Source organism: Megalops cyprinoides, chromosome 15, assembly GCF_013368585.1.
Source record: "Megalops cyprinoides isolate fMegCyp1 chromosome 15, fMegCyp1.pri, whole genome shotgun sequence".
NCBI lineage: Eukaryota > Metazoa > Chordata > Actinopteri > Elopiformes > Megalopidae > Megalops > Megalops cyprinoides.
In genome coordinates, this window is record NC_050597.1 from 26,597,999 (window position 1) to 26,714,680 (window position 116,682).

The 116,682-nt window shown below is 40.8% G+C and overlaps 2 protein-coding genes across 3 annotated transcripts; one reads left to right on the plus strand and one right to left on the minus strand.

Annotated features, from left to right (window-relative positions):
* Positions 1 to 23,784: 23,784 nt before the first annotated feature.
* Positions 23,785 to 76,228, plus strand: hspa12a (heat shock protein 12A). 2 transcript variants are annotated; one of them, XM_036546639.1, is made up of 12 exons: positions 23,785 to 24,132; positions 52,269 to 52,345; positions 52,700 to 52,827; positions 57,988 to 58,174; positions 58,555 to 58,659; positions 59,197 to 59,313; positions 62,058 to 62,229; positions 69,036 to 69,122; positions 70,066 to 70,170; positions 70,750 to 71,008; positions 73,326 to 73,429; positions 75,554 to 76,228. In XM_036546639.1, the coding sequence occupies exons 1-12, from the start codon at positions 24,093 to 24,095 to the stop codon at positions 76,183 to 76,185; spliced, it is 2,013 nt and encodes a 670-aa protein (XP_036402532.1). In that variant the 5' UTR covers positions 23,785 to 24,092; the 3' UTR covers positions 76,186 to 76,228. The 2 variants fall into 2 exon arrangements, with proteins under 2 accessions (XP_036402532.1, XP_036402533.1); XM_036546640.1 differs by lacking the exon at positions 69,036 to 69,122.
* An 18,082-nt stretch (positions 76,229 to 94,310) lies between these two features.
* On the minus strand, positions 94,311 to 104,750 carry LOC118790384 (inactive pancreatic lipase-related protein 1-like). The gene is made up of 12 exons (XM_036547290.1): positions 104,702 to 104,750; positions 103,541 to 103,695; positions 103,164 to 103,286; positions 102,793 to 102,927; positions 101,612 to 101,720; positions 101,129 to 101,248; positions 100,234 to 100,353; positions 99,490 to 99,608; positions 97,868 to 97,997; positions 97,423 to 97,540; positions 96,588 to 96,755; positions 94,311 to 94,383 (listed from the first exon to the last, which is right to left on the minus strand). The coding sequence occupies exons 1-12, from the start codon at positions 104,748 to 104,750 to the stop codon at positions 94,311 to 94,313; spliced, it is 1,419 nt and encodes a 472-aa protein (XP_036403183.1).
* Positions 104,751 to 116,682: the final 11,932 nt, after the last annotated feature.

A 116,682-nucleotide genomic window follows, 5' to 3' on the forward strand; every position in this document is an offset into this window, starting at 1 on the left:
TTTTAATTTTAAAGCCTGCATCCAAAGGTCAACGCGATGTAAACATTAAGATAATTTGCAGTTAAACGTTCGAACAAATGCTTATGTTTTTAAGATTGAGAAACATGTAGGTATGCTTTAAAATTATTCAGAAAGTACGATCAATTGCCCCCTTTTCACAAATTAATAAATACCAAGGCATACACTAGGCAGTGCTAAGGCAGCAGTGCTGGATAAACTGCCACACGGGCCGTGACGCGAGTGTATCAGCTCAAGCCTTTAACCAGGGTTCACTGAAAGGGCAGCTTGCTCCAGGACAGGAAGTCACCGAGAGGGCACCAGCGTCAGATACGTCACAGAACCGAGCGCAGTCATTGGCTTTCTGCCAGGTTGTAGCTGATGTGCAGATGCTACTGACACAAATCATATCTGACACAACAAAATCTGTCATATAAAAATAAAAGCTAATCTATATGATATTCGCATAGAAAACAAACAATGTATGGTTTATTAACTCGAACTCAGGAGCGCGGGCATAATGCGCGTAGGCAATGTTTTTCCTTTCCTCGTGATCGGTTTGAGAACATATCGACATAACACGCCGTGTTAACGATTCAAACAGTCTCACAGGACTGTGCTAACGACCAAACGTTCGCGGGCCCCGATTTTAGATTTGACGATGTTTTTGGTCTTTCGTGGACAACGTAAACATAATGACCAAGAGGGGCAATGCAAAAGTTCAGCATGACCTTATCTCACCTATATTTCATCACAGCCATTCACAGAACAATTTACGGTTATTTGAAAAAAATACCAAAATAATTATTCACGGAGCAATTATATATTTCACCCTAAGAAACTGTGACTAATGAATTGTGTCATGCGCAAAGAAATTTCAGTATTATTTAACTATGCTAATACGCGAGGTCACCCAAAAGTTCAACCTCTTCATCAGACTGTATGTTAAGGCTGCCACCATCTGGGCATAACGAGAAGGTGTCACAGCCTTGAGGTGTGCCCTATTTAAGTGTCATAAACAGAAATATAAGCAATAGCCTTCCCCTTGAGTTCTTGCTGCTAAGTTAAAATAAAAGTTTAAACAATCACTTTTTAGTAAGAATATATTTTTTTAAGATTTAAGGTCCCATAACCCAGTACGTTTATAATCCAACATCCATCCAAATACTTCCAAGGAAATATTTAATTTAGGCTACAATAAACTACCTTCTGGAAAAAACAACACCTTGTGAATAACACCATAGAGCTTGATTATGTTGGTAAACAAGTTAAGCAATGTATGTCCTTACTGAAGCCAATGAGGTAAAATGTTTTAAATGCACTTACATATTATAAAGTGAGCTTCCTTGAGCAGATTCCTTATAAAACAGAAAAAACCGTAAGTGCTTTTCAATTGCAGTGACATTTTCTAACAGTGCACGCAGCCTAGTTATTGCGGTAAGGATTTGCTGGTAATTACGATATGATCAGTAAAGTAATCACATGCACTAAACCAAAGAAGCGATCAAGTTAAAGCTTCGGGGAAAAAGAAAGGATTCATCTCATTAAGTGGATATGCGGACTGGTGTGCGGCTCGACTATAATAAAGCAAGCTTAAAAACAATGTTCTGTCTGCCTAGTTGCGGTTAATAGGTCTCGCCTCCCTCGTCGTCATTGTGGTTGGAAGTAGGAACACTATTAAAAAAAAGTGCCAAGGCCTGACGGGGAGCCGAGGCTTTTCAATACCCAGACCAGCTGGAAATAGGAGTAATACCAAACACCCATACTGGGGGAGCCATGTGACTGGCAAAGGTCAAAGCAGCCGCCTCCCATTAGGTTTTCAGAGCCGTGCATGCTTTTCTCCTTCTGACAAGTCACTACCACTTTGTTACTGCACAGGGGAATTCGGAGGGGGGTAGGCCCCATTTCACACAGATTCCTTACTGGCTTTCCTCCGTACAGTTTACTGAGGCAGTTTATTTGCGTAAGGGGGCAAATATTTGTGTATTTTTTGGCAACTGTTTTGCTATTCCTAACCAAAGGAATTGGTGTCAAATGGAGGACAGGAGGTTGTCTTGCGAATACATTTCTTTAGTCGAGCCAAACCAAGAAAATCTATAGACAACTGTTGCGCGGTGTTCTGGTGCAGGTTCCGACTCAATAGTGAGAGCGTAATTAATGTTCATGTTTGTATTACTGCTTTACTTGTTGCTTTTGTGAGCCCTAGCCATGGTTACCACACCTAGGCTAGCACATAACAAATGAGCTCTGATAATACAATTCCGTATATCTGCCGGGCCTTGCTTAAGATCCGCGGGTCGTTCATTTACATTCACACGTTATAATTGTTTAACTAATGATGTTAAACAGCTTGCCAAGGGTCTCTGCAGGTCACACGGAGAAGTGCCATTTCTACCTAATTAGCGCGTCTTTTCCGAACCCTAAGCTGCCAGATGCAGACCCTGACGAACTGGAGGTTGTCATGTTTAATTGTCTCCAACCCGAGTGCTTGGCCAGTCATGTTTTCAAACTTGGCCAGGTGTTTGCTGAATGGGGGAATAGCGGGTCTTGAATAATTATTTTTCTTCTTTAGCTTCTTTTAACATTATTGTATAGACCGGTGCAAAATACATGGTTAACTTCTTGATATTTTTATTAAGGTCAATGACAAATGCGCTAAACAGACTCATTCTCGCCAGCAGGCTAAATAGTCATTAGGCCTACTTATTAGAATAGGCTACATGGCTGTTCTTTCATGTGGTGGGTACTAAACAAAAGACATTTTTATTTTTATGTATTTTTTACTGGTTCTGGTTATTCAGATAACAGAATCGATTAACATGTGGATATACCTCGGGATATGTGGGTGCCCTGCGGCAGATTTGCTCAAAAGACAATGGAGACAATACTTTTTCGTTTTAGTATCATTAATCATTACATAGAGTGATTTAAATACATAGTGACTTGGTAATCTATAATGAATATTAAGGAAACTATTTCAGCATTAAAACGCATAATGCGGTTAAAGTGGAGTTCTGATATTCTCATGAGTTTGTTAGAGAAGTGTACAACCACGTCTTGAAATGCCTTTTTGATCCGATCATTCTGTCTTGGTAAGAACGCCAATCAATGGATCCTTTATTTTCTGGAAAATATTTTTGGTGTTATGTGTACATTTTTCAGTGTGTGACAACATGCTCATTTTTAACTTAAGTTAAAAGCCTGTGAGTGTAACTCGGGTCTCTGCTCAACTTCCGCGTTTTGCGCTTAGTTAATATATGGTCACTTACAGTGCAGGCTATTAGTTTTAATTCCGTTCTGAAAGACCACATCAGGCTATGGGTAGATAGCCTACTCATGAGTCAGACATGCAGGCGCAAAAAAAAAGCATAACACGAACGCTTATTTGTTCTGATGTAGGTCAAGGTGAGTACTTTTTCCAATTAAGTCTGCAGGGAGATTCATTCCTAATCTGCAGTGTTGAGATTGGCGAACATAGGGTAGCATTGTCTTTATCGTAAAAGACAATTTTGCTGTGCAAATTTTGACCACTTCTTCAGTTATTGCGAATAATTTGTGTTACATTGTGCCCAACCCCGGTATATGGTGAACAGACAGGACATATGACGTAGTTTTAGCAGTTTCTCAATGCTACTTCAATTGTCAGTCAGTAGTTAATTGAATCATTCTGGGGCATTGAATTCAACTTCAGGAAAGAACACACTTTCATTGATACCCATAGGTGATATCAGATGTTGAAGGACCTTTTTGTTTATTAATTTATGCTTGAAGGAACTTCGCCCTCCACGTACAGCACAAGGCCTCTGGTTTCGCATCTGGCTGTACCTTAGTCTGCGCCCTAAATTTAATTGCGCTTATTATTCAGCACTCCAGATTTAAAAATGCACATTCACGAGTCTCAGGAAAGGTCAAGAGATGTACATATGTATTAGCTCCAGGTGGCGACGAATAAAGAAACGCCAAAGAATTCGGTATAACCCCCAGTTCAGAGGCGCACAGGTAACTGATCGGTTTTATTCCACGGTGCCTTGCACAGCTAAAAATGCTCGACCTGTCCGTGAACTCTCTCAGTGGTTTAAGAGAGCGATTTAAACAAGATCTTCTGGACTCATTAAGCCAAGTCTTAAGAGTGTGCTTTACACAAAACCACTAATCCCCCTGTTTCATACGTGCCAAAAGTAATTGTAGACTGACGTAGGCCTAGGGCACAGTCTTGAACGTTATTATCTGACTGTGAACAAATAGGCCTATGTTAATCTCCCATACATTTACATAGTCCATATTAATCTGTTGCACAAGCATGTTAACTAATTATGTGGACGGAGGGATAATCACAGTTGTATTTTACGTTGGAATTTCAATATGGAAAACATTAATGTTTTGTGTTTTGCCGGCAACCGTTATAGGTAACTAAATATCAATGGAAATGATTCAAGATTTTTCTTTTAAACACTTTCGCTGATGACCAACGTTAAACGATCTAAATTTCCCTTCATTTCGGACTGTGAATCCATTTGTAGTATGAGCAGGGCAGAAAAACACATTAAGCAGAATATTAACAAATTTCCTTTGTCTACGAATTTAAAATGAAGTATCATACAGTTCTGACCTTTATATCGAAAGGTGTGTGAATGAATATTGGAATCGAATGGGGGAAAACACGGCGAAAATAAACAACGGAGAAAAAATTCAAAACAACGGGACAAAATAATTATATACGTAAAAACATGTTTTTTTTTGCGCCATAGCCTGGGGAAGGGGGTGCTAGCCGAAGCCTGTTTCATGCTATTCACATATTAAGCCGCTAGCATGCATAGTCTCTCTACCCGATAAAATAACATTTTATCATTTAGTTCCAGGTGTTTTATAAACTGATATTCTGGTTTGTTAATCAAAACACAGTCTATTTTTACTGTAAAACATTAACTCAATTGCTCTTACTATCCTCTACGAATAATTAATGATAATTGACTATTGTAACGTTTTAATCTAAGTGCAGTACTGTAAAAAAAAAAAAAAAGTTTTGACTGAACCGATAAAAACATGGCATTCAAAAAGTGAAAAAAAGGGGGAAAAAACTTGCCTCTGAAAGTGGAGCAATTATATGAAGAACTTCTACTGTCGCATTGTTTAGCGTTCTGCGATGTCAAAACGGGGTTAACGTACAGTATGCCTGCGCTATCGAGTTTCAAGACACTCCTCTATTTACAGCAAAACAGCGGGAATCAACTTTTGGATTCCGCAGACTGAAAATTCTGCAGTTGGACCTCAGATTGCAACTTGAGCGTCGCACGCATGATTAACTGCGATTGTTTGCACATACAGCTCGATTCAATTTAAAAAAAGGAGAGAGAGCTAAGCGTGTATGCTTTTATTGTACTGTGTTGTTTTTAGTCCGCACAATGGGAGTGCAGTGCACATACAAAGCATGGATAACTGCCACAGAATGTTTTCAGGTAGGTTACCGCAGAAGAGCCGGAGTTCATAACGTAAATTGTGTGTACATTTGTTATTTTATGCTTTTAGCGAGTTTTCATTACAAGAATTTTCCTACTGTGAAAATAATTTTCTTCGCGTCATATGTTATGAAAATCGTTAGAAACACGAGGATTTTCTTTAACTGATTGGAATTTTTTGGATGGTCAATTTTTAACAAGGTAACAGACTAATTATTTTGGTTAGTGCAAGACTGTGATGTTTGGAAAGTTGATTATTTAATGTTCCAACTCTCTTTCTTGCTAACTTTCATAACATGACATGTAAGCAAAGGCTGAGTAATTGAAGATACTGTCACGTGGAGGAGTGGATATTTAGTTTTAGCTCATCCATCCACACTTCTCTGACATCCTGCAAAAATATATCCTCAATAATTCCCTCTGCCTCCTCTGTTCCATAAGATGTGCATGCACCCTATGTGAATTGCTCAATTGTGCAATTATATGAATGGCAAATTATATAATTGTCTTGTTATCCCATACAGGATTGAAGAGTAGCACTGATGCATGCCTGATAGACAACAGCCTTCAATTAGAGTCAAAGGTGTGGTGTGAATAAAAAGATAGCACTGTGTTGCTAGCAACCATTGAAGAAAGCATTAGCCTTACATATTTGGTCACTGCTGCACTGAACATCCTTTTTCACCTTGGTCATGTTTTCACAAAGTAAATGCACAGATATGTCTGAGAAGAATAATTAGGTCTAAACATGCATAGATAGATAACATTCCTTTGCCTTTTTGTTGTCTAACCTATGTGCCCTTGAGGAGTTAATTGTGAATTCATAAGGTAAAAGTGCAGCTATTCTCCTGCTTAATCTACCCAGTGAAAGGCAGTGGAAACAGGATAGAAACAAATGTGGCATTGTTCACCGCAACAATTTAATGACTGTTGAACAGTGATACTGTCAACTGTTGCTTTATATACATTAAAATCAGATGACCCATGAAATTAATAGCTGAATGAATGAAGCAATAATGAATTAATAGTCACCACAAAGCGTTACTATAATGTATACTCTTAATGTCATTGTAAGTAGACTGCCGTCTGTGACAAGGTTTAGAAGTTACCATTTTTTTAAGAAAGGTAAGCCAGTTGCCACAGTATAGAGAACAAAGGACAGAGATGCTCTTTTAATATATATCAAGTGCAAATTTTAATATGTATGAAGAAACGATGACGTAAAAAAAAAAACATTGTTTGCCCTAGTGTACCGACACGCCCTCTTGTGGACACATAAGGAGTGATCATACTGTTCTTTGAGAAGGAGGGGGGTTGCCTTATTTTGTTTGTGTGTGTGTATGTCCATATATCCATGAAAAACAGTTTGCTTGAATCAGGTGATTTTTTATGGGACAAAACTCCATTACTTTCATCAATCAAATCTCAGGGACTGAACACATCAATGATTGCAGCTCTCTTTGCATGATGTACATTGTGTGACATTATGTGATGGAATATTGACATTCAGAAAGCCATTGCCTGTGAGGGCAATTCAGTCAAAGCAAGGTTAGGCCATAGAACATTCAAAAATTAATTTCATGCAATATTACTTTTGTCATATAAGCTTCAATATACTTTCCTTCAAGATAAAAAGTGAAGGAAGAGTAATGTCTTTTTGAATCAGTCATACTGTTTTGTTATTGAATGAACTAAATTGCATTGAATTGGTTGAATTGACCTGAGTTGAATTGAACTGAATGGAACTGAACAGTGGCGAAATCTAACAGCAATGTGTAACTTGTAATATGAATATGTGTTGTCAATGCTAATACAACTTGATTCATCAGGTCTGCTAAGATCAATTTAGCTGTTGTTACTGCAAGAACAAATTAACAGCTTCCAGAAAAACTTTACTGCCAGACCTTTTCAAAGTCAAGTCAGCTTGTCAGACCACAAACACATGCATTATAACTATATACAATACATGGACTACATACACAGACTGTTACATCACATTATTGGCATTTAGCAGACACTCTTGTCCAGAGGGACTTATATAGGTTACAGTTTTTTCACAACATTACTCATTTATACAACTGGATATTTACTGAAACAGTTGCAGGTTAAGTTCATTGCTGAAGGATACAGCAGCAGTGCCCCAGGGGGGAATTGAACAAGCAACCTTTCGGTTACGAGTCCTGCTTTTAACCACTGTGCTACACTGCCACACCACTGTCTTTCTGTTGTATAATAAATAGTTTATATCTGTAGTGAAGTGGAGAAATTATTCAAATGCCAGCTCTCAAAATTCATATCATGATAATTCCAGATACGGATAACTCCAGAAAACAACTTACAAGGTTTTAATCAGAATAGTCCTAATTAAAATGTTGGAGAGTCATTGGCTGCTAGAGGAGGGGTAAAATGTAGTAACCAAGCAGAGGAGAGGCAAGTAACCTTGGTGAATAATTGGTCGTTTCTGTTTATTGGTTCATAGAACAAAGCACAACAGCAAATACATAGAAAGCACTTAAAAAGCCAAATTAGTTTTATGGCAAATATTTGTTGTCAAAATGGTATGCATAGTTTAACATCTGAAGAAAAATGTTTCATTAATATGTGGACTATGTTCTAGTGGATTGCATTACCACCAAATCAAGCTTAGCTGAGTTTGTCAGTGATGACCTAACTTAAGACCTGTACTGCAAAAGATATTGAACATATCCATGAAACTGAGTATTTGGTGAGAAACCACCAGATATTTTCCATATCATTAGATTTATCCTTGCATTTTTGGAAGGTCACATACAGGAATCGTATAGAATCACAGTCTTTTTATCCCACTAGTATATTCACTTCATTGTGCAGGCATTATTTAATGAAAAAAATCCTAAAAATTGAATGGTAGAAATGGAAGCATGCCCTTACTAGAGTAAAAACATGTGCAGGGAACATCCATATCTTTATCCAGAGACACTGAAGTTTGACCTTAAATCTCTCTAGTCAAGAGAAAATTGTTTTTTTACACCTCCTCCTTCCATTCACCTTATATTGAGGTGTTATACTACAGCACAATAACACCCCTGTTCTCATTTATCAGTTGCTATCAATCTTTGCCAGAAACTGATTTGCCTATAGGGGTGGTTGCATTCCTTTCTTCACAGTTTGCAGATGGTCTCCTGGGCTGTCTTGTAGTCAATGAAATAATTCACTAACCTAAACCATGTGTCCAATACAGTGGTAGTCAGTATCCCTGCTTCAGCAGTACGCCCTTATTTTCAACATCAGATTTCAACTTACTGTGTAGTGCTGACAGTGAACAGAATCCCACTGAAATCCAGGGGTAGAAAAAATGTGCACAACCTGGAGATAACATTTATGAAAGACACAAAAGGCACCAAGCTTAAAATTGGCTCACTACTTGGATACAGAACATTACAGTGCGTGTTCATTTGGCAGATAAGCTTATTCAGGGCAACTTACATTACATACCTGACATTTTTACATATCTATTCATACAGCTGGGATGTAATTCATACTAAGTGCCATGCTCAGGGGTATAACAGCAGTGCCCCACCTGGGAATCAAGGCTGCAAACCTTTGGTTAGAGTGCCAGCCTTTTCACTCCTCCACTACACTGCAGCTTCAGCTTGGAACTTACACATCTGAGTGCAGGTCATGCCTTGAGTATATATTCAGCACTAGAACTCTGAATGCTAGATTCAGAGCAAACCACAATTCATTAAAAAAAAGGTTCTTACCCTCAGCGCAGTCTATGGTAAATGGATTTCATACAATACAACCATGTTCAGATTTCCAGTCCTTTGGAATCATTCGTAGTCATTCAAACTGAGTTCACCATTACAGTTCTGGTCTCTCTCCAGGTTGTGTTTTTATCAGAGTATCTTAAAATGTATACATGAAACACATTATTTTAGATAGTTGACATGATTATTGTTTTGTTATCTGGGATGTGTGGCATACATGTATAAAAGTGTACCTGAGCAGGGTGGCCATCTTGCAGATATGAGATACATTAATGTAGTGTTTTTGTTATCTTATGCAGTGGCTTCTCAGCCTCAGATTTTGCGCTCACAAAGAAAGAAAATAATTTGCTCAAATCTCCCCCAGCCACCTGTCTGAGAAGCAGGCCTTCTGTTGGTGCCCAGATGGCAACATTCTCAGCAGCCAGACTTTAAGGTTTTGACAATATACTGTTCCACAGTGTACCAAAAAAAGAAAAAAAAAACCCTTTAAACTCAGCACTACTCCTTTACAAGTACTTCACTGGGATTCAGTCTGGCAGGCTGGCTTACACAGTCTTTTGTGAAGATTTTATATGGTAATGTAATATGGTTATATTCAATATAAGTTATTGTTGTGCTATTTCTGACAATTGGTTTTAATATTGCACATCCAATTCATTTATATTTTAGAATGCTAACGATCATATTTCAATAAATCTGCTGCAGCATACAATTTTTCTAGTTGTACATACCTTTTGTATCCAATCTGTTATTGTGGCTGCCAGCTAAAGCACAAAATTCAGCAATTCTCAAACAAACAAAAGCCTAAAAATACATTCAGCAATATATGTACATTTATTCATTTAGCAGACGCTTTTATCCAAAGCAACTTACATAGGTTACAGATCTTTACAATGTTATCTATTTATACAGCAGATGTTTACTGAGGCAATTGTGGGTTAAGTACCTTGCCCAAGGGTACAGCAGCAGTGTCCCAGCAGGGATCAAACCAGCAACCTTTCGATTACAAGTCCTGCTCCTTAACCACTATGCTACACTGCCGCCCATCGGAATGTATTCATCGGAAGTGCTTTTCTTATATGTCTGGTTGAATGTTATGATACTCATTAAAATACAGACAGGTGACAAATTAAAGGAAAACCCTGAATAAATGAGTGGAGAAACATAACAAATGCAGATGCTGCCACACAGGTGTACTGCATGGTACAATTAAGCAATTAACATCCAATCATGCTCTGTGGCATGTATAAAAACGCTGAGCAGGCCCAGTTGATCTTGATTTGGATCAAGATGGCAAGAGTAAAAGATCTAAGTGACTTTGAAAGAGGATTCATTGTTGGGGCACAGATGGCAGGAGCTTCAGTCACAAAGACTGCTCAACTGGCTAGTGTTTCAATAGGAACAGTGACTAAAGTGACATCAGCATTTAGATCTATGGGAAAGACATCAGTAAATAGGGTCAGAAATTGTGGTCGACGGCGCACATTCGATGACCGTGATGCTCGTGCATTAGTGCGACATGTAAGAAAAAATCAGAAGTCACTCTTCCTCAGGTGACTGAGAATGTTAATGCAGGATGTGATCAGACTGTGTCAGCAAGAACAGTCCGTCGACAATTACATAGAGAGGGATATTGTAGTAGGGTTGCAGTGCATAAACCCCTCATTACAAAGATGAATGCACATTTGAGAGTTCATTGGTGTAAAAACCATAGGCACTGGTCTACAGAGATGTGGAAAAAAAGTGATATGGTCAGATGAGTCATCCTTCCCCATATTCTCGACAAGTGGGTGAGTGCATGTGTGGCGTACATCAAGAGAACGGTACAGGCCTGAATGCTTGACCCCTACAGTGAAGGGGTCCGGTGGCTCTGTTATGCGGTGGGGGCAATTTGGAGGCATGGTTTGGGTCCACTCGTCTCCTTAGAGGGAAGGGTCACTGCAAATCAATACAAAATTGTTCTGAGTGATCACCTTTATCCTATGATGAAACATTTCTATCCTGATGGGAGTGGTCTCCTCCAGGATGTCAATGCCCCCATCCATAGGGCACGAGGGGTCACTGAATGGTTTGATGAGTATGAAAATGATGTGAATCGTATGCTATGGCCTTCGCAGTCACCAGATCTCAACCCAATTGAACACCTATGGTTTTGGACCAACGTGTTAGACAGCGCTTTCCACCACCATCATCAAAACACCAAATGAGGGAATATCTTTTGGAAGAATGGTGTTCCATCCCTCGAGTAGAGTTCCAGAGACTTGTGGAATCTATGCCAAGGCGCATTGAAGCTGTTCTGGCGGCTCGTGGTGGCCCAACACCTTACTAAGACATCTTATGTTGGTTTTTCCTTTGCTTTGTTACACGTCTGTATCATTCATCTGGTTAAATGGGATATAATAGAATATAATTATGGACAAACACATTTTAGATGGAAATCTAAGTATATTTCTCTCCAGCAGGGGAAGGAAACCATACTGATAGGAGAAAGTCCATTTTCATCATGAGTAAAAGTGAGGGGTCAAGAGAACCTCTGGTGGTGTAATATTATACTTTTTGTGGACTTTGAAAAGCCAAGCATATGCAAGAAAGAGTTTGACATTCTTACCTTAATTTCACCCAAGCTGACCACTAGCACAAATGGTCAAGCAAACCGCCGTATTTTTCAGTCTGTCATTTCTTAATGTGTCCTGGTCATCAGATATATGAGTTACGTTTCTTAAGGATCACCGGTGAGGACCTCCACAATTACTGCATCCACACGCTGCCATCGCCCATGAAATGCACTGTAGGAGTCCTGCTCTGCCATTCTCACATGAGTGATGCTGCAAAACAGTCGCATTCACTTTTTAAATGGTTAAACTCGATGTACAATAGGCACTCTGACAGTCTCATAAAAATCCGTCGAGGCAGCTGTACAGGATGAAGTACAATGTATACGGTACAGTAGTGATGCGTCCCACAGCTCAGGGCTGGTTTTGAGAACACATTGGTGTTTCAGATTTCAAAGGTGGCTTTCTGAAAACACACACATAACTTAAACATATGAATATATATGTAAAACTATTCAAATGTAGACATGATGATCCTCTTGAAACGCTGAGAGGTGTTTTCTGTGAGGTAACCATATAACTTTTGACTACTAGATCACAACAAGTAATCCAAATTATCCACTAATCCCAACTCATATATGTCTGAAAATCCAAATTTGTTAACTCATGTGGTACTCCTAGCATTATATATACACAGAACATACAAATTCTGAATTGATCTACATAAACAGATACACACAGATATACACATCAGCATACATGCAAACTGTGTAGATTGGTGCTACATAAAGATAATGCAATGATCAAGAGGAATCTTGATATAATTGAAATATTTAAGTGAAGATATGGCTGTCTTCAAAGTAAACATGTTGACTCAACAAGCCTATGCTTACAGAACACAACATGTTGACAGACAGGCTTTGGAGACAAAGAGGATGGACCTGCGGTGAAAGCAGACATGAACCATTTCCTCGACCGGCAGGCAAACAGCAGATTCCTCTTTCCACCCCCTGGGCAATTAGGGATACTTTTAGCATTTGCCACCAGGACAATGCCTGCTGCTCTTTGGGATCTATAAAATGTTTTTCTATTAGGCTGATAAAAAATGAAAATAATAATGTGACAAGATTGCAGTAAGAAACATGCCCGGTAACATCATTAGTGGGGAAAATGAATCAAACTACTTCAAAATGAGTCTGATTCATCTTCAGGCCTTTATTCCCCATCTCTCAAAGGAGAGAAGTGCTCTTGTCCTCTCTAACAAATACAGAATTTTTAAGGCTCTTAAGTACCATCAGTGTGTTTATTCCAGGGTATGCATCAGTAATGGCTGTTTTTTTTCTTCTTTTAAATAAAAAAAGATGATTACACTGGTGCCGGGAGACAGTCCTCTGAGCAGCGCTTCTGAGAGCACGATACAACTTCCTTAAAAATCTGCACGCAGACCCAACATTTTGCAGTTGTTCAGACCCCCATGTCGACGGGTTGAGTACCGAAATAAAGATTGTCACCGTGTTATGGGCGGCAGTGTAGCATAGTGGTTAAGGAGCAGGACTCGTAACCAAAAGGTTGCTGGTTCAATCCTCGCTGGTACGCTGCTGTACCCTTGGGCAAGGTACTTAACCCACAATTGCCTCAGTAAATATCCAGCTGTATGAATGGGTAACATTGTAAAGAACTGTAATCTATGTAAGTCGCTTTGGATAAAAGCGTCTGCCAAATGAATAAATGTAAATGTAAATGTTTTACCCAGCTGGCATGGGTCTGGCTCTTGGTAGCGACCTTAGCGTCTATGTTGCTGAGACTCGTTTGTGAGTGATTACATTCACGGCAAGAGAGAGCCCCATTAGCAGAGTAAGGTGATCACTGCATGCAGGAAGCCAGATAGCTTTTTGTTGTGCTCATGCAGACACCGCATATGAATCTTGCATGATTTCTAAACATGGCATCAATGTAAATGATAATGTATAGGGATTTATTTCAACAATGGATCAAGTGTGTAAGAAAAAATGGAGCTTTTCTGTAGGTGTTATTACACATAAGGTATTCATTTTTAATGTCACGAATAGATGCATGTTGTAATTCATCCTGTATAATATCACCAGTAAAAGCTTTTTCAACATGTGTGCCTTCCCTCTTTGTCTTTTTATAGTGATATGGCCAACAGCTGCTTGTCTTTTTACTGTATACTTAGGTCAATATTTACATACAATAGCATCATTCATTCCTCAAATGCACAAATTAACAGGGAATCACAATTTAAGATTTTAATGTGGCTTAACATACTTAGTACGAAACACTTCATGGTGAAATATGAAAATTCATAACAAATGTATATTCATGTACATACTGCAAATTTTGGCTAACTAAATCTGCTGAAGTTATTTTCAAACTCCTTAATACCTTGAGGCTTATCAATATGCACTTGGCTGAACCAATTAAATCTCTCCCCCAGTTATGAGTGTTACTTTTTAGAGAGCTTATCAACAAGTATAGATCCTACCAGAATACACATGCATCCAATACAAGTTGAATAGAGCAAACATCCAGCCTGACACACATATTATGTACCACCAGTATCTGTACAAAGTGCTATTTTGTGATGTGAATGATCATAGTTAATCATTGCCATAAATTTAAAATTTAATGGATTTTTGCCGAGTGGGTCCAGCTGGAAAGTGGTTTTAGCCTTTAATTTTGCCTCTGGTTGGTCAGCTGTGGATGAAACCAAAGCAAAAAAGCAATAAATGAATAAATAAAAATTCAGCGATGCAACTAAATGGCTTCATGGCTGTCTCTATCATCATGTTCTGCAGCTGATTCATATTAAAAATCCTTTGTTTCTCACTTAGAATTTGGAATAAATTCCAGGGCAATTCAATCCAAGCCACTGGCAAGAGTTTAAACAGTCCAAGCTATAACTGGGAGTACATCAGTGTGTTATCAGAATTCTTATTGGACTGTCTATAGGGACTTCAGAAGGTTATCCGCTCAGTGACATCAGTATCATGCTGAGGTGGTCTGTCCCAGGATGTATCTTCAGCCAAGAATACATACATACGAGTACACATGTATTCAAACAAAAGGAGTGAATCGTGCAGGAAATGAATTCCACACGTAATATCATAAATTACAAGAAACAGCTTTTTTATTGCTGTATTTTTCACCGGTGCAAATGACTTTTCCCAACATTTTTTTGTTCTTCTTACATTCTCACATTTATCAGGCATATAGACAGTATACATGCAACTGCTTGCTGTGACTTTTAGTCCCTGGCCACACTGAAAATAGTAACTAAACATGACTTTTCAAAGCCTGAGCTGATTTGGTAAATTTGTTGTTGACATTATATATGTGTGTGAAATGTGTGATTTCCTTGCCTTAGGTCTTGGGTGTGCACCAGTGAATTTTACATACATGTGATTACCATCTCACAGCATTCAGTTATTCCTGACATTTTTTGTTGCATGTGTCAGGGATTGCTTCTAGATGTAAACACACTTGTTTTTTTTTTTGCATAATGCTCGATAATGCATTTTCTAATCAATTTACATTTGCCACATTTCATTACATAACATTATTGGTAGTTAGCAGATGCTCTTATCCAGAACGACTTATGTAGGTTACAATTTTATTCATTTATACAGCTGGATATTTACTGAGACAATTCTGGGTTAAGTATCCTGCCCAAGCATACAGCAGCAGAGCCCCAGCAGAGAATCAAGCCGGCAACCTCTCAGATATGAGTCCTGCTCATTTTGAGTTTGAGAGTACTACCTTATACTGTGTTATACTGTCATGCCAAAACAGAACATTGCAATGTGGTTTGGATTATTAAACGCTATTTTACTATACAAATGGCATTTAAACTTGGAGCAAAGATGTGTCATTCCCCTCACAATCAAAAGCGTCTACCCCTGACAATCCTACACACTTCCCACATGTGGAAGAGCCACATTCATGCCAACAAGCTTAAGCATTGCCATGCACACACAAAGATTCACGGAAATGGTTGTGCGTAATATTTACATGCAACTAACTCTTTTACAAAACTTTTGCTTTGTGTTTGTGGATGAAATTCCACTGAATATGTGAAATAAATGAAATGCTAAATATCAGTCATTTTTGTTATAGAGAAAAAGCACAAAAAATCAAGTGAAAGGGATCATTGAAGGTTGTCCTTCCACCCTGAATCCACATCAGTTTTCTGACAAGCCCGTTCATGGTCAAATTGGTTCTATTGATTAATCATCCATGGCTGTAATTTAGATTGATTCAACATTCTGTTCTATGCCCTTTCACATAAGAATGACACACATTCTCATATCAGTGCCATGAAAATCCAGCCTCAGCGCCGGGTATCCTAAAGCTGTCAGCAATTAGGCAGTCAAGGACATTCTTCAGTTATTGTGTTGCTTGTGTGCCTGCTTTCCTGTATTTTTATATTTTCTTTTGCTCCATTTGTATCAAAACAAAGTGGTGGCTCAGAATGTGACATGGCCCAATTAGCGAGGAGAGCTAAAGCTGAAGAAGGGACACCAGGTCCAGTACCTGTTAGGGGCATTAAAACAGTCACGGAATGAGACTGCCTTTCAAACCTTATCAAACAATATCTCTGAGGAAGGCCTAATGTTGAGGGATGTCAAATGTTTCATGCTGGAGAGAAGAAAACCAGAGAGGCTCCAACTGCATAGACAGGTGAATTGACTCTTTGTTCAATACACCAGTAAAAAGAAGCTGATTGCCTGCTCACTGACAAGGCAATAGGATGGTATGTGTGACAGATGGAGACAGACAGAGAGACACATAGAGGATTAGACATGTGTGTGTGAGACAGACATGGCAAACAAAAAGACATTAAAGCTGATCTTTGACTAAAGATCAGGATGCATTCATAAGCATAATATCTGTTTTTGAAATACAACGTCAAGATAAGAATTAATACAAGAAGTAATGTTAGTACACAAATGTTTTAATATTACTAGTGACCTTGTATGTAAGAACACAGTATAGCAATTTTAAGAATACACAGCATTGTAATTGTCAAAAAAAAAATTTGAACAAAAAAGGTTGAACAAAAAAAGACAAAACATCCAGTTTTTCAATCATATATTTGAACTACGTGTGCCATTTGAAATGCACAAGCAGTTTCAATAACATTTGTGTGCCCCTGTTTTCCTGAATGGCACCTGTGAATTTTAAGCTAGTACAACCACCCCTCCTTTCCCATTTTCAAAAACCTTTCCCAGGCCATCAGGGTACATATGATATTAAGTACCGAGACATGACAAAGATGAAAAAGAATAATTGAAATAAATTAAGGATCTCATTATTTGACCACTAAAAGGATTTGACAAGTACCCATAATTTGCATTCAGCCTCATTCAGCTTTTTAATGCATATCCTTCTCTTCGGAATGTTGTGAGAGGGTTCCGTGCCTCCTCAAGTGACCACTAGATGGCATAAGAAGCTGATTTGAGGTACTCCTAAACCGTGATGGTGAAGGAAAAGCATGCTTTTTATGTTGTTGCCAGTGCTTGGCAATTTCATGGGTTTAAATCTTTCTGAAAGAGACAATAGCACTGGGGAAACAAAATTGGCAAGGGGGTAAGTAAGCCTTTCCTCAAAATGTATTCTACCATTCTTGTAAAGAAAAGAAAATCTCTTGGGAAGATTCTGCACGTAAATGGGATGAGTGTTTGTGTCATAAATTTTATACTGTTATTTCCACAGATTGAAGCAAAAGATTTATAAGTGCATTTTGCTTCACAGCAATACCAAAGATTGTCTATAGTACAGAGACATCTGATTCTACACACTTTATACTGAACACTCCGTCCCTGCCACTGAACGTTTCATCACCACATCCATATGAACACCCAATTAAAGAAGCACGCAGCGTGTGTAATATGCACAGTGATGTCATCCCCTGGAATTACGTGATGCAGCAAGAACTTTCTCATTCTCTGATATATGCATTCTGCTGTTTGAAAGATTGCTACATTTCCTGATTGGAGTCCATTTCCTTTGCATTCAAGATCGGAGTTGAGTGATGTATTTGAGTCAGTATTTGTGTAAAGTCAGAATTCAGCTCACAATTTAAAATAAGGTGCCAATGCCATAATTAGGTTTAGCTCTTGTTTTATTATCATACCAATGGAGCTTCCAGTTACGGATACATCACCAACTTTGTTGAAACACATCCAATGTTCTAGTCAGAGACAGAGCACAGTGTGTCATGTTTTTGTGAGAGAAAACAATCGCTTGATTGTTAGAAATAAATATTTTTAGCAATAATTTTTTTAAATTTTGTTTAGTATCCAGTTTTAAAATTTAAATTTTCTGGTGCTCAGAACAATATGTAATTACAGAAACATTTTATTCTCCAAGGAGCAAAAACAGTTCGGCAGAAGTTGGAAAGCATTATAGAGCACAACAGGGAAGGTCAGCAAGGAAAGAATTACTGTAATCATGTCATCCCAGAATGTCTGTTTTAGTCCCTGTTCTTCCTGTCTGCTCTTCTCCTCTACCTGTCCTACAGGCTTGGCTGCAGGTGTTGAGGATCCACTGTGTAATTACCATGCAAAGTGCCTGTGCACAGTGCCCTCGCAGCCAATCAAAAACAAGCTGTCTCTGGCAGTAATTTTTTTTTACTTATCTTACAATTCATGCACACACCATCAACGGACAACAGCTTTTTTGGACAATATTGCTAAAACAAAAGCTTACCTTTTAGCATTGCGAGTAGAATTCATCTTATAAAAAGGATGGTTTTATGTTGAGGAAGATGGGTCACAATTGGATAAAATATTCTCAATTAACAATTAATAATACAAGGGTTTAAGCATAATTTTAGAACCTCGATACATCAAGCAGCCCCTTTAAATTAAAATTTCCATTTCCCGAACATTAAGAGTATGTTTCATTATTCATTGTCCCTGAATACACTACATGTTGGAAAACCATCTTGACCACAGGCTACAACCAAGGACTTTGACTTTTATGACTTCAGTCCCGTTCCTGTTATTTTCTAGCTGCATTACTGATAAACATAACATTAGAATGATACAGCTGGACATGAATTAATTTGCCTAGCACCTGAACCAGATGCACTCAGACCACAGTCTCAAGGTTTTGAGACTAATTTCCTCCATCCCATTCAATCTCTCAATGCATTTTTATAAACTCTGTATAGGTTAATGGGTATAGGACTGTTTCTTAGTATTTCGGACTGTTTTTCATGTTACCCCATCTCTCCAGAGCTGTGGAAGATTTTAAGCACAGCTGCATCAAGGCCACCATAATGGTTTTGAATTGTATGAGAACTGCTTCTGACAAAGGGCTCTGATACAGCACAATTTCTATTGATCTATTCAAGGCATGGTTGTTCACAGTTAATAACTCCCTGTTACTACAGAAGCTGAGAGAGACCTGGTTCAAGAAAACATCCATCTTTTGGATCTACAATTACTTTCAAGATTGCACCAATTTTATCCACTGTATCAGAAAACCATTTTTAACTTACCACATACGGTTCTGACAGGGGTTCTGCAAGGCTCCTCTCTTGGTCCTCTTTCTTCCTCACTTTTATCACCCTGGCGTTTACCTATTTTTGTGAACAATTTCATAAACAGTAGGTGCAAATCATTAGCAGCCCAAGCCTCTAAAGTGTATTCACCTGAAGGTTTTCTCTGTCCGCAGCTCAGTTCCAACTAAACTAAGAGCCTTGTTTTAAACAAAAGGAAAACAGAACCACACCTCAGCAACAACAGAATGCAGTTTACTTTCTGTACTCAACATCGTGATTCAAGACGGTTTATATAAGTATGTGGCTGGAAAGATCTCCCACCTTTAACTGACTGATTGATTGCTGTATTTGACTTATTTGAGCACACTTAATATGACTGCTACCCAATGCTTTGTACATCACAGTTTTATTATGACTGCATATGACTAATAAGTACATTAACTTATATGAACATGTTTAGTTTTATATATTTGTGTCAAACTGTATGATTATACTCATATTTGTCCAAATAGAATACTTTAGTATATTCACGGTAAAGAGGTCTACAGAAGGTAAGCAGCAGAAGCCCTTTGAGGACAATATTTCGATTTCCCACCAGACCGAGCCAAAGCCAACTGTTGAGACTTAAATTGCTTTGGAAGAAGAAACATCAGGAGACCCAGACACAGTCCTGGATTCAATGCAAAAGCATTTCTCTGCTTGACATATTAACAACAATCAATTCATAAATTAGTGTTATTATGCAATCCAGTCCATTGGGTACACTTAAACAGTACTTCTTCAGTCCAACCACTGTGAAACTAACACTCACCAATGTGATTTTCATAGATCTTTATTAGTAACACTGATCTCTGATCTCTATTATCACTCCCTATCTCTATTTTCACTCTCATCTCTATTATTGATAATGATTCAATACTGGATTAGAGTCCATATACTTGACTTATCAAAAATAGGCGCAAGTTACATATAGGTTCCATTTCTTTTGTTAAACATAACATAAAAGGACACATATTTGTTTTTTCACATCTTCAGAATCTACCCTTTGTTTTAAGGTCTTTTACACTTTACAGCAATAATGAATGTTAACAATTCATGGTAGTCCATTTTTTAATGTAGCTCTGTACATGTAAAATTAAGGACATGTCTTCCTGAAATTCTAACTGTCCTACGCACAAGATTGCTGACTTACCCTCTTGATTTTGACCATCTTTTACAAGAATCAGAGTCTCTCTATCTCTCTTTTGCTTCATAGCTAACACTGAACTAAAAATTCTCCTTTTCTTTTGCTTTTTTCCCCTCCATGAAACCTTATTTTGGAATTGACAACAACTGCCACTGCACGCAGAAGCTCAGATGTGTGGCAAATGGGATCTTGCAATACACCTGCACACAGCCAATGGCTATTTTCACACTACAAGTCACATAACTCACTCCTACAGTGGAGTGGGTGCTCATTGGATCTAGTAACATCATCCAAACAACCCGCAGACGCCCAATACATTGTAGGGTGTTTGAGAGCAGTGAAATGGGTAAGGCCCTGCCAACCAATCTACCCCTGTCCCTGGTGGAACAAAGCCCTTTGGTTCTGCTGCTTTTGGATCCTGGTCATTGTCAGCAAGTGACATGACCAGCTTTGAACCAGGGCAGTGGGCCTCTGGACTCAAAGCACTGCCCACTGAGCCACTTCAAATCCCCAAATTAGACATGTTTCTAATGATGTGTGTGTTTTCAAATATGCTTTTTTATATCAGTGGGAAAGCATTGTTAAAGATATAACAAAAGTCCCCCTCTGTTTTTAACAAAAGTACTGGACTCAGCAGACGATCAATCAATAGACAATAGACAATCAATAGAACCGGGCTCCAGACAATCAATACAACAAAACTGGAAATAGCTGCAGATAAATTCAAACATAATAAAATTACTAAGGCTGTTAAATTATTAAATTGGAATGCAGTTAATCTTATGACATTGACTGCAACTGCACTCTGTACTCTATTTGAATTATATTTCTAAACAGTAGTAGAAAAAATTTAAATATATCATTGTAAGTAAGGTTTCAAAGGTTTCTGCGTTTTTAAAGCACACAGAAACTCACAGCACTGATCCACCATGGTCAAGCTATCAGCACCTAATATTCAGGACAGTCAAGCTATCAAGATATTTGTTTTCACAACAATATTTGTATGAGTTCCATACCTCAAGTGATTGCTAAAGCACTATTTTCTCTTTTTTATGTCTAATTGTATCATAGTCAGTGATGACTTCCATTTCAGATTCCAGTTCCTGATGTCACTGTGTGACTTTGTCTCTGTAAAGTGATAACCTAGCCTAGTTTTCTGTGGCCTTGCTTGGTGATTTCTGCCCTGTAGTCATACCTTTACATCAATGTGCCTGGCATTTACTATATTCTTACTATAAAAGTCTGTCCTATTTGGGGCAAGGTGCTGATCTTGATAATAGGCTGAGCCCGGTAGCCTGGGTACAAATCTCACCTTGTCATCTGAGAACAATGACTGGGACCAGACACTTTATTCTGCTGCAGATAGGGGTAAGTGGGTCAGCCAAAGCTTCCTTGTCTCAGTGTTCTCGGGCACCCTGTAATTCATCAGGCACCATTGAGTTGCCCAGATGACAACAGTGAAGTAACACCTATCCTAACTAGTGTCCACTTCATTGCAGTGTGCTTTGTGGCTTGTAGTGCAAAAAAGCCTCTGTTTGAGTGTGTTGGTGGAATGCATTTTCAGTGCAACTGCATGAGGGTAAAGGCTGCTGTAGTGAAAGGAGCTTAATGTACAATGGACAATTCTAAAAACAGGGTTACATAAATCCAATGGATCTGCCCGGTAATACCTGGTGTTACACCGCCTCTTGCCCAAAAGGTGACAATTTCCTGGTTTTGAAAAAGGTGTTTTACACTAAATGTTGAGGGTGGGTTTTGGATGTGTGGCTGTGCAAAGTTGAAATCAATCAATTCTCAGAACGAGACAACAAGCCCACCCCAGAATCTCTTGTGTTGCGTGACTTTCAAAGCAAAATTAGCCTGAGACAATGTGGTCATGATAGCTGTGATTTGTAACTGGTACTGAGTGCCCACACCAGCGGTCCATAGCCGATTTTGGGTAGGCCCTTTGGATGGTCCATGAGCGTTCCATGAGGTAGAGTAAAAAATCACCTGGCAATGTCACAGAATTCAAAGCTGGATTATCAAAAAACAGGGAAAGAGTATCGTGGTCTTAGCAAAGACAATGCTGAACACACCACTTACTTTCATAGAATGCAAATGAAATATTACTACTACCCTCTAATAATAATAATAATAATAATAATAATGATGTCAGCCTGCTCACCTGTTTACATGTGTTTCACACTATATGTATCTGTCTGCAGGGAAGGCTGGTGGAAATCAACTGTTAGAACGGAAGCCCATTCATGTGATTCCCCGCCTGGGGATGGATAAAGTGTTATCTTATCTGCTAGAAACAAACAGCATGCAAGCACTGCAGCTGTCATACCTGAATCACCGCAGGAGCCCTGTCTGGGAGCCCTGTGGCTGGCAGCAATGCAATTGGGAGAACATAATGTACCAGCGCTAGCTGCAGGACAGATAGGATATTCCAAGCCAGTGTATTCTCCCTTTTAATATCTTACTTTTGGTAAAGCGTGGGAAATATAGTTATTTGGTTAAAACTTCACTTGGCGTAAAGGCTTGAAATCTGACAAGTGTCAGCAAACTTTGTTGATTCGCCAGCGTGAAGTGTAAAGGCCGTTCCTGGCACACTGTGTAGCTATTCATCTAGCACATGTTTTATTTCATGTTTAATTTACCTATAAAGCTAAATGAACTGTATCCTCCCGAAATTAAGGAGGCAGCCTTGCTGAAATCAACACAACACAGCTATGTAGGCCTGCAGCGCTCCTTTGGTCACAAGAAAACATGAAACAGTTTTATTGTCAAAAGATGTTTATGTTTTCAGGGCCACCCTTAGGTTATCTGACAATATGAGAAACGCCTCTTACAAGGTACCCTTGTAACAGACTAGCCACTGAAACTTGTCCTAGGTGCTTAACTTTTACGGGCTGAGATTTACTTGGTTATTTACTTGGCTAGCTGTACCTAACTCCCAGTTCAGTTGATAACACAGTGCAGTGGGTGGCTTGGTTAATGAAGCGCTAAACAATTAATTGTGGTGCAAAGCATAAGCGTTGTCAAGGCTAATTAATTGATAGGTGTGTTTTACTATTCGCATGGGTCAGCAAGTTTATACTGTCAACCCCTACAATAACTGAATCTGGGACCCCATGAAAAAAAAAATCTTAGCGAAATCCGAATCATGGAACATACATAAGCTCGGACATTTTAGCATCTTCCAGGTTGCAGTACACTTACTGCGGAATGAGAAGCATTCTTCGCCAGAACAGGCGTGCAGACCCAGTATAGGGGAGGGGCGGCATAGAGAGACCAGCAATCGGAAAGTAGCAGTCAATGCTGACTTCCTTTTTGGGGGGGTCAGACCAGCTACGTTCAACAAGAGGCTTTTAGCTCCATGGGTCAATTCCGCATAGCATCATTTAAATGTGTAATTTAGCGCGCCATCCGTAGGAAGTCTTTCCGAGCCAGAGTAGAGAGGAAAGGGGAGAAAGGAAGAGGAGGAGGAGGAAAAAATCCTGTTAAGTGCAGAAGTAAGCTTTTTAAAAACACCCAACCATACAGACCGCAAAGTGAATAGGGGCGTTTTTTCAGAGCCTAGCTACATGGTTTAACTGTTTCGGGAAGATCCAAGGACAGATAGTACAACTGGATACGATGACTGAGAAAGAATCAACGACAGACAACGTAACTGCAGGTAAAAGAAAAAAATCATTTATGCAATTCTTACTTGGGTCCTTTGGGGTACTGCTGCTATTGCAACAAGAATGGCCAGCCAGGGGAGGCGCGCGTATCTTCACTAGTATATATTTTTAGTCCGCAGTATTGCTCTTGGCAATTTTCTTATTTCGCGAAATTCCTGCGCGTTTAGGGGCTTGTCGTTTTAGAGATTTTACGGTTATATCTCAGGGTGAAATCCGGCGTTTTTTATAAAAGCATAAGAAAGAATATTGTACTTAATGTGTATGTATGTTCAATCTTGCGTCGTATTTAAACGCAAAAACATTGTTTTAGGAAAACGGGGTGTACAGATATGCTGCACAGCATGGAGAAACTGGAAATGCTGTATGGCTCATAGCTAGCTACGTCAAGCACATCTTCAAAATATGGTCTTCGTAACTAATTTACTATAACTTACTCTTTGCTGTGTTGCTCTTAAAACGTGTAGATCGTGTTATCGATGAACATGATAGCTATTTGACAGAGTAACGTGTAAAGGAAATACAATGAGCGAGCTGAAGGCGCTGCTGAGTTTCGACTTCCATCATTATAGCGGTGCAGAGTTAGGTCACATGGCCGGACCCTACGGGAATCTGATCCAATGCAGCAAAACTCGGCGTGCTTCTCCCAGCCAGGTGAAATGACAACGGACACAACGTTTACCCAGTTTGTTCCTTCTGGGGATTTAAGCGCATTGCCTCCCTGGGAATTTCGGTTCATCCTTAATTTTTATATTGCCAAGATATATCTCATTTGGCTCGTTCGAGAATCGAGTTATTTTGCCACACTGTTTAGCAGACAATATTGTTTCTTCGAACTGCCACACGAGATTTGTTCGCACTGCGAAGAAATACATTAAATACATAAATAAACGGTATAGCGCATTCATCACGGTATCCTACAGATATGACTACTGATGAATGCAGAGAAAGACATCGGGTGTCCTTTTGGAAGGACATCGTGAATTGTTCATCAGCTGTCATGATGTAATACGGGAGGGGCGCCGCACCAGGCGGAACTATGCTTTCCATTAAGTTATGCACTTCAGGGGCAGACGCCCTTAACCTATTACAGGCATACTCGTCGTTTCTGTGTTTTTTTAAGTTATCACACCGTGAAAAGCGTCCAGGAGGAGTTAGGATGTGTTTTGCCACATAGACGGCGGACAACTCATTTACATCAAAAGCAGATCATGGAAACAGCTAAACACTAACAATGACGTTCGTGGCCTGAATAAGTTCATGAAGTTGTCCCTTTCTACGGTTTTTCACTGAGTTGTATTTTAAGAACAGCTTTTGAACATTAGGAATTCATTGATTGCGTACCTACTAAGTGTGATAGTCTGCCCTTTTGCTAAACATTAAGTTGTTAAGTAGACATCAAACACACTGATGTGCACGCAGTGGGAAGCAAGGCACGCCTGCCGACACCCTTAACGACCCCAGCATTTGAGCAGGCCTGCGACCTAGCAGATTCTAAGAATGATCTAAAGGACCATTTGTCACCTGCCGTCACTTGGCAGGAAGATCCCTGTTGGTGGGGAAAGTTGTCAGTGTCCTGCGATATTCGTGCCGTGTGTGAGAGTGCGCACGAGTTTCTCCGCAGCCAAGTTACTGTCATACAGCGATGCTTGTCAGTCAAGTTCTCGCCGTGGCCTTTCGGGTTAGCGGGTATAAAGAGGCCATTGTTCACTCGAGGGAGAACGCGGGCCTCAGCGGTGCATTCCCTGAGAGAAACCGGGGGAACTAATTCGACACTGTGGCGGAGAAAAGGTTAACTCGTTAGCTCGGCGATTTCAAAGGGTCCCCGACAGCGTGACGTATGTTAGGCCGTCATGGACAGTGAAATGTTGGCTCAGGCATGAAAAACAGCAATACATGCTGGACAGTTTAGCGTTTCTTCTCATGGCAGCGATGTTCGTAAATCAGCAAGGGTGGATTTGTCCTACAGTATGAATATTCTCCCACCAGCATCAGCAGAAAGGCAATTTCATCCATCCTGTGATGGGAACCATTTTTATGGCATACCCTTGCCATTTTATATTCTGTCACAACATCCATGATTAGCATGAGACAGTGAAAACAACAGTACAGTGCTCCTATGTAAAGTCTGCTGTAGCAGAATTGTGCTTTTGCAAAAAAGGCTGTAATTTCCTGTAACTTAACACTGATGCCACTCTCAGCAATTCTCCTCACTAACCTAGTCCACTGTATAGTATCTAGTATCTTTTTCCGCTCTACAGAACAAATGTGTCAACACAAAACATAAACTGGCAGTTTCAGTGGGTCGATGACCTGGTCAAGGTGCCCCCGAGGGTTTTTTTTTTGATGGACACAGTGGGGTTATTTGGACGTCTCCCTGAACGCCCGCAGCACTGCAATGGCAGAGGCGCTGTGCTGCGGGCGGGTCCCCTCCCCGGGTAACTCCTCTGCAGATGTGGGTGGAGATGGCGTAGAGAGAAGGCTGAGTCAGACACAGCCAGACGTCCTCTGCTCTCTCTCGTCTCTGTCTGCACGGCTGAACCGAGCACGGTCGTCCCCGGGGAGCAGGGACAGTCTGTCCTAATGCAGTCTGTGTAGGGCACGTCGACTAGAAAGATGGATGCTGCACCTCAGTGCTGGCAGAGAGGTGGAAGACACAGCTGTGCATCGGTCCGCATTTACTTTAAAGCATTTCCTGTGTATGATGGCAAAAAAAGCCTCAATTGGTGCTTGAAACCTTTCTTGATGCAGGCAGTAACATCTTTAGTGGTTTTTTGTTGTGCATCAGTGCTAATTCAACTTAACAGATGATTGCTGGGAAAAAGGAAGCATATACAAAGACAGTGATTCATTGCATTAATTAGTTACAAGTTGATCGTCCCTGAAGGGTTATTACTAGTGTTGGGAGCTGTAATGGACACTAATGAATGCTTTGACCACTCATCATAGAGGTTGTGCAGTTTCTGGTGAGAGTGGACAGTGTCTCAGCCTTTCGCCTATAAAATGCAAGCTTAATGGTGCAGAACAATAGGAGATGAGGCTCTATGAATACCCAGACATCTTCAGTGCAGTAGAGCCTCTGAGAAGAATGGATTGATATCATTTGTTTAAACAGTTACTTCTCACATGCATTCCTCAAGTTATTTCTGCTCCACAAAGCACTGATATATACATATGTTTTCCAGCCATGTTGTTGCTACTCAGTCCATTTATTTTCAAGTGTAAAATCAAAAGTGCACGTTTGGATTGTTATGAGAGCATGTACTTGTCAAGATGATGATCTCATGACATAGGCTGAGAGAGCATGTTGTATGCTGTTAGGCACAGCTATGCTTGTCTCTCATGTTTAAGTTGAAACTATTAGCAAAGGAGGTTGGCCTGACAAATCAGGCCAGTGATATATTTAGATTGACTCAGTGGTAATGGAAACTCAGTGGGATCTGACAGAAAAAATGCAATGTGGAGTGAATCTAGTGTTCTTGAGCTGGGAACATTTCAACTGCTTTTTTTTGTTGTGAGGCATCACAAGCGTTGGTACTATTAATCAAAAACAGGCTTTTACGCAAAAGTTCCTAAGACCCAACTCTCAAGTAAGTCCATGCAACCTGTTTCCAGTTCAGTGGCTTGTTGTTTTTCATTGTGCTGTGCCTTTTTTCACAAAATAACTAACCTTAAACTTGGGTCAAGGGACAGTCACAAGCAGCAGGAGCCAGTATTTTTTGGGGTTTTAAACTCCATCGAGACAAAGTGACACCCATAAAGCCCAGAAGGTCTACCTCTAGACATGGTGGGTGTCTTAGTGATTCGTAAAAGACTTGACCTTGTGTTTTTGGCAACCTTTGTGGTCCAGCTGTTTGCATCTAAGCTTGTGTTTGAGTTACCGACACATGTTGACCAGCCAGCTGATACCCTGGGCAGGGTTACTGATCTCATGGATCACAGCGAAAGAGGGAACAGATGCAGATCGCATTGAAGAGGAGGGGCCAGCATTGCACAGATATCATTCATTCCAAGCAGTTCAAAAAATCTGTCAAGAAAGGGCTGACAACTTGAGCTGATACAAGGCCTGGACAGAACAGGCTGGAGGACATTTTGAATGACTAGAAACACAGGCTGCTCTGAGGATCCTCTGGGTGACAGGTCCTTTCTGTGGTACTTATAATGGATCTGCTTTAGACTATTTTTACAGTATTACTAAAAAATTAATGGCCAGTAGGCCTTAAAATACCTTTCTAAAATAAAAAAAAATCCATTGTGGAACTTGTCATTTTCACTACTGTATTTGGCTTGCTGACAGGGGAAACCAAGGATTTGTAAAAGTAAACAGGAAAAAATTAAAAGTAAAAATTAATTTGCAATGGCATTTTTAGTCTTTTTACTTCAAATACAAAAGTAGATAAAATATATGTAAAAGTATCCTGTATGGTTTTTGGTCCATTTGATAGAAAGGATCAAAACAGGTTAGCTACTTTAATTTATTAATTTAACCCTCCGTGCGCCATCATGAGGGAGGTCAGCAATCATCAACAAAAGGGAGAATGGGGAGTGTCTCATAGGGTACCTAGTGTGGCTCTTTAATAAATGTAAACACAGGGAAAGTGTTTGCTTGGAGAGCATCTCGAACATCCAGCAAACATCCTCATAATGGCCTTGGTGCGTGCTGTGTCTGACCAACCAAGTAATGTCCCTGGCAACTTCTAGCCTTCAGAGCCTCACCAGCTGTTGATAATCTCACCCACCTCAGTCAGTTAAGCTACCTAAGCTAAATTAAGGTATTTTCACAGTCAGAAATGTCAGTATTTCAAATTAAAACTGGTATCTTTAACCTCAAAAGTGGTACATACTCAGTGACTTTAATAAAAAAAAAACTCATTGCTCCATCTTGAAATCTTATGGTGGACATCTAACCCCTTTTTTAGAGTAATACACTACAATATATTTACACTTGCACTGTCTATCAAACTGATGAAATTGTGGGGCTCTACAAGCATAACTGATTGATAACTTGTGGAAAGAGATGGATTCTGGTCTGATTCACCTTTTTGGATTATGTCCTGTTCATATAGACCTCACTGTCCACAGTAGTTCTGTTTGTGGTGTTAGTAATGAGTATATGAGTTTGATGAAGGCACCCTCTGTGATGATCAACAAAGTTGTGGTATTGGAACATACCTAACATGGCCACAACCAAACATGAGTCAGTCCCTTGCAGAGTGTTGTGGTAGCAAGTGCTACCCTAAACATGTATATGCTACAATACATTCATAAATACAATAAATAAGTACATAAATTCAAAGGTGACACACAGCAGTGCAGCACACCCACAGTTAATATGAAGACTATGCAAGTATGGGAAAGATAAGTTATAATTGGCTATGGGAGCCAAGATATAGTCAGAAGAGGTGGGCCTAATGTGAACAATTAAAGAGACAAGTTGTCACATCTAATACAAGTGTGTAATGCTGCCATGAAGCTCTTATCTGAGCATAATGAAATTGCTCTTTTATTTTAATCCAGTTAGAATGTGTAGCTAAACCACTTGCCTTAAGAACTGCATGCATAAATGCCGGTGTAGGTAATTTAGCGCAAAACTAGTATGAGGGCAACTTACTTGCTTTGACCCCTTGGACCGAGTGAGAGGATTGGGAAACATGGGGAGTGTGTCAGCAATGCTGTGTCTTTTGGTCAGACAGAGAGACAGACAGACAGACATGAGGGGTCCCACTGAAATTTAGACATGCCGCATTCTTGCATTCACAGATCCTTGAATTGGTCCATATTTAAAATTCCCACTGGTAATGCAATTGCAGTGATCATTACCTACATTATTAATGCGTGTTTCTTTTAGGGGTTTCATAGCTTATGTTTCTTTAAGTGATGTGTTGTACAGGCTGATATTTACCGCTACATTTCAGATGAAGTGTATTGCTCAGGAGTACCACAGGGCTCTGTCAGCGATTCAGGTTAAAGGCCACACCCTTAACTGCTTTACCACATGACCATCCATACAGTAACACGGTTCACCCCCTTTTTTGGCAATTTCTATAATGTTTTATTTTATTTTCATAGCATTGATCTGTGTTGTAAAGTATAACAATGGTTTTATTCCAACTGTAGGTACACAGTGGTGTAAGATTCAGGTCGATGGGTGATTAAAAGATTGACTCCTTAAGCTGTTGACTATGTCCATTATGGCTGAATATCTTTTGTTTAACATAACCACTGATTGGATTATCATAGTAAATGTCTTCATCTTCATTCAGAGAGGTGATTATTTGGGATTGGCAATCACAACAATGTGGCAGTGCTTTATAGAGGACCTTTGGTTCTGGGGATTGGAAGGCTCTGTACACCTCTGTGCAAAGCACTGACTGCTGACAAGCTATAGAAAGTGCTTTCTGCTGCACAGTTTTTGCCCACCCTGCTGTCTGCGTGCACACATCCATGCAGGATCTTTACTGCTGACTTATTGGAAGCTTTGCTGTGGTAAGGTTTGCTGTGGTAAGGTTATCTCCCTTATGTTCAATGTCATGGAAATATCAGCTGTGTAATGTCCATTTGCAAGGGCTTAGTTAAGTTTGGGACCTGCTCATCTATACAAGTATTGTTCAGTTAAAAAAAAGAACTGTGCAATTTGAACAATAGCACTGACAAACAATTTTCAAAAACTAATTTATGGACTTATCTTCCCCATTTTTCTGTTTGTTCTGGTTAGCTGTTCACTGTGTGGTTTGAATGTTAGTAATTAGGCTGAAAATAGCTCCCTGTAGTCTCAGTTCCTATTATATAAGGTATTAAGTATTATATTGATCAGTCATTTGTGAATAAAGGTTTCTGTGCATTGTCCTGCTACACAAATTGATGTTTCATGAATTCAGTATGTCTGAGTTAGTGGCAATTTGGAGTACTCAGAATAATGAATCAAATTCAAGGAAGAGACATTAATACATCTTTAATTGAACCAAGTCAATCAACTGCATGTATGCCATCAATGCCTTAATATATTGTGAAATTACAAGGGTATATGTTGAAATGATTTATTCATTCCTGTTTTGTTGAAAATGAGATTCTACAATTTGCATGAGTAAAGCAAGCTACTGAACATAAAAATCACAATTAATTCCATCGAAACAACAAAGTATCAGCTCGGTCATCAGCCGTGCAGATCAAAGATTGTTCTTTTCTATAGAAAAAAGTAATGTTTGTTGAGGAATGTTATTTGATTATACCAAAAAGCACATCAAAATGTGCTGGGTAAATTTTGGACTTTGGTGGACTGTGAAGTTTGATAGGCTTGTTCAGTGGAAGGTGATCCTTTCATGATTATTTCATGATGAAAGCTACCTCATTACCAAGGAAAACTGGCCAGACTATGATATGTTATGATTATTGGAAAAAGATTACGTTCAAATTACATACCGATGATATGATTTTAACTTTGTCTGGATATGATCTTAGAGTTCCTCCATTCTCTATAGAAATTATTTATAATTTGGTAGTGCACCAGGATGGAGTTTGTGCTAGAATTTGTGCACCCAATTTATTATAATTAAAATACACTGACTTTGACAGTGCTGAATAAAGGTACATATCATCTCAGTTAAAGCAGGATTTGATTTATATTATTTGCATTCCCCTAACCAAGAGGAAATATGGCAGTTTTGGATGGTTGAATTGTATTATTTTAAGATTTTTATCTGAACCTCAAAGCATAGGCAGGAATGAAAACATTGTGCTGTAATCAGAATATTTAAGGAACCAGTTTTGAAATTATATTACTTTTGTGATTTTATGCATATTACACAAGCTCACTCGCTGTGCAAAATGTCTGTATGTGATATCTTGTCTTCTGGAGGTGCCTCATGAAAAATATGTTGCTGCAGTGCACCGAAATGGAATTAGAGGTGCAGAAAAGAGGCCCCATATAAGAAGAGGAAATACCAAGTTCCTCGCTGTAGCGGGTCATAGATGGCGGCCTTGGGTTTTCTCTGCCTCCCTTTAGGAGGGGCCCGCTCTCAAGGAGAGAAAAAGGGGGGAGATGGTTCCTAAGACACAGGCCTGTGGGCTGCCTCTCTGGGGAATGGCAGTTTGCCTGTGTGACGAGAAGAATTAAAGCTCTTCAGGGACTCAAAAATAAAATTAAAACCAGCTGTTTGCCGTCAGTAATTGGCCACAGTTGTGTTACTGAGTGAGGCGTTTTGCATGCGTACGTGTGTGTCTGTCTGTCTGTCTGTGTGAGTATGAAATGCTGTCTTTTTTCTCTCAGATGCAGCCTGTGAATAAACTCCAGGTAGAGTATTTCCTTTTCTCTTGCAAGGGTGCTGCATGACCAGTTGGTAATTTGTTTAACGAGAATGTCTACTGTTTTCAAGCCATTTAAAATCCTGTTATGTGAAGATCTGTAATGGGGTTTCTGTTTTTAATTTGCTTTGTATTTGGTTGTATGGATTCAAAAAGCCTGCAGTAATTTGTGCTTGCAGCCATGTTTAAAACAAAGCAAAGCATTCTGGGAATTATGAAAACAAACAAGAGTGACGTTTCTCCATTGTGTGCTTGTGAGTGTGTGTGGGTTCTCTACCAACTTCTGCCAGTGCCTAGATATTAACTTCATATCTTCTTCAGCAATGATCTGAGTTTCAATATCTTATGAATATTTTAAGATCTTTCGAAACATTTTTTTTATCCATGTAAGTCAGAATGGTCAATGAGCCTTGTGGGGCAATTATGTACAGTACTACTCCTTTGCAACAGAATTAGTTTCACTGATGGCCAATCACGATCAGTGTCTTACTTTCCTTTTTGTTAATGTTATAACCCTTACAAATTGTGGGGTCTTGTAAGATTGTAAGACGCAAGCCTGTATGTGAGTTATCTTATACTGTATTATATATTTCTAAGAATACTGTCAGGATGACAACAGCATTATTTAATCAATCATGACATAAAAACCACCTCCTAAAATATATTATTTAAGGCATTAACAGTTACCCACTTGTGATGAAACATATGGGCCCAGGGTCCAGCAGACAGATTTGATTTTCATTTGTGTAATATAGGGAATCAGACTAAAACAGTGGTGAAACTCATAGGATCGTGGGAGCGCGCTGAGTCTGCGCAAATCTGCCATATTGAGCCCATGTTACGGAAGCTGATTCTGCCGGTTCAGACTGTTGAGCTGCCTGGGTCATTGGTCCAAGTACCACACCTGGCAATGGCATGACCCAAATAACCTCCCAAGCAGAGAGGAATATGTCGCAGGCGGGTGCGTTTCAGTGGAGAGAACCTTTGAATTATTCCACACTTTTAAATAATTCACCTCAGTTCTAACTAAAAAAGATCTTGGGACTGAGATGGAACTGTGGTCTATGTATTAGATCCAAGGTTTTTTTCTTTTTACTGTATGAAGGTCATTTCTCATTGACTGCATGCATTTTTTTGTGGTAATGATAGTCACAAATCATCTGTGAGTTGTGATCAAAGTGTAAAATGGTGGCCATAATGTTCACACGGCTTCAGCTGACTTGCAGTGATAGATGTTGTTGTAAGAAATAGTTGTACACACTGCAGAATGATTACTGATATTACTGTCAGTTGCTTTGCTTCGCTGAATTAAAGGATAATGTCCTAATCAACTAAGATTACTGTAGTCTAGTATTTAGGAGAGGCAACTAACCACAACATTGTAAAACCAACCAGTGATTTAAACCTTTTAAGAATTTTTTTGGGTGGGTGACAATTTGCAGTCATAACCATTGTGACCAACAATTTTGTCATTTACTGCAGTGTATTAAAAATTGTGGTTCCCAAAGGGCATAAACCTGAATACATTCAGAAAACTAAAACAGAATGTGTCCTTGTGCTATTCAGTTTTCAACCTGGGACTAAAATGACTCAGTGAAGTCTATGGAGGGTGTTGTTTGTGACTGAGTGCGGTTTTTGGAGGGTGGTATTTGTAAGGAAGCTTTGGAGGATGCTAAAAACAATGTTCTATGACACAGCCATTTTCTCTTCCCCATACTGCAGACAGTAGGATTCCCAGATTTTAGTGAAAAATATGAGCAGGAAAATATTTTTAGTGTTCCACACACTGTTTCACTTCCTCCCTGAGGCAAGCTGGAGATGCAGCTACATGTATCCTGGGACAAGCGCATTGCTCTTTCTTGAAGTCGGGAGAAACAGCTGCTGTAGCTATATTCCCCACACAAATGCGACTTCATTTGTTTGTGTTTGTGTTGTCCTTTTCTGTCCTCAGAGTGAATTTTGCAGGACAGAGCTGAGCTGCTGGCTATCCTGCCTTCCCACTGTCACACTGAGATAATCCTGTGTGATTGGCAGGCTGGTGTAATTTATTCACGCTGAGGTGACATCAGCTAGGCAAACTTGGAAGGAAGTGGGTAAAGGGGCCCATATGCAAGCAGGCCTGGCTTATCGGAATGTGTTGTTTGTCATTTTTGTGTTACATGTCTTGTGTTAAAAACACATGTAGCATCATCGTTATTGTTCAAAGCATTACTGTGCAGATATCCAGATATGTAATCATTAGCAGGGGGATGAAATTGTAATTTCGTGTGCTGTTCTTACATTATCAAACACTGAACCCAGTGAGCGATCAATGTAAATCAGTGCCTCAACCAAGCAGCCCTCACACTGCCTTTGAGACATCGGTCTAGGATGTGGACTGCTTACTTTTGAAGTGGAGGGGACAGAAACTGACATGAATGTAGATTCTGGTGGAGAGAGCACACAGCCAATCTATTTCATTTAGGTTAGAGATCTTAAACTACTGAGAATACAGGTTTTTCTATTACGATGGTAAGACAGGGGTTGGTACAATTTGAGAAGCTAAGTTAGACGCTAAAGCATCTTCTCCAGTCAGTGCCGGGTAAAATCTGCCCACATTTAGAATAGATTGAGTAGATCAATCTGATAAATGGGGTTGAAATGATAGAGATATTCTGAGCATGCTAAGAGACCTACTCACTGCCCAACTTTGTGGTTTTCCTCAACTTTGGCCAACAAATATAAAAGTGCTACTGTCTTGTTACATTACACTGTGGGTTCAGTGGTCCCTGAAATTAAGAACAAATGTGAAAGAAAGAGTAAAAAGCACACAGCAGTTATTTAAACTGAGGCCTCTGTCCCAGTGTCTCTGATGTTGTAAACCCTGTCCGCCACCGAAGCTGAGAGGAGAACATGCAGACGCACAGAATCTTTTTATGAGGAGCAGCGTTGTCCTTGAGAAATTAATGGTAATAAATCACATTATCACGGTTAGGATAATCTGCGCGTGTGTTGCAGGATTGTGTGTCAATGGGACTAATCCTTTAAACGCAGTGTTTCGGTTTGTTTGCCGTCGGCACTCTGCCGCTTGAAATGAAGAAGGTTGTAATATATGGTATTTACAGGAAGGGATGAAGTGAAAGACTAATTGCTGGCCACAGTGTGATTAAAAGAGTTAATGTATGTTTTGTTTACCCAGTCGTCTGCAGAAACACTGTCTTACCTTTGCTGTTGCATCCTTCAGTGTTTCTCACCTAAAGTTTCCTATCTGTTTTTTTTTCCATACCTTTGGAATGATTCAGGGGAAGATGTGGGCTGAAGTGCTGTGAATTATTCAAATTATTCTGATGAACCCTTTCGAGTAGAGCTGACCTCTGCTTGGTGAGCAATTGCCTCAACAGTGAGAGGACCTTCTCTCTAGCAGGTGGCAACCAATCTGAAAGGGGGCCTTGTGATGTCATGCAGTATTCTCTCACCAGCTAGAGCTCAAAGTAAAGGACTGAAGTACTGAAGACCCCTTTCAGTTTTGTCACTGTGTTTCTAACCTCAGTTTACCTCTGATGAAACAATTGGAGGGAAACGAAGTGTGAGAAATTTATTTGTTTTCACGCTACCCTCTTGCTGACCTGGAGAGACACTGACCTGGGCTTTCTGAGGTAATCACTGAGGCCAGATTGATTATTCTGTTGAAAGACGGGAGTGCCACCTATTCTCTTAGGTTTCACATTAGCTCTGCTATCTGAAATCCAAGTGCAAACGGATGTGCAAACATTTGTTTCCTGTGAGCATGTATAAAAGCCTTAGAAATCTGTTTTCCTGGAGAAACCGAAAGAGTAGCCTTTGTTTCACTTTTTTCTGTTGTCATGGTAGAGGTTGAGGCTTTGGGTTGTTACTATGTACTTCTGGCCACCTCACAGAGTTCATATGACCAAAAAAATATATGTACATATAAAGCAGGTATGAAAATATACTGACAAGCAAATTTTACAGGTAATTGTAAAACATAATTTAAATGGTGCTATTACATCAATAACAGCAACAGAAGTTATAAATGTGGAATTTTTTTTTCTTTCTCTAATTCCATGTGAAAGAGATACTATCTTATTTATGCTATTTATGTCAAGTAATAATGCATGGAAACACTTGTAAAAACACTGGCTGCTGCTTCAGAAAGTCATAGTTTAGCTGGTAAGCTCATATCATAAACAGATGTCCAGCCGCTGTAGCATTTTGGCCTTAGCTTGTCTTCTATTAGTATTTGTTTGCCTCGTATGAACATGCATAGGCGTCTTGGTTTATGGTCAAAGGGGAGAGGGGTCGAGATGGACACAGGGTGAGGCCGTGAGATGTGCTGGCGGGCCTTTACACACAGGCTATTTTTGACGGCTTTGCGTCAGAGCAGGCGGAGCTGCCGCGAGACGCTCTTCCAAGTGCCTCTCTCCGACCTGGAGCGGCAGGAAGGAAGACCATTGTTCTTCATCCTTCTGTGGAGATTACCTGCTCCGCCCTGCGCTGCGCATGCTCACTGCCCTTTGAGCGGGACTTGCCCTCTCCCTCCCGCTCTTCCCAACACCCTTGCGTTCTTGACCCGGTGGCACGGGGAAGGCGTGCTAGTCCTCGACCTCCAGGATGACATCACTTAGCAGTTGTTTTTGTGTAGCTGCATCCTGTCCGCTACGTCATTGATCTGCCTAGCTTGTACCCCTATGATGGTTCTGCTAGCATTTGTCCTATTAAAACAGAGTTGTGTTTTATTGGAAGAACTTATGTGAAGCATCTGGTACAATTGCAGCAATACTAGCATCCCAACACAGGCCTCTGGCCATGAGCTCTACATTGCACATCTCAGCTATGCCAGCGATTGTAATTCTACCAGCTGTACCAATAAGTACACCCTGCCAATGTCTTCTTTTCATCTGTGGACCTGCTGTGTGTCTGTCTGTTTAAAAGGCCTGTAAAACATACCCCAACGAATAACAGTACAGTGGCAAAAATGGAGGACAATTTATACAGGCATTTCTTGACTGCTGTCCAAAGACTCAGACATTCAATTGGCAGCACATACATTGTTTGTATAAGGGTACCTCGTACAGAACAATTATCAAGCACACAGCTAAGAATGTCAGATATTCGTTTGGATGCCAGCTAAGGTAGAGCTGTCGTGTTTCAGTACAGAAAACCAGTTAACAGCCATCACTGATGATGATTGTTGCTGCCTGTCAGCTTGTTATGAGCTGGGCCTGCTAATGGTATTGCATATTGCAAAAAGGCCTAAATAGTATGCTAATAGTAGACTGCTAAAAATCTGAAGATCGATGAGAGGCCTAAGGCAATGTGGGCAAACCTTTGAGCAGATTTTCAAATGTCATTGCTTATGACATTGCAGTCCTTTGACAAGATTATGAAAGGCTACACAGATGTTTTCCCCTCTATGGCTCTGTGTGTAGTAATTTTAATGATCATGGAAGTGACTGTAAGACAACATATCTGCAAGACATCTAAACCAGAAAATGGGTGTTGGAATGATGTTTTGATGAAAAACTTGACAGTAGTGTCTGTGTGCTCATGGATGTCTTATATTTGATATCTGGTCATTTATGCTATAATGTATTTACTAAGTAAAGTGCTGTATCCTCAAACTCCCTCTTGCACCTACTGTGGAGAATGTAGAATGCTGTTATGTAATGACTCCTGCTGTTGGTTGTGACACTAATGATTTGGTATGGTCTCCTGTCTTAGCTTAACCTTTGTCTATGTACTTTTTTAAGTCACTCTGGATAAGCGCATCTGCTAAGTGACTAAATGGACATGTAAATTAATATGGCTGTTGCATAGACATATTTTAAAGGACGTGATCACACCACAGCCTCATGCCTGTCAGTCAGGGAGTCATTGTTAGAAAGATCTTTGTCACAGGACGCTCCAGTCTTGTTCTAAGGCCCAGCCTTTCAGTAATGTGATACTGACACTGAGGCATGGAGTGAAAGAACAGGGTTTGGATGCCACCTCCCACCCACAGTATACCTTTAGGATCGTTGCCCAGTAGTTAGACAGCATTTTTTAATCACACACGGGAAAGACTTTAAACCCAACATAGTATGTTGGTTGCGTTTTCTCAGCACCCCTGTTAAATGAAGTTGTAGTAACTGTGAGTGTGTATTGGTGTGAGAAATAAGAACTGCCTGCATACTGGACTGCAACTGGCCTTACATTGATCAGTGTAAGAAAATATGACCTGAAATATCAAAGAAAGGATCAACTGCAGCTGCATGTAAAAGGCAGCGATGGGCTCTTTCTACGTGATAACAAAATATTGCACATATTCAAAGCGGATCACCAATGAAGATATGTTTTTTAAAGCCAATTAAAATCCATGCCAATCATAAGTACCAGTCTTTTTTAACTGCTCATCTATGATTGTTGAAGTTACAAGGACATAGGTACCCCATGTTAACATGTCAGTGCAACACCAAGACTCAGATTTTGAGATATGTTATGCACACAGATGTTCCTGTTAAGTCTGAGTGCATATTTGGGTTTCAACCAAAACGCACCCAAAACCCACATCAGTTTGCGTCATGTACTGTTTTTTTAAAGGTGATGTGTCATGGTCTCTTTAAGCGCTGGCCAGTGACCCTTAAAATAATTTTTACATGGCTATGTAAACATATCCTTAAAAAAGCAACTTGAATAGACCACCACTGTGATAAAGAGAAAGAGTTCTGGCAGATCCACTTTTTGTCTCACTCCGCTGATGAAGATATACTTTCGCCAAAACTACTAGAATAACATTTTGTAATGCACAGAGTTCAGATGTAACACTTCTGATTTTGAATTATGTTCTGAAAACAGTTGAGTGTGACTCTTTCACAGATTTCAGAAAGCGCTTATCAGGCCACTTTAGTAGCAGGGTGAATAGGAAACACACTGTCACTATAACATCATAGAGGAAATATTGCATTAATATGGGGCATGACTTCACCCAGGTTGTCTGAATGCTGACCTGTTCTGTAGAGCAGTCAAAAGCACAAGACGTAACTGCCACCGCGCTTTTCTGACACATTTACAGCCTGCGTTTAACACTCCTCAGGCCGTTGATGCTGTGCTGTCAAAGTGTCACTCTGCTTTATTTCAGGCCAGCTCTGGAACAAATCTTAAGGGATACAGCTGGGTGCCTCCGATACAGCATGTTTATTTTCACGACAGTTCAGCAGATGTCCGAACCTGGGGTCCGCGAGGGGAAATTTAACGGAGATCTGACTCGGAAAGACAGAGGGATGCTTCCCCTCAAGGAACGGAGTGTACAGACCTCATGCACAGATCCTTACTGAGCCAAGAATGCAGCACTGTTTAAAAAGAGTCTACCCGTGGAGGAATTTGCCAAGTTTTAGTCAGAGGTCGACTCACTGTAAATGGTGCTTTTTTGCCTCTCATTTTGTCGATTCAGCATTGATTCCGTTTACATAGAGCTGTTACATATGCATTGATCTAATCAGTTTTCATCTCGAATGAACACTGTAACACTGTAAAATCCTGTTTACACTTTCTCGTGGTAAATATTTTGTGTACATATGATGAAACATGGACACCTGACCATTCTTTTCTACCGTGATTTCTGAAACAAAACCTCACTCTTTCAGCTGGTAACTTTTAATGTTATGTTTAGGGTAAAATACAGGCCTCATAGGTGTCCTTAAGTGCTCTGCCTGTTCCAGAAATTGTGATCTTAGAATTGTGTGACTGATGATGGGTCCCATCAACCCCTCTGTCACCCAAAAAAAGAATTTTAACCATCTTTAATATCAAGGCTTCATTTGTTCTGGCAGATTTTAACCAGTTTATAATTATACTGTGTCCAAGCGATCATAGATCGAGTAGTGATGCTGAAAAACGTTAAAGGGATTGGAGCTCTGAGAGGTAACCTAGCCAATCACGTTGATCAAATTACAGTAGACCTTGTTCTATTGTCCCTGCTTCAATGATAATCCGTTTAAGCTTCACTCACTGTAATGGAGATGTATTTTCGTCCTAGAAGCAGACACATTGCCTAGGAAGATCATTTGACCATGAATTGCAGACACAATCTATGAATTGATCTTTTACAGAGCCGCTTATTTCCTTCAAACCGGTGCCAGCGTGAAAGGAATCGTAGGTAACAGAGTGACTTATAATTCAATATTCAATGGAGATTTACAAGACAAGCAAGAGGGAAAACGAGGCCATTACCAATTTGCCTTTTCTTTTAGTCCATAGTGTTGTAAACTAGTTTAAATAAATGTTTCTATCAAGGTTATGTGAACTGTGTACAATGTACAGTCCTGAAACTGTAAAAAAAAAAAAAAAAAATCTCCAATTTATAAATTTTGAAAGATGGAACCTTTAGTTGAAAAGAATGCCTTATTTTCTGTATAACATCCTATGTTCACAAAGGACTTTATGTTGGCAGGGGTAACTCACACACTGTGAGAGGACAGCCCCCACCTGGGTGATGCATGGCAGCCATTTTATAGCCAGAACACACACCACACACACATCAGTTACATTGGACAGGCAAGGATTTTAATGAGGCGGCTGGAACAGGGAAGATTGGCTGACTGGATTGAAAGAGTCAGATTGGGACTTTGGCCTTGGTGTCAGGGACCCTAGCCAATTCGCATGTTGTGGGATACGTTTGAAGGATCGCAGCAGCTCAGGACCTCAGGTCAATTCAGGTTAATCTGCAGCACGGCAGCTCCTCCAGGGCTCTTCCCATCATGGTCATGGAGGTTTTGATCTTGCTTGGCCTGGAGAAAAAAAAGTGCCTCCTGTTGGCCACACCCAGCAACCCGGCAGAGGGTCGTCTGAGCTCTAGCCGTTTAGCAAGGGTGCGGCTTGACAGGATCATCGGCTCCAAGTAACCCTTTCAGTATATTCATGAGCTATTCAAAATGCATAGATGTAAATTATTTTTATCAAAAAACACAAATCTTAATGTGGATATCCATGTTTCTGTGGACATCCACAGAGCAAAGACCAAAGCTTGAAATAGCGGTGCAGATATAATTATGTACCAAAACATTGTGTTTTGGTGCTTTTTCTTCTTTTTTTTTACAGGAATACTGAAAAAGGAACTTTTATGGATCAGGGTAACTGTCCTTTTGTAAAATCTCTAGGGGTGGCAGCCAAGGCTGACTCCCGAATCACTGTCGAACTCTGGCCTCCACTCTGTGTGGGAGGAATGATGCTCTTGGCTTTGACTGTGCGCCTTTAAGATCGGGCCCCGTAGTACATACCCCAGTTTTAAAGCATGTCTGGAATCACTCAGCAGTGTGTGTGTGTGTGTGTGTGTGTGTGAAAGAGAGAGAGAGAGAGAGAGAAATGGGGAGTGCAGTAAACTTTGCCTGGTCTTCAGCTGTTCGGAGGCTTGTTTCTCCACTCTGCACGTCTGGGAAGGCAGCCAGCTGGATTCAGTCGAAAAAAAAGGAGGAAAAAAAATTCGACCTCTCTGCTTCACACTGACGGCTTGCTGCGTCGCAGCATGAATGGGCGTTCAGATTGTGGAAGAAGTGGGACATTCTCTCAAAGAAGGAGCGACAACCAAACTGGTTCCCCCCTTTGGCTCCATGAATGCAGTCCTTTGATAGATATTTTTTTGTTGGCAGTGGATGTGTGTAACAGTGATTTTAAATGGGACGTCTTTGTGCCTTTGGGTGGTGGTAGTTCATTGTTTTTTTTCTTCAACTGTGTTTTCCCTCAACCTTCTCTGCTGGGAGAAACTGGCTTGGTTGTCAGTAAAAGCTTGCTGCTATTTGGTGCTCATGAGTTGTGGACCATTTCAAATTTAACAGTTTTTTTTCACCTGGACTTGTCTGTTTTGGGGTGGATACAATTCCCTGAGCTCCACCTACTAATTAATGCTACTCTGGAATGCCACTGGATGTGTGGTGAATTCATGTACAGCAGATATACAGGGAAAGAACATCCAGGTCTACACATCATCATAGCCAACCTATTTAATGTCAGTTTAGGTACTTATCTACATTACTAGTCACAGCAGCCTATACTATTCTTTTCAAAGTTCTTTTTTAAAAAGGCTTGTCTCAGTACAGAGTACAGTACAGAGTAGCTTACAGAGTAGGTTACATCATTAGCTGATATTTTTCCATTGACCAGCTACTCACACTGGCTCCCACAGCACTACTCTTTCTGGCTGTACTGCTTTGTCAGACATTTTCTGTTTTTAATGAGTGTTCCCAGTAAAAAAATTATGTGTTGGCTGGAGTTTGACCATTCATGGAGAAGGACCAAATAAATGATGTGACAGATGATGGAACCTAATTCCTGGTATGTTAAATAGCCAAGTGATTTATAGCCACATAGTGTATATGCATTGGTGCTTGGGTCATTTCAGTATTTAATTACATTCTTTATTCATGCATTTCATTTTGACTTGCTTGTAATGAAATCGTGACTTGCACGGCAGGACACAGAGTATTTATTTTATCTGCAGTGGAGTGCCAAAGACCAATGATTTATGAATAAAAGATTTTTCCTCCACTTCCTGTAATGAATCAAATTTAATAACTTGTAGTCAAGTAACATTTCTTTTAGTTTGGTCCTGGAGTCAGTGTCCTGATATAAGGAGTGGAATGTATAAGTTTGTCCTATTCAGATATGACTGCTGGCTGTACGTATTACATCCTCCTGAAATGACACAGAGCAAAGCTGCATCTGCTTATCATTAACTGCTTGTAAAATAAAATGGTGTCAGATGACTGATGATATCTAAGGATGTAATGGTGGAAAATACCTGGTCATAACTTTTCTGTTAGCTTTGTTGGGAATTTAGCATTTCCATTATCCCTGTGAGTAAATTTTGTTTAGATAAATAATTATATGAAACCCTAACACAAGAATGAAACCCTCTCAAGAAATGTGCTTTAACCCAAATGGATGGTTTAGCGTGATTGACAGGAATAGGCATTAATGGAGACTTCTGGACAAAATGTGTAGGTTGATGTGGGTTTTTTTAGATATTTGTAGATATTAGTAGTTTCAATGTACATTAGACTCCCTACCAGAATCATGTAACATTTTATAAACAAATCATTCTGTTTATATTTCCTTTCCTATTCAGAAACATAATGTGTGAATCTTCTAGAATAAATGCTCATCTCTGGAGATGACAGCACATCTGAATTACTCCCGAGCCACTAATTGCAAATATCTGATACTTGCTGTACACCAATTTAAACCTTCTTACTAAACATCTCACTGTTTCCCCTTTCCTCTAAAGATTCTGTCTTAAAGCTTTAGAGTTATTATATGCACACATGCATAGTTCTGATATGGTCCGAAAGAAAAAAATGTGTTGGATTATGGAGGAATTGTGAGAACTGACCAAAATGTTACTAGAATACTGCTGTAGATGAAGTGGGAAAAGATGGCACTGAAATTTTTTCACAGTTGTAAGGGGGCAGTCGGATTCATTGTTTGATTGCAAACCTGTTGTCTTCTGACACAGCACCTAGGGGTAGGGGTTGTAGTTCTTTATCATAATACATTTCTTACATACAAATAAACTGGTCAGAATGATATCATTCCTGTGTAATGTAATTTTACAATTGATGCAATCAATTCAGTGAAGGCAAAAAAAAGTAGAGGAAACGAAGCCCAAATCATATTTTGTATACACTCGGCTCTATGTGTCTGGTCAAGCAAGGTCTTGTTACAACCCACAGGGTTACTACAGTTCTGGAGCCTCTTCCCTATCATTGAATACATCTGTAGTTTATTGGAAAAAATCTAGCAATTTTCTGTTTATTTTCCTGAATTTAATCAAATTAGAGAAATGAATATACAAAGCAAGGGGCCGGTGGAAATGTGGCGCCATGATTGTCAGGCAGCTACATCTTCTTCAACAGAATAACCACAGACCGCAACTGTCACTCATCAACTACTATAGGGAGTGTGGACCCCTTCCAGTCAAGACTATGCCTGTTGCAGATTTAATTTGCAAATCCACCTCTTTTGTACGGGGTTAAAAACTGTATTCTTCAGGTTAATTCAGGGTTCACATTAGGCTCCATATTCGTATGCAAAACGCAAACAGAGGTGCAATGGATTACTTTGGGCATGTGCAAAATGCCCTCAGTGTCAAATAAGGAAACCTAGATTTTTCACAGTGACTCATTATGATACCATTAATGAGTGGATAATGTTTGGAGCTGGAAAAATAAGAAACTTGAATTGTATCTGAGTCTTTTGAAAAACTTTTGCAATTATTTTGTAATATTTGGTAATATTTGGTATTTGTACTTTGTAATATTTGGTAAGGGGCCCACATGAACTTGTAACCAACTTGTAACCATGACTGATGGACACAAGGCCCTCTTATGCCTTAAGAAACTGGAGTCTGGTTGCCCTTGACCCTGATATATCCGGTCAATCTCACTTCCTGCCTCTGACAGCCTGTGGGAGCCAATGAAAGCCTACATACCCAGTGTTTTAGTTGGAAAACCCAAGACCTATCTTGAGTCCGCTCATGTTGGATGTAAGGTTGGATGTCTATGGAATGTGGAGTTATAAATGTTTATTGAGAGATTGAGCTGTATGGAGCAAGTGATTTATGATAAAACATGTAGATTTAGTATGATATGCTAAGGACTGGTACAACAGGAACTTGGAAAAGATACTAAAATATTTTATGTGTGTGCGTGTATGTGTGTGTGTGTGTGTGTGTGTGTGTATGTGCGTGTGTGCATGTGGAGGGGGAGGGAGAGGGGAAGGGGAGTCTACATGGGCAAGCCCTTAGAATATTTTTATATTTGATCACAGCCATCTAGTTGAATGCATGTGGAAACCACATCCTGTGAGGTCCAGAAAGAGTAAGGTCAAATGGTAAATTTCATTGGAAATCTGACCAAAGTGTCTACATAAGTTCGGCTACATTTCTCTTCAGCAGGTATCACTTCACTTTTGCCAATGCTACACTTGTAATTGGATGCCACCAAAGTCCACTCCATTGGTTTGGGGTAGGGATGCACGATACCGATATATCGGTGGGCGATAAGTGAGAAAATTATTATTATTGTTACGATAATGGATTTTCATCTGATAATTTAATTTCCCTCCAATACGCGTGGCGTAGGCCTATGCAACTAGCTGGACTACTTGCAAGCTTGGTGCCTCTGTTGTCAGAGAAGTAAACACGTCAGCGGTGTGGATGTATTTCAGAGAGAGAGGACGATAGACTTGCAATTTGCAATAAATGTTTGGCTGAAGTTCCACAAAGAGGAAAGAACATGAAGAGTTACAATACCACTAATCTAATCATCTTAAAACATGTCATGGCAACGATGTCTTCAAAGAATATGAAGCTGCTAGCATTACCAAGAAAACCAAACCTGCAGGAGGTGCAGCCATTTCCATAACAGAGGTATTTGATAAGGGCAGAAAATTTGCCAAAGACAGCCCAAAGGCTAAAGCAATCAGTGACAAAATAATGGAGTTCATGGCACTTGATGATCAGCTCTTCTCGGTGGTTGAGGATCAAGGATTCTACCGACTTGTGGAACATTTGGAACCCGGGTTTCAAACTGCAGCAGCGATCTCATTCGCTTTTGAAAACATGCTTGGACAGTGGCACTCGACTAAGGAGAATGTGCATGTTGTGATCAGGTTTAATGCACGTAATGTAGCAAAGGCTATGGAACAGTGTGGGGTCGCTAGCTTGGGTTGCATGGCACACACTTTACAGCTTATTGTGAACGAGGGTGTGTTTAGCCAAAGAAGCGTCTCTGACTCCGTGGCTATCGGTAGAAAGATAGTTGGGCGCTTTAAACACTCTCAGGTTGCCACCAGTCGTTTTAAGGAAGTGCAAACTCAATTGGGAATGAAAATAAGTGTGCTCCAACAAGACGTGGCTACGCGCTGGAACAGCACGTTTTATATGTTGAAGAGTCTATTAGAACAGAAACGAGCACTAGTGACATTTGGAGTTGATCCCGCATCTCTGAACCTAAATCAGCGGACACTAATAGAAAGCATGGTGACACTGCTCGAGCCATTTGAACAAATGACAATTGAACAGATATGCTCAGCTACAGCCACAACAGCTGATGTGATCCCCTCAGTAGAAGCATTGAAACGTCTGTTGAAAAAGGAAGCTCCGTCAGACCACGGAGTCAAAACATCGACGGACACACTACTAGAGGCTGCAAACCAGCGATTCCGTCACATTAATATAGAGCCCCTTTATTGCTTTGCAACAGTCCTTGACCCACGATACAAGGACCGCTACTTCTGACCCAGGCACAAAAGTGCAAGCAATGTTGTGGCAACAGGTGGAAAAGATAGCCCATCCTGGCGATGACTTCACAGGTAACAGGAAAGACCAGCCACCAGAAAAGTGGCCCCGGAGAGATGGGAATAGTTCGCCGCTAGACATGTACGATGAGATTCTGAGTGAGAATGACAACGTGACACAGGAGCAGCAGAACAGTCTGGCTAAAGCAGAGGTAGGCCTAATAGAAGTTTCTGTTTGTTTGTTTTACTTGAGATAAGCCTATAGTTATCATAGTTAGCTAGCATACTGTAGATTTGAATAGGTTGCTGACGTAGTGAACAGAATGTTTTTTTTCTGTATTATTTGTTGTATAGCTGCAAGGATACCTCGCGAGAGAGAGATCCCCATTCTCAGAGACGAGAGCCCGTTGGAATGTTGGAAACGAAATAAGAGCCGCTTCCCGATACTGGCCCAAGATGTGCGCAAATACCTGTCGGCCCCTCCAACTAGTTGTGGGCAGTGAGCATTTGTTCTCTGCTGCTGGCCATGTGATTGATGAAAAGCGAAACAGGATTGTATGCGATAAAGCAGAGATGCTTCTTTTTATTAAGAAAAATCTCCCACTCATTCCCTCAAAGTAACACCATCTATCCTCTCCCCATTTCACCAGTAGCCTATTTGTTACTTTATGCACTTGCAGTTCCGTTTTAATAACACACATTAACATAAATACACATTGAAGACAGTCTTTTACTTATTGGTTCGGTGTCCCCCTCCCTCTGTATATGTGGAAGAGACATTTTTTTTGTTATGGAGCTCCTGTTGTAGCATTAGCAGTAAAGGGTCAAACACAGAGCCGCGGATGGAAGACCACCCTCCACCCTTGTGCACTTGAGTTTGAGCAGCGGAGGAGACACTAGATGTCATTTTCCAGCTCGTTGCTTTGGGTCAGGGTTCAAAAGCCTGAAATGGATTAGCCCTTGCCCCCTGTCACTATTCAAATGCACCGTTTCCTGGGAAACAGCCTCCTTTTAAGTGAACTGGTGATGAAGTCAAAAACATCTCCATTGGATCATCGAGATGTACGTCTATATCAAAGGCTGTGTGGAGATCTAGATGCTTTTTGAGATTACATATTCAACAGTGAATACATGGATCAAAGGGTGAATGTAGCCTTGTATGTTTTAGGCGGTGTCTTTGAATCTTTGCATACAATAGGCTAGCACTATGATTCAGACCAGGTTTGAATAGCAAGGGTAAATGGGATCAATAGCAATTTTAGTCAATTAAGTTTTGTTTATCGCCCGAATCTATACATCTCATTCCTGTGAAGTGAATTGCTTTTTCCAATACCATTTGTATCTGGAAAAAATGAATGGCACATTAAATCTACAGTCTGTGCAAAGGAAAATGGAGCCTGCGTTATCTGGGATGTCTGAAATATTGCAGCATTCACAAAGAGTCCTTATATCCCTCTGCTTCATCTTTCGCAAAATATACAACCTCTGATAATAAATATTACTTGTTCTGTGACATTATAATTTTGTACCTCAATCATAAAATGGAAGTGATAAGAAGGTTACTGCAGCATCCATCATCTTTTCGGAGAGATCATTATGCTCCCCAGCTTTTGACGGCTTCAGCAATTTACAGCAGAGAAAATGGGTCAAAGAAATTGAACACGTTCATTACATCATGGGTACTTTCTGTTGGATTAATAGCAGTAAAACAACTACACAAAGACTGAGTTTATTACAGTTTGGGAGGGGGAGGGGTGTATTTTAGAACAGCTACTCTGTATTTAGGTTTACAGAATTGGGCATTGCTTTTATTGACATACTTAATTATTATGTCATTTCTTCATTCAGCCCTACTTCAGGTAATAAATATAGCACAGTGCTGTGTAATTGTGTTATATATTTGGATATATATCGGCTGCAAACATGACGTTTGACGTGATTTACCAGGATACACAGATACATAGTTCTAGTAATAAACACAAAATGGCTTTCAGGTGGAGAAGAGTTTCATGTGAAGAGCCCCCTAATTAAAAATTGTAGCCATTAAAGGTATCACTCTGCTAGCTAGATATGTCTGGATACAGGAATTTGCTCAGCCAGCGAGGAGAGTGTGCAAACCATCCATTTCAGAGTTGTGCATTTCAGACTGTGGAAGTCCCAGTCTTTTAATTATTTTCAAATGTGTGAATCTTGCCTCAGCAATCCATTTCTTTCATGTTACAGACGCCGGACATGTTTTTAGGGGAAACACCAAGCTCCAAGTAGTTGAATCCAGACCTGTGCGGTTTCTGCCGTCCAGCTCAGTGGATAATTCACAGAGGAGTTGCCCCCTTTGACCTTCTCTGTTTCCTGTCAGGATTTGTATAACATTCCATGCGAGACCACTCCGCTAGCGTGTTTTTTTTTTTTTTTTTTTAGGGGGGGGGGGGGGGTAGAGGGAAACGGGATATGATATCTCTCAGCTTCATCACACAGCGCCTTTCTGCGACTCTTCAGTGTGTATTTTCCCTACTCGTACCTAAACAAAACCGTCTGTGGGTTTTGGACTTTAGTTATGTTTTGGCGATTAAATGTCCACTATTTCAGGACTGCAGAAACACCCTTAGTGGTAGAAAGTTTCCTGATCAAATTGTCTTCTATATGTGACTGTGTGTATGTTTTTTGTGCTCTGTGGAATGTGAAGCACTCTGTAAAAACATAAAGTATGGTTAGCTTGCTTAAGATTCTGAATTCATGATGTTAGTGGACCCTTGACTGATTTTCTTCAGAACAACTACATAATCTGAGCATCTCATCGCTTGCCTTGCAGGCTCCAGTACAACTCAATACAACTTTACAGAGAGGCATAAATACTTAGGGCCTCCACACACAGTGAGAATGAATGAATGCTTACATGTTTTCAGATAAACATGTGAAGACCACAACATGATTGATTGGTTCGCAATAACCAGAAATTTGATGTGTAAGTTTCCAGTCATTATCCATCTTGAATTTCATTTTTTTCTTTCCTGTTTCAAAACTTCAGTTGAATTCAAAGGAAACATAATGAAAATATCTATATACAACCCAGCATAGGGAAATAAAGGCCAGACTTGCTTGTGCTTTAATCATCAGAGGTGTACTCATTTCTCCAGTGAAATTGTTTATATTGACTTTTGGTAATCACCCTTTCAGAACTTAATACACCTTAATGGAATCTCCCGTCAAGTATTCTTCATCGCTTTGTAAACAGACTAAAATTCTTTTAACCAGTAAATAAGAAAAAAAAGCAAACTGTAAAAAGCACAGTTGAGTGAGTCATCCTTTGAATAACGGTGCTCTCAAATACATTTACCATTAGGGACAATCATTTTACTCCTCAAGTATTGATTTTACTTTTGTTGTCATCGTTTAAATAAAATGCAAGGTTAGAGAAATTTGGCTGGGTAGATGGGTGGGAGCTACAGGTGGTCTCTAATCCAGTGCAGTAATTGGCCGGTAAAGTGCATTGTGTTGATTCGGACCACTCAATCCCTCTGTTGGGGGGGAAAAAAAGGCGAGCAATCTGGGGAAAAAAAAGACAAATAACGATGTCCTGTTGCGAGACAATCTCCAGCCACTTTAAATATACAGAGAGGGCCATTATTGTGAATTGTTAAGACCTTTATCAAGTGCTATTAAGCGAAGCTAATGAGGATTGTGGCACTGGACAAATACAATCTCTAATTCACTTCAAATGTCATCCTGTTTAAAAGCAAATGCATCACCTGTATACTCTGAAATAAATTGAGATATAAGAAATGGTTTTTAAAAAATCTGAATTAGGTCTCCATTGGGCTCATTTTATTTGAAGCAAAAGAAAAAAGTAGCTTGTGACAATGTGCTGTGAGCATAATACTGCTTATTTTTTAACGTCTTTTAAGCACCGTAAGCTAAATGTGTAAAAGTAGTAAGAAAGTAAACATTCCCTGGTGCTTCTTGTTCTGAAGTCAGTGCTGTACTAAAATAGAGTATGTTAATTAGTCAGGCTTCCTGAAGCATTTTTTCAATTTTTTTTCATTTTGTGAGGTCACTGATAGAACTCAAACCTGGCAAGGGAAGAAAAAAATAAATCAAATCAAAAGGTGTCACCTTATTGTACACACTTAAAGATATAATTGTCTGGAAGAACCTCATGCCCATTTTTACCTGAAATGATGTTTAACAATCCATGTCTGATATCTTAAAAGCCTGTTTAAATTTAGCAGCTTTGCAGGCTGCATGTTTTACAAGGTGAATTTCATGGAGGACATTGTGTTTTACATCTTGGCGAAAGGTTCCTCCTTATATAATGTACATATATAATATGTCATATACAGCAGTTTGCAGGTGCGACTTACTTGGTTACTGGAATAAAAAAGGTTAAGATGGTTGGCATAAACATCACTGATTGCTCCCCTCTTCAGGTATATCTGACATACAGCTATAAATCAGTGAAAATGCAGCTGTAATTATCAGCAAAGGCCTGATCCTGAATCTGGACACACAAGAGATACACAATTATATTTTTATGGTTTTTAATGTCTTTTTGAATACTCACACTGATTAGTTGTACTGCATTTTCTGTAAAACCTTTATAACAATGTATAGCAAGTAGAAACGTGTCTGATTGAGAGGGAAAAAATAGAAGTTATTATAATGAAAAAATAATTAATCTTCACATTCAGGGGAATGTATGCGCTAAGTAGATTTCCAGTCCATGTTCAGGATGGAAGACACTAATCATGGAGTGACTGATATGGGAGTATTTAATAACTTTGTTTGTCATTTCATTTTTGTACACATTTCACCCTTAAAAAGAGGATTCCTTGCAGTTCAGCCTAACTGTTGTTGATAGTTAATTGCCACATAATTATAGTGCTCAAGCCATCATTTGTTTTGAGGATACCTTTTACCAGAGGGCTGTTGAAAGTAATCTTCCTCAACACAACAGTGTATTTTCACATGGCTTTTCCCCTGTGCTTAATGCTTCTTTCAGAGCTTGTGTTTGTTTTGAGGATCATTTAAAGTACAGCCGTTTTTCACATTTGCGGAGAGACAGTGACACCAGACATTGCATGAACATGGACTTGCTACCGTCTCCTTTGGAGCTAATGTGAAACACGTGAGGGAATGGTGTGTTGATCTGGTCAGTGCCACCTCAGCCTTGATATTTGCAGGTCTGTCCATGGTGGAACTGCAGCTCAAGTGTGGAAATGACAGTGTTGTGTGTTGTCACTGGTGGATATTTACAGTTTGTTTTGCTTGCTATTCCACAAGTCACAATCGATTGTTTTGAAATTGAAACAATTTTGCATAAAACATAAGAGATGCATTTACTCAAGTACAATTTCTGGGTATGTTCAAGGGGCAATAGGCAGAGTTAAGATACCTGTGTTTCCCTGGATATGGGAAGGGTGGAGGGGGTGACTGACCCATTTGTGATTTGAGCATGCGACGGTGCAGTGTTTTTGAAACAGGCATACTGAAACAGGTGAACACTGGGAAGCCTTCAGCCCATGCCATCATTCCAGACCGTTCCTATCGTCTCCCTCTTCTCTCTCCTCAGATGCCATCTGTACAGCATCCCCCGCAAAAAGCATGGGGGATCCCGGCATCACACCTCTCTCTCCCTCGCATTCGATGGTAAGAACTTGGCCTAGGCCGTTCACAGCTCAAAGCTCTTTTTCCCCCGTCTTCTCCTTCTTTCACTGTGATGCCTGACTTCACAACAGCACTCAGGGCTCACAGCCTAGCAGGTGCTCATCACTGCATGTTTTAAAAATTCAATATTTCTATTCTGTCAAGCTGTATTTACCGTACTGTTTGCAAGTAGCATGTGCTATCAATTATTCATACTGGCAGCTATTCCCGGCCTGTGTGATTGCACTTCCGCATAAGCATGCTAATTTCCACCACTGGTTGCATACAACCCTGGGTTTCACCTCTGTGAAAACATACTGAGGCCCCACTCTCTGTGTGCATGGCTGCCCCCTGCAGAAGGACTCGGACCAGAATGTGCCGGCAGGGCCCACCTTCCAGGTGGTGGTGGCCATCGACTTTGGCACCACGTCCAGCGGCTACGCCTACAGCTTCACCAAGGAACCGGAGTGCATCCACACCATGAGGTAAGCTGGCGCTATGAGATGAGCAGGCGGTACAGTGCGCTAGAGTCAGCGCTGCAGTGGGTGAGAGTCAGCACAACAGTGGGTGAGAGTCAGCACTACAGTGGGTGAGAGTCAGCACTGCAGTGGGTGAGAGTCAGGACTACAGTGAGGTGACTGAGCACTGCAGTGAGGTGAGTGAGCACTACTGTGAGCAAGAGGCAGCGCTACAGTGAGTGAGAGTCAGCACTACAGTGACATGAGTGAGCACTGCTGAGGAGAGGGAGCATTACAGTGAGGTGAATGAGAACCGAAACTGCAGTGAGGTGGGACAGTGCTGCAATGCAGCAGTTAGGATAGGAGGGAGAGACACAGAGAAAGCAAGACAGTGTGTGCATGACAGAGACTGACAGATAAAGAGGGAGAGGGTGTGTGACAGAAAGAGAGAGAAAGAGAGAGTGTGTGTAGAGAAAGAGAGAGGGTGTGTAGAGAAGGAGAGGTGGTATGTGAGAGAGGGCAAGCAACAGAGATGATGAGAGAGACAGACAAAGAGATAGAAGGTAAGAGAGGAAGAAAGACAAACAAAGAGGCAGAGAGGATGAGAGAGGGGCAGACAGACAGAGAGGGAGGGAGAGAGAGGCTGAGGGGACGATGACGCAAGTGCAGTGGTATCACGCTGTCACAGCACCTTTTGCTAGGCGTCCTCCTCTGCACATAGATTACAGACGTTTTAATCAGTACCCATCTGTCTAAGTGGGATTTTCTGGGGCCCATCAGAGAAAATGCCGGAGTAAGAGCAATAATGCCAATAATGTAATGTAAGCAGTGCAACACCGTATGATTTGAACTCAAGACCCTATGGTGCAGAGAACAGGTCCCTATGCTCTAAATACGCCTTGCCTTACATCCTCATTCTGCTGCTCAGAACAACTTAGCATCAAGGTGTGTAACTTGCTGCAGCCATAGCTTCTCCAAGGGGCTTGTTGCTGTTTTGGAAACATTCTTTCTCCTGAGTGACAGGAAACAGGTAGCCCCAGGATTTCCACATTCTGAGTTGTCAGGAGTGAATGTTTCTTTTTTCGCTTGATCTGAGCATCTAGTCACTCTGTTTAACTAATTACTGTTTGGTTTGGGCCAGCTGAACTGCCCCTCCGCACTCTAAGGGATGTTGATTTACAGGGCTGGAGGGCCAGCTGGACAGCACTGCAGGACGAGGTCTGGGATGAGGTTAACCTTTCTCATTAAAGTCCTCAGGTCAACATTCCCCTGTGTGCACTGGGTACCAATGCAAACATCACTGGCTCACTTTTCAAACTGTTGTTTGGCAGTTGTTTACAATGCGGTACATATTTTAGGATTATGTAAATGTTTGTGTGTGTGTACAGGTATGTGTGTGTGTGTGTGTGTGTGTGTGTGTGTGTGTGTGTGTGTGTGTGTGTGTGTGTGAGAAAGAGTAACAACAAATTGTCAGTCGTTTCTGCAGTAATAAAATCCTGGTTTCATATAAAGTACAATATAACATTGATACAGCTGTATTTACAGAAAACGGATGATTACCAACTTGTGGGTCACAGGCCAAATTCTGCAGGAGTTTTTAAAGCAGAGAGGCATTCAGGGGAAGCTTAATATATGTGAGAACAGTCAGGAAATGATATTCATGGATTCTATAAATAATTCTATAAATAATGCATTCCTTTCGCTTGGTTTCAGATATGGTTACGAAAAGTCCAGAACAGACGTGACCATTTTGTTTTACATTTTTACTTACTACATGAGTTCTATCAAAAGAAATAAAAACTTAAGTTACAAAAAAGCTGGTTCATTCTGGTTCATCGCATGGTTTCTGAGAACATGTGGCGTGTGATTGAAAATACACCATCTATTGAAATATGTACAGTACGTACTGTAATGTAATACTAAGCACATTACTTTTTTACTTTGAATTTTTTCAAATGGACTGAATTTGATATACTTTTTAATTAATTAATTGACTCAAAAGCTCAAAGCTGCAAAGTATAACATTTGATAACATGGTCTCATCAAGTTTGAGTAGATAATTTATTGACATATTCTGTAAGGTCCCCTCTCCAGTCAGGGATGCACTGAAGGCACCAGAGACACTGAACGTGATAAATCGGAGCTGTCGCTTTTCACGGATCATAAACTCTGGCCATCAGATGAAAATCGAGCAAGATGTTTTTACTTTTGCTACCAGGCTAAGGATGAAAGCACAATAGGGATATGAGGACCTAAAGTTTATTTGGTTTGGACTCGACCACATGCTCTATGTATCCTTAAGCAAATGTCTGCTGTTTCATGTAGGTATGCAAAATAAATACGTGGAGTATTCCCTTACTGACTCTGGGGCATACTTTGAAATGCTGTTGAAGGATTTTTGTGATTATTTATGGTTGGTAGGTTACAGGCAACATGCATTAAACCAGAGGGGGTCCACTCAAAATGGAGGCAGTGGATCTTTTTTTTGTTGTGGTGACCTGTTTGCTGGACAGCAGGTTTCTCTCGATTGGAAGGCGTCTGCATTACGTTTGTTAATGATGGGGTGGATGTAATGCAGACAAACATAACCAAAAGCAAAATAATAAACCAAAAACTGTCCCTGCATAATCATAATCTTTTACAATACATGCAGTGTTGTTTTATGGCTCTTGTGCTGTTTAGCTGGGGTTGGTGTAGTTTTTTCCTTACCCACATCTAGAGAGAGACTCAAGAGGGAGATCAAGTCAATATTTTTATTATGTTTATTTATAATTAGTATTTTAGTCAAAGTAACAGATTGTCTTCTATCATGTGGCACAGCTAGTAATTGCTGTGTCATTTGTTGTGTTCCTTGTGGCCCTCGAGGATAAAATAATAAGCATGTCACTGTGTGACATTTTATATTATAATGACAAATTAACACTATCAAGATAAATGTTGGTGATTTTAATCCCTCCTACACACATTATTGTGTGGCTCAGTGCTAATATTCTTACCTATTTCTTTAAAATCTGCTGCCAGCATACTTTACAGCAGCCTGAGTTTCAAGTCTCATTGCCATTGCTGTCAGAAGACTTTAATGAATTAATGAATCACTAATTAGATAAATGGTACAACACAACGTATGGCTTTTTTCTATGGGCAAAATTTCTACCATTTGTACAACTGTAATTTCTAAAGGTCTTGCACTACTCACACTTGGCCACAATATGGCCACCCAATGCTTTTTCCTCACTTTTCAGTGGCGTTTTACAGTGTGTGTGTGCAGATCTCTCATTGTGGCCTTTGTTCAGGCATTGACTGTATATGTGGACTGATCTGATGGTCATGTCTGTTGGTCCCTGGCCACTCCCAGTATGGTCAACACCACTGTTGAGTGAAGATGTGTTGAATCCAATGTCATAAACAAGACTGCCTACATTTGATTGGCTATCACTCACTCAGATGTTATTTGCCATGTGTCTCAAAACCCTGTTGCCATGCTGCCATCGATCTCGAAAGATTAGCGTTACCAGCAGCCTCTATTCATTGTTTATGCATGTTTGCAAACGCTTGTTTATGAGTTGACAAAAAGCAATAAACATCAGTCAGTCTTGATTTACTCTCAGCTGTACTGCAGTTACTCCACTAGTTCCTGCGTCTGCTTCATGTTCTGCCCATACATTAAAACCATATGCATCATTTAGAGACCCCCTGATCTGCACACCCTCTGAGCCAGCTGCAGGAATCTGCACTGCAGTATGCATAAGACGCATCCCACTCTGTGTGTGTGTGTGTGTGTGTGTGTGTGTGTGTGTGTGTGTGTGTGTGTGTGTGTGTGTGCACCAGAGGTAATGCCACATGTCATTATCTTTCATCTACTGTACATGGATTTACCCACAGTGAATTCCTGGGAGTCATTGTTTTCATCTGCGTTGGGCACACTGGTGTCCTCTGAGTTACAGTAACAGAGGAAGGGTGAGAATAATGATACACAGCAGTGAGAGGCGGTGCTTGAAATGGTGCTCTAACTGTCATAGCCATTCATAAAAATGTGGACGCTCTACCAATCCAACTGAAACTCATTCACCCTGAAACAGAATGTGCTTATTTGTAGACTAATAACTTAATTTTTTTTTTTCTAGCTGGTGATAATTTTGTATGCTGATGCCTGGAAATGGATTTTTCGGTCTGAATTCATTATCACCGCCTTGGTGCGACATGATTAAGCCGCCCCCGATTTGCTTGATTTGTGTGAGAGCGTCCGGTAATCTCGATCGTAACGTTGATTAGCGTTGGGCTTCCAGAGGTTTCCAGATCTTTCCAATTATCTCCTCACAGCCTGTTCCCCACAGCAAGTCGCCCGATAATCCCGTCCTTGCACTGAGCAAACACAGACAGATCTCTGTGGGAATGAAGTTAATTATCATCCCCTTAATTGCCAAAAAGGGAGATTTGTTCAGTCAGTATTCAATCCAAGTTTATATGTGCCTGCTAGAGACACACCGGCAAAAGAGGAGGAATGTGCTCTTTGCTGAGAGCCCATTGTGTCCATTTTCCTTGTTGGAAGTGATTGACCATGAATATAGCCCAATCTAAAGCCCTTTGCCTTGTAAGAATTGATCTCATTATCTAGTATACATGACAGTTATATTTCTTGACTTTCTTGACAGAAAGCTTATACATACATATAGGTGCTGTGGATAGTGGAAAAACCATTCCCCAGCACCTATTCTGTTCCTACCTATGTAATCCAGTGTACAAGTTTCCAAGGGGCAGCAGTTGCTAAGCTACTGTTTTCTCCAGTGTGTATCATACAATTCTATCATGGGGTGAGCAAGCAAATGCTTAAGAGGAACGTGGGCAGGAGAAACATACGAACAATTTGAAACTGATGTGCTTAATGATTTCCTTAAGAAATAAACCCTGGGAAAGCGCTTGATTGGACAAGCTCAGCAAGCACTCTTGGTACCCACTTCCATTCAGATTTCACTGTCAAATACCTGTTGTCTTTGTATGGCTGTCTTCAGTTTAATTCATTGAGGTATAAATGTCAAATAGTCAGATTAAGTTTATATAGCTTTTTAGAGAATGGCCAAAAGGTGCCTTTAAATCTCATTTAATGTTCCCTTAGCACTTCAGATCCGGTGATGGTTGTGTCACAACTGATGAAAGTGACATGGACTTTGTCATTTCTTTGACAACCAGGCGCTGGGAGGGAGGGGACCCGGGAGTGTCCAACCAGAAAACGCCGACCACTATTCTGCTGACCCCCGATAGGAAGTTCCACAGTTTCGGGTACGCAGCCCGTGACTTCTACCATGACCTGGACCCCAGCGAATCCAAGCACTGGCTATACCTGGAGAAGTTCAAGATGAAGCTCCACACCACACCGGTAAGGACACACAAGTGTATATAAAAGGCAGTCTGTATATGTCTGCCTGTCAAGCAAATTAATAATACAATGATAAGACGGGGCCTCAGAGTATGGACTAAATGTTAACAAAAAATAACACTGACCTCTAAATGTATACATACAAATGTATTTAAAATGTATACAGCAGTTGGATACTCTCACACACTTCATCAGACCTATCTGGAAAAGCCAATATTGATTTAAGACGACCTCTCAAAGTGCCCTCTGTATCTATGTCTCTTTGTATTGAGTCATTTTAGTCTGAAGGATTAACAATGCACATTAATTAACATGATGGAAATATTACCCAAGAGCCCTTGTAACTCTTTATTCAGCTAGTTTCACTTTGTGTTCTGCAGAATCTCTCCATTGATACGGATCTTCAGGCAGCCAATGGGAAGAAAGTAAAAGCCTTGGACATATTTGCCTACGCTCTGGCATTCTTCAAGGACCAGGCGCTGAAGGTACTCCAAAGTGGTATCTTCACAGGGGATGTGTCATAAGAGAGTTCTGGGATCTGCTGGAGATCCTGGCTTATCTCCAGACCTCTGCTTAGTGTACCCACAATGCAATTTTCTTAACTTTGTCAGTGTTTATTTTTTTGTCAAGAATGGTTCACTGCTTTTGATCATGGAAATAAGTAAGTGAAATGGATGGATTTGGTGGGATTTAAGTGCTGTTGTGTTGCTATTGTAAACTGCCTTTTGCTTTTAGTCAGTAAGACCAGCTTCTACTTTTGTTGTTCACATATACCACCAGATTCAAACACAAGAGACAGAACAAATTTTCCTTTGAGGCAAATGTGCGTATGTGTTATGACCCTGTTGACAAAAGTCCATCAAAAGGCAAATAAGAGCCACTGCCTGAGGTCTCCTGGGGATGAAACAACAGTTTTAGTGGGTGTATCAATGTGGCTGGGAGACAATTTGCAGGCTGTTATTGCCTCCTCCGAAGCCGATTATTAGATTATGTGAAACCGAAGTTGATCTCGTCTGCCGCAGGAGTTGACTGACCAGTCAGGCTCGGAGTTTGACAACGCCGACGTGAGATGGGTGATCACCGTGCCGGCCATCTGGAAGCAGCCGGCCAAGCAGTTCATGAGAGAGGCAGCGTACAAGGTAGGTGTCTCCTTTTCGATGGGGGCAGATCGAGGCAGGAAGCACAGGAGAGACGGGAAGTCCTCCAAGGCCTGGGAGATGTGGCGTCACAAGCGTAAAGGCAAATGCACCAACCCACAGTGACGCCAGTGTGTATTTTGCACTCTCATAGATTCAAGCACTCTTGTCAGAAGGAGCGTTTTAACATAACAAACTTTCAGATGCAACTAATCTGGTGCTTGAAACTTGCTAGCTGCCTGAAATGCTCTTGTCCAAGTACAGTAGTAATCCAGTCTGGCACTCTGACGTCCTTTCTGAAGTTGTACATTCAAGGTATTTTGTGATACTAATATACGTTACAAAAGCAAGACTGCTACTTGATACCTTTTCGAGTATTTTAGTGTATGACTGTGCCATTTGTCTGTTGTAAGTGGAATGGCAGGATCCCAAAAGCTTTGTTGTTGCAAGGATATGATCTGTGCTTTTCCAGTATAAATGATTAATTTTATTTATAGCTAAAACCAATATGAGTTAATGATTCTGCTTAGGTTGGTTTATCATATGATCTCATAGCTCTTTGAGTATTATGGCTCATTATTATCCCATGAACGACAATGGGATGTAACAGAGTATACGTCGTGTATTCCAAAAAAGAGTACCTTCATTTCATACATTTCTACAAAACCACATTATATATTTCATGAATGCTGTCCTATGATTAAAACATGATTTAAAGGAATGAGGTAGGGATCAATAATCTGGCACTCCCTGATTCCAGAGTTTGAAACATTTCAGTTGTACTCTATACAGTTTTTTACTTGTAGAAGTGAGGTTACAATGCCTTTTTACTTTTAAAAGCTGCTGTCGCCTGTTTCAAGGCAAGTGGCCTCAGAGATGGGAAGAGTTAGACCCTACCCACAGATCTAATTAATACGCACTTGTTCGACTCTCCCTGGGGAAATTGCATCCATTTAGCATTTGTGAAAAGCAAGCCAGTCGAAGATCAAGGCAGGTGCCCCATTAATGACGCAGCAGGATTCGATCCGCAGAAAAAGTAGAGAGGGCAGAAAATAATCTCCCTTGCTGTGCCAGGAATTGCTTTACAGTTCTGCTAGCAGTAGTGTTTTTATCTTGTGGCACAGATAAGGAAGTGCGCCCTCTGGTGTTTGACATGTGGTACAGCAGGCGCTGTAGGGAAGAAGGGGAAAAAAAAAATGATGACTGTGCATTACCTCAGCTGTCCTGCCAAGGATGTGTTAATGGGGAGGGAGAGGGGGCTGAAGGTGCTGATGGACAGCAGGGCGTTGTAGCGTGAGACACTGAGATCACCCCACTGTACTGCAGTGATGCAGACGGGGGTCTGCATTACCGTGTCTGTGGTGTGGGGAGGAGCTGGAGGGCGTTCTGGGGGAGGGCGGGGTGGGTGGGTGTTGGGATGGTGGAGAGAGGGCAGAGAGGACAGAGGGATGGAGGAAGAGAGGATTGAGAGAGGCAGGGGAGGGAGGGTGGGAGAGAGCGAGAATGGAAACAGGGATCTGGTGAGAGGGAGAAGGGCAGAGGAGAGACAGAGAGAGAGAACTGAAAGAGAGAAAAGGCGACAGGCGTGAGAGAGAAGAGAACATCAATGGAAAAAAGGAGACACGACAGTGCAGAGAGTGAGAGGGAGAAAAGGGACAAGGATCAGAAGAGACATGCAGAGTCTGGGGAGGATGGAGGGAGAAGGTAGAAAGCTGACAGGGAAGAGAGGTGATGGAGGGGAGAAGGCGGCATCAGGCGTGTAGAGCGCAGGTTCGGAGCGCGAGGGAGACAGCGCAGGCTGCTCCGATCACCTGATATCTGCAGTGGGGAGTGCCGCGCATCTGCAGTGACTCAGCATCTTCGCAGGGCTCCTTTATTATTCTACAGGGGAGAGCGGAGCCCGTCCACACCCCTCCCTCCCTCCCTCCACACACACTGCAGCGCACAGACCGCGCGCCGTCTCTCTTCCCCTGTAAACCTGGCACTGAAGAGCGTGCCCTAACTGCCGGGCACCCCGCCACGAGCGCTCAGCCCGCAGCACCGAGGCAAAAACAGCGGGCACGCGCACGTACAGCCCCCAAGTTTAACTTTGTTCCCCGTCCCACCCCAAACAGGGCGTGAAACATTGCATTGCACCAGAGGAAATGTAGTTGCTCTTGGGAGCTGCGTTGGTGTGCGGGCGCCATTTCTGCTCACTTGAACCTTCACACTGACTGTGTGTGATCTCTTGCTACTGTGAATGCAGGACCTTAATGTTCCCGCACTCGATGAGCATGGGAATAATTGCTGCAAGTCTTTGATGAATGACAGTGACAGCATGTACTGTATGTGTCAGTGGCTGCATTACGACTGATTGCTTCTCAGATTAAATTTGACACTTATCACTGTATTTGCTGACCGCCTGCAAATACATTGATTGTAATTAGATACATCGTCAGCAAGGCTCCATACAAAAGCAGTACTCTAATTTTAAGCGTTCATGAAATGTATGCATCCATCCACGAATGATTCAGGACGTTCTGTGATGTTTCAGTGTTACTGCTTTTACTAGGGTAACAGGAATCCTCACCGTGCTGCTTCTTAAATCTTTTAGTGACGGTGAGGTTAAGGTTAAAGCAGTGGTACATTTGAAGTGACTCTTACTCCTGAGCTCCTCCCCACTGAAGCAGGTCACAAGCCACCACACAGGGAGTAACGTCCATGCTTCCTGTCTATGCTTCCCCCCCCCCCCCCCCCCCCCTTCTCAGTCTGGCCTGGTTCCCCGCGACAACCCCGACCAGCTGATCATCGCCCTAGAGCCTGAGGCTGCTTCCATCTACTGCCGCAAGCTCCGCCTGCATCAGATGATCGACCTGGGCGCCAAGACCGCGGTGAACGGCTACAGCCCCGCGGAGAGCGTGGGAGCAGGGATGACACAGGGTAAAGCACACCTTCATCACACCCCCCTCAATGGCTAACCCCTATTTCACAAAGTTCTCTTAACAGCCAGGGTACATACCTGCGCCAGCTTGCCCCCCACCACTCACAAAATTAACACCCTCATATTCCTCCTCTAATAGGACAAACAGTATCTTTTTATGTTTTTTGTGTATCTCCCCTGTGGATGTCACACAGTTGGAGCTTACAGAAAAATTCCTGATACCTAGTGACCATCCAGTCTGTGCGTGCAGTGAGCCATTTTCATATCTAATTCTGCACACATCTTCAGTTATCAGTGGTGAGCAGTCTTCTTTAGCATAACATTTTTATGCGCATTAATATTGGTTTAATGCGGCAGAGCACAGTTTGCCAATGATACTTGGATAATTGAATCATAATTCAGACTTTACCCTGAACACAGCCTTTTTATAATTAATAAATTAAGAAAGTCATAGTCCCACAGAACAAATGACTCACCTCTGGTCATTGGTTCAGTAAATACACTGCAGAAGAAAAGTACATGTTACTTTAAAAAAACAGCAATTTGTTATTCATTAACCTGCTGAGTTTCATTTAATTTGCTCATTTGTCTTGAGACTTCTGCCAGTGAAGAGATGGAGGTCATGATACATTGAACAAAAGTATCAAAGTACCCACCATGTGTTCTCGTTTTCAAAACAGCTGTCATATGTTTGAGGATCTATGTTTATGTCCATTTGTTGATGTATGCATGCAAATTTATTCCCCATTTACAAGCTGGTTGTAAAGGGCATGTATGTATATTCTTGGAGCTCTGCATAATTGTAATGTTGGGCAGACTGGCTGCCCAACCTGGGAGAATATACACAACTTGCACCACTTTATGACCTTAGCGCTTGTAAACGTCACATTTTTGCTTTGAATTTCAAACTCACCATCTGGCATTTGCATGATCACTCCCTGTAAAAACGCATGCAGTGGCCAGTCATTACAGATGAGCACATCTCGTTATTCAGGTCGGCACGTTCCAGACTTTTCTTGCTTTCCTTTTCTCACTTGCTCTTGCTACTCATTCCCAATGTACTGTTCTCGATGTAGTGAAATGCAGTGAAATACTGTATGTACCCTCTCTTTCTCAGCACACCTGTGGAGAATAACTTGATTTCAAATCACTGCATTCAGAAAACATTGCAAGCAGGGGCTGGGCGAGAGGATGAGGTTTGATTGCTTTTTGTGTTTGAGACTAAAAAATAAATCTTTCATACGCGTATTTGATCTCCTCAAACACAAACAGGAAGAGGAGTGCTTGTTTCCACAGCACTCACTGTACTGACTGCCCATCCCTGACTGAGAGTCAGTTCCATTTTGCCAGCACATGAAGCAGCAATAGCAAATCAAGGGGTAGATACCACCACCACCGCTCACCTAACCCCAGCGCTTTGTTTTCTTATTCACATATCTCTCTTGTGGTTCGCAAGAGTGTTATTGGTCAGAGAAAGGCAAGGTTCATACTCCCCTTGATGAGGACAAAATCAAAGTTTCTTCTTTGATTCTTTTAATTTTTTTGTGTTTTGAAGAAGTCACAGACGTAAGTCCAAACGTGTGCTTTCTGTCTTTGAATATTTATTTTTTTTAAAATGAGAGGTAGAAGAGAGCTAGAGAGCTTGAAGAAACATTGTGTTTGTCCTCATGTAAAGAAGCACGAACCCATTCCGAGATTAAACTGAACTGAAATTTTTCAGTTGGTTTCACACACCCCCAGTGAGTTTGACCACGGGCAGCACGGTGGCTTATTTGTTCCCATTGGTGAGCTTAGACCAGCTGGTTTGGTGGTCTACTTCAGTCTGACAGGAGTGAGCGTTCCTTCTGATGCATACCCCTGCATGTTATTTAAATATTGTCCTGGGTTAGGTTTCTTGTTTCATCCGTATGTCAGTCATTATTTAAGTTCATCTATGCAGTTGAGGCATGCGTTGATGTGAACGCTGTTCTTCCTCGATGTTTGAACACTTAAGATAACAGGTTTTACATAGTTTTAATTTATTACTCTATTTGGTCTGACCATTGTCATATTACGTTATATTACATTATTGTATTTTGGCAGACACTCTTATCTAGAGTCACTTATATAGGTTGCAGCGTCATCCATTTATACATCTTAAGATTGACTGAGGCAGTTGTGGGTTAAGTACCTTGCCCAAGGGTACAACAGCAGTGCCCCAGTTGGGAATTGAACCAGCAACCTTTTGGTTACAAACCCTAGTCTTTACCGCTACAAAACAGTTTTTGGTGATTGCTAGCATTGCAAAACTATTTTTGCATGCAAACCAAAATTGCATTTGACAAAAAATTCATAGACAAAGCAGATTACATGTAGGCTTTACATAGGTCTAAATTAGACCTGTTTGTTATCTAGAGTTTATTCAGTGTAACATTTTTACATTAGCCCTTCTTGGTAATCCTTATACATATATAGCTACTTTAAAGAATGCATTTTGTGTTATACAGAAGGCAGAATGTTAGTAAAATTCATTAATTCATTAAATCTAAACCCGACCTCTGAATCATATATCACTAACAAGGACTCCACTTTCTGATCCTCTTTCAGTTTTAATTAAATTTTCAGGGGCCTCATTTGTGAGAAAGTGCAGAATAATTTTTTCGATGTGTTCTGCTTTTGTCTTGGCTTTGGCTCAATCACATTAAAATTGCAAAGGCCGTTTTGCAATTCTACTTGACAGTATCCTTTTTTTTTCACTTCAGCTTATTAAATCAATCTCGGTTAAATAGTGACTCATCTTTCAAAAGCAAGTATAACTGAATGTATTATTTCACAGATATATATCATTGTACATAGGGACACAAATATGACATTACACGCGTGAAGGTCAACATTTTTTTATTTCATAATCATATTAACTCTATATAACCAAAATCACTGGGCTAATTATTATAAAGCCATTCATCTTTGTTATGCGGCTCAGCGAATTTATGTCTCTATGTGAAAGTCTGTCTCACGCTGTTCTGGGGTCAGTGCCAAAGGTGACTTCATTCTCCAATATTGCCATTGCTCAATGCTCGACTTCAATAGGCAACGGTTGGCAGTTTTTGCCGTCTGACATTTCTGTCAGTGTGAGTAAAATGCAAATCCTCTGAACGTGGTGATGACAAGACTTACCGCATAATAACGAGACAGACATTGCATGTGCCTACATTTTGAAAGCCATTTTCCATCCATCACTTTAACGGAACAGCTCTGTCAATTCTCATGTTGTGGTTCCATGAGGCACGGCATTGTGCATTTCTTCACCCGCTTAATCGTACCAAAATGAGGGTGCAGTCACCGTGTCACTGTGTGTGACTGTATGACTGTAAGGAGTGAAAGGCACCGTGGGTTGTTCTTTACAAAAGTAAAACCCTGGAAAAGTTTTTAGTTGACTATAACCTTGCTTTATACGGGTGGCTGATTCATATTCTTCGCGCATCCAACTGACCACTTTCGCCTGCGAATAACTTTCGCATAAATTTCGAATAAAACCTTGTTTCAGGGTTTAATCAGATATGCTTGTGAAATAATCATTGTCAGTTATTGGAGGGAATGATATGAAAGTGTTGATAATTCTTCAGAGAAAAGCCCTGAAGAAAAAAACCCATAAGAATGACAACGTGTGACAACGAAGGTTAGGTGCCAAGTCAGGTCTGGTTTTTGTATGTGGGTGTTCACGCTGAAAGCATGCACGTCACAGTGTATGGGCACTGCATTGATGAAACAACAAGTGGCCTTCGTTACAGTTTCTAAAGTGTCCCTAATTTCATGTTTATATTTGGCCTTAAGGGAATTAACATTTTTCTGTGGCCATTGCGGCCTTGCATTCTAACAGCTGTAATGTAGTGTCTGAGGCCATGACAGTGAGGGTCTATGTTTAAAGCTATCTTGAGCTGTTAATTCTCCAAGCTCAATTATAACTACTCTGTTGACATGTTGCTGATTGTATTAACATTTTATTAACTGTATTGCTGGGTCTATAATTTATAAAATTATAAAAGATTCTTTTAATTAGATGGAACTGTATTATATCTATTTTGTAATACACTTTCATACCTCTGAATGGTAAGTGTATAGTGCACAGAATAAAGTACAAAAAAATAGGCGACTAAGGTTAGGGTTAGTGAAGTGTCTACAAAGTAATGATGAATAATAAATGAGTCTCGTTCACATATAAAGAGTGGAGAAGTTATGGTAATTATATGTGGCTTTTTTTTTTTGAAGGAAGGAAAGAGTCTTTAATTTAAATAAATTACTTTAACCTTGAAGAATGAAACAGTCTTTGCTATGAAATGGCAATTAAGCTCATATTCCTTTTGACTAAAAAGGATTGCAGAATAAATTTGAAATTTCAGGGGAGCGCTTGGGTCCAGGTCTTTATTTAGCCCCGGCCAGCCAGGCCTGATGGGCTGCTCTTCCTCAGACAATGAGCCCAACTGTCTGTGGCGCTGGCTCTGCTTTCCGCCCTGGCGGAAAAGGGTCTGAAACATCCAGGGTGCGTGAGTTTAATGGCGCTCTGAGTTTAGAGACGAGTGTCAGGATGTTGGGTGACGGGGGTGGGGGTGTTTTTGTCTCGTCGGGAGGCCCACAGGAAGGAGCTCTCACCACGCAGCTGCCGCCGCTTCCTCCCTCCGTTATCTCGGCCATCAGGTCCCTCGACACCCAACGTTCCCGCAGCGTTTCCACAACGTTCCCCCATCGCTGCACCTCAGTCGCCGCGATGCCACAGCACCGAGGGAGCATTAGGTGTCAGCGGGGGGGGGTGCGATTCCCTCCCTCTCCCAGGGGCGATTGTGTTCCTTCTCCGTGACAGATGTGGGAAGGAATCCATTCGCGGGTTCCCCCTGCTGCTCCAGCTGTCAGAGAGGAAACGTGCCTCGACATCGCTTGCCGTGCGCACTACCGCTGTTTCCTACTACAAACGCTGACGAGCCACGAGGGGTTTGATTCTTCTCTGATGTCATCGTCAGCCAATCAGACGGATACCAGTTGCCTTACTGAAAAGATAACTTTAGAGGTTGGAAAATGATTTAAAAAATTGGCTCCCAGCATTGTCATTTATAACAACCACAGAGGTGAATGAATTTATATATACTGAGGAGAGCCAAGATAGTTAACGTTAGTTAACAGCTGTTAGTTAACATTTGTATAATGTGCTTGCATATTCTGTGCATGCTGTAGTCAAAATAAAATGTAAATGAATGTCATTTTGTTGTACAGGATCCACTAAATTTGATAGCTGCAATGCCATTCTCCTGAAATAATGACCTACTAGGCAAGGGTTTTTATAGAAAGTCTACACCTAATAAATTGCCTCCCTAGTAACAATGGCAATGACAATGACAAACAGTGGCAATTTTTGGGCACTGACAAGGTATGTTTGGCTTTTGGTAAACTGTTAGGAAACCTGCTCTCCGTACAGCTATGGTTTATATTACAGTTCTGTGTCACCTATCTTAAGTGGCTATTATGGCCTGCAAAACTGGCGGAGAAAAAGACCAACTGTTTGCCGACCTTAGGCCGTTGATTGACAGCTGTCATAGCTGTGAGTACACGGATGAAATCCGAATCAATCCGATTATCACAGTATTTATTTCGGGAGCTAATGTGCGATCACACCAGCTGGTGTTACCAGTACTACTAGAACTAGAAATGCTAGAACGGTTTGGGGGTTTCACTCAATAATTTGCGGCAGCCGCAGACCCTGGACTCCAGCTGCCGGAGGAGGCCGAAACCTTACAAACAGCCCCATCTGCGCTGCACACTCCCTGCCAATCACACGCCGCCTCACAACGACAGCATTCACACAAAGGCCGCACCTGGGACGGGGAACCCCCGGTCCTCAAAAGCACAGACGCCTTTTCGTTCTCAGAGGTGGATGGGTGGACAGATAGTTATTATTGTTTTGATTCGGATATGAATAGAGAGGGTCAGCTGCGGATCTTTTCGCAGGTGACTTAAAACCTTCCGGGCGTCGGGCCATGAAGGATTTGGCCCGTGTCTCGGCCCTGCTGTCTCTTGCGGTTTGACACTAACAAGACACCAAGCGGTGTAAGCATAAACCCCTTGCTGTATCCAGCCGCCCGAATCATTATTTCTCATCACCTTATTAGAGTGGGTCATAATAATGGTGCTCTATAAAGAAGTGTTGGGCAACTCTGCCAAATTATTTCTTGAAAACATCCTGTGTGCTACAGTCAGGAAGACATGTATCATATATAGGTGCACCTGATAATCAATCAGCTGTTCTCTCATTGCGCAACACTCTCCTCCTTTTTAAGATGAGACACAGCTAGGTGTTATATTTTTATGGCAGTAACATGGCATTGGCTTTCTGTGCATCACCTCAATGACATGCAAACGAAGAATGGGATGTTTTAGCATCATGGCAATTCCAAAGTGACCAGAAATACACATGCTGTGGACTTCTTGCATTTGCAACAGGTTTAGCGCTATTTTTTCTGCATGTATCTGCAAATCTCGGAAAAAAACTGGGTTGAAGAGTCAGGTATTTGGGGTGGGGACAGCATGCTTGCCATCATCGCCATACAGTTTAACTCCCCCCAACTAACCATAGTGTTCACACAGTCCCTGCTGCATCGCCCTGCCAGGGTGACTCTGAGAACCCCCCCTCCCCTCAGCGGGGTTTGCTCAGCAATGTGGGCCTCCCACTCGCTGAGACACTCATTCTGTCGCTTGCCTTACATTGTGAAACTTCCTGAGCTTTCCTGAGCGCTTCCGCCTTCTCACACTCGGTCATTCTTTCTCTGTCAATAACCAGCCAAGGAACATGTCCGGCGCAATCGGCAGAGCCGCACCTTTTTGGTGGAAAATGTCATAGGAGAGCTTTGGTCGGAGCTGGAAGAAGGTAGAGTCTCTCTCTCTCTTTCTCTCTCTCTTCACTTTGTCCACCCACACAGTATTTGCTCTTGCTGTTTCTGCTACCACTGCTGGCCATGACACAGGGGTTTGACCACCACCCTAGTCCTAGTCCTCCACCCCCCCTAAAAAAACACTTTTATTTATTCAATTGGTAACTACAATGTAGCTTAACTGTTTCTGTTTTGCTGGATGCCTGTCTGTTCAATTCACTGTCTAATTTCTCTAATTTTCTCTGTGCATCAAACATTAGACTTTGTTTACGGAGGTGGTCCTGGAAATTTGAAAAAACACACTTTTGGGGGTGGGGTGGGTGGGAGGTGACTGTTACCAGTATGTTGTTTTATTTTGATTGTCTGAAATGCAGACGTGCACTAGGCAGTACTAATTAATACATTGGTGTGACATATGTGATTATACAGCGATTTTAAGATGTCCCACATGCCTTCCCATAGGAATGATTAAGTGCAGAGCAAGGGGTTGAAAAATGCCTGAGTCTTACAAACAAAGGTCATATAAACACAGACACAGACGTCTGCCATAAAAATGCATTTTGACATATTTTTTCCCCAGCATAAACAGTCTCAGGGACACACTGATACATTGGACACTCTTTTTGAGGGATTCTATAATAGTCATCACTCTAAGACAGGAATCCAGCCCTGTGTGGGAACTAGCTTATTTTTCAGTCCCCTCTGCTTCATGGCCGATGCACCATGTCTGAGTAGGAAATCTAGGTCAAAAATGCCCACATGGTTTGAAGGGTTGTGTCAGTCAGCCAGCCTGCTCTTGCGCTACCCAAACGGGATAATTTTTGAGGAGGGCAAGAGCGGTCAGGCATAGCAAAAGCCTGTCAAACAACACGCCTCCCCCCACCCTCCCCATCCCCCATCTGTCTGTCTGTTAAGTGATGCCTCTGTGCTGGCCTCCAGGTGACCGGTACGTGGTGGTGGACTGCGGGGGAGGCACGGTCGACCTCACGGTTCACCAGATCCGGCTTCCAGAGGGACACCTGAAAGAGCTCTACAAAGCCTCAGGTAGAGTGACCGATGGTGACCGCTCCTTCTCACCTGACCCACATCCATTTACAGCCTTTAGTGTCTGTGAAGCAGCACAATGCAAATAGATGCTGCTGTCAGGAGCCACCTTCCCCCCAAAGTAATGCGAGGCAAATGAACAGTGCACCTGCATTGTATGCAAATGTAATGAAAGACTCCATGCTGCATAGCGGAGGACTTCCCACCAGGTACACTACAACTGGAGTTACACTGTCATCCTTGAAATTTCACATCTAAAAAATATAACAATTGGCACATGCTTTGATGCGGTCTGTCATTTTCTGTATGTACCATTGCTCTTGTGACTTGATTTGATGCACTTCTGTACCCTTGCTTTGCAAGTCCCTCTGGATAAAAGCATCCAGCAAGTGACAGAATTTACAGTGTTTAATCTCAGCCTCTTCAATAGCACACTAGGTTTTGTGCTCTACTGTAATCCAACATCAATGCCTTTTTCTTTCTGTAAAAACAGCTCCTCTCTAAAAATAGTTTCGTAATTACGTCTGTAATTAAATGTAATTATGGACGCTGTTTGACTCTCGCCCACGTCACACTCAGGCGGTCCCTACGGCTCCATCGGCATCGACTTCGAGTTTGAGAAGCTCCTCTGCAAGATCTTCGGGCCGGACTTCATCGACCAATTCAAGATCAAGCGGCCGGCGGCCTGGGTGGACCTGATGATCGCTTTCGAGTCCCGGAAGAGGGCGGCCGCACCGGACAGGACCAACCCCCTCAACATCAACCTGCCCTTCTCCTTCATTGACTACTACAAGAAGTTCCGCGGCCACAGCGTGGAGCACGCACTGCGCAAAAGCAAGTGAGTTTGTGTGTGTGTGTGTGTGTGTGCGCGTCCGTGCGTGCGTGCATGTGTGTGCGTGTTCGTGTGCTCATGTGAGAGATAGAAGGGGCAGGGCTTCCTCTCTGGCTCGGCTGATTAGTCTGAACTTACAGAGCTTTAAAACATTGAAAGAGCACCTTGACAACAGGGCGCCTTGTTTGTAAGATTTTTGAGAGCGCCATCAGAGCTCACATGTGTTCATTAATGCAGAGAAGAATTGCCATCTCAGCTGTACGTATGCAGTATGTCTGCTGTTTGCTTGGATGTAGTGGCTTTTTGTACCACTAGGGGGCACATGCGAGTGCATTCCAAGCTGCCAGTTAGAGCACTGGTTGTCAGATGGCTAAACAGTCCCCATGATATTTCTGTGTTCATACAACAGAAGTACACCTGAATATTTTATGAACCAAGTCCATCATCACATTGATCTCAAAAAACAATTGCTAACCACTACTGCGGATTGTGATCGCATTCCTACCTCCGTTTGGGAAATGCTTGTGCATTTTCTGTGGTATTGATATATTCTGTCATTGCGATGATTTGTTGCCATTAGTCTACAGTTTGACCAACTTAAGAAACTGGGTTTTTGCTTCCCGTAAACTGCCTTAATAACAATCGTGTAACTGGGTATTCAGCTAATGGATATTGTGACATCTGTAACAAAGAGCAGCATAGAGGAGTAAATCAATACATTGATTTGTACTGCCAATGTCATTTACTGTGGGCTGCATAGTAAGCAATCAGTGGAATAAGGAAGGCGTGGTACAGAAGGCAGTAGTCAACTCCAGAGAGACATATCTGTGATTTCTTTAATCGCTGTAGTAAAGCCAATGTTATTTCTGAGATTACATATTAGTAATATGTAACATAGTTGCAGTGATTTATTAAATTACCCAAGGGTATGTGCATGTATTTTACCACTTACAGTGTTGGTTATTTATTGATATAATTTAATAAGACCACTTTGCTCATGGGTACGAAACCAGTGCCCAATATAGAATTTGAACTTGCAACCTTCACATTGCTAGTCTAGTTCCCTGTGCCATGACTATTACTCTACTCATCTTATTTAGCTGTTGTCACTCTGAAATCCACTATTTTATAGTTACAACATGGGATTTGCTAACAGCTGTTAAATCACATAAAACAACAGTAAGACATATGTTTTCACCCACTTTCTCTAGTCTGTGGAGGTCTGCACTGTGTAATCTGTAATGGCAAAGACACGCACGCATATAGATTTTCATGTCCTTGTGGGTCCTTTTGAACCCTTTGAAGATGGCTTCATCTTTTGAGAAGTGCAGCCTTGTACCAGTCCCTCGGGGGGGTCTGCGGCTCATGAATCAAGATATTCTGTTCAGTAACACCGGTTGGTGCCATATTTATTGAAGTGGATCACTACCATTAACTGGAAAGGCAGGCACCTTAGAGAGTGCTTTGAGGAGGCACATAGATGATTCAAGCCTTCTTAAGATACACCAGGGAAAAGAGCTATAATAGGAGGAAATGGAGATATGCTTGTAAAATATTGCTCTTAAAAGTATTCGATTTTTGCATACAAGTAAAGCTGTTTCCACTATTGGCAGTGATAGTCATCACCTGAAATAAACCTGTATAGACTTGAGTTTTATGTACCAGAGTACAGTATATTATGCTGTCTGCAGCAGAAGCATGGTTCAGCTGAAAACAAACAGCCTCCTTTGTCTGTTGAAGGCTAATTTGTAGGTTCTGGGGAATTGGAAGAGTGAACAACCCCAAAAAACAAGGAGACGCATACACGCACATTCAAAGCTGTCAGACTATTCCATACTACTGGCTGACTGATAACTGGAGATTCCAATGGATTTTCTTTATTTATACCACAGAAATTTACCTTCATATCTTGTGAACTGTTCTTCCTTGTGTTGATCACAAACCCAAACCGTAACCACAACCTCAAGTTCAAAAACACAGACTGTAAAAATTGAATACCTCAAGCTTGTCTACATTAGGACATAATCTTACGTGGGATTGAACTGAAGGAGTACAGCCTTATGTAAGACAACTCAAGATTATTGAAAGCATAATCTTACAGGTAAATGTGAAGGTTGAGACCATGGTCTGTGGGCAGTATCTGTTTGACACGAGGCTTTTGGATAAGCTTGAGGGTTTTGAATAGATGCACCATGGTTCAGTTCCCCTGCCAGTACTACACACTGCTACCACTGTGAAGAGTATAACTACAACGTGAGCAAGCCAAGCAGACCTGGATGGTGATTACATGTAAAAATGACATTCCTCTCTCTCTCTTCCCCAGCGTGGACTTTGTGAAGTGGTCTTCCCAGGGCATGCTGCGGATGAACCCGGACGCCATGAACGCCCTCTTCAAGCCCACCATAGACCACATCATCCAGCACCTCAGTTAGTCCCTCTCTCTATAGTCACCATGGTAGTCACCATCAGTCCCTTGCAGTCACCGTTCATAAAATTGGCGGAGGCGTATACCACAACCTGAAATTAGAGGTGTATTAGACTGAAGGGCTTGTGCTATATCCCATAATGCTATAGCCATGCACTGGAGGCTCACTTTAATATGTGCAAAATGCTTATCAGTCACATGGAAAAATTGCCAAAGTGTAATCAAAACAGCTATTATCTAAAAAGTTTAACATTTAAAAATTTAGCTAACAGCTAAAAAGAAAAACACCAGCCCACCCCATCAAAAATAGATAAACATAAAATTATTAAACACACCCTATAGGAACATGTGTTCAGATACTCTAAAATCTAAAATCGCAATCAAAATCTGTTATCATTCTTTTGACAGTGTATTTTGTCCCAGTAATAGTACAGAATGTTATCTTATTACAGTTTTTTGTTATGAAATTTTTATGTTTCTCCAAAACCTACGAACAGTGACAGGTGTGTCATTTTGGGGGTACCTCTGAACCTCAGGGAGCTTTTGCTTGGGCGAGCGGCTCAGTGGCACCCTTAGGGGTATGACCTCAATAACGCTCAGCCAGCTCAGCCAAATGCGTTTTAGGTGCCTCTCGGGGGGGGCGGGGGGGCGGGGGGGGGCCATCACACAGTCATTCTAATTAAGGCCACATTTGGGATGCACCCAAATGAAAATGCAGAGTTACTGACTGTACAAAAAATGTATGTCTTGAAGTTTCATTTGTCATTATATGTGATTTTCTAACATGTCAGTCAACTTTTGCTAGGCATTTTACATAAAGAGATTCTTTAGGTGTTTTTCATTTAGTTTATTATGACTAAGTACTTTCCTTGAGGATGTAAGCACGGTCTCGCTGTTTAGATTCAGACCCACTCTGTGCAGTGCTGAATTTAGACCATTAGATTCCAAGTAGGTTATGCTTTAATCAAAAGGTTAAACAATGTTTTTTTTTTTACCTCAAACCTGTCACTGTTGAATTCCATGTTACCCTTAAATAAATGCCATTGTCTCCTGCAATGGTTCGAATCCCTCCAAAGCCCTTAGTGGTTCTAATCAACCAACATGAGACCTTCGTAAATCCTGGTATGTATAACATTCATGGCTTTAAGGCGGCATTGAAACTGGGCATATTGCATCAGTGTAGGTCGTGTTTGAACCAGCGTCTTCAGTTTGCTACCTCAGCCGGTGGGTAATATTTAATGCAGCTGCGTGCAGCAGTGAATCTGCACTGGAGAGAGCAGACATGCAGCCAGACGCTGCAGCCCCCCCCCCAGCTTCTGCTGATGCTGTCCTGTCCGACAGAGTTCAGGCGTCCTTCCTAAAGTGAGCATGCTCATTATTCATTATTCATGGGCAGAGAGGAAAGTAGGTCATATTATTTTGGTACACTCTGCTTGATGTCTGGCTGGCTGGCTGGCTGACGGCACGAGAGGCTGGTCTGGAGTGGACGGTGCACTTTGGGCTGGGGTTGTCACTTGGCCACGGCCGATTTACACATGATTTAACTAGCTGATAAAGGACCTCTAATTTTAAGTTTATTATGATTCTGGTATGTAAATATAATTACAATCGCCTTCCTTACCTATACAGTCAGTTAAGCCAGTTGTAAATGAAAATGAGAAGAATGTTCACAGGAAATTCAGAAAAGTGATACAATAGAGATGTATGCTAAGACTGAATCAAAGTGGACAGTGTAGGAACAGTGTTCAACAGAGTGGGAACCATCAAATTCTAAAGGCTATACATTTGGTTTAAAGCATCTCCTACATTATCATGATAAAATTCATTCATATGAAGAATCAGCATATATGTATAATGCACTAATTGCAATGTCTGCTGTGATGTATTTTGAGCTTAGTTTTTTTTTTTTATTTTCATGGTGATCAGTCATATAAACACACATATTCCAGTTAATGAAGACAGAATAAGAGCAGTTTCCTAATTACTCAGTCCTTGATAAAATGTGCTCTCATTAGGTTTATAACATAAAATTTTCATTGGTTCTCACCAAAATTTTTTCCCTCATCTCTGAATGCTGGAGCAAAAGGCCAGGGCTTCCCATGGTAATGCTGTCTCCTGCCCCCCAGGTGAGCTGTTTGAGAAGCCGGAAGTGTCCGACATCAAGTTCCTGTTCCTGGTGGGCGGCTTCGCCGAGTCGCCCCTGCTACAGCAGGCGGTGCAGAGCATGCTGCAGGGCCGCTGCCGCATCATCATCCCGCACGACGTGGGCCTGACCATCCTCAAGGGGGCGGTGCTCTTCGGCCTGGACCCCGGCGTCATCAAGGTGCGCCGCTCGCCGCTCACCTACGGCGTGGGCGTGCTCAACCGCTACGTGGAGGGCAAGCACCCGCCCGACAAGATGCTGGTGAAGGACGGCACGCGCTGGTGCACCGACGTCTTCGACACCTTCATCGCCGCCGACCAGTCGGTGGCGCTGGGCGAGACGGTGAAGCGCAGCTACACGCCGGCCAAGCCCTCGCAGCAGGTGATCGTCATCCACATCTACTGCGCGGAGAAGGAGCAGGTGGGCTTCATCAGCGACGCCGGGGTGCGCAAGTGCGGCACGCTGCGGCTGGACGTGAGCGGCACCGAGAGCCCCGCCGCGCGCCGCGAGATCCAGACGCTCATGCAGTTCGGGGACACGGAGATCCGCGCCGTGGCCGTCGACGTGGCCACCTCCCGCAGCGTCAAGGCCAGCATCGACTTCCTCAGCCAGTAGATCCTGTCCCTGCCTCCCTCCGTCCGCCCCCCTCTGCCCCTCACACCCCCACCCCCCCCCCCCCCCCACCCCCTCCTCCTGGCCAGCATGTGATGCCCGCGGTGCCGTTTCGCCGCGGTCCCGCAAGCAGATTCGATACGTTATCTTAACATTAAAGCGACATTGACAGCACGTCGCTCATTCGCTCTGGTTGTAGTGAGTCCAGGCTAGGCACCACCCCTCTCTTGCTTTCCCAGTCTGTCCAACACCCCAAACCCTCAACCCCCCCACCCCGGGAAAGCCAAAATGTCCTCTCCAATGCTGGCTCTTTCATCGCCCTTGTCCAGTATATGCTCACAGATAGCATACGAAGCAGCTCAGTTCAGATCGACATAGCAGGTGGCTTACAGACTTCCAGTACGTGAACTTCCCATATGAAGTTCCATCACGCTTAGCCAATTCACTATTAACACATGTAGTATCAGATGGTTCGTATTTAAACCGACACAGACCCGGGGTTGGAAATCACTTGATTAAAATGGAAGCAAGGGAGAATGGTGAGAGTGGTCACCCAATAAAATCCTGATTGAGCTGGAATCAGTAGAACATTGGTGGCTTTCAGAACCCCCCCTCCTCCCCCCCCCCCCTGCCCTTTCCATCCCCCATGTTTAAAAGAATTCTTAACAGAGGTGCAAATCTAACTCACAACTGAATTTTAAGCTTATTTCTGCTTTAATGACAGAATCAGAGCGGTGTTTCAATGATCCAGGAAGCTTTTAGGCTTGTCCTGTTCAATGCTGATTGTACAAAGAACCCTTCACGCATCACAGTTTAAAACAACCTTTTCATGTTTCTGAATGGCCAATATGTTTTTATCCTTTTTTTAAAGTGAGCAAACAATGATTTTGAACATTGTCTTATTAGAACAACATCCATGTGCTGATAGAAAGTCCATTTAGTCTATTTTGTCATTCTGTGTTATTTTAATTGTATCATAATTTTAGTATTTTGGTGAAACTCTGAAAGCTGACACACTATTATCCAATAGAGTATACTTGTCCAGGGCAGTCACTGGCTGATGAATGTGATAAGATGTACACTGCAGATATAGATGATGGAAAAACTGAAGGACTAACATATCTTCCGGACGACAGGCTTGCTTGACAAGCCCATGTTTCATTACCTGCTAACCTCCCATGAAAAACCACCTCACTGGTATGCATATTGCGCTGAAAAATAAATAAACCCTAGAATGTGAAATGTTTATATAAATACAAATGGCTAGGTAGGAAATGCTGCTAGCTATAACTGCAAACTGATTTTAATATAGCCACAGCAATATGCTTGTTGCCTTTTGCTTTTGTTATGCCTGCCACGCAAAGGGGAAAAAAAAGCCACTTCTTAATGTCCTTTTTACGTTTAATTCAGGGGGGTCACCATCGTGAGAACCTCTGGGATCGATGAAATGATGAAGTAAAAGAAAAAATGTTTATTTCTGTAAATACAGTATTTAAAACATTGTACAGATTTTTTTAGCCTTGTTATTTTAGCGGCTTTAGAATGGGAAGTGAGCTTGCTTCGTGTGGATACCTCTGTTTCATTATTCTCACCAGCACCAGGAATAAAAGGCTGAGCCCTAAAAAAAGATTTATCGACTGAGAAGAAATGAAAGTGTGAGTTGCTTGTATGTTATTCTGCGACTGAAGCAAAAAAAAAAAAAAAAAAAAAAATTTAATGCCTGTGCCCTTAACAACTTAAAATTGCTATTGCTTTCAAAATGAAAATAAATGTTTAAAGTCTGGTTGATTGGACGGGGTGTTTGGAATTGGACTGTTTGTGTTGGGCCTTAAGAGTACTTTGGGAATTTTACATGATTTTATGAAATTTCAGAACTGAGTATAGGTTGGCAAGCTTAAAGATTCCAAAGATTATCAGCTCCACTGTTGAAAATTCACTGTTGACAAATAGTCAGTATACAAAATGATCTGCAGGACACCCTCACTATCTGTAGATTTATGAAATGCGACTTTTTGTGATTTATGATTACCAATATTTGAATCCGGCGGAAACCTATTACTACACATATACATGAATCCATTACTGAAATACTCACATTAATAACTTGTTTTTGTCATAGTTAAGTTGTTTACATTGTTTTTAATACTCATAATTGGTTGTATGATAAGTATAAAAATTGCATTTGTGTTGATACGAAATCCGTCTTTATGAGCAAGCCTTTAGTATTTGTAAAGTACTGTACTGTATTGATGTCTTTTCTCATTTGTGGGTAACATAGCCCCAGCAAATGGCAAGGCCGTCCTGTGTTTTTAAAATCCTGTTTATTTTAACTCAGCTAACGTAGTGATGTTGCTGTAGTGCAAGCTTTATTACACAGTACTCAATGACTTAATTATTCAATTTAATGTGTAATCTTTCATCCTTTGTCCCTTTCCTTTGTTGCTACTTATATCACAATCACTTATAAAGCCACCAGTTACTGAATTAAGGTGGATTCGCTACAGGGATTTGCTGGCACTGTAATCGCAGCTGTAAATTTAAGGAATACACAAAAGTAGCTCAGATACGTGAAATGGACTGATTTTTGAAAGTCACCCGGATGTTGACGAGTTAGCTGTAAACCTTTCTCAGTGTTAAAATGCCATTGCAAATATGTTTTTACCGATAAGCCCTTTAAAAGTCATAGCCAAAAAAATAAGGCATTATTGATTTCTCCCAGGATAGCTTGGCCTTAAAAAGGGGGGTATACTCCCCAGCATTCTCATGCCCAAAGAAGACACTTGCAATAACTCAGACTTTTGGGCTTCCATTTTTAGGCTTTCATGTCTGAAAGAGTATTGCTGTGGCACTGTAATTTTTTCCTTCCATATTTTTAACTCCTCATATTGATATTATCAATTATTTATCTTAAATAGATGTGTGTGAAGTATTTTGTATTCACATAAGTCTGCTGCCATGCCAAACATGGCCATATAATACATTTTTGACTGGTCAGTAATTCAGTTTTATTTTACTATTATTAGTTTTTATTGTTAGTTGTTTTCATCTGTTATGTGGCACATTTTAATGGGTGAGGAGTTAAATGAGCACAAACTTCTTTTCATGTCTCTTGGTCCCATCCACGCCTATTACGGTCACGCTTGATTTTAACCCATGCTCACTGCAATCGCCACACATGTTTTTTACACATATCAATAACTTCTGACAGCATTCATCTCACATTTTTGGCACATTCATCTAGAATGTTGTTTACCTCCGTGCACACTTACAGCCATACTGTAACTCAGAGAAAATCGCTATGCCCAGTTGCGCCTTACATAATGGCAAAATCCAGTTCAATCCAGTTGTCACTGGTTGCCGTTTAAGGCTTAAATTTGCATTCATGTTGGTCATAGGCTATAAATGTTACCACACGTTGCACACTCCTTAGGTACAGACAGCAGAAGTGTACAAACTGCTCTAGGTCCAAAAGAAGTCTTGTCCAGCATAGTCACAAAACATGACTTGCGTAACCTTTCACAGCATTGCCCAACCTCCTTTGGCTCTTTGAATGATCATAATACCCAGATATTACCTATATGGATGCCCTAGGTAATAAGCCCTGTTTTCTATGACTGCCAATCACATTTCTCACACTGCACAAGATGCAGTTTTCAGTCGTTCATTTGATATATGCAAATGGTATTGCGTCTGTGTGAATTCAGAACATTCCTTTTTTGTTTTTGTAGTGTAATTATCTCAAATTATCGCAAATTATTGTGCTTATCAGTAACTTTAGCTGTTTACAATGGGATGAGAATGCTAAATCTAGGGCAATGTATTCTGGGAGATATACAGTAAGTATAAAAAAGAGCAAATAAATTTAATGCATAGACTATTTTTAACCATCATCTACTTAGTGCCTAATCAGTCAGGTTTATATTGCACATGTAAAGCCTGCATAATGTATAGTGGTACATTATATTTGTATCTTGCAGACTAGAGGCACACATAGCAGTTATTTAAACCTCATCGGTAATTGCTAAGGAGATATGTGGTTGGTTTTCACAGATATAAATGTATGTGTACACTGCCTATGGGGTTGGAAGCAATACTGGATTATGTATTGGACACGTCTCCAGTAGTTTTGCTTTGGTGCTTTAGTCTTAGTCTCAGTTTGCAGCCTAGTAGCTAATCAGCTATGTCATTGTGCAGTTCAGCTGGAATTCCCCAATGGACTCTGATTTCTTCTCACAGTCTACTTGAAATGCAGTTTTACTGTTACTACTTCAGGGGGATCTACAAAGAAAACTCTGTGAACTGAAGTCATGTGTTCTGCCTTCTATAAGCTGATGTTTATCTCTTTTTGCACTCTCGTTTTTTTAATTTTTCCCCCCACAGCCCAAGAAGGGAGTAAAAGCTCCTTCTAAGCTTCCACACTGTGGGTCCCCATGATAACTCAAGCCACACCCCAATGTGTTGATCTGACCAGACAGTTTTTGAGGCTTGTTGTCGCTGACATGCTACATGGAAAGCACATTTGGAAAGGGAATCTCTAAAGTGATGTACCTTCAGTACCATGATCCTGAATGACCAGAAGTGTTTTTATTAGTTTGTTGACAATTTTTTCCCTCAAACAGTGAGAGCTTGAGCTTTGTGCAGAGACAGTGCTATGATTCACACATGTGATTAGAAAAACTGAATAACTGAAATAATGCAAATGGAATGGGATAGGCATTTGAGCCTTTGGGGACACATACAGTAGAGTGTAGGAACCGCATACCACTGAACACTTGTACGGATAAGACAGTGGCATCTACAGCTCAAAAAAGGTTAAATAAAAAATTGAGTTTTAATACAAAATATCATGTATGCACATAGATGAAACGCGTGACACACTGCAGATATCGTGGCCTTCTCACTTGCTACTCGTTTACTATAGGAGCTTCTTTACAGTAGTGTGATTCATACGCTTTTCTTGAATATTATGTTTACTGCAAGCATACGTCTTGGGGAGGTTTTTTCCTTGTATCACATGTGCTGTGCAGCTGATATGATTGTGAGAACATAGGGCACCTGCTTACTGATGCCCCAGTGCATCAGGAGCAGTCTTGTGCCGCCAGCCAACTCCCCTTCCAAGGTCACTTTCTGTAAATGGCGCTGACTGATGATGGCATGTGTATTGATTCAGGCAGCAGTGGTATAGATGTGCCAAATGGCAGTTTACTCTGGATGAAAATGGAAGCCAAGATTTCTCTTCCTATTTCCATAACATGCAGTACGTTCAGTACTCCTGCTGCTTTTTTCATAACTAATTGTTGTGCATTTTACTTCATTTTATTCAAAGCTACTGTTTGCCAAATAATATTTACAATACAGGACAATGTGTATCCCAATCATCTTCACACAAAAAGTAATGGCTCGTCATTGAATGTTGACATGTAGGATTAGCTTTTTAGCTTTAAACTCAGATTAGCTAAAATGGACACGTGCTGTACCACCAAATAGCAATTGACAGTTAGCCGTTTCAATATTGCAATATGTTGACTGCTTTCATTTTCGCATTTAGAGTCAAGTGGAGGGGGTTAAGTTGTTCTTTTATTAAAAAAAGGAAAGGTTTATCAGTTTTGCTAGCATCTTAAAAATGGCACAGAGAGCGCTTAAATCACCCAGTGACTCAGTACAATACAAAACATCAATTCAGAGTTGGCAACAAATGGATTCAATGCTTCTTGTACAAAAAAGTGAATCAGCTATTTATTCATCTGGTCCAAAAAGGGCCTCTTTGAAGTGTTTCACGTCACAGATTCTCGTTTTTGTTTCAGAGCGAATACCTACATACATTCATTGTTTTGTGTTTTCCTGTTTTCCTGTTTCCTGGCCATTTGCGCACTCTGGAAATAACGAGCCACGGCTGTATTCCTGTGAATGCCGAGTATCCACGACCAAACTGTCATCAAATAAAATGTATGTGTATTTCAAAGAGCATGTGACTGTGTCCTTTTTATTTCTCGCAGAGGTTTTGATTTTGAGTCACTGGCATTTTCTGCTGGTATTTTGTCCTCAAGAGAATTGCTGACTGACCCGCGCACTCTGAGTGCATTCTCATCTGCAGAACAAGTAGGTAGTATTTTTGTTAAAGGCAACTGGGGCAGCAGTTTGGAGTAGTGGTAAGGGGCAGGTCAGGCCACTGCTATTGTGCTCGTGGACAAGGTACTTAACCTGAATTACCTTTGTAAATATCCATCTGATTAATGGATAATGTAAAAATGTGAAGCAATGCAAGTCGCTCTGGATAAGAGCATCTGCTAAGCAAATGTCATGCAATATAAGGCTTCTTTTCATATGAACCGACAAGACTATAAACCAAACACCAGTGCTGCTGTCATGTACGCATGTGAGGTACTGTGACCACAGCAGCCCCACACCTGAACCATGCCGTCCACATCGACACAGGAGCATGAAGAACTGACCACACACATCTGTTCATGTTGTAGAAATAGAAATAGAAATAGAATGGTCTTTATTGTCATTATACTCGGGTACAATGAAATTTCACAAGGAGAGCCGAGCCGCTGCGTCCGCAGCACCGCCATTAGAGGAACTGTACTGGGAACAGCAGGATATCTGGTTGAAAAAAAAACACAAACGCAAGGGCTATGTTGGGAGATGAGTACAACAAGCTGAGTATCCTCCACTCAACACTGCTTTTAAGTTTCCTTCAATGGAGCACCAAGCCTAAACGTGTGGTTTGCTCTACCCTCTTGCCATAGCCTGTACCATCACGTTACAATGCATCTTAATATCACAGTTTGGAAAAGAGGTGACTTACTCAATATTCACATTTGGAAAAGAGGTGACTTTGAAACAGACCTAAGTCTTTGCCTCACATTGGTTTGTCCCTCTATGAGAATTTGGTGCGCATTCATGTCATACAGAGATGACCTGTTTAGCTCTTATACTCCTTTCTCATAAACTGTCATTGGTTATGATATTTGGGCTAGCAAACTGAATCAAGTGATGCTTTCTCTGACAGACCTGCTTGATTTGCTTTAAGAAAATGATACATTCCAACCCGTAAAATGCCACTAGCCCCCAGTCCATAAAGGAATGTGGACCAGGCCTGACAATGTGCTGGATGACGGTATCATCACCATATTGCATTACCATTTCTGGATGCCATTCCATACTTGCCTCAAATGCAGGCCAAAATAAAATTTCTTCTCAACAAAATATAACACGGATATACCTGAGCACCGACTGGCTAGCTTCACATTTTAAATGCCTGGGCTCACCTGAGTCCAGAAACTATAGTATATGTGAATCAGGAAATGACAATCACACCATAGAGACCTCTTCACACGCAAATGGTGTAGGACACTTTCATCTTTCCCACACAGGTAAATGGTGTTAAATGTGGGTCATGTGGACCTGATAATATCTCAGTAATTTTGGCCACTGTCATCATTGCAACAGAAAATTAAAAATATATATATATTTTATTTACAAACACACTAATGGAAACAACCAATATTACATAAAAATGTAAAAATAAAACACATTTGACTGTAACAGTTGAAAGTTAAGGGTCTTTTTTTCTTAGGGTGGCACAAACAGGAACAGTACAGCTTTGCCATACAAGGCTGAATGGTGCAGCAGTGCGGTGTAGTGCAACAGGCCCCGTAACCCAAAGCTTGCCAGGTCCCGGGGGGGCACTGTTCCTGTGCCCCCACTAAGGTACTTAACATGAATTCAAAATGAATACCCAGCTGTATAAATGGATAACATGCAAAAATTGTAAGCTCGCTCTTCATAAGAGCATCTGCAAATGTAATTTCAAGATTTGTGTTTGTCAAATCAAATGTCATTGAGGCAAAGGATGGAGACACATGCTTACACAATAGACTGAAATTATCCAAACAAGTTAGAAGCCAAAAGTAGGGAGATGCTGAATAGAGGGGTATATCAATCAAATGAGGTCCGGTCTGCTGGAACATCCTCAACTCCAAGAATCCAGCTGTCAGCACCCAGAGCACTGCAAAGCCGCTCCCTTAGCAGTATGTAGCAACACTGCCCTCCAGTGGATAATTTAGGAAAGACAGAGAAGAACCTGAAATTCAGATGTCTGTTTTTCCATTCTTGACATATTTATCCGATAACCACTACTCTCTTATACAGGAGTTTTCAGTGGGATTTTCAATCCACTACTTTATCCTTTGCCGATAATCACGTGTTTCTTTTTCATCGTCTAATTCAGTTTGTTTTTTTCCCCATTATCATGTTGATGGTTCAGCAAAATATTCAATTTAATCTATTATGGGGTACACATATCATTTAACTACACATTTTGTTTTTGCTTAATATGATTACTAAAACGACTAATAATGACAATTCGAATAATAACTGGAAGAGGAATAACAACAATAGAATTACTAGATGATTTTTTTTATGATTACAATATGTTCTTATCAGAGTGTCATCAAGCAAACAAAAAGTCCTTGGCAGCTACACTTTTTTTTTTCCTGTATGTCTTACCTTACCGACTATTTCATTAGATAAAGAGTACCACGTCGATCCCTTTGCGTGTGTAGGTTGGAGAATTGTGAATTGTGCCACTTCGAGTTCAACTGTGCAAGTACAGTCGCAAGCTCGCAAATGTGTCTATCATACTGCCTCCCCAAGGTGGCAAAGAATTGATTGCCGTATCGACCCGCGTAGCGACGAGGCAAGCTAATTTCATTTAGCTAACTTGTTTTCGTTTGTAGCTAGTTATTTTACTTTTATTTAAAGCAGTTCAGGCGTTGTTAATATTCACAAAAAAACGTGTCCATATGTTTGAGGTTAACCTATTTAGTCAGTTTCTCCAAAAGGGAAAGCTCTGTAGCCTGCATACATATGACTATTTAAAGTTTTTTATGTATAATGTTTTGTCGGCTAACAGCTAAAACATAGCCTATTTATACAGCATTACACTGTGAACTTCATTTTATCTGAACTTGAGAACTACATGCTCCCAGTTGTCTAGCCCATGAAACTGTTTGGAGGCAATTATTATATAACTTATAAAGTGTTAATAGACCACAGAGAAGAACTGAAAGTTTGGACGCACTCAAGAACTTGTACTATAACTAGAGCTTGGCCATCTAGCTGAAATAAATGCAGATGAGTGTTAGGTTAGTGTAAGTTAGGAAAACCATTGTATAATAGGTTAGTTCATAGTGTGGGCCTATTCATGGGCACGAGACAAACAGGGAAAAAGCTTACTGACAGTTACTGCTTGAAATGAATGCATTTGCATGTATTTTTCATTTTTCAGTCTGATTATGACCATATTGGATGCTGATGACAAAAAATTACACATATGACTATAGCAAAGTTGGCACACCCCTTATTCTCTTCCTGTGTTGGCATTGTAAAGCTGCTCTGATACTAGCAAATGAAAACATACAAACATACAAATATATAGTGACATGCAGTCATCTTAGCCTGAGCAGAGCGATTCATCTCCTGAGTCTGAACTGAAAGGAATTCAGCTACTGAGTCTGAACATGCAAAGTGCTTTCAGAAATCAAACCACCCCTGCAGGTTCTTGCTGTTCAACATGCACCCAGTCCAAACAGCCTGTTCCACCCAGCTTGTAGTCCAACCCTATCCTGGATGGACTCATGCAAATACTGCATGGCTGCCTCACTAAAAAGTGGAGTCTTTGCTTTTGGAAGCAGCAACCCAAGAAGATTCAGGGGTGTGAAGTATCAGTTGCCTCATGCTCCACAGTGACATCCTATGGCCAATTGGTGTCATGACAACTAATACAGCATTGCAGCCTCTCAAGGCTAGTCTTCTGTGCAATTACCGCGCTAGCCAGTAAAGCTTAGGTTATATGTATTACTCACTTTTTATCTCTGTTTTCATAGGATTATGCTACTTTATGCTACTTTCATTGACACTGGAGAAGTCTCCATCACACTGTGATGGCTTTTATGTTATTTCATTGTTGGATTTCTGTAAAACTGAACTCAGGATGTCCTCGATTTTTCATTAATTTTATGAGTTTAATGAGTTTAATGAGCCCTTTCTTACACCACATACAACTACTCATTGAGGGTAAGATCCTGTTGGAAGCAGAGTGCTGGTTTCCTGAGATAAAGATTCAGCATGCGCCCTTAACCTCAGACACTCTCATTTTACCATTTTTATTTGTATAACATTTGGGATCCCTACACTTGATTCCTTTGAAAGAAACAGGGCAAGCCACTGTATGCTCATTTATGTCTGTGTTTTTCTGTGAGTTTCACAGAGATGAGCGAACGGCTAACTCATAGCAGCAAAGCCACGGGCAGAGGCGTGCTTTGATTGACGTCAACCAAAATTGGGATCATACATTCCCAAATGAAACAAATTCATGGAAAACCCATGGGAAATGTTGAAATGACCCATCAGTTGCTTAATCTCCATTTATCTTGGTCACATACCTATGCACATACAATGTGGACATGGCACTGCACATGTATGGCTCACATAAGAATACAAATAAAACTACAATGCATTTTCTCTAAGAGAACCAAGGCAAAATTCAGCAGTGTATCTCATATACTGTACATTTATATTTTGTCATTTAGCAAAAGCTCTTATTCAGTGCATCAACAAACACGAAAGGGTACAAGTGTTCATCTAATAACACTGCAGTAACAGCGGTGTATAGGGAACACAACAGACCCCATCTGAATATGAGTCAAACCATCATACCATCAAACCTGACATAACTACTGCTGTGGTACACAAGTAAGAGCTACAGTAAATTCACAAATGGCAGCCCTGTCAGGAAGGGAAACGTAAAACCTATCTTACCATACCCCCAAAGCAACAGGATCTGCTCATAGACTCGCAGTGTATCCCCATTAAGAGAAATCCTAGTGACATCACCCTGAATCATAGCTTCTGTCTTTAATGAAGCAGCTGATTGCCTTCACAGCATACCCTGACAATTTATCAATAGCAACTTGCCACTCATTCATTCAGTATTGAGTGTCTGGTTTTATCATGTGATAAATTAGTCATTTGTGACAGACCATGACTTTCACTGTGGTACATTGGCTTAATATTCAGAGATGCGCCTAGGCATGGGTGATGAAGTCATTTAACCCAATCATTATCAAATACAGTGAAAATTAACATGCATAAGTTATCGTGCTTATCAAGAACAATGGCCTCCATGCTATCACTTCACTGGAGGCTGGATTTTTATGTACGGCATATGGCTGTGCACCTGTTCCTCTCTTAAGCTCTGTCATTCTACACTGCAATAAACTGTAAGACCATGTTAACATCAAATGACTGCCCTTCATCTCGAGGGCACTGCTGTTTGGCCTATGAGCAGAAGAATCTACTCCTGGTTGTGGAAGCACACTCGCATAACAGAAAAAAGAGGCAGCATAGTGTGTAGAGGTTAAGGTGCTGTGCTAAGAACCAAAGGGTCATTAGTTGAATCCCACAAACGGTGAGTGCTTTTGTATCCTTTGAGCACAGTCCTGTATAAGTGAGAAGAAGATAGTACATGGCAAAAATACAGGGCACATAGTAAGCCATCACAAGTTTACATTTACATTTATTTATTTATTTAGCAGACGCTTTTATCCAAAGCGACTTACAAAAGTGCATACAGTAGGTACAGCGACAGTACGGGGACAGGATGTGTACAGTTCCACAATGAGACAGTTCTCAGCTGAGAGCAAGGTCTGTTTGAGGACGCAGTACTATCAGATTTTTACAAGTTGGCCTGGGTGAGAGGGTTTGCTAAGCAAATAACGTAATAAAGCAATCCCCATCAACTGAGTAAGCCTGATGAAGTAGCAGGAATATTCCGACAATCCTCCATTACAAAACCGATGTGGCTCTTAGGTATCAGGCACCGTCGCCGCATTTCAAGCTGCTGATAATCCAGTTTGAGAGCAAATTTAATGACTCTCAAATGCTAGCAGGCTGGCGATGAAGTGGAGTTGCCATGGAATGTTGCTGTGCTAAAAGCTCAATTAAAAATCAATGACTTCCAAGCCTCTGAATTCAACTCTGAATAAAGGCTGAGTGCAGCATTTTCCGTTGCTGTCAGACTTAGAGAGGTTTTAAAATCATGTAAACACGGTCCTGGACATAGCCGTATGTGACGCATTGACACTTTTCTACAGATGTGACATGAGGTCTTCAGTATGTACCGCTGTTCACGTAAGCCTTGTTATATCCACTTACGCACCGATGGATGTAGCTGTGGACAAAAGAGCATACCTAATGAATAAATGTAAAGGCAAAAGTAGAATCCTCACAGCAATCACACAACAAAAGGACGAATTAACCTATCGATGCAAAATCCTAAATGCAAGAAGTTTTAATATTTTATTTCCGGAGACAAACCGCTATAAAAGTATTGACAAAAGCTGGTGGGAGCACTTGTGGGTGGTGGACTTAGTAAGGAGTAGTGGAGGATTAAGTAAACAAGTTTTAGCCATTATGTCTTATATAAAAATGCTCACAATGGGTTTGTTTCAATATTGCACATATTTACAATGGGCATTCTGTTGACATTTTGTTATTTTTCAAATGTGTTGAAAATTCTTAAAAGGCTATAGTGACACAATGCAATACATTCAGGTTAAGCAATGGAATAAAAAGAGCTGAAAGGACAAATTCAATTAGGGAGGACTGCAGATCTAGCTCTTCATTTAGACCTCCTGGTGCTACTGTGCCAAGACTGTAAATGCAATATGCTTCCCATTTAAGGAGCAGATTGCTTGTATTAGCCCCTTGTGGTGTAGACACTTTTTCAATTCTAATAGATTTGAGCACAGAAAGTGTGATTATGCTTTTTAAAGTGCCTAGCCCCAAGAGACTGGGGGTCTTTTCTAGGACTAGATCACTTATGTTCAGTAATGCAACATTCCAGCTGTCTTTTAGCTTTACCCAAGTTAGGTCACAAGCTTATTTGCATACAAAAAGTGTATACTGACAAATATATTTTGGAAAATATATTTTTAGCTTAATCAATATATTTAAAGTACTCAAATTGTGGCTGCTGCTGTAGGTGTATTTAAATATATATCTGATTTACAATTATATATTGAATGAACAACATGTCTCAGTATATTACAATATATTTTATTTCCATATGGTATTTAAGGGATAGAATAATGGGACATGTTATGGGTAATTCCCTACTGAATGACTTTTATACTGTTAGGTTTTTTTCAAATGCTTGGCACTGAAGGTGTTACTGTGATGCATGCAGATAAAAACAGAGAGTGTTTACAACACTTACCACTTGTTTAGGCCTGCGAGATAACATCAGAGCTGACAAACATGTTCTTGGAAAGAATCCCCCCCAATGGACAAACATCAGTGGCTGCATCTTCACATTAACTGCATTAGATCTGACCAATACGTTCTGTCTCTCCTCTGGACTAGAATACGTTAACTGCATTTAGCTTAATCATGCTCATTAACGATCCGACAATAGGGATATGAAACTAAACATGGACGCTTTTGACTGGATAACTGCATGCATTTCAGCGTGAGTGTGTTATTTTAATTTAGCTCAAGTGTTGTTAAAAAGAGCCTCTCAACCCTTTTACAGGTCAGGGCTTTGCCTTTTTTTGTGTGCATGTGTGTGTGGGGGGGTTGCTGCCGCAGTGGAGGGGCGTTGGCTTGAGTAAATATTCATAATATGAGCCCCCGGAACTGGTGTAGTTGCTACGGCAATTTGAAGGGGCAACTTGCTGGAAGCGGCCCTCCGGCTCTGATGCACTTCCTCCCACACTGCAGCTCCAGGGAGCACTGAAACGCCGAGCCGCTCCGGTCCGCATGCCAATAAAATCATGCACGGGAGAGTGGGGCCTTGACACATTCTCAGGGATCTGGAGCGCATTAGCCTTCGGTAGCACGTTTTTTTCCCCCCCTCTGCCAGGCCAGCCTGCAGTCATTTAATTTTATTATTGTTTATCTGTTTAACAGACACCCTTAAACAGGTAATGAGGTAATGAGCAGGATAAGTGCTATGTTTTTATAGCCCTCTGAAAGGGATGAGAGAGCTAAAATTGTCCAGAAAAAAAAAAAATATATTTTTGCAGGTTTTACAGTAAAACTGTGGGAAGCAACGAGAGAGAGCAATGACATTTCACAACAGCGGCCTAGCAGCTTGGAGGGCCCACAGCCTAGATGCTTGGAGGACCAATCTGCATGCCAGCCTGGTTATATTTGAGGTGAGCATCAAGTCACAATCCATTTTAACTCTAACTCAGATTGGCCTAAGCGGTATCAGAGCCATGCCTCTGAGTCTGAGCCAAACAAGACTATCAGCGTGAAGTCATATTTCATTCGACGCAATTTACGGCAATTCACACAAAACGTCTGGCTCGAGAGTATCAAGGAGCTCATCTGCATATTATATTCCCCTTTCTCTCTCATTTCCTTGAGGGAAAGGGTGCGAACTCTGTGCAAGGCGATCTAACTCTCACGGGCCAACGTGAGACACAGGAGGAGATTGCATTCATTTGGTTTGATAACCTGTCTCCGCCGAGGGCCCCTCTCTTTCTCATCCCGTCGCATGAGGTCTTCCATCCGCTGTGTGCCTTGTGCATTAGCCGTCTTAAACATACCCCCGCTAATTTCTGACCCGTCTGCGCTTTGTTTCAAAACTTCCCCCCTAAAAGTCATGTCGCGCCGATCAAAATGAAACGCTGTCATCATCAAATTCCCTCAGACAAACGGCCGTAATTACTGGAATTAGCGGGCTATTTTGTCATTAGCCTCCTCATTGAAGGCGGCGATAAAGAAGATAAATAAAGAAAATGATGGCTGTCTACAGGGGACTTGAGGAAATGCACCACCCCCGACATTTAATTCAACGTTTAATACTATAATGTAGTCCTGCTCCGAGCTCTGTAGCCGTGATTGTTCTGATTGGTATTGTGCACGCTGATGGCTTGGCTGGGAAAAGTCAACATGAATATAAATGCACTTTGTTAGCATTATGATGGAAATGGCAGCTTGCCTTTTAAATGCCTTATTTTACAACATTGATTATAGGGTGGGGATTCAAATAAATGAGCCCAAAACAATGAGACGCAATCAGGACTTTATAAGTCGGTGAAAAGCCGGGGACAGATAAATGAATACGGCATACATATTCGGCCTATTGAAATTATATATATAAGTGACACATTACGCAGAATTTGGCTAGTGCGCATTGTGTCTAAATGAGAAAAGAAGAGAAATAATCTTAACGTGTAATTTGGTTCAGATTTTTGTTTGTGCAAATGCGACACTCAATCTTTCAACATTATTAAGGCTAATATTTATCGGTGTACCCTTTTGCTGCCAGGAATGAAGCGAGAAAAGGGTTTTATAAAGAAAACGGGAGGCCTGTGATTTTTTAAAAAAATTTCATTTATGTATTCACTAAGATGCGGGCCTGAAATTAAATACTCAATAGCACGAGACTGCATAGATGAACTCCTGACTGTAGCTAATCAACCAATCAATCTAAAAATTCAAAACAAAATAAAATTGTTGGGTAAAGGGTATATGAAATCCTCTTTAAAAACTGGAATGCAAATAAACAAGAAGCAGTATCATGGATGAAAGGGTTGCCAGTACATAAAGATGATTTTACTAAATCCCCACAGCAGGTGGTACTCAGTTTCCTTAGGGCTATATGAACGAATCTTGCCTTTCATGCGAATGTCTGTGAATAAACAACCTAAGGCACCTAAGCTTTTTCAAAAAAAAAAAATAAAAAAGCTGTATATATTTGAATGGAACCACAGAAATACTAATAAATTTAGTGTGGAGGGGACTTAGCCATCTACAAACTGATGTTTCCTGGAAAAAAACATATATAGTATATTTATAGAGTATATTTTTTGACAAAAGGAAGGCAGAAGTTACACAGTAGTCACCCACCACATCATACAATGAACAACACCAGCATGAAGTACATCCAAAGTAGACTGTTAAGCTTCCCACATGGACGGTTGCAGGCTGTAATGTTCATAACATTACACAGACTAAGAACCGGCCTGTTACAATTAGACCACCATTAAATGACTAAAAGGGGTTGAGTTTCCAAGTACATGGAACATGGAATTCTGTAGACTATGGAAAGCAGTGAAAAAAATGCCTTAGATTGTCAATAACAATGCAAGATCTAACCAAATATGTAATACAATTAAACTCTAAGAGCTGTTTTCAGTCAAAGCAAAAGCACACAGAAACAAATGCCTGGAAGTTCAAAACAGTGCTGTAGCCGTTTACCTAACCTGAGTTCTGACCAGGCTTGCTGACACGTACTGCTTTGCTGATTGCTGTGGTACTGCATGTGGGTTAGAAGTCTGAGTACTTGCTAAAGCTGTTTAAAGGGGTAGTGTTTAACAAATAGCGAATAATATATGTTTTAAAAGAATGTCATTTTTTCATCGGAAGCTACAGTTAAAACAAATTAGCCATAAGAGTGACCTACTAACCTTCTCCATTAGGGGTCAGTCAGATGCAACCACACTAACAACCTGTAAATTAAGAGTCTTTCTGTATGTATATTAAGAATCCATTGAGGACATTCTATAGAGGCTGTGCACATACAGAACAAAATGATTGTTGAAATAACTCTGAACAAAAAAAAAGACTAACAACACCAATATGCTTTTAAATCAAAAGATAGCTGCAGGCAAAGCAATAAATGATAAATAATGTATATCTTGTAATGGTAAAGTCTCAGGAAGAAAGTGTATCTGTGATGTTGGTTTCAGTACGCCTATAACAATACTCTGCAATTATATCAAGAGAGAGGCTACATCACTAGGCAATACAGCAAAAGAAAAAATTATCTTCACAGCGAGTATATCCTGAGGCTGTGACCCTGATTTAAATCCCAACCCCTTTAATATAATTGATTGGTCTGGCCTGTGGATACCATAGATGTCCCTGCATAATGTCAATAGAAGCACATTTTAATGGCATTAATCTGATGATTGCATTCATTACCAGCCTGAGTAAAACATGTGCATTGCTCCCATAGAATCATTTGATAGAATTGGTTTTCCAGCTATCATTATTTTGTTCTCCTCAACATCAAGAAATATCAATTTGCACATCAAATTAAGAGGTGTAAGTATTAAATATACTCATACTTAAGGCTGGATTCAATCAAGCTACTGAGTCATCCTTAAGGACAGTGCTCCCAGATTTAACCTGGCATTGTGTGACAACAAATTTAAGGCCAGATTCAGTAAAAACCATCAAGCCATCTGAGAGCCTAGTAAACCAATTGCAACCCTTGGAAATTTAGAACAAAAGATACCATATGGCATCAAACACCCGTACACCCGTACACTGTTCCAGCTCTGAAAATGTCCTTGATGTATTGTATCCCACAGGATTTTTTATTACATTTTTTGAAGTACAACAGTGTGTAGGTACTTTAGGCTACCTTTATCAGTGTTTATTTGGATTTGACATCTATACATGTATGTGAGAATGCTTCAGATACAACCACATAAATCCCCCAAATTCCCTGAACCTCTAGCTTTTTTCTTCAACAATAAAGGAAAAATTTTCAAAAACTAAGGTATGATTCAATCCTCCTGCCATTAAAATTTTCCATGGCTTTCTTATCCAACCCAGTTGAACCACCTGCCATTACTAATGAGTACAAGATGGGCATTAACTAATTAGAAAAAAAAAGACTTGACAGACATAGTACAGCATGTAAATCAGTCGATGAATTGACCATTTAAAATTGTTGCAGTGGCCCTGAGCACATAACAGAGAAGGTCTTTGTATATTATCAGATTATACAGCTTCAGAGCAAATAGCCAGCCTGTCTTACTTAAATTATAATATCACTGTTCCATGACAGAACCCAAAACATACCAGTTAAATCTTGGATGTCCTCACTAACTACACTACATCATCAGATAGTGTTTATATACAGGAAATTGTGGTTTCAGTAAAGTGTTGTGTACATTGCATGTACACGGTATTGTTAATGACACAGTATATATTTCATGGGCAATTTCAGACAGAGAGTACGCAGAACCACAAATCACTATCCTGAGGTAAAGCAGGTGAGACCTTTTATTGAAACCCTCTGTATGGCATATTACACCTTACACAACTGTACACAGAGGCACGGACTGGAGGACTTCTTCGCGCACAGTCTCGGAGCCACAGAAGGAGAAACTGCAAAAGGAGAGAGGAGAGAGCGCAAGATATGAATGTGACATGTCTCAACAACAGATGTTGCAACACTGCCCCCTAGTGGCTGCATGAGCTGACTCGTTCTTTCAGTCATTTAATCTACCTTACTTGCTCCCACAGGCAGCTGCTTGTTACATTACCGTCATTTTGCAGGCGGTCTTATCCTGAGTGACTTACAGAGTGCATCTAATGAAGTGGCAAGAAAAGTTGTTCAAACAGGACACCACTAACCACACATGAAAACCGTCAGTACTAAACATAGTGCCGAGATCACAGGTGTGTGCCTAGATCAACATGTCAGTGCAATGACAGAGGGACTGTACCATTCCAAATACAATGCACATAAATAAGTAAACCTGCACATATATAATTACACATAACCATAACGTATACTTCCACATATGTAATTAAACGTAAGGGGAACGAAAGATCATGCTTCGGTAGCAGGGCTGAGGTGTGGACTGAAGAGGTGGGTCTTCAGTCTGTGATGGAAGATGGCTACTTCTGACCACAACAGGAAGGTCATTCCACCACAATGAAGCTGAGGCAGACACAGGACACAACAGGGATTCAGGAATACAAGAGACGGGTACAGCCAAGTATCCGGAGGAAGCTGAGCACTGTGCCCTGACTGATGTGTGGAGTCTGATGATTGACAGCAACATTTTGAAACTGATACCATTACCAGCAGCCAGTGGAGGGAGATCAGGGTGGGTTAGACATGGGACATTGCGGACCAACTGAGCAGCAGCTTCCTGAATGAGCTGGGGGGGGGGGGGGGGGGGGGGGGGGGGGGGTTTGACTGCACATTCAGGGAGGGCAACGAGGTGAGAGTTGCAAACGCCTAGGTGGGAGAGAGTCAGAACTTGGGCCGGGAGTTGGGTTGAATTGGTAGTAAGGAGGGGGAAGATTCTTCTGTTTGGAAGAATCGGCATGTCCTACTAACTGCCACTGTGTGGTCCATGTATGTCAGTTCACTGTCAAGTGTCACTGCGTGGGTCTTGACAATCTGGAATGCTGACATTGGTATTTTCCAGGATGATGGTCAGGTATTTGCATGGAGAGACCTTGGCTGGAATACACGGACGTTTGGTCTCAGACTTCATATTATATAGATAATAGGCTTGAAACTCAGGTATATCAAGCATATAATGCAATCAGCATACACTCACCTACATAAAGTAAATAATGAGCACTGCAAATGTACTCCCCTTTAGTGGTGAACTTGCTATTAGAGAGAATCTTTGCCCTACAGTGTTTTATACGATGTGATTCAAATTCTGCCCTAAAACACAAATGTTTGCAGTCATGTACACTTGTTTGATAGGATGTGTGGAATTGGTGGTTTAGGCAACAGAACCATGACAATGAGTTTGTGAATAAAATTCCTGGTGGAATATTGCCCTGGTACACTTAACTTAGGACTTTAATCAGCATTAGTTGCTTATTGTTGGTATTTCAATAGATTCAGTAGAAAAAATATGTTTACAGGATATTAGCATTAACAAATATAGCAAGGAAAATAGAAGCTGATCAGGAAAACTATGAATTGGCAAATTTAGACCTCTTTATACTGTATACTGTTAAACTGTTATACTGTTAAACTGTTATACTTTATACTGTTATACTTTTTACTTCTTTATACTATCTGTAATTCTTTAATATGATACATATTATATTTATATGTATGAAATGTTAAGTGTAAGGCAAGTTATCCTGGATAGTTCTTTCTGATCGGCAAACAGTGATACCATATTAATGTGATATTTCTGCAATACAAAACAACTGAAGAAGGTTGATCAGAAGGAAAGAGGTTGGAAAGTGTGCAATATAGGTATCACTGGAAAATGGCTTCAGGGTGATCAAATAAACCAGTGGTTCCCATTACTGGTTCCCATTATAGGTCTTTGCGATCGACACACACTTGAAACACAGTGTCCCCTCCAATCTGTTGCTCCAATTAAGGTTTTAAGACATGTGCTGGAAGAGCAGAAGCCTATACGTCTCCAGTGGACACCACTGCGATAAAACATTGTAATGTTTTTTGGTGTGTTCCCGAACTGCCACTAGGGGGCACATCTGTATAATGAAATTCCAGTCATGAGATGGCCAGGGGCACAGACAGCTGCCATGCCGCCTGGCCTCTGGAGGGGAGGGGGGGCGTTCGGGGTTGGGGGGTTACATACGCGCGCCTGTCCTTTCCCCGCTGCACCTCGATCCTCTTCGCACCCAGCTTGGGGAACATGGGGTTGATGACGCTGTTGTTCCAGATGAACTTCATCATGGTCAGCTCTCCCACGTCGTTCTCCGTGTCGACATAGACCTCGTACGTGTTGCCAGGACGAAGGATACCCCTTCGGAGATTAGAATCAGAGTGTCAGTCAGGAATCACTGCAGCACCGAAACCTAGCATGCACCTTGAAAGTTTACTCTTTGCACTTACTTTCATTCGCATAAGTGGAAAAAAAATTACAGCAAATGGTCACATTTTAAAATGTTTCCACTCACCTTAATGAGGTAGAGGGTACAAGATAATGTAAGGTTCTACATGTACTACGCTTTAACTAGGCACTTTTCCTACGCTACCTATATTTCGCTTGAGATTCTCCAGTAAAAGTAGTAAGAATTTCAAACTGTTCCAATGAAGGTTTTATTGGGGACATGGATAATCAATCCATAGGATTCAAACAAGTCCATAGGCTTTGGCTTGACCCACCTGACAACTGGCTGTGCCAAGCCTGTTTACTCATAATAGAACTTGCTTTATTATGTCCAGCTTGTACTATTAGTCTCAGATTAACCTCTCTTAAACCTAAGACTTCATCTGTGGTTTAATCAATGAAAACTACGGAGAGAAAACTACTGATATTGTGAAAAATATGGAAAAGTAGAATTTGAATTGAGCTTTCACACTGGGAATTGGCTATCAACACCATATTGTGCAAATGTAAAGTTTAGAGTCTACATGCCACTGATCTAGTCATGTTGAAAACAGATTATTTGTGTATTGGCTGTACTTACTTATGAACCTGATATTGTCTGGTGTTGCCATCTGTCCCATAAATTGCAACGCTCATAGCACCAGTGAGGACCAGAGCACGGTCACCTGTGATGGTAACCACCACCTTGTAGCGATACCCTGGAATCAGAAAGAAGTGGCACCCAAGTGCAAACAGCAATTCATTTTTAATAGGCATTAACTATTCAGGGACTGGCTTTGGTATCTGGCTGATTCTATACGTATCAAACTGCATATTCTGTTCCTTCACTGTCAGGAAAATGTTTTCACTTTTTTACCTCGAAGGACAACTTATTCCATGGGCAACATTAAGCCAACTGTTATGTGGCGAAAACTTCTTTTTAAAGAGGGTGTCACTTGGCTATGTAAGGAAATGTAAAAAGTGTTGTGACAATGCTCCAGCAACGCTGTGTCTCTCATTCCATCTGTGATGTTGTGAGCACGTACGTCCGAAAGGCTTTGCATTGCCAGTGTTCAGGTAGAACTTCATCTTCTCTGCCCCGCTGGGCCGGCGGAATTTGTCAGCGTGGTGACCCATGAAAGGACAGGCCCCATCCCCACATGGGAAGCACCGTCCCTGCAACGCACAAGCCATCGATTATTTCATGGTTTGTACTGTGTGTGAGTGTTCTTTGTAGGGTATTCTGTCTGACTGATTAATTTTCCAGACATTCAATTAAAGGGCACCTAGCGTTACTGTCTAAAAAACATTAACACTATCTTAGGATTCATGAATTAAGACTTAAATCTAAATGTTATGTGACATCAATACTATGTATTGTGTTGAGGCAGAAAAAAAATTAACCCCAAGTTAAATGCCCTCACAAAACTTCATGTGCGTTACATTCTGTGCTCAGCTAAAACCTTTCTATGGGTTTTTGCATTCCTATGTAATCATGCTAGGTCCCTTAATATCCACAAAATCTTCATATGCTGACAAGGGTCTCTGTTTATGTCACTTCCAACCACTGAGAAGTCTGTCAGTCGTAACTAGACAAAACTAATTGGCACTGCAATTTCTAACTGACTGATGTGACTGAATTGGTATCTATTGTGTTGTGGCAAAAGTGTGGACACTTAATGAAAAATCGTCACTGAAAAATGCCCTCAAATATATGCGATTCTCATGGGCGGCAACATAGTTCAGCTATCCTGATATCTGGTACCAGCTAATTACTAGGTACTTCAGCTTTTAGTGTTCACCGTCATTGATAAAGAATACTATGTCCAGTTGAATACTTTAAACCAGTATTGAGCTTCTTCTGAAGGTTAAATATGAAAATGGATCCAGGAACATTTTGCAGCTAAGTACTTTTTGAGACTTTGGTCCTCCCTCAGGAGCCACTGACAGAATCGGATCATTTTCTCTTTCTAATCACCGTGTCAGCACCAATGGATTGTCAAGTGATCTTCAAGAAAGAGGCAAACTTTTCAAAGGCTTTCCCCCTCTTTAACTTTTTGGCGGCTCAGATCGGCACCCTATAAATACAAAGACAGGGGGGATGGGGGGCAGGGTGTGGGGGGGTGACAACAGTTTACCGTGGTTTATAGTGTGGGAACAGCAGAGTTTATAGCTGTCAACTGGGCGAAGGAATAACAGTCAAGGGCGTTTACGAGTAGAAGAAAAAGGATGTATCCTTCGCAGTCAGTGTGGTCAAACAGGGCCATGCTCTAAGCCCCCCTCCACCCCGTCAGTCCAACCCCAGGCCTTTTGGAAGGCACCCCAAACCGGGGATAAAGTGGTATTAGCGCGGACAGCTGCGGTCACGGCGCTCCCAGGCAGGAGAGGGGAAGCCCGTCCTCGAGGGCCCCCACCGAAAAACCGCCCTGCGCCGACCAACATCGGAAACCATGGAAACGGTCCCCGGCCGTATTGGTGTCATGCGTGGCAACAGGTGGGTCCGCGCCCCCATCAGTCACAGAGCCTTCTGCTGTCACCCAGTTTTGAACTCTTAGTCATGGTTAAAGGCAGGGGGGGATGAGAGGTCATGGGGGGGGGAAGCAGCCTGTGAGGGAGCAGGGGGTTGGGGGTGGTTTCTGGCCAAGGGGGACAACGACAGAGTACTTACGGACTCAAAGACGCCCCCATCGGAGCAGGGGTAGCCGGTAAAGCCTTCGGGGTTTAAGATGCTGTCGCTGTAGTACTTGTAAGACCTCAGATGGTTGCAGGCCACAAAGTCGCGAGTGCCTGGCAAGGGAACAGAAGAGGCGGCAGAGGTCACTGCTGCTGTTGTTGTTGCAGTGGGGGGGCGGAACTCCCCCCCCCCACACACACACCCACCTCCCCCATGGCGCCCCAAGAGCCCTCGCTATTTGGCTCACTTTCGCTTATCTATAGGATCAAAAGTGGCATTTTCAGCTGTGCCCTCCCCGGGCATGGAACAAATGCCAGTGCTTGAGCCTTGCTATCTCGCGGAGGGTTTCAAAAGGAGCCGCGCGCCCTTTATTGTTGGGCATACCCGCCGTCCAACTGGAAAGAGCGTCCGTAATGGTTTTTTACGACTTTCCATTGGTATCGCTCCAATGTTCCCGAGGTCGTTTCAAGATAAACAAGCGCGTGAGTCACTCTTACATGTATAGGGGTAACGCTGGTGTGCATGGTATTCCTGGGGTTTATGTGTGGGCTCTTGTGTAATGTTCAGGCATAAACGCTGTCATGACCTCTAGTCTAATGTATCGACCCGGGGGGGGGCTAGTGACAGGCTTTCTGTTAATGGCATGAGTGAAGTCAGTCTGGTTTTGTTGGTGACAATGTCACCAAAAACAAAATTATTGGCACAATACATTTACCGGTTTCTCATCAGGAGACCCACCTTCCCAGATGCCGTCGATGTCCACTATCTGGGAGATGATGTTCTTGTCACAGCCGGGCATGTGCTCTCCACCGTTGGGGTAGAAGTCAAGATGGCCGACAGCCTGAGACATTCCCATTCCTGGTCGGCCGATTTAGATGAAGGTAAAGAGCAGCACTTTAGAACCCACTCGATCTTTATGAATTTAATGTAATGACAGCCACATGTTCCGCACAATGAATGACATTCCCTCTGAAACTTGGCTACACATTTACATGTAATTTACAATAATAACCAAATAAAGTGAACCTAAAATTAATATGACTATGAAAATGTATTAGTTTTTTTTCTACAGTGTACCCAAACAAAAAAGAAATATATTGTAACACAATGAAAAATATGTTGTTCAGCTCAAGAATATATTGCAAATTTTGTGAAACATATTGCCACAAAGCCGAAATGTATTGCAATATACCAAAATGGCAATAATTTGCAAGTTTCAATTTCTATATATTGATTGAGCTAAAAATGTTAAAATTTAAATTCTTTAAAATATATTATCAATATATTTATTTATGAAAATTGTATTAATTAATTTATTTCATTAAATAGCATAGAAGCTTACAGTGAACTAGTCATGAATGGCCAATGTCCAAGTACCTTTTCTTTCCATTACTATATAATTACGACACATATTGAATAGGAGATTCATGAAAAAGAACCTCAATATAATTGTTTGTCAAAATCATCCCTCTACAGCATTGTATATCCTAAGTATGAATCTAACACATATAGGAAATACTACTAATAATGTAATGCATATACTAACAATATATCCTCACTTTTTTAGATTCATCAGGCAATAGCATTCAGGGCTCCAAATCATGAGAGTTAGTCTTGCAGAAGGGCAGCCTACCTACGTAAGGAATTATGGGTAATGAGTCTGTGTGAATGACATCCACAAACTTGGCGTCGCCGGGGTCCAGACGCACCAGGGCAGGGCACCCCTGGAAGTAGGGTTCGGCTGGATCAAGACCTGAATGAAAGACAAATTTCTGGATGGGCGACCCACTCAGATGGTCTGCTTTTGGTTCCCTGCACGGTCAGACATGTTTGAAAGGGAAGCTGTCCACAGTACAATGCAAAGCTGAAGCAGAGAGAAGAGGGAGAGAACTTATAACGTATTATAAATAACTTGCAGCTTCTGTTTTTGTTGTGAATAACCTTACATTTTACATTTTGCAAACATGTGTCTATCACCATACAATCCCACATTAAACTGCATGGATCGCAGTAACTATTGGAATGTCAATGTGCGAGTTGCTAAAGTCGCTCTTGAGAGATTGAAACAGTGGTGACGTGACGCCCTGTGACCTGCCCTGTGAGGTGGGGACCCTACCGGTGATGCGCCCCAGGTTCGGGATCCTGCGGCCCACCTCTCCCGCGCAGTGCGCCCCCAGACTGTGCCCGATGACGTGGAATGCGTCGGGCCTCTGTTTGTAGTTCTCCTGTGTCCAAAAGCACAGGCAGGTTATCAACAGGGCGATACCCACGTCCTTCAAGCGAAAAGGCTTTATTTGCTCTCTGTGTGAATTGTCCTCTTAAAGCAGGTGTGCCCGTCTGAGAGCCACGCCTAATGTTGAGAGGGCTTTGAAGTTTTAATTGTTACCTTTGACATTAAAGTTGAACTTACTGTAAATGACTGTATTTATACTCCTTTCAAAGGTGACATTTTACTCTCTATGACAATTTTCTTCACATTTTGTATCTACTCTGTGTCATTCAGCATACAATGAAGGCAGAGTTGCTCTGTGTCTCTTGGTTGTAGCACAGTAGGGGTAATAAAAATAACAGTGAAAGGTAGGCAGTAAAAGAGACAATAGTGTTCTTACTCAATAATGGTGTACATTTGCATTCAATAGTAATATTGCGTTCATTGTGAAGATTTAATCAATTTACAGACCTAGTAAGATATGCAGTCCAATGTATAAGCAGTTATGTCATGTTGCTTATACATCCATTAAATGTTTATATGTAAACATTTCCTGCAAATTCTACAAAATACATCAATGATTGCCACTTTCATGAATCTAATGGCATGAATGTATCACAGAATAAATTAATGATACAGTTGTTATTTTATGTATTATACAATATATGCTAAAATTCACAGTTATATTACAATATTTTGAATATTTCACAGTATGTTTCAATGTATTTAATGCTTTAACATCTGTTTTTAGAAGGGATGTGTGAGCAAGCATACAATTCCTATGCTTTGCTCTAGAAAAGCTAAAAACTAGGGATGGAATTGCAGATTCTAACAAACTATGATTTCAGCTGTCAACAGTTGGATAAAATCAGACTGAGACACAACAGCTTGTGATCTGAGGTTCACCTTGCCAGTATGATATTTAGAAGCCACCTTTACCCAGTTTTATGTGGTTACATATCATATCTAACCCAATAATGTTTTGTTTAATAACACCCAGGGTAAGACTTTGGCCCTGTTTATTATTTGATATGAAGCGGAGCACAAAGGACGCACGTGGCATTAACCCCGAATTGACCAGTACTTGCCATAAAGAGCTGGATCATGTAGGCGATCTGGGCCCCGACCACACGGATGTTGTTGGCGCTCTGGGTGTAGAGGGTACGTCCTCCTTTCTTCCAGTCCACACAGATGCAGTTTATATCCTCCACCTGCAGCATCAGCTGAAAACACAAGCAGAGTGTTGAGCAGGCCTGGCAGCTCAAACAGCCATGTTAGACAGCTTCACTCAGTAAAAAGTTTCACCCATGTCACCCTGAATAAGGATTTCTGCTGACTGAGAGGTATTTTTCACCAAGTATTGTGATGTTAGCAATGTTCACTTTTGTTGACAAAAGATGGATATGTGTGCTTCGCTTCCATCTTGAGCCATTCAGAAATGCATAATTCGTCCGCATACCTTACACATATCTATCAGCCAGTTTTCATCCCCTTTGTCGATGTATCCATGGATGATGTAACGTGTCTTCCTGTTGCCTTGGTAGTTTGATGCCAGCAGGATGTCTTTATTGGTTGAGATTTCCTGTAGATATTAAGAGCAGTTGATTGGCCTTGGCCTTGCAATTTTTCTAGCTGGATCTTGAAATCCATATTATGCTGTTTGGAAAAATTCACCAAGCATTTGGTAAGGAACCCCAGGAAATTGTTAAGCTTGGACATACAGGGCACGCGCCAAGGAAACTGACTTTAGAAGGCAGGTTTGTGAATGTTTCATATAACAAGCTGAACTGTTTTCTAATTGGCCAGTTGAGCCACCTATGACCTGCACCCACTTGCCTGGTGGTTGTTGGGGTTCTGCCGGGTGTACAGCAGGAAGCGGGCTCCAATCTTCTCAGGGCTCCAGGGCAGCTGGGCGATGGGTCTCTCCACGGTGCCCGCCCAGGGAATGTCATCTGAGAAGCAGCCAAGGTTCTCGTAGCACACCTCGGCACCTATCAGCACACAAACGATGTGGTGACACTCGGCAAGAGCTACTGCGACTGCTAGCCACCTCTAGGTTTGTTTGATGTGCGTAAGCACGAGCCAAAACCCAATTTGTAGGTTAAAGCAACAACATGATGTGAAATACATCACAGAACCTCAATGTAGACTTCATCAGTGTTGATACAGTGACCTCTTGTATCAAAGGGTCCAGATTACCTGTGTGGAAATGCCATGGACATCTCCATTGGAAATTTATGATTGTGGTTAAATTGAGGTCCTGACCTTAAATATCCCAGGACATGTATCCCCTGTGTCCTGGCTGAATTTCCAATCAGGGCTCTTACATTTTTACCATTGAATTATCTCCTAGGTTAACTAAACTAAATGATTCCCTTCCCAAATAATTCCCTCCGCCAGGTCATCATTGTGGGAGCGAACTGGTTCTTTATTGACCCTAATTGGGAAAATAAAGGTAAAATAAATAACTACACTTTTATCCATCTAGTAATTCACACAAAAACTGTTCTGAAAGTGCACATTTCTCAGAATAGCCCATGATCACATACATTAACTTTAATAACTGATCCATTTAAGCAAGTAAGGGTTCAGATGGAAAGCAGTCAGACACCCCATAGCACAGTAGTAGTAGCACCACGGTCACCTGCCAATGGTTATATGTGTCAAATGATAAGGATGTTACATAAGGATGGTAGATAAGCCACCCATTGTTTATCAGTGGAATAACATGTTATACACATTTAAAATAAAGCAATAGAAGTCAGTGCAGTGGCAAAGCGAGGAAGAATGTTGTGAACCAAGCATGTACAAGGATCTGACACCAGCGTAGGAGATTTATTGGAAAGAGGAATGCAAGTTGGTCGAATGTTACCTTGAAACCACCATTAATCCATCACTGATGCAGTGATGTGCATTGGGAACCCTCTAAAGATGCACGCCTTGTGAATGTTATTTCAGAGTTAATAAAGGCAAATGGTGTAAACTTTTGCTACTTACCACTAGCACTGCCCAGCAGGACCAGACCCAAAATCCACACCCAATGCATCTGAAATACATTCAGGGTAGAACATCAGAAACGTGCCATCGTTAGTACTTCATGTTTTAAGCAAGAGGCATAAAACAAATGGGAGCAATCGCTTACCTTGAACGCTGCCACCTGAAGAAGTCTCACGTCCTTTTTATAGGCTAACGAGTTACATCACATACAGTCGATCACCTGCTGGGCGCTCTGATACACTGGGAAATGACCAGGTGGGCAAGAATCGTTCAATGATAACGCTATTGGCTCTACTTCTGCCTGGTTGTTATTTGTGTGTCGTACTTTACTCAGAGCGCTTGCATGGCACTTGTGTCTTACAAATGATCTACAAGTCACCCTGTATAAGGGTTCCTCCAAAAAAACACTGATAGCAGTGGACATTAACCTTCGCAAAACACATGATGTGCAGGGTCAGACTTTTGAAAACATAGCTATGTAACCCTACAGAATACCACTCATTCTTGACCAACTGTAAACAACAGGTCAGTGTTAATGGTATTCTTTCAGCACCCCGAACCTTGAACACGGGGGCCCCCCAGGGGTAAGTTAGTTCACCTGTCCTTTTTACTTTATACACTAATGAGTGTAGAAGTCATAACCCTAATAACTACATAATTAAATTCTCAGATGATACTGCCATCTTAGGTTTAATGAGGAAAGACAGCGATATTTCAGAGTATTACTCAGAAACACATGTTTGTAGGATGGTGTGATGATAATCACCTGGTGGTGAATGTTAAAAAGACAGAGGAGAGGAGTGGGTGACCACAGGCCTGTGGTCATCCATGATGAAGCCATCTCACAGGTCTCTTCATATAAACACCTTGGTATTTTTATTGATAGTTCACTGACCTGGAGCAAGCATGTTGATAGTCTCTGTAGCAGACTACAACAACGCCTGCATTTCTTACAGCGACTCAGAGTTCACAGTGTTGATCAGAAGTTTATAGCAGTCTTTTATCAGGCGGTCTTTGAGAGCCTAAATAGATATGGCATCACAGCTTGGTTTGGTAACCTCTCTGTGCAACGGAAGTCAAAACTAGTCTGGCTCATGCAAACTACATGGAAGATTATAGGTGTAAGACAGCATCCATCCCTGCAGTCTACCTACGAGCAGGCTGTGTTAAGGCAAGCCAACAAGATCATAACCGACCCATCTCATGTGCTACACACACCTGAGTACCAGCTACTGCCATCAGGGATGAGGTTTAAAATACCATGTTGTCGTTTGAATAGATCTAAAAACTCTTTCATCTCCACTTCAATAAAAAAAAATTAAATGGTGGTTGACGTAATAGGGATGGAATCAATATGACCATTATCCAGCTGTAGCGACTCTCTGTACTTTTTTGGCATTATAGGTTTTATCTAATTAACATCTTTGATCTTTCATCTTTTTTACTGTATGTATTGATTATTATGTTCTTAGATATGTTTCTTGTTCCCTGTAGCTGTCTTACCCTGTCTTTATGCATGGGGAATGTTTTCTCTATGGATGCAGCATAGGTGGAAGCCGGAGCCAAATTTCCTACAGTGTGGGACAATAAAGTGAATCTTGACCTTGATCTTGATTAATTAACCACAGAATCACCACAACTAATTAACGACACCTTCATTTTATGAAATTCTAATGCTGAGCAACTACTTTGCCCTCTCAGAGGACCAGTAGCATCATGCCATCTTGATCTAAATCTTATCTTCTTCTTTAGATCTGGGATACTCTGTGCATAACTTTGCAGAGGCATTGCATATCAAAGTAATATGTGTGCAACCATATGGAATGAACCAAAAGTATTGTTAAAATAATTAAAGATCGAACATATTGTGGCTATACCACATGACAAACTGCCATCATTATTTTGCAGCTGTGGAGAACTGGGTAATGATATGGTAAAAGTGTGATGACAGTCCTATGTTGAGTTGCACATATCTGAGCCTCTCTCAGTGTGTGGATCACTCCTCCACTGCAAAAAGCAAAGTAACAGTTACACTGGTATTAGGTTGCATGAACACTGCAAACAAACATTCTACCAGAAAAACTGAACCACTTCTCATTGGCTTTTGATAATCTCCAGGAACCTGCTCTCAAATGTTATACTAATCTGGATTTAGATGCCATCTTTTGATATAATAAAACTCACTGTTATCCTCGACATCTCTCTCTTCCAAAGACGTTTACTGATAAATTATATAAATGTACATGTAATGTAATATGAATGTGTGTATGTTATATATATCCATCATGTATGTGTGTTTGTGTGTGTATACATCTACAGTATATATATATATATATATATATATATGTGTGTGTGAGATGGGTTTTCACAGTGAACGTATAGATGTCATGGCAAATTAATAGAGCTTATTCTATTCCTATGCTAGGATCGTACATGCCAAAAGTGTGAAATTGGAATGTCTTCTTAGTAAAGGTCAGAGGGCAGTTATACCAATCAGACTGGGCCATCAATTTATGCGGCTAGAGGAGGGGAAATTTAAAAAATCAGTAAGCTGTTGTATTTTAGTGTCCATTACCAAACATCTCCGTCATCTTGTGCTCTTTCCAGGAGAGGGCAGTAGAGAGCAGCAAGTGCCTTCAGCTTCCATGCTGAAAACGTCCTCTTATCTCATGAATGATTCAACAAACTGAGCACTTTCATGTATCTATGTAAGACAAAACTTCCCTTTTCAAAAACAGGGACTGTAGAGATCATTCTGCTTGGGAGAGCTGAGTCACAACGACAAGATTACATCAAAAACTTACATCTACTAATGATGCCTCTGCCTGTTTTTTCCTCAAGTATGTGTTTCCTTGTGTTCAATATTTATAATATTTAGTTTTAATGATGGTGTGGATACATTGAGGCAATGATGATATTTTTGAGTAATTTTTGTACTTTGCAGATTGCTTAATTATCAAAATATCTGAACGTAGCATCATAATTTGTTCATTAGTTGTAATAAATAGTTGTTCAAATATCATAAACTGAGATTTATGGGTTATTGTGGAGCCATATGGAAAACACATAAACAATTTTGCATAACTGTTGCATAAGAATTTCATTTAAAAAATGCAAAAATATCTATTTTTTCCTAACTCATGAAAGAATAGAAAAAGAAAAAGAGAGCGCCACATTTTTTGAAGTGTCCCCAGAGAGGTAAATGCTATAGTTTTAAATATTTGTGAAACCAGGACAACGGGGTGGTGAAATCTTGGCCATACATTGCTGTAGTCTTAGGAAGGAAAATGGACTGTAATTGTGTAATCGGTCTCTTTCAGGGCCAGGATAATCCTGTTTGAAGACATCACCAAGGTGCTTAAGTTTGTTTTAGGTTGCTTTTACAGTTTAATTGAAAGGGTCTGGATGGGTGTTGGAGACATGAAAAAGACCATGCGTTCAGCTTCAGCGAAGTGAGCAATGAAACCATCAGTGCAATACATATCACTCATGTGCTGAGCTGAACGCCACATACTTTTAAAAGTATAAGGCAAGTTATTTTTGTGTAATTGTAGTTGCAGCATAACCGGTATTACCTTTGCTCTTTTAGTTACCCTTGTCCCCTCACACTACATCTGGTGCTCTACCCTTTATCAGCCATTTACCTTTTAATTTTTATTTAAAAATGTGTTTTCTGCTGGGGCTTGAAAATAATTACGGTGTGTTTTTTTCCGGGGAAAAGCCTATACATTTTTGAAAATGCAGCGTGAAGAATAATTGGTTGAATGGCTGGATGAAAAGCAGCAAGCACAAAACACGAAGACAATGGCCAACTTATAACAGCCAATTTAAATGCTTGCTCTCCTTGTTGTCCTCATTTAATACCCTAGGTGCTCTTTAAAGCAATGACCAGACATATGAACCACTGGGTATGCTCATTTAATAGGTAAAAGTATTGTACATGAACTGTAATGCTACACAGAGCTAATAGGTAACTACAATATAACTACAATGTGCTATCCTTAACTCTCAGCAATACTTTTAATGCAGTGTTATTTTCTGGTTTCACATTCAACAGTATGAGCACCCCCCCCCCCCCCCCCCCCCCCCGGCAAAAAACAAAATATTTGAATTTATCACTCAAAGTTAAGGAACCAAGAGCATGGCAGCTGGATTGAACAAGGGCCTAGATGACTGTCAGTATGCTCGAGGCTTTCTGTTTTTGGCTACTCCGACGAGCGACGACAGGGAAACACCCTTTCACCGGTACGTCAGTGCACCGTGCACAAGGGGAGGTTTACGTGCAAGACGGAGCAAGCAAGAGGGTCAAGGAAGTGGAAGGAGAGCCAGTCGGTTCGTCTGCGGGCTTACTGTCGGAATGTTAATCCGGCTAATGTATTACAGTTGGGGTAAGAGACCGCGGCCCGGGTTAGGCCTGGAGGGCAGCGGTGTTGCAACAGGGATGAGTGACAGTGGGGGCTTTCATTCGGGGCCTGAGAATAATGCGCAGGAACTCAGGAGTGCAATTAAGGGCTTCTGAAAAAAGCCACACTCGTATTGAGCGCCTGAATTTTCAAAGAGCTGAGATCTGGCTCCTCCTAAGTTATAGTTGCGCAGGGGCGATGTTTAGACAGGTTCACCTTTCAAACATCAATGAAAGGTAAAACAAAGATGCAAAGCTTTCTCTGTGGGCGCTGCTCTGCAGGTTGGAGTTTTTAAACTATTGTGCTGTCATGTCTGTCTCACCAAGGCATGAATGTGTCCCAGAAATAGACAACGCAAAGCTCCACCTCCGCTAATTACACAGATTGTCTAATTCCCCTTCTCCGAGCTGTGTGGTCCGCAGAGTCAGATCTCCCTGCAGGTTGGGTAGGCTCACTCTTATTGTGAGTTGCTTATCAAATAAAGTCTGTGAGCCTGAAGACAAGTTCATAAATAAATCTGCTTTTTACCACACGAGGGCAAGTGAGAGCTAACTGTCATTCACGACGCCTGTAGGTAATACCGTTCATCGAGGACAAAAAAACAGTTATCGGACTGTTCAGATAGAATACAGCGTAAATGCTATCACATGTTCTAAAATATATGAAGAAAATTTTATTATTAAGAATAAAATTACTGTAATGTGATGCTGCATGATCACTAACATTAGATCTCCCACACAAACTGAGGAAAGGATAGGTGAAATGGCACCAAGATCTCTGTTATTTTTGTTCACCAAAATTAAGAGATTTTGCCATGTCTCCAGTTTCACAATTTTCGCCCTTGAGAAACCACAATCTAAAATATCTTAGCGAGCAAAAAAGAGTTACGCCATCTGTCTCCCAGAAATCTTAACTACTATGTTTCAAGTATGGAGTCCTCAGGAAGTCCTGTCGAGTCAATGAAAAATAAGGTTCAAACATTTTTTCTTGCCACAGTATGATATAAAATAGCATATATATGTATGTATGGATTTGTATATTTATATATTAAATTCAGTAAAAGGTAGCAGAATATAAACTGGGTTTTCATCCGGACAATATTTTTTGGCATTACAGAGGGCAATGATTATACATTTCAAATTGCATTCTGAGCGGACAAACCAGTTTTGCCTTGGAAGCTTCAAAATACACACACATACTGCATGTTATTATACTGTTTTCTGCAACTTTTTTTTTTTCAAAAAAAAAGTTTGTGAAGAATTTTGGCCTAAACTGGAAAAATTGTCAAGCGTCAACATTTGCATTGTTATCAGAAAGAATATTTTAATATACTAAATCTTTTTTATTTCTTCTGTTGCTTGTTACTCCTTTTTATCCCAAATAAATCTCCATCCTTAAATTAATTCTCATTTCTATTCCAATCATTGTTTTAGGAGATCAGAAATTAAAAGATTAGTGTGAGTCTTAACTGAGCTCTCAGACAGTATCTGAGAGAATCAAAAGGTATAGAACTGAATAACACGTTTTTCCTCAAAGTTAACAATAAAGCACAGAACCAAAAGATTGAACCTGGGGCCGTGGCATGGTGGATTCATATTAGCAGGATGAAATCAAGATATTTGAAACATCAACTTTCCACTCTGTATTCAGATGGCATGGCACAGAACTGCTGTCATTTTCAAAAAGTCATATTCTCCTAGTCTAGAAACCCTCACAATAAACCAAAAAAGTTTAATTCCTCATTAAATTTATTCAGGGTTTGGTAGGTCGTGCAAATAGTTCACGAAACAAGCAATATATTAAAACACCTCCTTGAGCTGTCTTTCTTCTCTGATTAATTTGTATTGTTAATAAGATCTGAAAGTCATTCCCTCAGACTTTAATTTCTTTAATCCTCTTTTAGAACATATTGCAAAAAGAAACCCTAAGAGCTGACATTTTTGCCTGTTCTGTTTATATTTTTAATACTAATTACTGTGAAGCCACTTTCTGCTTAAGGCCCCAATTATATTAATAACATTTTCAAAGTTTTAATTTAGTGTTTCTGGCCCCATGACATCAATACACTGTATCCTAGTGGAAAAAATGAATAGTAATTAAACCATCTTCTCTAACAATACACGTAATTAGCAAATTAGTTAACACGGTGCCACAGATGGTCTTGATATTCCACTCCATGCCGGTCTGAATGTCTGTTATGTAATTGATGTTTTTCATTATTAAATCCAATCTAATTTGTGTGAAGGTTTATATTATTGTGTTAATAGGTAGTCACACTCGAGCGCTGGCTATGCGGAAAATAAAAAGGATGTTTCTGTGGGAGGTGTGAGAGTAGAACAGAAGAGATTTCATTTCTCTTGTTCATGTTCGTGAGCAGGAACAGCAGTGGCAGCATCCTTGACAGCGCGTCCTTGGATTGAGCTTATGATATTTTGCAGTCAGACTAAAACCTGGGGATACTGTTTGGTTGGGCACTTAATAGCAACTTGCAAATGGATCTTGTAAGCTCCATTGAGGCATGGCACGCTTACTACAGCAAGCCATTCAGACACTTTAAGTGGGGGCCAATTTCAACCCCTTTTTTTTCCAGAGACCCTAACATTGCTTTCAAGATCCAATTACATGTACAGCATTTGCTAGATGCTAACTATGAGGTTAAGAATGGATACATTCACACCCGAGATCAGTCTTTAGCTGCTTTCCCCTGGCAAGCTTAAAAATTCTTATTCCCATTTTTGGCACAGCTGCTTAAAGGCAGAAGAGGTTTGAGTCAGGGCAATAGATTCAACCTGGAGCAGACCTGGAGCTGCTGGACCCATCCAGGAGCAAGAACTCTCCTTCCTCCCCTGAATATGTCCATCATACATTTCTTTGTACTTTACAACACAGTGCTTACGTAGTTTTGATGAAAACGAGGGATGTTCGTTAATAATTTGGCTCAGCAAATTTGTCTCGTAGATCTGAACATGTCTGCACAATTGTGCTACTGCAACACATGGGCCCTTTTTCCTCAAGGATTGAAAGATCCCATAGATATTTATAGAATGTAAAAGGAGACATGGAGGCTTATGGTCTTAATGTTAATCTGTTGTTGACTGTAATCGCAGTAGTATTGGTCCCAAGGAAATTGAATTGCTTAATTTATTAGAACATCAAACGGCTATCTTCTACATACGCAATATACTGTGTTCCTGGACATTAAAATAACAAAAAGAAATTAATTTGTAAAGGTAACAATACTATATGGACCTTTTTAGAGCCCTCAAAAAGATGGTGCAAAGATAAAACACTTGTTATGTTAAAAGAGCAATATCGTTATCGCACAGATGGCAAGAACTGACACTTGCACTGAGATTGTTACTTACGTTCTTGTTTTTTCAGTGCTTGTGCCAAGTGGGTGAGACAAGGGTGTGCCCGTTTGCTCTGGGTGTGGATTGTCACTAAAAACACAACACAGTAGTACTTAGAATGATCCTGAAAATCTGCTAGGGAAAAGCTGCTTTTAACACAAATGCAAGTGTTGGTAATGCCTGACAAGGGGTGATTACATGAAAAATTTGATTTATTGACCGTGTGCAGGGGGCAAAAACAGAGAGGCTGAACACAGGAACAAACTGTACCCCCATCCACAAGCGGTTTTGGAACTCATTTCAAACACTCTCAGCATATCTCAAACCATTTTCGCTATGGAAAGGGGCTGCAACCCTTTTTTGAGTTTGGACCACTCAGTCTAATGGTCCTGACTGCTAGTTAATAAGCTGATTATTGTTCCAGACCACTGGCTACCTAGTTAGACAGTGTAAGTAGCCTGAAATACGTATTGCCTTTTCCAGTGCACTTTTCATATTTTTTATATGCAACAACATTTACCATGATCCTCACTGTAAAAAAGCCTGTATGAAGTATTCACCTGTTTAGACTTCAGCTAATGATAATGTTAATGAACAACTGACATTTTGCTCTCCCCTTCTAAACATGACCACTTTAAAATATCCGAATATATTATAACAGAAGTGTCACAGACCTACATTGGGAAGACTGCGTGGACATGGAGGAGAGGGGCACAGTGAGAGAGAGCGGACACCCCGGACCTCTCAGAAAATGTGGTAGGTCACTTAGGTAAGTGAAATATGTTAGCTATACTAAGGCTAAGAACAGGAAGGTTTCAGGCTGTTAAGAAGTATTGTTATGCCAGGCAAAATAAGAAAGGAGACACAGTACAACTGACAGAAGTGACCTCCTGGAAAGTGTTTCAGCCTAATTGGATAGCTAATCTTAGCAAACTGTATGAAAACAAAATTAAAATACTCTGTACAAATCTCTTATGAAACAAAAACATAGTTGTTTTGTCAACACCTCTTAGTTACCTCATAAAATACACCCTTTCTTTTCTATAATAAAAAGAATACTCTTGTCTAAGTCTCTTGAAATTCAGGCATTTCAACATGAGCTAGGTCTGGATAATCCTTAATACATTTAATTTCCTTGTGGGAAGGTTTCATAAACCAGAAGTGAACACAAAAGTAAGTGAAATGTGTTCAAACCTTTGCTCAAACCTTTTGGGCACACAACAAATTTCTGTGTAAACAGCCAACGAATTATTATTTTGTCTTTTGACTTAGTTGACACTTCTATCCAGAGCAACTTACAGAGCTAACAATCTTAATATATGTTGCATTCATACATATTTGTATGTATTTTATATACTTTTATGTATATATATATATTTTTTTTACTGGGGCAATTTAGGTTAAATTCCTTGCCCAAGGGCACAACAGCAGTGGACCACCTGGGAATCAAACCAGCAACCTTCAGGTTATTTGCCCTGCGCCTTACTACTACTCCACCCTGCCACTAATGCCTATTGTTCTCTAATCCTCATTGTTCCATGTGGTGCTGTTTGTATCATGTTTCGGACCCATGTTTAATTAATTTTGGTTCAACATTTTCTTAGTTGTAATGTGTCAGACAATTAGTCAAAATAGACCTGTTATCAGCACCGAGTCTATCAAAGAAGGTTGCTGGGGGGGAGTGAGATGTTGCGGCTAAGTTCTGTGTGCCCTGTGAGATTTTAGACTTTTCATTACTGCGCAGCAAAGGTAATCTGGAGCTTCTCCTGCTGAATGCCCACAAGCGTTTTTTTCTCTCCCACTGGGTCAACACATTGAGCACGCTCTCACCTAAAGGACTGAACAAGGAACATAATGTCAAACCATTTCTGTGATATTTGGTTGTGAATAATCCCCCCCCCCCCCCAAATATTTTTTTATATGTTCTTTACTTGTGATCCTGAGGACACACGTATTCAAAAGGTCACTTTCTCATATGATGTCACTATGTACTGCTGATATATTTCAAATAGATCTACAGCAGCTGCTGTAGAGTAGTCCTGTATGTAAAAGATGCGCTAAAGCAATGGGTGTAAAGACAGCCTCTGCAGACACAGTGAACATCCTGATCCTGCCTTTGCAAAGGCCAGCAAGCGTAACTGCTACATTTTCACACGGTGAGATTTTCAGTATGAAAATTACCTTCAAGTAATATCTCATCTCTGAAAATATAAGTAGCGAGACACAAATTAAATGGAAAGAAACTTAAGAATGACTGTCACAGACCACAACTGCTGAGTCGTGTCTAGAATGGATGACACTGAAGCAAATGGAAGCGTCAGATGTTGGTCACAATGATATGGTGCGTCTGCCACGTTTTGAGGAAGTTACAGCGAGTGCGGTCCAGGCCTCAAAGAATGTACTATGCTTGCTCTTCGCAAATACTCCCCAGTAGTTTGAACTGGCCTGAAGTAGAGCCCAGCTGGAAGAAAAAAATACTGTTGCCAGTTTTACCACTTCTGACAGATTAAAGAGGGGGTATTCATTTAAAGATGTTATAAACATGGTTGTATTTTTATATCTAGTAATGTAAATCCTGAAGAGAAACGATATTACAGATATGATCGGTATGGGATAACTAAGCTGTGAGGAATAACTATGCTGTGGAGACATCAATCTCTTACTTGATGAGAGATTGGCCATACGGATGTCATTTGCTTGTTTAAAGGTGTGCACCAATTGACATGCACAATCCTGATCCATGTAACAATGTTTGTACTTCTCTGAGAAAAAGTAAGTAATGATGGTGTGATTTGGTTTTGTAGAAATATAAAATGCCAAACGACCTATTGGTATTCTCATACCCAGTCTTTCATAGTTTGTGCCCCACATAAAATTAAATTGGATGTTGATAAGTGGATGTCCTCAACAATGAACACCAAAATAAGAAACAAAGAACTTCCAGTGTAAAGGTTAAAAAAAACTGAGTGGATTATTTTTTGGATAATTTATACACACAGTTGTTGCAGGATGTGATTAAGGGCGTATTTCACATACAGCAATTTACAACTTAGATAACTAAAATCCATTTTTGGAATCATTAATAAATGCCTTTTTATGTTGAGCATAGATGTATTATAAGAGGTATGCAGTAATTACAGTGAAGACAATTTTACAATGACTCACTGAACACAAAATTCCAAATTAAGCTTTCTTTCTTTCTTTGAAAGAAGTCCTGCCTTTGTGGCCTCATCAGGAAGTGTGGTATGATCTGGATTTAAATCAGATTTTGGAAGATTTATTATTTCCCCCTCAATTACATTGATGTAAAGTGAAAACACCAGTTTCAAGGTCTCCAGGCTGGTCTTCAGTGTAAAACTGAGCTGCACGGCAGGAGAAGTCTATATCTTTCTACATGAAAGCTGATATTTCTCCTTACCAAAATCTTGGTCAAAATCACCTGAATTGTAATTGACTCAATTGTTACCTAAATTGTGAATTGTGTTGAAAATAGACATATTGACCAAGTACATTACTACACATTCTGAGGATTCATTTTCTTTAGTTTGATTAATATTTTTCACTTTTAAAGAAAATGACCTATTCAAACACAGTGAAACTGTCAGTATGGGGCGGTTGTGTGGTGTAGTGGTAAGAAGGTTGCTGGTTGCTGGACTCCCAGGTGGAGAACTGCTGTTGTGCCCTTGGGGAAGGTGCTTAAACTGAATTGGCTCAGTAAATACCGAACTGTACGAATGGATAATGTAAAAATGATATACTATGTAACTCTGGATAAGGGTATCTGCTGAGCAAACATATGAATACACTGTAAATTAAAAATGATACTTCATAGAAATATAATACTTCAATCTATGATCAATATCAATAATCAAAAATAAACATTTAATATAAATAATCAGACTTGTCTAATTAATATTGCAGAAAACAAATTGTTTTGTTCTAAAGCCTGAGAAGTCTGTTTCTGTATCTTAAAACACTTTAATGCTGACTCATCCCATGCACAGTGAATTTAATGGCTTAAAGCTCTTCATGTCAGCAATATATTGATTTTTCAAGACTCCAGTGTCTTCTGTGAAATGTCTGTAAAAAAGATTACCACAGTGGACTGGCTAGCTCAGTCCACACACGTCAAACCCATTGAGATGTAATGGCCTGAGAATGGCTTTTGTTGAAACAGACTCACACTGTCACATTTCACACATAAAGTGGCTCTCATGATCTCTGCCTT

Bases quoted from the DNA above. Each gene is read 5' to 3' on its own strand.
- LOC118790384 (XM_036547290.1), bottom strand. From the start codon at position 104,750: ATGCATTGGGTGTGGATTTTGGGTCTGGTCCTGCTGGGCAGTGCTAGT. The intron at 103,696-104,701 runs GTAAGTAGCAAA...GTGTGCTGATAG, and splicing joins CCTGCTGGGCAGTGCTAGTG to GTGCCGAGGTGTGCTACGAG. The intron at 101,721-102,792 runs GCAAGTACTGGT...TTTTGGACACAG, and splicing joins ACATGATCCAGCTCTTTATG to GAGAACTACAAACAGAGGCC.
- hspa12a (XM_036546639.1), top strand. From the start codon at position 24,093: ATGACTGAGAAAGAATCAACGACAGACAACGTAACTGCAG. The intron at 24,133-52,268 runs GTAAAAGAAAAA...CTCTCTCCTCAG, and splicing joins GACAGACAACGTAACTGCAG to ATGCCATCTGTACAGCATCC. The intron at 52,346-52,699 runs GTAAGAACTTGG...TGCCCCCTGCAG, and splicing joins TCTCTCCCTCGCATTCGATG to AAGGACTCGGACCAGAATGT.